Source organism: Pholcus phalangioides, unplaced genomic scaffold, assembly GCF_987345545.1.
Source record: "Pholcus phalangioides strain wild (caught in Gottingen) unplaced genomic scaffold, Ppha-v1.0 ptg000011l_1, whole genome shotgun sequence".
NCBI lineage: Eukaryota > Metazoa > Arthropoda > Arachnida > Araneae > Pholcidae > Pholcus > Pholcus phalangioides.
In genome coordinates, this window is record NW_028301604.1 from 7,137,044 (window position 1) to 7,249,171 (window position 112,128).

The 112,128-nt window shown below is 35.8% G+C and overlaps 1 protein-coding gene across 2 annotated transcripts; it reads right to left on the minus strand.

Annotated features, from left to right (window-relative positions):
* Positions 1-29,882: 29,882 nt before the first annotated feature.
* On the minus strand, positions 29,883-94,950 carry LOC149079998 (SMAD family member 3-like). Of its 2 annotated transcripts, none has more exons than XM_089238916.1 (8): positions 94,410-94,950; positions 50,494-50,687; positions 49,122-49,256; positions 48,174-48,245; positions 36,656-36,691; positions 35,919-36,131; positions 34,648-34,785; positions 29,883-32,571 (listed from the first exon to the last, which is right to left on the minus strand). In XM_089238916.1, the coding sequence occupies exons 1-8, from the start codon at positions 94,604-94,606 to the stop codon at positions 32,303-32,305; spliced, it is 1,254 nt and encodes a 417-aa protein (XP_089095042.1). In that variant the 5' UTR covers positions 94,607-94,950; the 3' UTR covers positions 29,883-32,302. The 2 variants fall into 2 exon arrangements, with proteins under 2 accessions (XP_089095042.1, XP_089095041.1); XM_089238915.1 differs by having other exon boundaries at positions 50,494-50,699.
* Positions 94,951-112,128: the final 17,178 nt, after the last annotated feature.

Sequence of the window (112,128 nt, forward strand, 5' to 3'; positions counted from 1 at the left end):
CTCACACTCCTAAGGGCGGCTCTGGGATATTCTGGAGACCCTACCTAGATGGATGTACCTGTCTACCAATTTACGTACCATATTTTCCTGCGTGTAATGCGCGACGGAATGTAACTCACAGATGCGTATTTCGCTACTTTGAGAACAAATATCATCATATTGTCGTATTCGGGTTTTTAACCAATGAAGAAAATAGTTTCAGAATTAATGAAAATTAATTAATGAAAGAAATAATTTCACAATTAATTAAAGAAGTAATTTCAGAGATTAATGAAATTCAGAATTTTCAGAAAGAATTTTGACATGTGTGTATATTTTTTTTTACAATAAGCATGTTTTTGGATAATGTGTTCCTTGTGATACGAATTGAAACGTGTGAACACAGCTTAAAATTAAGAAATAATAACATGTATTGTAGACTTATATAAATTTTTTAATATCTGTAGGAATGGCATACATCAATACTGAATATGGTAGGGCCTACTAAAGCCATGGTTCCCACAAACACATGTAAGGCTGACGGGGCTCTAGGTGGAGGTAAGGGTAAACAATGCTATGTATTTCTGGATGCCAACTTTTCCCCAAAACTTATGAAATCTTGACTCAAGAGGGCCCCGGAAAAAAAACCTTGTTCCCAGCCCACAGCGCTGAACTCGTCAAGATGCTCTTGAAACCAGTGATGCAAAAAAAGATTTTTTTATCGGAATGTAAGTGGATTTGAACGACCCATGTCAGAGGCCCCTGTGACCCAAACTTGGATTGCGACCCATAGGTCAAAAATCCCTATGTTAATGAAACCAAGATTTTAAAAAAATGTTTGATGCTAAATTTCAAATTGGAAAGGGTGATAGGTCTATTCTGTCTGGGTGTCTCGCATTGTCTTAGGCAAAGGAGGAAGGATCTGAGCTAAGATTTTGTTTTTTGTAGTTAAAAAACACCTCCCCCGGAAGAATAAAATAACGGACCCCCCAAGCCCTCCGAGAAAATTCCTCGTACGCCTATGCCAAAGAATCCCATTTTTGTGCAAAGGCACACGATTACAACAACACTGACTTTGATAACATTCCTAAAGTAATATTTTTCAAAAGGTTGATAAGGGTTCCAAGTGATGTTTTGCCTTATGAGAGAGCTTAGAAGGAGGTTTCCTACTACTAAACCACACATGCACCTCGTCCATATTCCTCTGCGGAACTTCTAACGAATTGGTACATGTTGGAATGTGCGTGTACGTGTTGTGAACCTAGCGTGAAGTTTGTTTTGTGGAATACTTGTTATGTGTAGTGCTGTACCACCTGTCATCAATTTTCATAACTGTGACTGAAAGTGTAATGATTGAATAATTGTTTCATTGTAGGAGGTTACCTACTGGAGTTCTGCGGAACCTAAAAGGTTATCTGGGGATATCAAAACCTCCAAAATGATTAATTTTTGTGCAATAAAGACATCTATACCGTAGAAATGGGCATTTTGGGTTCAAGGAAACAATATGGCAATCAGCAAGAGTTCTGCGCGATCTATAAAATGTTAGAAATTAGAAACCTATGACTTAGAGCAGTAATTCTCAAACTTATCCGCAGCTCCCCGCCAGGCAAAGGAACAAAACCACACGGCTTCACAGAACAGGCTAAAACAGCAGCTTCAAAGCACTCAATAGACTACATCATCAATGTCAACAGCTCACCACGATTCCCTTGACAAAGATTGACAACGTACACTTTTAAAAGCACTGACGTAGGGGGGTTCCTCGGTTTCCTCAGTGATTAATCAAGGGGTCCTCGTGTATAAGTGCTAACTAAAATACACTATTCAGTTTCTCCAAACATTCGTGAAGGTATTATCCGGCAATACGACGTATACCAGGGACTGATTAAAATAGAATGCTCTTGTATTCACGTAGTTTTGGATATAATAAATACATAATTATAATATATTGTATTTCTTTCGTGCTATTCTCTCATTTTGTAACACTTAAAACGAAAAAAAAAGGTATACACGTTTATCACTACAGAACTCAATAAAATATAAAAACGAGTACGGAGTAAAATACGTGTGATTATAGGGCACATAGGAATCTTGTTTTTTTCCCTCTCTCTTTTTTATATACATTTTGTTTTAGCACCTTCTTCCGTTTATTCTTGTTGACTTTTGTCGAGAAAGTAGAGATATGTTTCTACTGAGTCAACAACATCGTTGACAACGGTTCGGGTATTGTAAAACAAGGTGTCAGGGAATAGGCGCGCCCCATAACATAAACGTGCCAACAGATAGCACACAATTTCATCGATAAGAATGTAACGAGTACTAAGAAACTCTTCTTGAGACGGAAACAGAAGAAAAATGGTGTCAAAAGCAATGTGGGGGGGGGGGGACAACATATATTTTAGTTAAAAAGTCGAAGACTTATTTTCGAAAGAAATTTATTCGGATGCATACATATATATTTTTAACAAGCGATAAAGACCATTGCCAAAAGTAAAAAGCTTCGGGCTTATACTATTACTTAACCGTAGATGCAACTCGTACACATTCCTCTGCGGAATGCTCTAACGAATCGGTACATTCTGTTCTGAGTATGTGCGACCTCTAACGTAGGGTTACCAACCGTCCTCCTTTTTGATGTCATTTTAAAACGTCCTCCTACGTTTCGGAAAATTCGCCTTTTTGTCCTCCTTTTTCAGGTTTCCAGAATCACGTTTAATTTTTTCTGTGAAAATTTGTTTTTCTCCGCTTTGAAACATATATTTCTTCATCGATGAGTGTTTTTGTGTTTTTTTCCCACATTCATTCACCAATAGCCGCGGAAAAAAATTTTTGTTTCTGATTTTTTTAGCGGTTCTGTTTGGAAGAAATTATTGCCGTGTGGCTGGTTTTTTATTTGTCGCAATAGCGGCGCCATCTATTGGTAAAATTGGGATAAGTTACGTCACTAAGGGTGCGTGCTCAGACATCCTCCTTTTCCAGAGTCTACGGATCTAATAACCCTACTCTAACGTATTTATGTTGTCGACTTTGTGCTTGTTTTGTGTCCTTGCTGGTGCTTCCATCTGTCTTCTATTTTGAAGTGAAGATAGTTAATGCTTTAATTTCCTGGCCCCCCCCCAGGCCAAGTGATATTTATTCTGAGGCCCTACCTGGCAAATTCTCGAAAAATACAACTACTTCTCATTTTTCTGAGGTCCCTCTTCTCTTGAGGCCCCCGGGCCGTGCCCGAGTGAGCCCATGCGTTAAGACGGCACTGCCGCCGAATAATGAATATACAGTGCAACTACCCTGCGCACGCGTTTGAGTCCCGTGTATATGGACTACTGGAAACTTTCCCTCTGCTCCCCTAATGTTTTCTTCATGTTGGTGCCTCTATCAGTATATGTATAAACGCTGCTACACACTACTCTGACGTGACGTAGTCCCACGTCAAGTCAGAGTAGTGTGTAGCAGCCTTGAAACAAAAATGAATTAATCTCCCCACGCAACACCCATACATTGAATAGAATTTACTCTATTAAAAACCGACGCGAAAAAGTCACTGAAAGGACTACACATGCCTACATTGCTCTCTACCCTAGACCCTCCTATCGTGAGTGGGCCAACTGTCCCCTTGCATCCATTATTGACGTACCTAAAAAATGATTTTGGGTCAGAGCCAATGTTATCTGCCAACCTAGATTAAATTTTTTTTTTGCTATCCCTTATCCCTTTCTTCAACGATCTTCTTTTATCAGTAAAGAATGGCAGGTCACCGCACCCACTTTTACACTCCCTGAACGCTCTTTTCTTTTCAAGGTAAAGGTTACGCACGCTATCCGTAAACCATAGGGAGCGCGATATACAAACACGCTTTTTTTCGAACAAAGGGTATGACGTTAATATGACGGTTATAACCACCCTTTATTTACGAGTCCAAGATTTTGGAGTAAGTTGTAAATTTTCTATGTTATGATCACTATGACATTGATCTTGATGTCAATGCCATAATCAAGTCTTTGCTGAACACTATGGACCGTGTGTCGTGTCCATAGTGTTAATAAATAAGTGTAAAAAATTTTACACTTATTTTGGATATTTCTTACAAATTTTTTGTTTATTGTTTTAAATAATCTGCAAAACGAGAGAAGGAGGAGGAGGGGTACACAAACCCTTCCTTTTTCTGAGCATAACCGTTTCAAGAGAACCGCAAAAAAAGTCTGACCTGGGCCCCGAGAAGACACTTTCTACGGCCCTGCATAAGACCCTACAGGGCGTATGATTCGTACTGCTTCGTGACTAACGTGCCACTATCTGTTGAGCTGCCTATTTAACGTCGAAGCATATTGTCATCCAGGTATTCGCAAAGGTCTCTATGCCAATAACACGGAGCATGTCGGCACTGTCTTCGTCGATTTGTGACAACAGTCACTCACTGAACATGTGTCTAGGTAAGTGATTCATTCTATTTAGTTTTCTCACGAAACAAGAATAGCCAATAATGTAGCGTACTCTTTTCGATAGAATACAGCGTGAAATACTTGCTTTCTCAGGTAAATGTTGCTCCAGTGTGTTTGGCAAGAACTGTAACATACATTATCGCATCGATATTTATTGAGTGACTAAATATTTTCCCACAAAAATAATCGAATTCAAAATATCTAAGTTATACATACTGCAAACTCGTATAAAAACATTGCATGTAACTCTCGTATTTTACCCCCCCCCCCCGTAAAATGCTGTCTATTTTTTTTTTACCACCCTGTAGAAAAATTATTTTCAGCAGGGTGTTTACAAAATATTGTCGGATTATAATTACCATATAAATAAATACACAGCATTACCAAAATAAAGGCATATTCATGATATGTAACCATCTCACCAGGATTATATCTATTCCATAATTTTAAATATTTTGACACGTCAATCAATATATATATAAGCACTCAATAAAAAACAATACATATCTAAAAATAATTTAATAAGCAGATATGACTTGTGACATTGTTTTCATCAATTATTAATCATTCAATTCAAAACGAGATTTTTTATTTAATAAATTTAATAAACGTGATATTTTAAGAAGATTTATTATATAATATAACTATAAAAATTTCAATTCATTTTGTACCGATGAAAAAAAAAAAATGAAATGTGAATTTTTCTTTCCTAATCTATAACTAAGATCTCGCGATTCGAGCAATCATCAATCAATTCAATCGATTTCGATCTGAAAAAAAAAAAAAAATGAGAATAAGAATGAAAATTCACCTTGAATTCAAAATATCGTTCCAATCTTTCAATAGTTAATAACATATTTTTTTTTTCCATTTTCATTGCTATTCAACAAACCCAATACTTTTGAAATAACAGACACAGATAATAACACAGTGATATGAAAAAAAGTTTAACATAAACGAAACAGAATTGAATTCGAAAAATATTATGAAATAACGAAAATTATCTTGTCAAAAATAAATGAAAATTGATACGCGCTACCTGATTGATGAGTTACAGCTGGATCGATTTCAACTCTAAAAAAATAAATAAAAAAAAAATACCTAATTACAAGAGGTTTAAAAAATTAGATACCTCGCAAAACTTTTTCCGAAATTCGTCTATAAAATGAAATAGTTGTTATATATATATATATATATATATATATATATATAATATAAAAGTGAGAATCATCAATGAAATTTATAACTTCCTATATTTTTTATTATTATTTCGTATATGAAGATGTAGCTTTTCTAAGAAAAAAATTACATTTCATACAAATCCTGTATGTAATAGGCCACTAAAGGTATCTGAAAGTAGTTATATTCATCGTGAGTGTCACATAATCCATTTTCGACTGTCTCAGTTAGATAGATGGGAAATGTACCTGTGACTGTCGCTCGAGGGTAAGACAACGACGTTATAGGTTACTTTTACCTTGATTCATGAAGTACGAACATATTCACACGAGTGTGTCGCCTTTTTTTATATAGATACTATATATTTTCTCGTCTCCATTTCTAAATGTTTTTTCCCCTCACTCTCTATCTCTCTATCATGTTAAAAACGTAATGGAAGAAATCGAGTTATCAGATTGAGTTTTTCAACAGTCGCGGATGCTGTCGATGATCGATTCGTTTCCAACTTGTTTCTTTTCTTTATATTTTATTTCCCAAATAGATTACGGTGAATTTTCGCGACTTGTAACTGAGATACCGTCTCCATTGTCGATACGAATGATGTACGACGAGAGAACGAGACAAAAAACGAAGATATAGCATTTTTGGAATATTATTGAAAGCACCGATTATGATCTCTCTATTTTTGTGAAAAATAAATTCTTAAAGTATATTGGTTTTTTTTTTGTTTTTTTTTAATGAGTATAGTTCAATTCACGCTTGAAAGAAAGTAATGACGTTTCCAGTCTTTTGAAACGTCATTGAACTGACCTTTTTTGAAATGATTGGATTTTTTTGAAGAAAAATGTTATGCTAATGCCCAAAAGTTAAACAACAAAATACAAAATGCTTATAAAAGCAAATATTTTAATGCTTTTTTTGTTAGAGTTTACACTGATCATAAGGTGAAGCAAAGAACACACTCTGATGAAATTAGAAAGACAATTTAAAATCCCAAATCGAGTAACTGGCGTAAAAAAAACAACAACCATATATTGAGCCACAAAAAGTTCAATGGAAAGTTCGGTCAATATGGGATATGACCACCTACGCTGAATGCACAAGTTCGACAACGTCGATCCATGCCAATAATAAGATTAACGCTTTGCGGTATCAGGGTCCATTTAAGCCATCGTTTCTCGACCTGTGATCCGTGACGATGGCATAGGTGGTCCGCAGCGCAGAAGTGATAAACAATTATTCACCCGTTGTAATTGGTTTTACAATAATATCCATATGGGTTCAAATAAAATTATGCCTTCACACTTAGGTTCACCGTTCATCATCGAGGAGAAAGACTGCAGGAAATTGCGATCATAATTACGGGATATCACTAAATTTTGCTAAAAATTTCAATTTATTGTTTTAAATGCGATTGGCTAATTACTACTAAAATTGCTGAAAGGTGCAGAAATAAAGGACTGCTACAAATCACTATAAACAGAAATTAATTTCCCGACAGAAATATTCAAATGATCTGATGACCATATTTCATCGAGAGAAAAATAAAATTCAGTAAACTGGGAGCTTAAATAGTAAAATCACTAAAATACGGGACTTAGCCAATTGTAATCAAAAACATTGTCAGAAGTAGGCAAAACCTACAAAACGCGTGGGCCCACCCGGGCACGGCCCAGGGGCCTCTGAAAAATGATCTAAGTAGGTGAATTTTTCGAGAATTGGCCAAATAGGGCCTCAGAAAAATCACTTGGCCCAGGGGCCCCATGATGCTCTTAAGATGTTGGGAGAAAGGAAATTTTTGCACTAAAAAGGAAAGATGGAAATGAAATTATTAGCATTGTTGAAGAATTTTATAATACTCTGTATAAGCATGAAGAAAGGAATCAGAACAGAGGGAAGGGAGCAGGAAGATTAGAAAATGGAGCAGAAATCGTACAAGTACCACCTATGCTGAAAGAAGAAGTCTACAAGGCTATACGATGTCTGAGAAAAGGGAAATGCCCATGTGAAGAAGGGATTTTAATAGACATTGTTAAAGAAGCACGAGAAGAATTTGTCAGTATACTAGCTGCTTTGTTCACAAATTGTTTCTTAAAATCGGATGTGCTTGAAGATTGGAATAACGCAAGGATGGTTCTTAAGAACAACCAAAAGAACAAACAGGTTTTCTAAGTTGATTTAGTGCAATGGACCACATCCACACAATCAGCAAACTCATAGAGAGACACAAGGAATTAGAATTACCATTGTATATGACCTTCATTGATTTTGAGAAAGCGCTCGACTCTGACTTCACATCTGCTGTTGTTAAGGCTCTAGATCAGCGGTTCTCAACCTTTTTTGACCCACGGAGCCCTTTCCGGTGTATAATTTCTATGACGGAGCCCCGTAGGCCTATTTTTTATTTATTCATAAAAGTTACTAATTTTTATTATTCAAAAAATTATTAATAATTTTTTTTTTTCCTCGAAGGCCGCGGAACCACAGCCGACAGCGACGGAGTAACGATTGTCGGACGCCTATACGATATCGAGTATGCTGGCGATGTCTGCCACAACGACGACGATCCGTGCTACGAGATCCTCCAGTGTCTCCACAAGCGTCTGATACACGAGTGATTTAAGGTGTCCCCAAAAGAAAAAAAGGAATCCAAAGGATCGAGCTCCGGGAAGCGTGGCGGCCAAGCAACAGGTCCGCGTCCTCTTTCCCTGTCCTCTCGACGTCTATTTTTGCGATTTCCACCGACTAAACGTGGTTTGCAGTACCATGTTCTACGAGAATTTTTGTTCCTCTTGATGTCTAATATCACCCATCTGAGTATGTCGCCACTTCAACGTAACGTCCTGTATATATATATAATTTCCAAGGCACTTTCTATACTCTATGTATTTGTGCAAACATTCGGACGGCAAAAATGAATCGAAGAATTCAGTATCAATTTAAGAAGTGTAATTTATACTGGGAATAAACATCCAGTTAAACGGTTTTATCCATTAAAGCGGCATTCACTTACCCGATTTTTCCTGTATTAATGTATGGAGAAGGGGAATGAGAGAAACTAGAAAGAAATATTATATGCTAATGGTTTATTCTCCCTTATCCGGAATGCATTTAAAGAAATGCGACTCTACATACATATAATACAGGGTGGGCAAAAAGTCCATAGAAACTTTAACATACGTGTTATATTTACATTATAACGCGTATTATAGATGTTTACACAACTTGGACATCTCAAATTATCACCAAAAGTCTATCTTGGTTTTTTAAATTTGATTACAAAACTCTGCAAGATAAAATGGAATCAAATATGAAATGATACAAAGTAACCAGAAGAGTTCTTGCCAATTTTAATCTTCGGAAACAAAAAAGTGAACAGCAAGTGTCAGATACCGTCAGTCCCAGAGGTGGATTAAGGTCGATTGAGGCCCCGGGCACAGAAGAAAATATTGTGCTCCTTAAATTAGAAAAAAAACCAAAGAGTTGGGGGGTTTTCGGGCCCCAGGATGCTCCCGACGTTAAATCCGCCTCTAGTTAGTCCTCAATCTAATCCTCCATCAGCATCCAGCATCTTTGGACAACGTGCCTCCAACAGCAAATCCAGCCTCATTTGAATAAGATTTTCCATGAACATGATCGTCCATGGGATGCAAGAGTTAATTAACTGCTCGCGTAAGATCCGCAAAGTACGGTGGATGGCATAGTTTCTCCCTTGGAACTTGCAACAACAAATTATTGTCATTTCTTCCATTTATCTGCACAACCACCTTCGTCGGTAATCTTTTACGAAAGAGGCAGAATTGCGGCGGGCACCCACCGACATCTTTGCCCCCCCTAAGAATCCCGATTTTTACCGCCAAGGCTTTGCGTAGATGGAGACACGTTCGCAAAAAAGTGCTGGATGTCAATCGGATTAATTTGACGACTAACGGTAAGTGATATTTGCTGTACTTTTTTTTTTTTTGCCTTTACACTTGTTTCTGACGATCAAAAAGGGCAAAAATATTTTTGGTTACCTTATAAATTCTAAAAAATTCTTGATTTCTCCCGTAATAATTCAATTTATAAGTTAGTTAGACTGCTTTAAACAAAGAGCGTCAGTTTGGTCCCAAAAAAGGAAAAGACTGAAAAGAGACCATCTCAATATTTTGGAAATGACTCCTTCTTGAAAAAATATTTTAGATGACTATTGCCCCTTAAAATCAAGCCGACGATATTTCTACGGCCTATCAATCAACAATTTGGAAAGAAAAAAAAAATATTATTCTAAATCTCTAGAAAACTTATGCAGAACAAAAATATATTAAGCCAAAACAACACACACCCATTATGACCAAACCAAATAAATGCCCATATTACGTTGGGCGATTACTTATGCTTCTGTTACGTCCGCTCAGGGATTGAAATGGGGCATTCGAACATTTCGTACATAGTTTTGGGAGCCAACCAAACATCTTTGACCCAACTTTCAAGGGAGGGGGAAGGCCTCTATGTATCGAAGTCGGGCACTATTCACCAAATCCGTAGCGAGACGGGGGGGGGGGGTGGACTAAGGGGCCTGGCTGAAATGTATGGAATAATATGGTTATATAAGTCTATTTTATTACTTCCCTTCCCCAGAAACACCAGTTACCCCTTCCGAAATATAGTTCTGGCTAGGATCCTGCTGCGCATGCTATTATTATATAGATCAGTGTTTCTCAACCTTTCTGAACACAAAGACCTGTAAAATCAGGACCGGTCCTGGGTGATGTGTCGGAGGGGGCGATATATTTCTAGTCACTACTGCCCCGTAAAATACGGGACAAATTCATTCCCTTAAATTATCGGGCTCTAGGGGGAGGGTCGTCGTCATCGCCCTCTTCTGTGTGATTCCGCACCTGCCCCCATCCTTTCTTACAAATTGGCTTTAAAAGGACGAAGAAGTTTGTTTCTTGAAACGAAAAAGAGGGGGTTTCCTCTATACTCCCCTCTTGTGGCAGCCACCTCAAAACAATCCACCTAGATAGTCATTGAGGCTCCTAGGAGGCTTGACCATATGCACCTGCTTCATCCTGGGCCTGGGTATCTAAAACGTAAGTCTATGAAACTCCGAAAAGATGTTCAGTTGTGTATATGAGGTTTGTTAGAATTTTTCAATCCAACACACATACGTTGCACTCAGGGCATAGGCGGAGATAGGCTTGGAAGTCTGAGGGGGGGGGGGCACGATGATATGATATCAAGTGCGTGGTTTTTATCGTGATACATCGGTATATACTGTATTATATGGCACTGCTCACGTAGATTCCTTTCCTAAAAAAATCAACTGCAAACTTCTAATTATTTTCCCCATTTTACATGTATACAGTATTTCCTATGGTAATTTTTTTAAATACCAAAAAAAGTTTACTCTTTACTGATATACATCTAACTTTTCCACTTGTTTCGGCACCTCCTATTATTTGGTGCCCTGTGCAGTTACACAGGTAGCACTGCCCTAAGACCGCCACTGCGTAAAATATCTGAGATGATTCCACGGACCTTTAACTTAAGTATGAGTGACCATGAGTCCAGTATTTTACGCGACATTCCCGTATTTTTGTCCATTCGGACTTTATACAATTGTTCCGTTTTTTTTTTCAGCAAAGCTTATTCGAATTCGCAATCTTCACTTAAAATGAGGAATGAAGATAACTTTCACAACTTATAAATTATACTATGATAATTATGATTGTATATATAATACTCAACTCACATACTTGTCATGATCAACGCTTTTCCGTGAACTACATTTCAAGTTACTCTGTGTGAGTTCCAGCAGCCCTTCATTCTCCACTCATTCAAAATTTTCATTCATTTCAGTAACAATTGGTGATTTTTCCAGCTTGTGACAATGTTTAAGAAAACAATTGACAATATCCTGTATTTCGCCGTACTAAAGATCACATTTACCCGTATTTTTCTCAATGGAAATGGTCCCCAGTCATGATGAATGCTTTTTCCATGAAATACATTTTAGTTAACTGCGATTTGCTGCAGTCCTCATCAGCAATTTCAGCAATTATCAGCAAATTTGCCGTAAATTATATTTTTTGGCTACAATTTACTCCATATTTAATATTGCAATAAACAGTATTTTCCTCAATTACATATGATTACTCTAAGTGTGATAGTCTAATGTCTATTTGAACCCATAAGAATATTACTAAAAGAAATGAAATTTATTGATAGAATATTGCAAAAATCAAAAAGAACATTTTTTCATTTAATTAAATTATCAAGTCTACCTGCGGACCACCTGTACTATCGTCGCTCGCGAACCATACGTTGAGAAACACTGCTATAGATGATTTTGTCCTTTGAAATGTTGATTTGTTGCTAAAGTATGTTGCATTTCCTCATTCATTTTCATATTTTGATGACGTGTGTCTCGTTTGGAAAAATTGGAGATCTGGGTTATCTATATTTTACCAGTCTACAAACCTAGATTACCGCCATAGAGAGAATTCTCTACCATTTCACCACCGGAAAAAAAAAAGAATGGGTTCGTTGGCATTGTGTTCTGTGATAATCTGGAAAAATTATATCTGAATCTCTTGGTGCGGTTTCCAATTCTTAAAATTTCATTTGTGGCAGAGGTTCCAAAGATAAAATTGAGGGAAGGTCTAGTTTTCCCTACGTCCCGTATATACGGGATACAAGGGCGTACGCGATGAAAGAGGCATCATACGTTGCACGTGGTTATGGGAGGGAGGGGGCTGGGATCAGTCACGGCCCCCATGAAAATTTTACGGATTATACGCCGCTGCGGATCATAAAGTACAGGGCGTCCATAATTAAAAGATCCTATTTTAAAGTAGTCTGCAGGTGAAACCAGTCATCAGAAAAGTGTGAAATTTTGTGGAAGACTTAATGAAGTGATGGGAATTTGTTTCAGGGGGGATTAGTTGCACATGTCGCCACCAGAGGGCGTTTCACTTCGAATACTTGTAGTAAAAATGTAAATTTATGTGATGTCACGCAGCAGCTATTATAAAACCTAGAAACATTCTCGGAGATCTTGTTTCTCAATGTTTTGCTGCTCACAATGACGATAAGTTTACGAGATTGCGCTCTCTTGGTCAAATTGTTTTACCAAAATAGCAATTCCGCAGTAACTGCTCTACGGAAATATCGGACTTGGAAGAGGATTCGAAAAAAGTCCAATGAATATTAAAAAGCTTCGGAGTATGATAACGAAATTTGAAACCACAGGATCGTTGGCTGTTCGTCCTGGAAGAGGAAGAAAATCCGTTTCTATACACGCAGTACAGGAGGTTTCGCTTCAGGTGGAAGAGGACGGGGCTTCAAATTCTCGTGGTAACACTAGTGTCAGGCGTGTAGCACAGGCGTTGGATAGGCCACGTTCAACTGTCCATAAGATCATGCGGAATATCCTCCGATATTATCCGTACGAACTTTCACTTGCGCAGCGGTTGCTTCCACGTGATTATGACGCTCGACTCCGGTTCTTACTGCAGTTTCTAGCTCGCGTTGAGCTCGATTCAGAACGGCATTGGAATATCCTCCTCTGGACACGGAACCTTGGAATATCCTTGGAATATCCTCCTCGTGTGTCCAGATTGGCCTCTGGACACACGAAGCGCATTTTCACTTGGATGGAGCAGTCAATCAGGGCCGCAACTAGATATTTTGTCATCCGGGGCAAGCCGGCATTTTGACGCCCTTTGTAATGTAGATGAAGCAGTTAAAGAGGGAATTCGGCGCCCCCTTCTGGTTCCATGCCCGGGACACCAGAGCCGACTGCTTCCCCTAGTTGCGGCCCTGCAGTCAATACTCACAACTGCCGAATTTAGTAACCAGAAAACCAACACGCTATCTTAGAAGTTCCGTAGCATTCATTAAAAGTGACGGTATGGTATGGATTTACTTCATCATTTATTCTCGGTCACTACTTCTACGAGGAGTTACGTTCTACAGGTCCAGTGACATGTTCGATCATCGGGAAGCGATGTGCATTGTTGTTACAGAACGAAATTGTTCCGGCTCTGCAAGCACGTCACTGCCTTGCAGACATAATCTTTATGAAAGACGGAGCTCCTCCACACATTGCAGTGTGTGTTAAGAATGTTCTTAAAACACATTTTACAGAAGAACGTGTCATCGGCCGGCACTTCCCTAATCTATGGCCTCCACGATCCCCGGACCTTAATCCATGCGATTTTTGGCTTTGGGGGCATTTGAAACTTCTGGTTTGTCGTGACAATCCAAGAACTTTACCTGACCTTAAAGGCATCATTTAACGCCACGTATGGAACATTTTCCCGCACACACTTCGGTCAGTTGTGGAACATGTCATCTTGCGATTTCACATGGTATCTGAAAATGATGGCCATCATGCTGAACATGTTTTGTTGCAGTAACAATTATAAAAGTGTTTAACAATTGTTAAAATTGTAAACGTTTGCCTAAATGTCTAAATGTGTCATTTCTTAATAAAACGCCCTCTGGTGGAGACATGTGCAACTAATCCCCCCAAAACAAATTCCCATCACTTCCTGAAGTAGTTCACAAAATTTCACAATTTTCTAATGACTGGTTTCGCCTGTAGGCTACTTTAAAATAGGGTCTTTTAATTATGGACGCCCTGTATTTCTATTCAGCGGAGTAGTAAATTTGCATGTATGGATTATACACCGGAAATCGCGATAACTGTGCATACCGCAATTTCCTGCGAGAAGCTCACACTGTATTTGCCACAGTATACCCACTGGTATACCAGTAAGAAAAATACAGTATGTAGCTCGCATTTGCATGTCTGAGCCATTCCTTCCCTTAATTATTTCTCAAGGAGACAAGAGTAGATGGTAAAAACCCCTAATAAAATAACAGTACCAAGGTCGTAGCCAGAAGTTTATTTCGTAGGGGGACAGCTGGTATTTCGGGGGGGGGAACCAAAGTGATGGAACAATAGAATTAATCATGTTATATTCAATGTAATTGTCATTTTCTTACGTTTGTGGGAAGGGGGGGGGGGAAAGGAATAGGCCTCGCTGGGGTTCAACCCTCGTAACAGTCTCTTGAACGGTATACGCGCATATATACTATTTCTTTGGAACGTTTTTTGGGGCAAGAGAAGTGAAAAAACTAAATGAATTTTTGGATTGACTACTACGTGTATTTATTCCAGTTTCGAAATAAAAAAAATACCATTATTGCCCACAGTGCATAAAAAACCAGTTTTTCTTTATTGGATAGCCCGTGGGTTATACACAAAGAATTATGGTATGAGTCAGCGTGTCGTGAATGTTGTGTGTCTAGGTGCTGCCCTCTACTTGCCTACTCGGAAGTGAAAAATTCACATTGCTTTTTTTGTATTTTCTGCTTGCTCTTTACATGTATGTTGATGGTCTGGAACTCATTGTGGTGAATTTTTTTCTAAAGGAGAGACCGACTTGTATTTACGTCTCTAAAGGCGGCTTTAAATTAGAGCATGGATCATGCAATGTTTTGTTCATTCACAATTGGTTGTTCAGTAATTTATACGGTGTTGTGATCGATTTTTGAGCTGTTTGAAAAAATCACCTGGAATCGGTTTTTCAACGAACACAAAAGAAGTTTGTGTACCCACGAGCGGATTAAAACCGCTGCAGGGGTCGTACGCTACAAGATCAGCACGCTAATGCATAACGCACCTAACATTGATCAATATCGGGCCAATATCGTTCTGGCTAAAAAAGGCATAGTCAGAGATAAATAGATCTGTATCGTGAATCTGATATGGTTCTATCTTGAAAGACAATCTATATCGTGAATCTGATATGGATCTATCTTGAAAGACAATCTATATCGTGAATCTGATATATCTATCTTAGGAGACAGATTTATATTGTGAATCCGACATAAATTTATCAGGGTCATCTTAAGAGCATCGGGGGGCCCCGGGCCAGCTGATTTTTCTGAGGCCCTACCTAGTACTCTCGAGAATTTCAACCAGTCATAATTTTTATGAGGCCCTTCTTCTTTTGAGCTCCCCCCCGAGCCGTGCCTGGGTAGACCTATGCGTTAAGACGGCACTGGTTCGAACGACCACAGCTAACCATGTGCAAATACTTTGACTTTTGGACGATAGATGGCACCATTTCCGAACCAAACAGTGAACTCAGTTTTCTAGGGCCGGATTTGAACCCGGTCCTTGTGAATTCGACTTCACTGACCGGACGCCTTACCCGATTTCGCCACCATAAGCAAGCCCGTTTGAACTGCTATTATAACATTGGTTTACAAGTGTATTGGTATCAACATTATATTTCTTTTATTTAATATCGTTGAATAATGTGGATTACAGTTTTTTTTTCGTCCTCCATTTTTTTTTATCCTTGAAAAATAATAAATGATGCAAATATTTATTGTTTGAGTTGTTTATAAATCATAAAAAAAAAGAAAAAATAAGGACTTTAAAATTTATTTTTTTTATATTTTAATGCAGTAATTCCCAACATGGGCGTTAATGCCCCCGTTGACAAACTGATTTTTCTGAGGGACCCTCTCTACCAGCTAAGAATTCCTGCCTTTCGATTTGCGTACTAATTCTCGCAAATTGTAAACAGATTTACTTGTCACAAGGTCTTCGGGTTGTGTCCGGGTGGCTTATAAACAATCCTTACATTTCTAGTTACATTGTAGAAATTTAGCGCATCATGACTGGCCGAAATGAGTGATGAACCATTACGTTACTCATGGTGAAATTTTGCTGGCGACGTTTAACAATAGATACATTTAATCGTGCTTGAATCCGACATCTACCGTTGGAGTAATGATTATAGTACGACACGCATGTACAGAAGGTTGTGTATTCGAGTCGGACTGAAATCCGTCCAACTTTTTTTTTCTCCATCTTTGCTGTCATTAGCTATATGTCTACACTGGTGCGTTTTTTCTGTGCCAATGCGCTTTCCACTGGCGCACGTGTCGTCAAGCGTGACGTAATCACTAAGGCGTGATTGAACAGCACCTCCTAGAGATAGAAGGCCCCTGCACTGTTTGCCATAAACGTCATTCAGACTACCTAGCAAATTTGCCACATTTTTAAACACAGCATAATATTTCGTTTCTTCTTATTTTGTCGTAGAATCTTCCTGATTGGCTCACAAATACCGCATAGTGATTGGATGTGGGGCATAGAAATCGCCAATTCTGAGCCCGATCATTTATTTTTCTCACAACGATGATACTGGAACGAGCAGGGAATGTTTTTCACTCAGAATATTCAGGGAAAAAAAATTCCCTGCTCGTGCCAGTATCATTATTGTTAGGAAAAGAAATCCGAAAGTGGTTTGTTGCTAACGACCTTCAGATAAATACATCAAAAACTAAATTTATAAATTTCTCTTCCCAATCTAACATTCACTTTCACCCTAATTTAATTTTCCATAATCGCAATCGTACTATTAATTCTGATTGTAATTGTTCATGTCTCGAACAAGTTACTACAATTAAATACCTTGGCGTATACATTGATGACAATCTTTAATGGAAGAGTCATATCAAGTACTTGCAAAAAAGATTACGGCGGGCAATTTATAAATTTTACTATCTCAAACCCTATTTGAATCAGTCGTTTTTACTAACTCTTTATTACTCCTTGTTTCACTCACTCCTACTGTATGGTCTAACTGTCTGGGGTTCTGACTACCTTTCAACCCTTTACCCTATAATCAGCCTCCATAAGAGAATAATTAGAATCATCACAAATAATTTTACTACACCATCAATACAACTTCATATCAACATCTTGGAATACTTACATTACGTCAATTATATAGTATTTCTATAAATCTATTCTCCTCTCTTCAAAGGTCAATTCTCCTTGCCTTTAATATCCATTCTCGATCTTAAATCATCTCGATCTTAGTTTCATAGACTAAATAATATATAGTATTCACTTCCGTTGCCTCATAAAACACTGTTGAAGAAACATTTTACTTACCTTATCCCAAAATTCTACAATACATTACCACCAAAAATCACTCGCAATACTAATTTACCATCCTTTAAAAAATGTGTCAAGCAGTACATGTTCTCACTTGATGGTATAGAGAATTTGTTTTAATGTTTTTTCTCTTGCTCATATATAATCCTTAAATAACATAGCAGTTTAATTTAATTACATGCTGCATCTAGTCGTTTTTGCTTCTATTCCAACATCTAAAAAATTTATATTTTTAGTAGCAGCATGTAGAACTGTTTTTAAATTGCACTCTTCTGTTGCCATGAATTTTTACTAGCATTTACCAGAATGGGTCATTTTTTGATTGACTCCTTGGTAAATTTTTCTCTTTTTTTTTTTTTTTTTTGTGTGTGTACTGTTATATGATAACAATAAATTTGATTTGATTGATTGATTGAAAAAAATGATCGGGCTCAGAATTGGCGGTTTCTATGGCCCACATCCAATCACTATGCGGTATTTGTGAGCCAATCATGAAGATTCTACGCCAAAATAAGAAAAAACGAAATAGGATGCTTTGGCAAACTTGCTAGGTAGTCTGAATGACGTTTATGGCAAACAGTGCAGAGGCCTTCTATCTCTAGGAGGTGCTGGATTGAAACTTGTTGGAAGGCGACCATTTTTTCAAGAGGCATTCCTCTTTCTTCTGCTCCACCAGGTGTGGATTTTCATGCTTTCCTTTTCTGTCTTGTTTTCATAAGTTTTTCGATTTTTATGATGTCATTCAAACAAACATTGACACTTTTGAAGATTTCAAATCACGTAGTCTATTACGGGATATTATTGACGGTAAATTCAAAATTCAAATTAACGGTAATCATAATTACAAAATTATATATTAAATGAACATAAAAATATTTTTTTGGCCGAATTTCATATTAAACCGCAGTTTTTTTTTTTCATATTTTAGTGAGGAGCTCGCATTGCAGAAGTTTGCTGCGTAATTATAAAATAATTCACGGGTTCTTCAATGGGCCACCTCAACGCATGGGGCAATCCAGACAAGGCGTTTGGACCTTAGATGTGCTAGAGGACTATTTATGATAATGAGATCTAATGCTACCATTGTTCGAAGTATGTAAAATAGGTTCGCCTTCGGAATATCACTTTCCCTGGAGACCCATGGGGCTCTTGAAACTCTCGTCTCTTCCCCATTTTTTCAAACATTTCGTGAAAACACACGAAGAATACTTAGTCAACTGTTACAGGATCATCCTTACCGGATGCAGGACCCCTTCGATAGTGCCTGTTTCTTGAATGGGCAAACGGGACATGTGTCCTTAAAATTTTATGGCCCCCAAAAATTTCATGCATATCATTTTTTTTAACATTCCTTTCCGTAGAATATTGAAAAACGTGGAATTTATTTTGAGTAATTATGTAAACTTGTTACATAATTATACTCTATGGCAGAAATTCAATCAGTTGCTCGTGACCACCGTGGTGCTTCCTGAAGCACCCAGAATAATCGACTCGTGTTCGATTTTGTGCTCGTTAACACTTGATAAACGTCCCAATTTGAACACTTTGTGGATCACAATCCTGATTTCCAGAATTCGTATGCCAAACTTGCCGTACCGGTGCTTCCTTTTTGATGATGGGTACAGGCAGTGTACTTGCAACTAGAAAAAAGTTGCCTCAAAGAAGATTGTATAATGAGGGATGAGGAGGGAAAAAATTCATTTTTGCCTGGGGGGGGGGGACGAATTTTTGAAGAACAGGCTGTGGCCTCTTCAGCGTACGAATAATTTTCGCTATTTTCTTAAAAACTGTACTGCTTCATGTAGTAGATTTTGTTTTCATGAACATTATTGTAACTGCAACCAGAGGCGTTTGCGGGACTAACTTTGGGGGGGGGGGGGCCACACCGAATTTGAGAAAGAGCCCACAAGAAATCTCTTCTAGAGAAATTTTGTGCTACTAACTATCGAAAGTACGGTTTTTTAAGCTTAAAAATTGATTAAAACAACATATAAAAGAATTTTCTTTTGATTTTCTGATTTTTGTACTAAAATATTTTAATTTTTGATCGTCTTGGGGAAAAATCACGGGTCACCATATTCTGCTACTTTTTATTACTACGAATAATAATTTCATCTGAACATTTAAAAAAAAAAAAATTCACTTCTATTACTTCGAATTCAGTGCAATAGTGTATTAATAAACACTTGAGAAAAATAATACTGCGCCGACTATAATTTTGAACGAAATTTTTTTTTAAATAAGCATTAGATTACGTCTTAGCAAGTGAGTACAAAATAGAAGGGTACTATTTTATTAATTTCTTTGACTTATTTATTAATTTTAACTTTTGACTTTTGTTAATTTTAACTTATTCCGAAGTTTTTTTATCGCGCAATTTTCCCTCACTTTTTTTACCTTACAATGGTCTTGATAATTTGATCATTCTTGTCGCACCACGGTCATTCTCTGCACACGAGGGCTAATTAGACCGGGACCTACAATTTATTGCCGATTCCGAACGGCATGCTTGTTTTTATACTCATCGAGAGGTTGGCGCGCTAACCCCTCGATGGGAGACTTCCTGCGGTAGCAAATTTTTGCTGTGGTCAAGTCGCCGTTTTTTGTTGTACCCCTGTGTCAGGAAAGTTTTCTGACAAGGATGAACCGGGTATCGGATTCGTGACACCTCTAAACATCTTTTGGTACTTTAGGCGAGCATCTTATCGACCGGGCCCCACATTAAAACGGGGAAATTGTATCCACTATGACAGTTGCATCAGCATCTGAATTAAAAGGTTTTGCAGTATAAGTGTAAACAGAAAAAGGGCATGCCACTCGAGGCATGCGATAGTGTTTAGCGGTAAAGAAAAAACAACGAGATTGAAAGTTGAAAGCTGTTGAAAGAAGGCGCACTAGTGAGGACATAGCTATTTACTAATTCACTAAAAAATGTTTCCATTTTTGTTTCTGATTTAATCAAATGCGGTTCGCGTGCATCGAGAAGACAATAATAACGGCTCGCGAAGCTGGGTTCAGCTATCATTTACTGATTCGATAAAAAATGCTTTCATATTTTCGTTCATGAACTTTGAAATTCAGTTTCGCCTAAAACTCCGCCTCTCGTGACGTCTTGCAAGCTTTTTTGCTCGCAGTAACCAATCACCGGCATACTAATGCTTCCTGTATTACTAAGAAAGCAGGGATTGTAATTACGCGTCCAGGTGAGACCCACGCATTAATAAAACAAATCATTATCATTCTCAACCAATATATGATAACTACTAAATCAATACAAAAATGACGAATTTAAGAGTAAACCAAGTTCTACAGAATAAGGACGTGAACTTAAAAATGCTCAAATCTTTGAGTCATTAGTGGATCGACTGCATGGTTTCAGGAGTTTTATCTTATAGTTTAATATTATTACTCGTGTGAGACGGTTTCGGCGCCTCTCTGGCATATAAGTCGCACCAGTAAAATAACCCCGAAAACTCGCTGCTGTGTTCCCAGACAGATGAAATGCGCCAAAAATTGTCTCCTGGCAGTCCAGTGGTTAGGGAGTTAGCCTCTGATTGCACAAGTCTGGGTTGGAATCCCGGTTTCTCGATGTCTACTATCACTAACAAATTTCCTGGACAGATCTTATGGATCTCTTGGCTTGGGAGTGCATGAGGATCACGTTTAAAAAAAATTCACGGACTTCTCTGCAAATCATACGTCCAATACGCTCATAGTTTGAAATTTTGCATAAAAACATTAAAAAAATTTTTTTTTTTTTGCTTCTGCATAGGCTACACAGCCTAGAGCCACCCTTTTGTGGTTGGATCTAGAACTCCTAGAATATAGGTATGAAGATGCTTTAGTTTGATCTACCGTAAAAGTAAAAGAAGTCCTAACATATTGCAACTCGAAAATGCATCTGAAAGAACAGGTACCCATTGATTATGGTTCACCAAAAATAATGTAATATCGGCCATGCCAACATTCAGTGGTTGCATTTGAAGCCACTCTGTGAAATCCTAACAAGCAGTTGAAAGGGAGAAAATATTTTTAAATGTTTTTTTTAATATTTTGAAAAAGTCTAAAAATTTAAGCTCTGTCTTCTTGGGAAATGTAAAAGAAAAATTCCAAAAACTTTCAAAGATGTCACAAAAAATAAACAAAAATGATCCAAGAGATATTATCAATGATTTGCAAGTTGAAAGTCTCCCCTCCCTCTTTTCTTTCTATGTCCGTGCTTAAAAATATTCAAATCATAATTCTGTCTTTTATTAGTTACTTCTGAAGTATAAAATTTCATTTAACATTTTTTTCCTTTAAAGATTTGATATCGAGTAATATATACTTTTAGGGATGGGGGAAGCACCAAATCCATTCAAGTGCTTAGGGCCTTCAAACGTTTTAATGCAGCCCTGTATACAGTAATATGGATTCAATTATAATTGGTAAAATGTGCTAATATATCAACATATTTTACCCTATTAAAATCAAAATTTCATATGAAATTTATTCAAAAGTTTTTCATTTCCATTCAAACAAAAAGTTGCACACTCGACTTTAAATTTTCTCCAATGTATTCTTACAACAGATATATCATCTTACAAAAATTATAACTGGTTGAGATTCAAATGTATTCTTACCCGAGTGTTTGTCCTTGATTTGGCATTTCAATTTATGAGTTTATACATCCATATAGGAAAAATTTAGAGGAGACCTTCATCCAGCAGTGGATTGAAAATGGTTGTTGTTGATGTGATGATGATATCTGTATAAAATTCTGTATTCATATTAACATCAACATTTATTATTTTTTACTTATTATAATCAAATTGTTGCATTTTATGCTAACAAGCATATGTCTGAAGATTTTCTGTGCAAAGTATTAGCCATTATTTTATGTTACAGTACACTATACTGTATGTGGTGTTCGGAAGCGAATCCATGTTCAAAAAATATTATAGACCTATTCATATCTTTTTTTATTTAATTAAAAAAAAACATATATCAGAGGAAAAGTAGTTTTATTCCAACATCCATTACTGAACATCTAAACTGCAGAATTGAAAAAACCATCAAGTTTTGAAACTTTTATTATAAACATTCCCTGATCACATCATGGTGAACAGTAACATTTTGGTTTTGTTAAACATATCTACCTCTAACATGAATATCCATTATTAAATGGGTTCATTTTCAAAGGTCACCCAATGTATTTAACAGATGATGATAAAGAAAACCAAGTTTATGTCAGAACGTACACAACACTTATAACCGTGAGCAGATTATTTTAATATAATGGCTGCATTTTATGCATCAATTTTTCCAGGAATATACAATATGATCATTTCTCTATTAACATACTATCACTATTGCCAAAACTTTATTGCACATAATTATCAAAAATTTTATATAGCGCAAAATAAAATTCAACCAAACAAAAATAACCATAACACTGTCAATGATCATATTATACTCAAGACAGCTACAGATATTTTATTTAAAAAAAAGTTTTTGCTTATTTATTATGAAAAGAAAACAAAAAAAAAATTATGTCTTTACTTTAATAATTTATACAGCTGAATTGATAAAGCATAATAGTAATCATTGTATGATCATGATTGCAAAAAAGACCTCAGCTTATGGATGACTATAAATGGTCCCTCAACAAATGTCTATCCAAATATTCTCTCTCAGACATCCACAAATTTAAAATATTTTTTTCTTTTGGATTCAAATTTTAAACAGTATGTGTCCGTATATGTGTATAAAAATTCTGATAAAGAAATATTTTGACACAAACAAAGAACACTCAAGCTAAAGGTTTAAAAGTTCTTCAAATGGTGAAAAAAAATAACAAAATTCAAGTTACTCATTAGAAAGATGTTTTTTTTCGATAAATGAAAAAAAAACCAATTTAACATATAACATAGACTAGAGGAGTAACAAGTGTATATAAAACACTAAATATTGATCATGAATAACAAAATATTGGAAAAAAAGAATGTTTCACACTTTTTACATATCACAATTCAGCACATTCATGTGCATGCACATTCCCATTGAAAAAAAGAGAACCATAATCATATTGATCAATACATTGATATACAGTAAAATCTCTCACTGAAGGCAACCCACTATTCATCAGAAAATCTGCATCTCAGTGAGGTGGACCCTCAACTAAAGTAAATAAGTAAAATTGTGTTTATAGACACTAAAATGTGCATAATCAATTTTCATCATTTATAATCTCATTTTCATGATACTTAAAACAAGTAAAAGAACTAATGAGTGAAATCTCTTGGCATAGAATGGATCTAGCAAGCTGAAATGCATTGTCTGAATTTGATTCAAAGATAACACAGAATAAAAAAATTGAGTTATTATCAGGGCCCGGATGTTGATAACATTGACTTTTTTCTTTTTCTGGCATTTTTCAACACTTTTTCACTTTTAAGGCTTTTTTTTCATCTTTTAGGTAATTTTTTGGCATTTTTAAAATATTTTTTCACTTGTTAAATTTTTTTCAAAATAAAAAAGAGACTCAATTTTTTTTTTAAACAAAAAAATTCATTGCTTCCAATGCATTACTTTCATCACTTACTTGTATTTTTCTTTATAGATGACAGGCAAAGTTTAGTATCAATTCCAGTTAGGTTTAAAATTTTGTAAAAATTCCAAGAGCTGACCACTTCATCAAACAATAAATGAAATGAATTCGAGGAATTCTAATTCTATATGGTTGAGAGAGAGGACTCTTTTTTTCGTAATATAAAAGAATTGATTGGGAATATGGTAGTACTTGCATGTACTGAAGGGAAATTTCCAAATCTGCAAATTCATGTTCAATAATTTTATCCCTAAGAAAGCTTCACGCAGTAAGATTTTTTAAGCTTTGTTTTGCCTGAGAAATATCGAAGAAGAGATAGCGTACATAAGATCAAACTTCAGCATTCTGGTTTCCACCACTCAAGCTCATATATTGATGCTAAAAGTCAGTGGAAGTTCTTCAGGCGTGCTAAAGGTGAGGTAGGCTGATTTGCTATTATGAAATCTGAAAAAATCATGGGGAAAAAACAGGACTTATTACCTATAGAAAATATTTTGAGTCTTCACAGGATTGTCTGAAAGTTTTGATATTGCAGAGGAATTAACAATGGGTAGATCAAATTTTTCCCTTAAATATCCCCAATTGCATCTGTTGATATTGAGAGTTTATCTCATGTTTTTTCAGAAATTTCTATTTTGTATTTTATATTTTCTATAACCCACTCATAAATAATAAATTGTTTATTTGAAATAATTCCATTGGCAATTTTTGATAAATCTAATGTTGAGAACGAATGTGACTGTTAATACTATAAAAAAAAAATTTTTTGACTTTCACAGCTAACATAATCAACATAATAAATTTCTGAAGAAATTTGTTCTGTTATTTTAATAGCATTTGTTTGTCCATTTTAGGGAATTTTTCTTATTTTCAAGTCATTTTTTGGATTTTAAGAGCATTTTTACAGATTTTAAGAGCATTTTTACAGATTTTCAGAGGGCCATTTCTTTATGGTCATTTTTCAGGATTTTTAGGTCAACAACATCCAGGCCTTGGTTATTACGAACCATGAAAATCTTTGAATGCCTGTAAAATATATGTTCATCTGAAATGTCATACTCATTTTACTTGGGCAAATATTTTATAGTTCATTTATCAGCCAGAGGCATATGTTGGGGAGGAACCACAGGGCCTGTTTCCCATAAGTTGTTGTTTTCATAAAATGATTCTTTGGTTGTTTTCAAAAAATTCATATTTTGCCCCCTGGGAAGGGGACCTGTGCCTATAATTATAAAAACAACTAATTTTGGGGCCCCTGAAAATTTGTGAGTTCTGGGCACATGCCCTGTTTGCCCATGCAAGATAAATGCCCTGGCTGGGAGTAGGCATAACCTCTTCCCACTTGAGCCAAAACCAAAACTGACTATAAAAAAGTTTTTTTGATTGATTTGTGTTTATTGTATGTCAAGATACCCTTTAAAAAGAAAAAAATTTAAATAAAAAAATTATATATATAATTTGGGCCAATATCTTTACTAGGACCATTTGAGCTATGTCTTGACTTGAAAAAAGAATCATTAATAATTATTTATAACCATGGAGCAAAGAGGATAAGAGAACCCATACCAAGAAGATCAAAAATTTTAACTCGCAATCCAAAATCTCTCAAAAAATATTCTTGTGCCCTCCTAAAAATCACTAATGGTATACCAAAGGTATGTTCTGCGTGAACCCATGGTCTCACTCTCCTCACAGATTATTGTATCACTTAAGAGCTTATTCATATGCATGTGATTCAGAATCATAATTATCTCAAGCTGCCTTTTTGATAGTTGGATCACCTGAATCTAACTTATTAATATCACTTACTGCAGAGATGCAGAACCCTTTCATTTCAATCTGTTAGCCCAATATGTGATATGGCTACTGCGTGCAGGTCATAAACTCGTTAGAGGTTCTGCAGAGGAATATGGACGAGGTGCATGTGTGGTTTAGTAGGTCATAAACTGGTGAACTTATCGTGCTGCATGAATTGATATTTTACATTAAGAACACCTTTTGTGGGTCAAATGGATCTCAAGCAGGCCCTTTTTGTCAAACGGACAGGGTATTGTACTTCCTTGACCTCGAGATTATTCTAAACATACATTGCTTTATTTTGATGTGACAAAACAGTTCATAAACATACATTGCTTGTGCCCAGAGGCATTGGAAGTTTTTTTTAGCCCATGGATGCTCAGCTTGAGCTTTATATAGAAGATTTTCACTTCTGAAAAAGCTCAAAGGGTGCTCCCACAGTATTTTGTAGCACCCCCAACTCTGATAACACTGTTTGTGCCTTCTCACAATATTTCACAAAAAAATGGAATTAAGTTATTATTGATAAATATATTATTGGTAAGTTTTTTTAATTGCCCTTCTCCCTTCCCTGAAGCAACTGTGCATCCCAAGTGTGCAAAGCAATCTGTAAACTCCTTGAGAGAAAGCAATAGTCATATACATGGATTTACTTCCCCTGCCTACTTGACAAGTGTGAGGTGAAGGTGAACTCATCGAAAAGTGGTCTTGCAGAGAGAGAAGTAAATCATTATAGACCAGAAGAAAATTCATCTCTTTTAAAGAACCTTTCTCTACTTTTCATAGTACACATTTTTTTCTACTTACACAATCCATAAAAATATAAATTAACTGTATAAAATATTCCAGTATCTTTTTACCTATATCAATTTAACAAGCTAAAAACTTTTTTGGAAACTTATTCTTTGGCTCAGTAATAAATTTTTCCCTTTTATGCTAATCAACCATATAAAATGTGAAAATGGTTCTCTAATGAAAAAAAATTATACATACTCTACCTATTTATATATATATAGTAATCAAGAGAGTATGTTTTGCATAACTTATGTTATTCAATATTTAAATCATGAAACTCAAATTGCAGCATGAAAGATAAATAAAAGTTTTGCATATATCAAAAGAGTAAAAAATTTTGCCAAGTAATATATATTTTAAAACGAATAGCAATATTTTTTGTGGGGTGTTAAAATGAAGTTTGATAAAACTTTTTATTATAAATCATAAATAATGTATTCATTTTATATTAATAAACTAGCCAATCTTCATAAATATAAAAATATTGGGAATTAAAAAGATATGCCAGTTTTTTATATATATATATATATATTTTGCATACTGTTATAAATTTTTTATTCTCTGAAATGAATCTAAATGCTCACCGTTTGAAGAATGCAAGATTGAACATACCCTGATAAGTTTATATTGTATAATTTTTTCCTTATTTTTAATAAAATTAGAGAAACAATTAACTGAAATTTTCCATTAAAACAACTGAATTGTTAAACATGTATATATTTAATTTTGAAGCACAAAGATTTAGAAGTGATTGCCAACAAAGAAAAAATTAGAAACAAAATTTAGAAATTAGACCAGACTTCTAGACCAGATTCTTCTAAGGCTTCTTGACCTAACCCCCCCCCCCCAACCTAATTGTCATAAGAAAAAAGCTGCCCTTGCTTAGGCAACCCTTAAGATCCCATGTGTTATATCTGTATCTTGTACCATTTCTCTGGTTCATTCCATCGTCATCCAAAGAATAAGGTCAAGTCAACATGCATCAATGTGCATTGTGCTTCATTTTATTCGATACAGCTTGTTTTGGGGCTCATCATTTAAAAGACTAAAAAATGGAGCTTTGAATTTTATTTTTCTAAAGTTTTGAGATTTATATTTAATATTAAGTATAATTACAGCCATAACAATAACTTTGTATGATCACACAAATTAAAATCTAGAAAATTCTATGCCACAAATCTATAGGTACAATTGATTTTCAACAAATTTCTGTTTTAGGATAAATTCAAATTACTATGATTATGATCTAGATACAACCATTTCAAGTTAACCTGACTAGGCTATTTTCAGAATATTTCATAAAATATTTTTGGTGATGATAAGACAATGATGATTAATGTAGGTGACAAACACAAGAAGTAGGCACATGTTTTTCACATTAATTTTTCTTTAAAAAAACATTTCAATACTTTTATGACCTTCTGAAAACATTTTGTTAAGAATGTGCAATCTCAGTCCTAAAAAATACAAATAGCAAAGAATCTCAAAACATTCAACATAATTACAATAAAACATAATTTTATAACATAATAATTTTAGAAAATACTTCAAGTTAAGGCTCGGGGAAAATCTATTTTTGAACTAAAGAATGTAGTATAGTGTGAAAAAAAACAACCTTAAAACATAAATATTTCTTCAACTTGTCAAATTTTACTGTCAATGTTCAAATATTAACAATAAAATTTGAAGAAAAGAATAAAAGTGAGCAACAGGTGAAAAATGTTAAAATATGTGTGTGTGTTATATATACTTAAATACTTTCAAAGTACTTTTGTTGATGTCATTATCCCTTTCAGATCCAAGCATTCATTTTTTGGAATTTTCAAGATGTTTTTGTATTTTTGATACTCAAAAAATACATTAAAAACATAAAATGTCAGCAAATCTTCACTTTTTTTAAATTTTCATTTTTTTGTGAGGAAATAATTCACTCCATTCACATTTCTTCAGCCAAGATGATGCAGGGTATATTCATCTTCACATACATTTTTTCCAGAATTTTATTGCTAAATTCTATGTAATAAATCACACTTTTCCTCTGGAGGCACTTTCTCTCCTGGATGCCATCTTAAAAACAGCCTTCAACTTCAAGTGCTGCCCTCTGATGAAAGCCCACAAAGTTCAGGGCTTAACTCCCTGAGATTAAAAAAACTTTCTACAGTAAGAAAAAGCAACCACCACATTTGTGCATGCAAGGTCTGAAAGGGATATATATATATATATATGATAAAAATTGCATAAAAGTACAAAAATGTATGATCAGTACTTAATGGGTTCGATAGTGAAAATGTTTCATCTTTTATAATTCATAAATTCATTCACCGACTTATTATGTAACTGAAATTAGCAAATGTGTTTTATTCTATCACTTCTGTGCCAAACCTGTTTTCATAAAATTCATAAGCAAGATCAGAGAATCAATTATTTCATTGATGTATATATAAGATTACATTAATGAAAGTATGTCTTATATGTATAAATATAGTAACTATTAATGTGTTTCTTAATAATAGTAAGACTTTTTTACAAAAGGATGAAATTTGAAAAATGAGAAAATAAGGTTCAGAATATCACATTTCAGAAAAAAAAATGCTTCTAAGAAATTGTTTCCTAAACAGAGAAGTGTATATTGCTTTTTGTTTCAAGAATAAATGAGCATAATCATTGATATTTTCAAAGCACAGTAAATTACAAATGCATTGCCCATAGACTCAATAATTTTGGATAGTATGGTACACATTCTATCAAAAATAGGTAAAGTTTTGAAAAATTGCATTTTGTACACAAATGCCATAAAAAGTGCAATTTTTTATACTTCGAAAAGTTTAATGAAAATCAAAAAGTAGTAAAAATACTCAATTATTGTTACTTTTTGTAAAGCAGGGAAACAAGTGAGAAAAACTGGCAAAAAAAACTTGAAATCAATTATTTATACATAAATTGAGGTTCTAATCAATAAAATACCAATCAAAATTCATAGAAACATTTTCCAAAACAAACTACAAAGGAAAAATTTAACTGAAAATATAAAATGAAAGTTATATATATATATATATATATATATATATATATATATATATATATATATGCTCATTATATATACATTATATATATATATATGCTCATTTATATCTTATTTTTAAAAATTCTCTTTAAAAAAAATATTTATAAAAGTTAAAACTGGTGTACACTGTTTTTTTTTAGCATTGGTTTAAGCAAGATATTCTGCATGTAATCAGGACTGTCTTAAAGTGATGTTCTGGGGAGAGAGGCCACATTTGGCTTTCTTTCTTTCAAACAGAGCAGTATATCGCCATGGGCAATTTACTACAGTTGTACCGGAAGTGTGAGAGTTTGTACCTAACGGTCTAAGTACGTATATAATGTTGCATAGATTTTTAGTGCTGCCATCTATATTTCAAATTGTGAGTGAAGTGTAACAATTGAATATTTGTACCGTTATATGCCTGCTGCTTTCTGTGGCAGGACTTTTTAACTGGGAGATCAGTTCGACATTTGGCTGAAAGTTACATGCCCACAATTTATATATTTACTCCCAAAAATCATAAAATCAGATCTCATTACCAATGAGGCCCATACATTAAGATGGTTCTGCACGTAATCATATACTACAGTTCATTGATAAAAAACTAAATTTTATTCTGGAATGCCAAGCACTATACCCAAAAAAAGCCAGAAAATGGAATATGGCTCATTGTTAAAATGCATGACATAATTTTAAAAAAAACAAGAGTTAGCAGAAAAATAGTTTTAAATAATATTTGAATAGAAAGAATTTGAATAGAATAAGTAGTGATATCCATGCTTTGTATATTTACCATAAATTAATGCTTCTAGAACTGTTGAAAAATAACTAGAATTAAGGGTTTTGTGTAATTTCCAATGAAAATTAATGAGATAAGAATAACCTTAATTCATTTACACACTGGTCACTTGAATTTTGAGGAAAAATTTTACATTGTAGCAAAAACATGCTACAACAGTAAACCATGTTACCAACCTTCAATTTAAATAGATAGTTACATTTGCATAGATGACAGAATTTCACAAGAAATTTTATTAGTGTTAAAAAACAGCAGGAACTAAACAGCAAATACAAAAGTCCACATGAAATAATCAAATGCCTTATACGTGGTTTCATTTTTTTTTTAAAGAGAGAAATACTCCCCCCCCCCCCCTCCATCGTGATAGTCTGGATATGGAGTAACCTAGAAAACTTTGAAATCCTGCATTAAATTTTGCTCTGGGAATTGCTTCTTCATTCCATTATTTAAATACATTGAAATTTCATTCTCAGCATACATTGATGATTTTATAATTTTTCAGCATGATTATATATAAATTTATATTGCTTTTTTTTAATGCCAGTTAACTTTGTTTTTTTTTTATCATGTATGGCGTAAAAAATAAAATTTAAATAGGCAACAGAATATATCAAAAGCCATCTGTTCCACAGGAAATAAATTTAATTTGCATTGATTAGTTCATTTTTTCCGTAAAACAACAAAGATCTTATTTTTTCTCAACTATCAAGTGTGCAATTTAATTCTCAGCTTTATTTCACTAATCTTCAACAAAAATGATATACAACAGAATATTAGCCTAATCTTAAAAGTGACATTCTTCTCTTTGCATGCATTTGCTCTATGTGAGTGATTACATTTCTGAAACAAAAATATCATTTCCAGTTTTGATAACTCTTTTATCAAGATCCTTGACAGATGTAAAGTTACATTAAGTCCCGACTGTGTGTAATAAGAATCTTTATATAAAAGTTATTTCAATTCTTCATATTTCAATTACAGCTTCAACTAAGACTTGACTTGATAGTCCTACAATTTTTACATCTTTGGACTACTGCAGAGGATCCATTCTTATGTATGAGTACTAAATTTTAAAGCTTACAGATGACACTTCAATGTGACTTCAACAGAAAAATATATATAAACTTGCAAAAGGAACAACCATCAAATGTAGTTATTAACTGAGAATTCCATTTCACATCTAATAGTTGCACTTGGATTTATGTAACTTATTAAATACTATTGTAACAGGTCTTTCAGAACATCAGATACATGACTCTGTCATGCAAAAAAAAGAAAAAAAAATGCTTAAAGAATATATGCAGCTTAAAAAACAAATTTGCCAGCCTAATAAAAGCATGAATATGATTAATGAAGTTGGTTTTATAACTACATGCATGATAAATAACTATATTTGAACATTTTCAACAAGATACAGACTGAAAAATAATTGAAACTTCATACAAAGTTCACAGCACAGTTCATATGAAAACATAACAATTCATTTCAACAGCACACAAAGATTGTTCCCTGCATAACAAATCATGCATCAAAGCAGAAAACACAAAACATATTGAAAGATCACATATATCACCAGAAATTTATTTCGGGCAAAACATCAAAATGGCAACTCTAACATTTATTCCATCTATGTCTATAATATTCCACATGGAACCATAAAAAAAGACACCACAAAACAATCAAAGGTGCTTTCAAAGCATTTTTAGGACATAGAGCTGCATGGTACTCTTGGTGATCCCATTTGTGTTAACACTCTGTCTAACCACTGCAAAGGTCCATTTAAATGTAATTCAATCCAGCAGGGTGTTGACATTACAGTTTGGCGACGATATTCTGCACCCCAACCTTTTACAAAGCTCATTCTTATTGTGCACATCCTGGTGAGCTGGTAAACTGCTTCAAATCCCTGACTGACTGACTGTGCTAATAATGCAGCAAATTCTTGATTATTAAAAATTTTCAAATTGCAACCTAGAAAAAAAATATTTTATTACACTAAGAAAAAAAATTCAGTATCAACTAGACAAGTAACATTCAAGAACTAAAATCTGTGATTACGCAGTATAAATAATACACAATTATGTTTAGTATCATTTAAGTATAGGTTATAGATTTTGAACAAATATATCTGAAAGAGAGAAACGTATTTCAACGTATTCATCTTCCAATGAATCTTTTCAAAATGCATTTGAGTGTTAAATACAATTTGTAGGACTTGAAAATAACCGTGTAGATAGTGCATACTGGTATGAAAAAAAATTGAAGATAGTGGGGGGGGGGGGGTAGCTCCATATTTTCAGTGATTTGAGTTACACATCTTATCACATTAAAAAAGGTTTTTTTAATTGATCGAAGAATCCCCAATCAGTGAAGCTTTTATTTCTGGGTGACTTATCCATCAAGCTGGATGTGTTGTGTTTCTGGATCAAAAAAGAAGCAGATCTGGCAGCTGCTTATTTTTTACAGGCAGCACATACAGCCTACCGATTATGACTATAGGTTGCAAAATATGAAAAGGCGATGGAATTAGCCCAGCCATAAATCTAAGGATATCTGGTTTTATAAAAGAATGAGAGCAGACAATACAACCTGTTAGAAGTCACAGAAAATGGATTTGGTCATTAAATAAATAGCAATTTTTCATTAAAAAGATGATAAATTTTACATTTCCAGTGAAAAAAAGAAATTCTTAAACAGTATTATGTGTTTTATGCAAAATAATTCTTCCAGAAAGCAATTACCATAATTTCCTGCAATAAAGCAACAGCTTATATAGCTTATAAAGTAAATTTTAAGCTCTTATGGCAAATTCAAAGCGGTGGCTTATCCAATAACTTTTTTTTTTTGGCATTCTAATGAATTTTATGAATATTTTTACTCAAGCATAATTTCTAACATTCAATCAGTAATATTATAAACTTCTCAACGAAATCAGAAGGCAAATAAATAAAGTATAATGACTCTAATAGCAGTTTCTGGGCTATTAGTCCATGGTCTAATTTAAGGAAGTTGAATTGCAGGATAGTATTTTCTATACAAGTCTATCTAGCAATTTCATACTAGAAGTCAAGCATTAAATCGTGGAATTGTCAAACTGCAGCAAATAAAATTGTGAGGTACCACACTGCATACAGATGCTATTGTAAACTTACTATCAGAATGTTAATACTATTAACTTTTTTAAACATAGTACATTTTGTAAAATGGTAAATAAATGAAACTATCCAACTTCATAGCTAGAATCTGAGACAGATTTATGTCTTTGCCACTCTTCTGCTGTTCTAATTTGATGTTCTTAACCACCAATAACTGAAATTTCCTACCTCTGACTGGAATGTCTAGTCTCTCGTGTTACCACTCTTAAAAAACATTAGTAAAAAGTGAAAATATGTAAAAAACTGAATGACTGGCTAACATGAGAGATTCTCTGCCAGTATTTCAAATTCAAGAATAAATTTTGTGATATAAAAAGATGAGCAATCACATATACAGAAAATGTTTGGTTTTCATACCAAACAATGTATTGATTATAAAAGTATATACCATTTTCATGATTTAAGCATAAAAACTCAAGTTAATTTAACTGACTAATTAATAACATTTTATTTATGAATGCAAACTGAATGTAGTGGCTCTATTTAATATGTAATTTATGAATGTATGTTCAACTAATCTGTTTTCATCATTAACTTAAATGGTTTTAAGTTCACTTTAAGTCATAGCCAGAAATTTCTTTCAGAGGGAGGCAAACTGGCAATACAATAGACTTAGCCATGCAATTGCATATATATTAGTCATTTTCTAACATTTTGGGAAGATGATGGGGAGGAGTCCTAGATCGCTCCCATCTGGCACCTTGTACTTTGATACTCCTTAAATTTTATATAATCTGTCAGAATAAATCATCAAATAGGTTATTACTCTTACTCCCAGAGTTTATTTTATACAACAGGCAAATAATTTTGATACACATTACGTTACTTTGCAGGAAAAAATGTAACCAACAATTTTTAAATATTGTGCATTGCAAAGAAGCAGCAAATTTACCTGGTGGTATCTTGCAAACAGTTGCTGGATGCCACCCATACCTTTGGTTACAATTAGGACTTTGAACAAATATGCTGCTATCACTGAGACATTCTGCAAAAACTTCACCACCAATGTAATAAAGTCTAACACCACGGCCTGCAATAAAAAACTTCAAATGTGGTTGTTGATATTGAATATTTATACAGTATGTTTGATATGTTTGAATACATGTACATTTTTTATACAGTAGATCCTGCTTAACACATTTTTCCTATTTAAGAAGTTTTGTTTTCAAGTTGCAGATTTTTTTTTCCAATAGGGTTAATGTTAATTCTTCCCTTAAAAGGAGTTTCAATAGAACATATGGCAAAATTTTTTCAAGAGTATGTGTCAAGACAGAAAAACTTTAAAGTATGTGTGTGTATAGTAAAAGAGTGAGAGATACTTTCTAATCTCAACTGACAAGAGAAACAAATTACTATGATATTTTTACTGTCAACTTGAAATTTCTTAATGAATGCTTTAATGTTCCCCTCTCTCTCATTCTACTTGCCTTTTACCTTTTGCATACATAAAATAATAAATCTTGACATTGCACGTGTCAATACAATCACTATATCTTGCTTTAAAAATATTTTACCTATTTAAGACAGATTCTACATAGATTTATATCTACCTAAAACTAATTCACTTGTTTCATGCACAATTTAATGTTTTCAGAATCTACAGGATGAGTTTTGACTTGTTGGAATTATAGTTAGTGATATTGACCTTTGATGAGACCTTTGAATCAATCAAAACGGAAATTTTATTCATCAGCAAGAAAATAAATATAATCAACAAAGTTTGTAAAAAGTCCTTGATTTGATAATCTAATTTTTGGATACTCTTTAAATTTGGAGATTGTTTTCTTTTGCTTCAAGTCGAAAATGCATAACATTTATACTACTTTTTGTAGTATGGATTTGAACACTGGTGGGATCTGTTACTGAGTCAAAGTGAAAAAGGTCTCATGTCTTGCATAAATAAACCAACCACCGCTTTGAATAATACCGGTGGACCTATCATATCGGAACAATGTCCAAGTATCAGAGGGACAGAATTTAAAAATATATATTTTTAAATTTGCATCATACGTACTTACAATGGCATTTTTGCCACTAGAAATGAAGGAAAACATTATGTCACTTTATGGAAGAGAAAATTCTAAGAATATGAGTGAACCTATTATTTTGAGATGCACTGTATACACATGTGTATGGGGAAAATACAAAAAACTACTAAAATACCTATGTGCCTCCTTGTCTGTTCAATAACAATATTCCTATTCACATTAGAGAGAAGTCCCAAACAGAAGCGCTCTGAGCTTGAAGGATCAGTGAAACCATCAACTGTCAGAGATGGTTGGGATGCATGAAATGTCTCACCGACTCTAGTATTCAATTCATAGTAAGATATGGAACACCAAAATGCTGGTTCTGTATATGTTACAGGTTGAACATCTAAATGAAACAAATTATTTTAAACAGAGTGGTAGAGAATTATTTGGAGCTATTTCAGAAGACAAAATATTTCCATAAATATAAGTTTAACAGCAGAGTAATTACATTTAACTATGGACTTTTGAATCAATATGTGTGTCCTTGCATGAATACAATTCAAATTTATGATAATGAAAGCGGAAAACAATTTTTATATGACAGGAAAGAATGATACATAACTCATAATTTTTACAATTTGTTTGCAATTCAAATTTTATTAAGCTTGCAAAATAAAAGGATTGCTCCTATTATTTTGTTCCTATAACTATTATTATTAAGATTCAAAATTTCATCTTCATTACTTAAGACTTGCCCAGGGGATATAATAGCATTATTATTTATTTATACTCTTTTCTACTCATTTATACTCTTATACTATTTATTTATTATCATTTTTGAACCTATTTATATAAAATGCTTGAGTTAATTGAATTATTTAATTGTTTCACCAACATGTAAAATTGTGCAAATAAATCCGAACTTACCGAGTGGTGGACTTGGTGAGGACATGAGAGAGGCATCTTAAAAAAAATATATATATAAAAATTACAAATGCGTGTTAAAAGTTTAAAACCACACAGTTGAGTATCAACTGTATTACAAGTTGAGTATTTCAAAAAGATTTTAAGAAATTTAGATGATCTATTCTGTTTGGTTCTCTTTTTATGATATATTCTTGGTTATGATAATAAGATATGTATGAATGTCCCCACAAAAAGAGCATATTCATGAATTTTGAAGCATACTTACTCATAGCAATGTTTGATAATCTCAGGAACACAATATAAATTTTGAAAATGAAGTATATTAAATTTTGTTGTGCTTTATTTTTTGTTACATATCTTTTTGCATAGAGTCGATCTCACTTACAAAGTTTTCCAGCTTAGCACGACTTGATTCTGTGATCTCAAGTTTTTCCCTATATTAATAATGTTAACTTTTTCTGGTTGTACTGTTCAAATTTTTTTAATTTCTCTCTTACAACCTTAAGAAGATTTAGCTTGAGCTTTCTCCCCCCCCCCCTCCGCCTTTGAAATCAGCATCCTTTTACAATTTTTTTTCATAAAAAAATGGTGATAATTTAGGTTCTAGCAATTAATAATTATGAAAATTACAGATGCAGATTTCTTTTGATAGCAAATTCACAGCCATTCGTTCCAATAAAATTTCTGCCCGCATTAGAGCCTATTCTTCTTAATGACTTTTGATCTTCAAAAAAGAAACATTAAAAAAAGTAATTATTTTTTGCCTCCATTGACTGAGAGGATGAATGCCTAAGTGAGAAAGATCAGAAACTTCATTTACATGCTTCCACTTGCAGTTTCACTGTAACTGGGTTTGTGCTATTCATTTGAGAGGAAAAGAAATAAAAGTGTGGGACTTGTGGTGTGTGTGCGCTATCATTTTCAAAATTGCTTTCAAGTGCTTCATCTGAAAGCATGACCTCTTTTCCTTAAAGGACAATATCTTTTGAATACTTCTTTGCAAACAGGGCGGAATTAACCAGTAAGCAACATGAGCATTAGCGTATGCAAGGGGGGGGGGATTCGGGGTTCTAAACCCTCCCTTGAGCCAAGATTATAATGTTATTTTACAGGAAAAAATTTAAACCCCCCCCCAGAAGGAAAAATAATCTGAAACCCCCCCTCGAGAAAATTCTGTATATGCTTATGAACATAAGTATGTACTTAGGGCACCAGGAGAAAAAGAGCACCACAAAAAAAAGATCAAATAGTACATTTTTTTAAAAATGTAACATTTTTCCCCCGACATTAACCATCCAGTAGAAAATCCTAAAATTTTAAGACCACTTGATTCTACAGTTGAAGATTTTTATCAAAAGGTTGACCAGGGCTGCAACTAAAGGTCTGTGTTCCCTGGGCGCTGGACCAGGAAGGACATTGAGTTTACTCTTTTTCTGTTAAAAATACTGAGAGGAGGTGCCAAAATGAACAGACCTCCACCCAAGCGACATTTTTATTTCTAGTTGCGACCCTGAGGGTGACAAAAAAGATTTTAAAAAAAAAACTAAGTTAATTGCGAACAAGAACTTGCGTTAATGCTCAGTTTTTTGATTGAGATTTATATACCTGCCTACCAATTAGCATAGGCGTAAACTTATTGAAAATGTTGGGGGGGCTCAGGCTCTAATGGAACCTCGTTTATACGACGCGTCGTATAAATGCGAAAGCAGTACTGAAAAACGAACTTTTCCCGAAAATTACCCCCCCCCCCACCTTTTTTTTACAGACGTTTCCGAAAAAAAATTTTGTGGAAAATCTGTCGTTTTGATTCAAAATCTTATGCTTGAGAAGAAATATACTTATAATACTATCATAACATTACTGTTGCTAAAGTCGCAAGCAATTCTACGGTATTCATTTCAAGATTTAACGGAAAAAAAAGTGTTTTTTAAACGTTGTGTAAAACGTCCTTTACTTGACAGACAACACCGTTAAAAAATTATCGAATGTGGGGGCGACAAAAATCCCAGTTACAGCCCTGGCTATCAGCATACCGTAGCCCGTTCAATAATTATTTCAGTACCTGTCAAAAGCCATTGAACACAGGGCCACAACTAGGGAGGAGCAGGCGGGTCTCGTGCCCCGGGCGCTAGACCGGATGGGGTGCAAATTTCATTCTAAAACCTCTCCTTCAACATTACAAGGGGGGTGTCAAAATGTGCGCTTGCCCCGGGTAACCAAGCATCTAGTTGCAGCCCTGATTGAACCAGTCAATCATCTTAAATTTTATTACTTTTTCAGTAAAAAATATGCATGAGAAACTACAGTCGATCCCGCTTAGTTTTTCCGCTTACAACGTTTCTTCATGATGGGTTTTTGAAAACCGTAAAACACTGTATTTCAGTGACACGTTTTCACCAATTGAAAAATTATGTGATTCGATTGATAGAAAAGGTGTTTTCCAAAGACTTGGGAGTTCGAATCGAAGTGAAAACGTCGATTAATTGAAGTGTATACAGGCAGGGCCCTGGGTAAATACAAATACAAATACAAATACAAATACAACGCCACAACAGGCAAATTGCCCAACGAGGTGGCTGACTTAAGAACATCATGGATCCCCGAGCCCCTACCTACTACTGCTACACCACACATGCCCCCCCCCCCGCGGAACCCCCCAACGAATCGGTACATGCGGGAATGTGCGTGTACGTGTAGTGCAACCTGACGTAAAGTTTCTTTCTGTGTAATGCTTGTTATGTGTAGTGCTGTCATCTGCCCCCAGTTTTACTAACTATGAGTGAAGTGTTATGGTTGAATGATTTACTGTAGCAGGATTTAGGAGGCTCTTGCGACAAGAGTCAAAGATGTTAATTGGTCAGTGAATGTATGTTGTTTGAATTTCGGGGACTCAAAGTTATAAAGGCTTCATTTGCCCATGAAGAAATTAGGCCCTGTATACAGGGATAATGTATAGAAATGTATAGCAACTGAAGCAAAACCTCGTACAAATAAGTAAGGTCAGAAACGTAATAGGGAGATATATACAAAGGGTTCCATTACATTTTCCTAAATAGAGTAAAATCTCCACAAATGATCACCTGTACTCAAACACAAATATGCATCAGTGGTCGCCTCTATTCGGCGTAAAATTTCTATGGTGGAGCCCCGTACGCTCTCCTTATATTCATTTATCGAATTTACTGATTTATTTTCTTCGAGTGGGTGCTGAGCCCCCGGGAAGTGTACACGGAGCACCGGTTGAGAACCGCTGCTTCAGTGAAAAGTTTCCCAAACTTTTTGTGTTCCATAGCTCTTCTTTAAAAAAAATTTCTTTCTCATTTCCCCCAACTCAAGCCCACCCATAGGATCCTATACTAAACCCATAGCTTCTATCGACCCTTTGGACAATTGCATCGACCCCTTCCCCCAGGGGTCGATATTTCACACTTTGGAAAGCACAGCTTCAGTGGCCATTCTTGGTTATTATACAACTTAATTTAATGAAAGGTCACGGGAAATTGACCTTTTTATTTTTGATTTATTCATTTTTTTTTTTTTTTTGCACTATTTATAAATTTGTTATGATTAGTCCTGTTTGTTGCATTTATATAAATTAACCTCTTTTTAGCATTAATGTGTGTATAAATGTATGTAATTGAAGAATTTTCAGAATAAGTGCAAATTTTCAAGTTGTGCGGAAGATTAATTAAATTTTTGTAATTTTTCAAATTAATATTGCTCATAATACAATAAAAGTTCGTTATAACAACAGCTCACAACCACAAGAAAAGTTTTCGCTGTAACGTAGTTCTCATTATAAACGAATTTTCACGTTTCGCTTTGTAAGGACATAAAATTATTGAAAATTGCTGCTTTATCTGCATTGGGACGTCTTTGAGATCATTTCGTTCTAATACGTCGTATTAACGATTGACGGAACTCTAGTCATGTGAAATTGATTTTTGATCTCAAATCAGTTGATTCTCTAAGAGTATAAGACGTTTTCCATAGAATTTCGTATCATCAAAGCGGTTTAGATGACCAACTGAACAATTAAAAGTCTGAACTTATTACATTCATGCTCACTTCCATGGATTTATGGATCAGGCAACATCGTCTATCGAATCGGAAATTCGACATTTTCAAATAGTTTGGTTGCTCAACTCCAAGGACCTTCTAGCTACATGGACCATACCCGAAGCCCGGGTGCTTTATTTGCTTGTCATTTCTTTTTTTTCAAGTAAAAAGAAGTAAAATCTCAGGAGAAAAATCCGCCCATTTTTGACATTATTCATGTTTTGTTACTTGTGTGCACGTGTAGTTTGCTTCTTTTTCGAGCAACTTTTTCTTTCTATTAGTGAGCAGCTACAGTACTAATAACTAGAAATTCCTAAATAAAATACATGTAGAAATCATTTGCATGAGAATGTTTTTGCAAATGAATATGCACCGAGATAAATAGAAAAGATGCACTTAAAAACGCATTTGCGTTTTTTGTTCTTTAGCACATATTTTCTCAGTTTTAGTTCATATTTAGACATTTTTTGTAAGTGGAAAATTCGGGCTCTAATTACAGGCGAATCCCGTTTTAACGAATACCGTTACAGCGAAAATATCGTTTTAACGAATACCGTTACAGCGAAAATATCGTTTTAACGAATGGTTTTCTAATCCCTCTAATAAGTATACATAGGAACAAGGCAAACAATCTGAAATTTCTTTATAACGAAGTGTTTTCTCCGGTTTCTTGGAGTTCGTTATAACAGGATATTCGACTGTATAACAATCATTTAATGTATTGTTACCAAAGTGAATGGGACAAGGGCGTAGCCAGAAATTTCGTTCGGCAGGGGGGACCAACGTGACAGAACAATAGATTTGGTCATCTTTTTCCCTTTTTTCGGTCATTTTCTCACATTTCGGACGAGGGGACCAGACCCCCAAGTCTTCCTCTTCGCTACGCCCTTGGAATGGGACTACCCCTGAGCATGAGCGTACCCAAGAAAACCAATCTATTGGGGGGGGGGGGACACGGAATTTCTTCCACAGAATTTTTGAGTTGGTGCCAATTTTCCAAAAGCATTTAATTAACAAAAATTTATTTGATTGTTGGGGGCGTAGCCTTTGCCCTTGAGCCCCATTCTAGTTTGATCACGGTCCAAGTAAAAATATACTTTCATTCTCTCTCTCTCATTGAAACGAGCACAACTCCGGTCTATCACCATAGGCAATTTATTCAGATCTAGTCATGCCGTAAATGTGCGTATATCCTCCCAGGATCCCCCAGATCTCATGAATCCCGAAATCCCCTGGGCGGGGTCATGAAAATGACTATATACAAAAAATATATTCAGAACAGTATATGCATCTTTATTTATTCCAGGGTTGGACAAACCCCAAGTGCCAGGTCACCATGGTGACTGGAAAATCTGTATTCGCGCCTAAAATTTTGTATATGTGATTGCTAAATCAGAATCTAGTGATGGCTCAAAATTTTCCGATTTCATAATTGTCTTCCAACATGGAAAGAAGAAGAGCCACAACTAGAGAAAGCAGGTAGGTCTGGTGCTCCGGACGCTGGACCAGAATGTGAGTCGAATTCACCCTTTAACTGCTTCTTCTACATGCAAGGGGCGCCAAAATTCCGAATTGCCCCAGATGACAAAGTATCTAGTTGCGGCCCTGGGAAGGGGTCATCAATTCCCAGAAAGGTTGAAAAAAGATTATTTAAGATACTTTTCTCGTGAAAAAACCATGCTTGGCTCTTACAAAATTTGGCTGGTGCCTAAATTTTTTAATGATTTTTGTCGAGCCCTGTATTTATTTATATTTTATGATACAGTGTATATTTCCCCCAAAATCAAATTACATGTCACTTATTTAAGATTTATTTTACTCTCATATATTGAGTCATATATCAGGTTTTAAATTAGAAAAATAATAATTTTTTTAGTTGCATAAATTTCTTATTAAAAACTCGATTCAAATATTGTCACTTTTACAAGTACGCAAGCCAAATGGAGTTTAAATTTTTCTTAAATAAATTTTAAATATGATTGAAAAAAATAAAACATGGTAAGTTTTATCAATTTATTGATATGTCTAACAGAAAAAAAAAGTATTTTATACTACGCTTTATTGATTATAAGTATTAGAGGGCTGCAAAATCTAGATTGTTTTTGAAGATTCTGAATAAATTATCATTAAAGAAAATGTTTAAAATGCATGAATTTATCAAAAATGTGTAGCTATATTTAATATTGCTTACTTTTTCTGTCAGGAAACTGTGCGGAATCACGAGGAACTTTTCCGTTTTCTTGTAATACAACATGTTTTACTAACAGAAGGTTATACTGTACGTGCACAACCGAATGTGGTTCACACAAACCATAAAATACTGTGGAACTGTCCATCTCAACATTTGTGGGGGGGGGGGGGTGTTCAGTGGAAAAACAAGGAGTTTACTTGAAGTGGCTCCAAACACAGCTATTCTTATTTTGCAGAATCACAAACCTCGTCTAGATTTTTCTTCACCACCGTAATTTCTTTATATTCCAATTAGGATCATCTATGTCGGCGTCCTTCACGGATGGCCATCCATTAAGCACAAAAGCTTTTAAAGCCTTGACCAGCGGCGTCAAGAAGAATGTAGTTTTCAGGATCAGAAGGGGGGTCCCCATATGGACGGATGCCTCCAGGTGACATATTCCCCACATAAGCGACACGCTACTGCACTCCCCGTCCTTCTAATTAGGAAATGGTGATTGTATTCAGTAAACCTGCATTGAAGCAGCCGAAACTGAACCCTATTGAAATGCTCTTTGACAGCTGCAGAAGGTGCGGCCCCTTTATCATGAAAAAAAAAAAAAAATACATGGAATAAAAAGTCCGCCAAAGATCCCAAGCTAGAAACCCTTCTCCAGTATGTGGGAGTCCATGGCCGTGCTTATAGCTCGCTCAGTGCCCCCCCCCCCCGGGAAACACGCCACTAGATGCCACAGACGGGCTGTAACTAGGAGTGAAGATCATTTTATTGTCGGGAAAGGGGGGGGGAAAGCATCGAAATGCCTCCTTGAGATCGACTGTGATGCCGCAAGATATTTAAAATTTCTAACAGTGCTGCGAACGTAAACAGGGTATGTAAAACCCCTTCTTTGCGGTCACCGGACCCAGCACTTCCCTGTGAAAAATCGGGGTCCTCGCGAAAGATCTGTCCAAAAGCCCGGTCCAACGGAGACAGGATCATTTTAATCGTGGAGGGAGGGAAGAGTATGTAATTTTTTCACCCTCTCCCCACTAAAAAAACGATCGAAACGATATTTTTCGTCTTCCACCCCCCCCCCCAGAATTAGCAGTCCCCACAAGAATTCCGCCTGTGAAAACTGCCTTCTTCCCTAGTTCCGGCCCTGGCTACCTAAGTGTTGGAGTACTGGAAACAGGGCTGGGCGGAGGGGTCAAATGTCTAGGGTGCCGGACCAGAGGGGGGGGGGAAAAGCAAATTTCACCTTTTAACCTCTCTTCAACATTTATTTTTTTTTTCGTCTTCCACCCCCCCCCCCCCAGAATTAGCAGTCCCCACAAGAATTCCGCCTGTGAAAACTGCCTTCTTCCCTAGTTCCGGCCCTGGCTACCTAAGTGTTGGAGTACTGGAAACAGGGCTGGGCGGAGGGGTCAAATGTCTAGGGTGCCGGACCAGAGGGGGGGGGGAAAGCAAATTTCACCTTTTAACCTCTCTTCAACATTTATTGAAATACCGTATTTAAAATTTCTATATAAGAGTGCTGCTAACGTAGATAGTTTGAGAATCCCTGATTTATAAGGAGGAAATTTCATATTCCTAGTATTAGAATGCAATGGTACCCGGCTCAGGGGGCTTTGAAATTTTCCATTCATTTCTTATTTTCTTTTTTTTTTTTGTGTTAATTTTATTTTACTATTATTTATTTGATTCCCCTCAAAGGCACCGGAACCTAGGAGTGGAGGATATTTGAGCCCAAAAAATTTTGTAAGGTGGTTGAGCCCCCCCCCCCCAATAGTTTTTAGAAGAACAATGCAGTGATTCCTCCGTTTCCTGCGTATGTGCTTCATTTCATCCCCGTATATAGGGGACGGCCAGCAACTTTCCGCGCTCTCTCCCCACCCAATGTTAATTTCTTCATGTCAGAGCCTCTGTTGTGAAGAACTTGTTAATAAGCTTAATCATTGTTCACTTTACCTCCTCCCACTTTTTTTCTTTTTTGTGTTGTATCATGTCCCCATCCCCAAGGGTCACACTCAACAAAAGAAGGAAGAGATGCTCTTGAGTTTACCGACAGTGCAAGCAAGAGAAAGGTTCCCCCCCCCCAAGTTATCTACACTGGTGCCTTCAGGCACCACTCTGGGAGGACGCAATTTAGGATGAATGGATGCTGGATTGATTCGGAGATAAGACTGCTATTGTCACAGAACAAGTGCGTTGAGATTCTGAAGAAAAGTAAAAAAATAAAATTTCGAGCAGATGGATTTCTACTATTTAAAGAAATTTTTTGTCAAAAAGTTTTTTCTGAGCCAAGTGTGAGAAACATATTCACTCGAATTTTTGGGGGGCCGAGCCGGCTCTTCTAAAATGTTGGGGGGGGGGGGAGCTCGGGCCCATGGGCCGGATACAAGTTTACGCCTATGTTCTACCCCCACCCCCAGTCAAATTTTGTTGTAAAGGGGCTTGAAAAATGTTTCGGCATCGGTCCTCAAGATCTGTTATGAATGGACATTTAGAATGTGCTTTTTTCCCCAATATTTTTCAAAAAAACATTGGGGGGGGGGGGGGGCTAAAAGTTATTGGTCCTCCCGCATATACGGGACTCAAGCGTGTACGAAGGAGAGGGAGAATGCATTGCACAATGGTTTTTTTCAGTAATTACTGGGAGGCTCAGTCCCCTTACAAAATTTATTGCGGGGGCGGGGGGGGCTCAAATGGCCTCAGTCTCTAGGTTCTGGCACCTATTCTTTATAGAGTGTAATTTATTTCGGTTTCAATATCATTGCTTCCCAATTTTCAACCTCCCCCCTCCCCCCCACCATGCATCTTTGGGCTTATTTTCATGTCGGCGCCATGGCCGTCCTCCGGTCGCAGTGAACAAAAGAAGAGACACTCAGTTTTTGCCACAGGCAAAGAAGAAAGAGCCCCCCTCAACACCTCAAAGAATTTTCCTCTCAGCCGTGCCTTCTGGCAGTAAGGATTGGAACCGATGGAGGGTGCAATTGGGGATTGAACAGCAGGGAATAAATGAGATAAACGTATTGTCATGGAACAAGAAAGCCAAAGACCATCCAGATTTTTTAAAAGAACTAAAATTTTGTGCAGATTGTTTCCAATAACTAATTCATAATTAGGACAACTTTTGGTTAAAAAAATTTTTTTCATCATTGCAAAATGAATAAGCCATATTCATACGAATTTTTGGGGGGGCTGAGCCGCGTCTTCAAAAATGTTGGGGGGGCTCAGGCCCATGGGCCCTATAGAAGTTTACGCCTATGCCAATTAGCATTCTTACTCTCTCAAAGATTTTTTACCAGATCAAATGAGACTTTCACTTCACTCGAGGCTCTCGAGCCTCATAGGCTCCGGGCAAAATAATTCTTCTGAATCCCCTCCACCCCACCTAAAAATACCTGTTTATCAATTTGTATACTTACACTCGAAGATTGTAATTAAATCAAATTGTAATGAGGGGGCCACGTGCTAAGGTTAAAGGTAAAAGGGGTGGAGGGGGCACCAAAATCACTTGAGTGCTTGGAGCCTTCGTATGGGTTAATTCGGCCCTGTTTGCAAAGCTTTTTTTCTGTCACCTGTTGATCATTCTAGGTAGAGCTCCTAGAACTGCTTTTCTTACACGCTCGTTCTGAGAACGAAACATTTGTTCTGTTGCTAGGTGGTCTTGTAGAGCTTTGTTTAAGGCATCCAACCTACATCAGGTTGCGAAACACTGCTTTAACAGTCATGGGTCTTTTAAAACTACTCTCGCGCTATAAGTCAGACCTTATAAAAACAATGACAATCATGTGAAAAAGTAGCCGAAGCAATATACTGTATCAGAGAAAAAGAATGCCTGCAATGTTCAGCTTGATCTCACTCTTTTAACAAGAACTAGGAATTTTATGACATAAAACTGATAGAAAAAGCTTCATAAAAATCCATTTAGGAATAATAATATAAAGGAAAAAAAAGACAAAAATGTCCCTTTTTTATTTTTGGCAACATTAATTTTAACAAAATAATCTCAGAATGAGATATTTCATGCATTTAATACTATTTCAAAAAATCAATTGTTGCATGGACTGTTACAATCCATTCATTCACTTTCAATTTGGAAGATGAATAGTAGGTCAAACACTTAATGTGCCTCTGACACTCCAAAATACATTATGCACACACATATATACACATGACATTATCTGGCACATGCCAATTTGTTTAATATTTCTGAACAGTAGTTCTATATGTTTTCGGTTCACAACGTCCTTTGCATGAGAGTCTGCAATCTAGCAGTATGATATCTACTTACGATAACAGAGTAACATGATGAAAGCATTTGGATGGAATTATGAACATTTTCTATGCTTTCATTTCTTAAATTAATTATTATTTTTCTTTTCAATTTATTTATTTATTTTTTTAAATATTTTAATCTCATTTTTTTCAGTCACTTTGTTGCGTAATTTACCAGTTGTGGCTTTGGTGTTTATATTTTTATAAGTATACAGAAACAACTAAAATATTAATAAAATTTTAAAATTGATTAAAAAAATAAAAACTAATTAAATCAACTAAAAAGTATAATTAAAAGTTCAAATATTTAAAAAATAAACATTAGAAAATAAATTTGATTTTTTATTGAAATTTAAAATAATTAATCCATAATTTTAAATTTAAATTTGTGGCGTAAATTAAAAACAGAAAAATGACGCCTTTCCCAATTTCACTACCTCATTGGCAAAAACCTGGCTATGCCACTGATCTTCCCATAGTGATGTATAGGGCATAGATATATGTAGGATTTTCTCAGGGGGAGGGTGTTAATCATTTTTTTTGGAGGGGCATTTATGTTTTTTTCCTGCAAAAAACACTATCATCTCAGCTCAAGGAGGGAAGTTGAACCAGGGCCGTCTTAAGAGCATCATGGGCCCCCGGGTCAAGTGGTCTTTCTGAGGCCCTACCAGGCAAATTCTCGGAAATTTCAACCAGATCTCATTTTTGTGAGGCCCACCCGGGCACGGCCGGGCCCATGCCTTAAGACGGCACTGAGTTGAACCCCAAACCTCCTCTTATGTATGCCAATGGTATGGGGTAGCCATATCATTTAAGATGGGAAACCGGGACAAATCCTGGAATTCATTGATAAGAACCAAGGCATAATGCAAATTCACTGATGAAAACAGGAACATGTCGAAAAAATCTTTTCAGAGGGCATTACAGTGTCAAATTGCATATAATGAATATATATATTGCATAAGAATATATAAAGTTAAGAGGCGTAATTTTTTCAAATACACTAACCCATATTGTTGTCCATGCCATTATGATCCTGACTATCACCGTCTTCACTCATGTAGCCAGGAGGTGGAGTTTCTAAGAAAAGCAAATAAAATACACAATGAAAAAATTATGTCAATTTTAAAAAAAACTTTTTAAAAGATTGCCCTACAAACAGGGCTGTCTTAAGAGACTCATTCGCCTCAGGTAAAGTGATTTTTCTGAGAAGCCCCTTCCCTACCTGGCTAAAAATTTTCTGCCTACAGATTCACATGCTTACTTTCAAAAATTTCAACCAGATTTCATTCTCATGAGCCCCAACCCCCCTTCACAGGGCTGCGCATGCACAGGCCCCAAGCATTAAGACAGATCTGATTACAAAAGGTAGAGGTATGAGATGCATGTGAGCCATTGAAAGCAGAAAAGTAACAATATAAATATTGTTTCATAGTGATTTTACTTTAAAAATTAAATGATTTGATATTGTTATTAGCTGAAATTGTTGTACTTTTCAAAGTATGATAATGTACACTTAAGATATTTCTTCAACGCCAGGTATAAACTATAATCAAGTTTGAAGTAAATCAATGAAATCACTCTGAAATGAAATATACACACAAACTTCCAATGAAATATGCATGAAAGCTTTCTGTTGAAAGCAAACAAAAATATTCATAAAAAATACCATTAATTTTAAAACAATTGCTGATAAATTAACATCATTAAGTAACTTGATATTCTAAAGACATCATGGCTAATCTGGTAACAACATTGTAAAGAAAAGGTTATAACTACATCACAACATTAATTAAGTAATAGGAATCAAATAAATTACTGAATCAGTAATTAGTTATGGCAAGTTTATTTTCAGTCTATAAAGGGCAAAAATTGAAATATGTATATATATATTTATTTATTTTTATGTAGAGTCGAAAAGATATACAAAAAAGTTTATTAATAAGAAAAAAGTACCAGTCAATGGAAAATGATTCTCTAGGCCCGTTGGGAAATCAGTATTATCTGGCACTGAATTTATGTAATCGTCTAATGGTGGGAGCTGTGTTGGAATCTCCCCTGATGGGCGAGGTACTAAAATAGGTGGAAGGACTGAAAAATAAAAATAAAGTTTTTCAGCTATATATAATATAAAATTAGTTATATCATTGAGTAGCAAGAATTTTTTATCAAATTTTAAGTCTCTAAAAAATAAAATTTTATAACAGAGACACATGAAACAAGAAACAAAGGCAAATAATGCACAAAACATAATACAGGGACAGGTATAACTAGCAGTCAGTTTTAAAATTTCAGAAAAAAAATGGAAGTATTACACTTATAATTTTGTTATAACATGATAATTTCTATGGTTTTTGGAGATAAATCGAAATACTGCTGCAAGTCTTTGATGGTTCAGAATTCATATGATATATGCAGGGGCAATGGAAGTGTTTCAAACCTGTGGGTGCTCGTCTTGAGCTTCATATACAGGAAGTTTTGATTTCTCTATAAATTCTGGGGGTGCCGAGACCCATGTCACAAATTACTGTGGGTGCCGAGACCCATGTCACAAATTACTGTGGGTGCTATAACATCCACAGCACCCCCAGCTCAGACACCACTGGATATATGCATGCATCAAGTTTTTTTTTAAACTAACATTTATGAAACTTTCTATGGTTGCAGCACATGTGTGAAGAAATGTAGAAATATATAAATATATATGCATATCCCCCCAGCCCTTGAAGTCTATTTCCAGGTATGTGCTGCAACCATAAAAATGAAATTTTTTATATTGCAGTACCATTTAAAAAAAAATGATGCAAGCATCATTACATATGCCCAAAAATTAGACCAGTCAGCCCTGTCGTCGAGAACAAAGATCATTGTACCTCCCTATCAGGTCCGGAACTAGAGGGAGGTGGGGCAACTGCCCCAGCCAGCAAAATTTAGGGGGCAGTAATTTTAGGTGGGAACAAAGAACACTGTTATAAAATGATCAAATTTTAAAGTTGTGGGGGCGGCAAAAATCTTAGTTATTGCTTTGTTCCCTATAACCCCAAGTATCTACATCCATGTTGCAGCAGCAAATATAAAAGATGACTATGGTAAGTTTATAAGTAACAGCAATAGTTCTCAATCTCTTGCCACCCATGGTGTCCTTGCCATGGTAAAGGTTTATCTGTGGCTTGCCAGAACAGTGTTAAAAATATCCACTCCAAAGCCTTAAAAAGCACACATCAAGATTGCCACCTAGCTGCAATGAATATTTCGAGAACCACTGAGTTACAATGATTCATATCAATGCAAAAAAAGCCATGAAAAAAACAATTAATGATTGGCATACCCGGAGTTTCTACTCTAAGATAATGGTATGGATTGACACAGACTTCGTCTCGCTTCAAGTTGAATGCAAATTCACAAGAATCTATAGCTCGGAGTTCGTGATGGCTTTGAAGATCTGGCCAGCGCCACAACCGGCAGTAGAAAACATGAGGTAAGCCTTTGCGATGAGAAATCTGTAGACGGCCGTCAAGAGACCTGAAATATGAACTGTGCCTGTTAAGAATATAATGACTTGAATGAAAAATATTTTATGTTTAATTAAGATTTTTTATCATAAAAACATCTGTTTATATCTTAGTAACTAAAGATATATGAATTCCATATTTTTTAAATAATTGCCTGTTTCAGAGCGAGTAAGAATGGAAGTAAAACAAAAAGCATATGCATGTGGTGTGGTAATTGTGTTGTTAAGCATTTGTATATCCATGTGTAATTTAACAAACTTTTACATTGGTTGGAGTTCATTCGTTCACTACGGGCCTCACAAAAATCACTAGGTCGGGGAACCATGATGCCCTTAAGACGGAATACTTAGCAAAACCAACTAAACATTGATTGATCAGTTTTTCCAAAAGATGCATAAATTCAGTATATAAACTTTATGTAATATTTCTTTTGCAATTTTAATGTTGTATCTGTGCAAAAATTATGTACTTCTATGCTTTAAACACTTCTTATATTGACAGAATTTCATTCATTTGCAAATAAATAACTATTTCAAATGTTGTTAATACTGTATTTTACAGTTTCAACAGGAACCCCTCTTTTACTGTTGAATTTTTTTGTCCCGTGAGTGTACGCGGGATTTTACTGTAATTGGCAAATGAGGTACCCTGAGTGCTATTACATGACAAAAAAAATTATTGTCAATATTTAAAAAAATATGGGATGTTGCACTTACTGTATTAATATGAATATTAAAAATGTTTGTTGTTTGCCAACTTACTTTTCTATCATTGTTGAAGAATGCACAGCAATATCTCCTCCACACATGCTATTTACCTCCAAATTGCAAAATGTGAAATAAAATGTAAAAAACTGTAAAATATGTCAAAAACCATTCTCACTTGGCTTGGCAAGAAATAGGACATATATTTAAATTTGAGCCACTCTACTGGCAATTATTGAAACTTCATGAACAGCTCATAAGCAAAAATCGAATGTTTAGGAGTTTCTTAGAAGCATCAATGCCCAAACGAGCTCAAAATATAAAACGTGAAAAACATAAGAAAACTATGCTGCTTTTTTTTTAAAGCAACATTGCCAAACAAAGGAGTAATTTAATTGATTATGGTTGAAATCGTATCTATTGACCATGGGTCTCAATACAACTTTTGTTTTTAACAAGTCTGAACTGTTTAGAAACAAAAATCACAATCTGTGTCAACAAATGTTTCTGACGGCAAAAGAGATCATTTTTGGAATAGTTAATCATTTTGAAATTTAAAATGTAAAAAGTTGATGAGAAATGAAAACACAGGAAACCGTAGTAAAATTCATTGAAAAGATCAGATGAAACCGCGAAATTGTAAAAGCCTGAAACTGCTGCCATCTATTGGAAAAAGAATAAAATGACACATGCTAATACCTCTACGTTTCGTTTTGTAAAGATAAAAAAACTGCGCGAGAATTGTGAATTTTTTTCTTCCTCTAAATCTTTATACCATTTTTTTTCTGATGTAAAATCATGTGCATTGAGAACCTCAAATTTTTGAGAATGTCTTCTTTTTCTAATACAAGACATTGATGACATGGACTTAAATTTTTGCAGCTTTAGCTATAGAATTTTTTTTTTTTTTTTTTTTTTTTGCTGCCTTCCTCTCCGACCACAGTTCCCCGAATATGCCTTTGGATCCAGACCAAAGTTTTCGAATAAGCACTTTTTTACCCGATGACCCGTTTATCAAAAAATAAACGAACGAAGAATCCCTTGTGTTGACATAGCAACTCACATTATATTTTCACTTTATTTTCTGCTATGTTCTGAAACAAATCCTCCCTAATTTATGTTCAATTATACGTCGATATCACTCACGATACAGAATGCAGTAACAAACGGAGCCCCAATATAATGTTATATATATGAATGATGAATTACAGTCGGATTTCGTTAAAACAGTTTTGCTCAAACTTGGAACATGAGATACTTGCAAAATTTCTTTTATTGGTAATGGAATAGAATCACTAATTTGAAAAAAAAATTAGAGATCAAAAATTAATATTTTCTCTAAGGAATCTTATACTGATCGAATATTACAATATTTAATTGCTCCATGCGAAAAGGGCATTAATCATAAAATCTATGTTTTAGAAAACAGCAAGAAACTGATCAAGACCGCATAAATTATGAAACTTTACTATAGATATCTTCTACTCCAGTGATTTTCAACTTTTCATATGGCCCCCTTGTGGTACTGGGATTTTCTAAGAGAGCCAAGAGTGAAAATAAAATGAAAGGGAGAGTCATGACAGGTGGTCAGGGGGCCACGGAGAGCTGTGAAAAAAATGTTGATGTGAAAAATAAAGCTTTTAAGTAGAATATGGTGAGAAAAAGCGTAACTAATTTCAGAATCCAAGCAGAACCACCCGTAGAACCAGGGCCATCTTAACTCACGGGAGGGGGGGGGGCATGTCCATGAAGGATGAAGGGGGACCATGATGGATCTGGTATACTATGATTTTCGAGAATAGGTAATAAATATGTTATTGTTACTTCCTGCTGAGTACGGGCTCCCGGAACATCACTTTGCCAAGAGCCCATGATGTTGAGATATCCCTGAGGATAAGAGGTAAGCTCACTCAATTCTAAAACATGTCCGGAAACAGAATTTATTTATAAAATTTTTGTTGACTAAATTTTCAGAAAAAATCATTTCAATAAGAAGAAAGGGTCTCGCTACTGGAGGGGGGGGGGCTATTAGGTATGACAAGGAAGGGTCACGAGAAGAAAATATGGTCTAGAAGTGAAAAAAGATTGAAAAACGCTGTTCTACTCGACGGTATAGATCAGAGTTTCTCAACCTTTCCGGATCCGAAGAACAGTAAAATGTCTGAAACAATTCGATGGACCACTAACTTACAGCATGAATATTGTGAACATATTCCCCGTATTATAATGCAGGAGTAAAATCCATATAATACAGGAGTGACCAGCAGGGCCGCAACTAGGGGAGGGGAGCAGGTGGGTGTGGTGCCCCGGGCGCTGGACCAGAGGTGGGGCCAATTTCATCCTTTAACCTCTCCTTCAACATTACGAAGGGGTGTCAAAATGCGTGCTTGCCCAGGCCGACCAAGCATCTAGATGCGGCACCGGTGGCCCGTATTTCGCGAGAAGCTCCGGCATTTTTTTTTTTTTTTTTTTTTGGCCCAACTTTTTTATATAACTATCTCGTTTTTCCAACGAGTATGAAGATCTAATTTTCTATAACAAAGTGCGCTTCGCGGCTCCTAGGGTCATTGCCAACTTTTGTCAGAGGCGTCGCGGCGAGCATAATTTGTGTAACAATTTATGCTTTGAAGTAGTTTTTTTATGAGGGGAATTATCTACTAAACTCTTCTAGGGAGCCGCAGATGAATCATGAATTGGGTCACGGGTGATAAAAGTTTGAAAACCCCGCTGCCATAAGGGTATTATTTCATTTATATGAATTACAACTATTGTATAATTTTTCATTCAGTAATAATTAAATGATAATTCGATTCTAACTGAATGCGAACCACCTCTAGCATCCGTTAGGATGAGATGTCAGATATAGAAAAAAAGGACGATGCATTTTTTTAAATGAAACACGTAAAATCATATAGTCAAGTGAGTATGTGATCATTTTTGTCGCACAGTGGTCATTTTCTGCACACGAAGGCTAATTAGACCGGGACCTACAATTTATTGCCCATTCCGAACGGCAGCCTTTTTTTTATACTCACCGAGTGGTTGGTGCGCTCAGCCATCAACGTGGGACTCCCTGCGGTAGCAATCTTTTTCTGTGGTCATGTCACCGTTCATGTTGTGTACCCTTGTATCAGGAAAGTTCCTGACAAGGATGAACCGGGTATCAAGCTCGCGACACCTCTAAACATCCTTTGGTACTTTAGGCGAGTATTTTATCGACCTGAGCTACCGCACCCTCAAGAAGTGGTTATAATGTTAAAAAGTAAATTTAGCAAAAAATAAAATAATTACACCTTTTTTAATGAATCGATTCATTTATGTTTAGCTGTCATAAACGTGTCATGAACTGTTTACTCTAACTATGCTAGTATTCCTTTAAAAAAAAAAATTATATGTATAACATACATTCTAAAAGAGATACTGAATTAAAAGCCAAATGTATTCAAAAATTCAAAATTGAAACATTTCGAAAGCCAGAGTATAGCGCCAAAGGTTATTTCTATTTTTGAACTTTTGAACACACTTTTGTGGAGGTGTCCATTTAATATTGTGCTGCTAATTCATTTTTCATGTTTTTTCAATTTTTGTATTTTCTCATATTTGCGTTTTGACTTCCAAAGCTTGTTTATCGCAAAAATGCGGGGGAACTGATGGTAAATTTATGCCTATTCTTGGCTTACCATCATTAGGAACATTTTTGATGTTTGGAACAATGTGGGGGTTCCCCCTTGAGAACGACCTACTCATTGTTCCATTTATTTTTGTATTTTTCATCTTTTCATTTTTCTTCTAATTTTTATATATATATAATTCATAAAATAATGAGAAACACGCATTTAAAAAATTCACCATGGGCAAACACGGCTATGAATTCACATATCACAATCTCTCTTGAATTTATCTCGCCCACCAATCAATAAGAGAACTAATTAGAAATACAAATTCATTCACCACACCGAACGCTATATAACCCACAATTTCTCTAGGGAAGAAGGTCCAATAAACACCATTACTCTTATTTTATTCATTTTCCCGCATATCTACAAAAATATCTACAATCTATTCACTCACAACTATTATTACTTTTTTTAAGGGGTACTGAGATCACTAATTCAAAAATAGGAGAAAGTAATAAAATAAAAAATATCAACTAGAATTGAGTAATTTTTCATTCATTTAGAATTAAATGATAATTCAGTTTTGAATGCAGACCACCTCTGGTCCAAGGACAATAGGTTGAGAAACACTGCTATAGATGATGTTGTTCGTTTTTTTTTTTTCGCACGAAACACGTAAAATCATACACTGGAGAGAGAAATGTCAAAGACTAAAATTTGAAATAAATAAAAAAATTACCCCTTTTTTAATGAAGTAGTTCATTAACACTATCTTTTATAACACTATCTTTCATAGTGTTATAAATTTTTAACTCTACGTGAGCATTCCATTAAAAAAATTTTTTTTACGGCATAAAATAACGAGACACACTGCATTGAAAGTGGATCATGTGCAAACACGACTATTAATTCCTCCCGCAATCCCTCTCGAATTTATTCGCACATCAATCAATAATAGAACTAATTAGAGATACAAATTCATTCGTCGCACCAAAAACCACTAACCCACAATTCTCTAGGGAAGAAGGTCCAATAAACACCATTATTCTCATTTTATTCATTTACCAACGCAGAAAAAAAAAAATCTACAATCTATTCATTCATAACTATTATTATTATTTTTAAGGGGGTATTAAGATCTCCAATTCAAAAAAAAAGGTAATAAAATAAAAACGTGATCTCTCTCTCTCTCTCTCGAGACGAGAGAGAGAAAGCGGAGGTTTGCATGAGGTGATGATGTAATAGCGGCATAATATCATTATTTGGCGATTCATCGTCAATGCCAGAATGAGCCACGGGCCTAATGTTTTGAAGGCAACTCCATTACTAGGACGGTTTCACCCGTCTGGTGAATGGAATAGGACCGTCTGATTTTCCTAGACAGTGTCGGGGAAGAGGAGAGAAGAGAGTCAAAGCGGAATCAGGGTTTCTCGCTCTAGACACACATTCATTTAGCCTTCCTTATATTCCTTCCTTCCTTTCCAGCAAGACAGAAGAATAAAAAGGCTAGGCCGGTGGACTTGACTCGCTAAATAATAAGACTCTGGCCCAATGTCTCATAATAACAATAAAAAATAATAATTCCCGCGGCAGTAGCGGAAAGTTTGTTTTGTTTTTATTTTTGTGGAAAAAGACACCACAGTGTCGACAAAATTAGTAAGTGTCGTACAGTACTACTTCTTCCCCCCTTGAGGATGGTGTTTACATTGCAAATATATACTCCAGAGAATTACGGGAAGTAAAACATTTTAGTACTGTTTTTTTATTTCACCAAACGAGGTGTGAATTTAGCCTTCTAGTGAGTGGTTCAGTTGTAAAGCTGTTCGTTAAGTGCCATCCAGATTTTTTTTACAGTAAGTGAAAAAAAACTTTTGTAGAGTGTATTTTTCGAGCTGACCGCTTGTTAAAATGTTAATGTTATGCTCTTCTTTCTTTCAAACCGAGAACAACTCCGGTCTATCGCCATGGGCAATTTACTACCGAATGAGTTGTGCCGGAAGTGTGAATGTGTGTACGTAACAGCCTGAGTGCGTATCTAGTATTGCTCTATGTCGCCATCTGGAGGCTAATTTCGTTAAGAGCTGTTGCTGAGTTAGGAAGCTGTTTATTGTGTAGTCCCGTTCGGCCCAAAGGAACCCAGTGTTCTTAGGAAAGAAAATGTCCGTCCTATGTAGCTTAATGACAGAGCACGTACCTAGAAAGTGCGAGGTTGGTGATTCGATTCCCTACAGAGGAATGTGACTTTTCTTTCCAATTGGTATCCAGTTATCTGTACTTCGTATAGTGTTGTCTGATTTATCAGTGCTGCCATCTATATTTCAGAAGTGAAATGTAGTGCTTGAATATTTGTACTATTGTAGGCCTGTTGCTCTCTGTGGCGAGACTTTTTAATGGGGAGATCGACTCTCGCATTCGCGCTATACTCTTAAAATGTTAAATTTCAAGCAGTCAACTGGAAAAATACACTCTACAAAAGTTTCTTTTTCACTTTCTGTAAAAAATCTGGATGGCACTTGACGAGTTTTGCAACAGGAAGCATCTATATAGGAAGTGTGGGTATTATGGAATGCGATTTTTATTTTTCTGATTATTACAATTTGAAAGATGATAAAATCTGTATTTTTATAAAATTTATATTCTTGTTGTTGCATAAACAAATGTATGGTACTTAAAATAAGCATAATACATATGGGAAAAAAGGTGCATATTTAAAAAAATTATATTTGAGGAGTAATATGAAATGGTCGGTTAATATGGAATACTGGGTTCAAAATGAAAACTAACGAAAACTGATTAAAAAAAAATCTATGACAGTGAAAAATATAAAAATTCATAGTTTGTTTTTGGTGTGGTGTCATAGTCTATTTACAAAAGTCACAGATGCAATCTTCCTTCCCTACCCCAGAACAGTCAAGGTGGACCCACAGAGAACAGGGCACACATTATTCCCAGACCTCCCCTCTTCTATCTTCCAAACCCGCCGCATCCTCTGGTATAGGTCTCAGTCAAGCATAAATAAATTACCATTTTCTACGCAAGGCCCTCGGAGCTTTTCGCCGTGGCCCACCGACTATTCTTAAGAAAAGTTAAAAAATTTAAAGACGATTAAATAAAAAATAATAATTCGACAAAGAACGCATTCCACTACCATTAACGGTGATATATTACAGGGGCCGTCTTGAGAAGTTGGGAGAGGAGACCAAAATTTTTTTGCGGCTCCTAATTTCATCAGCTCTGGAAGGATAAGTCTGCATTTAAAGAGGCATGCATGATTAATTACACAAGTTATAGGAATGCATGAAAATCACTTGATGAAAAAAAATAATTTCAGAATTACTCAAAGAAATAATTACGAGAAATATTGAAAGAAATAGTTCCATAACCATTTAAATTAATTCCAAAAAAGGAAATGACTAATCAAAAAATTATTTAAAAATTAGTGAAAGAAATGACTTCAAAATAATTGAAAAAAATAATTTCGAGAGAAATATTGAAAATAATTCCGGAATAAAAAAAGAAATAATTAATCAAAAAAAATATTTCAGAAGTGGTGAATGAAATCATTTCAGAATTGGTGAAAAAATTATTTTACAATTGGTGAAAAAATTATTTTACAATTGGTGAAAAAATTATTTTACAATTGGTAAAAAAATTATTTTACAATTGGTGAAAGAAATTATTTCAAAATAATTGAAGAAAATAATTTCGAGAAATACTGAAAATGATTTCGTAATCGTGAGAAATAATTTCAAGATAGAAAAAGAAATAATTAAGCAAAAAATTATTTCAGAATTGTTGAAAAAGATTATTTCAAAACATTCGTCGTGTTGGTTAAAGACGTCACTGTACATACATTGAGTCATTGGTTCTCAAACTTTTGTCACATTGCCCGATTCATGGTATCATCAAGCTATTCTGCGGCACCCCAGAATATAATTTTGTAAATATTTTCATTTATAAAAGAATCAAATGTAGACGCAAACAGACACACAAATCAACATCTCCACCTTGCAGCGACGCACAATTTGAGAAACACTCAGTGCTGCCAACTTAGTTATTTTCCAACTAGATCTGGTCTTTTTTTCCGGCCATTTAATTAGAAAAATTACCTATCCAGAGTTGCTAGTTGTTTTTCTGGTCTTTCCAAAAACTTTTGTGTGTCAGTCTTTTTCAGTGGCTGAAATTAATTCTAGTAGTTTTAAGCCCGGTTTCTAGTTGTTTTTGATGAAGAGAATGTAGTTGGAAAATTTTTTGACTTGGCATTGTTGCCAACTTAGCTATTTCCCAACGAGATCTGGTCTCTTTTTTGACCATTTTAGTTGGAATAAATATCCATCTAGTTGTTTCTCTAGTCTTTTTCAAACATTTTTCCTGTTTGAAGAGTTGTCTATTCTTGAATTACATGTGTGAAAATACGGGACGTATGGTCATCTAAATAATGACTAAAATTAATTTTCGTTGTTTAAGCCCGGTTTCTAGTTGTTTTTGATGAAGAATCCAGTTGGAAAAATTTTGACTGTTGGCAACACTGTAAACTAATTATTACATTAAGTCCTTGTAAATCTGGATTCATTTTCAATGATCATTTTTTGTGGCACCACGGTCATTTTCTGCACACGAGGGCTAATTAGATCGGGACCTACAATTTATTGCCGATTCCGAACGGCAGCTTTTTTTTATACTCATCGAGAGGCTGGAGTGCTAACGCCCTCGATGTGGGACTCCCTGCTAAAGTAATCTTTTTCTGTGATTATGTCGGCGTTTCTGTGGTATCCCAGTGTTAGGAAAGTTTCTGACAAGGACGAACCAGGTATCGAACTCGCGACACCTCTAAACATCCTTTGCTACTTTAGGCGAGTATCTTGTCGACCTGGGCTACTGCACCCATGAATCTGGAATCCATCTTACAATTGTAAATACCTCAGTGCCACTTAGTGTGTTGGCTCGCGGGCTTCGTGTGAAGTTCGAATTCGGACCGTAATGTCTAAAAGTTTGAAGACCCTGTTTAGAAGCTTGCGTCTGCCTGCATACTTATGAGGTGCATACTTTTTTTCATCGCAATCTAGAAGAAATTGACTAAGAAAATTGTCGTATAACTTTCAAATACATTGGTAATTAAATTGCAATTCTGCTATTCACAAATGATTCTAAGCATTTGGCAAGTTATTCAAGCAAATAGTTTGATAGTAGAATATAAGAAAACAGTAATTACATGGAAGTTTAATAGGTGTTATCTTACGTTAGTCTTAGTCTACAGGGTGTTTCAAAAAGAATCACCTGATTTGAAATGCGTATATTACAAAACATATTGAACATAGACACTTAAGATTAATTTTATATTACATGGCTAATCATGAAGATTTTTTACGAATCAAATTAAAGGTGCTCAATATGTCCACCTTGGGATGCACGGCATATGTCTATACAGCAGTCAAATTCGTCCCAAACTTTTGCGAGTATGTTTGCATCCACTGATGCTCTTATGAGCATCCTCAGTTCGGCTAATGTAGCTGGAAGGGGAGGCACATAAACGAAGTCTTTTATAAACCCCCACAAAAAGAAATCGGACACTGTGAGGTCCGGCGATCTGTCCGGAGACCAGTGATGTTTAACTGAATCTCGTCAGGTCCCGTACAGCCGATCTATCGTTTAGGAATGCGATTGTTCAAAAGTTCAAGCTCCAGTGTGGTGGTGCTCCGTTCTGCTGGAAAATGAAGTCATCCGAATCGGTTTCTAACTGTGAGAAAAGCCAATCTTGACAAACACTGAAGTGGCGGCCGAAGGAAGAGCGTTAGCGCTACCTGTCGGCAACTGTGTGAAATTCGAGATTTTCCTCTTTCTACCTATACATTATTCGATGAAAACGGATTAAAAGCTGAATAGTTATGCTTTTTTTAAATCGGATGATTCTTTTTGAAACACCCTGTATTTTTATACATTTTTCACTGGAAGAAGAAAACTAATTAACTTTGCATACCACTTATAATTCAAGCGTAACGTCTCGTAGTTTTCTAAAACTGATAAAATAATCCTAGACGCATTCGATGTTTAGTTTTATTGAGCTCTTAGAACATACTTTTTTCCCCACTGCAGAACTTGATTTTTGATACTTTGACACACAGTTTTTCATGTCTCAACTCTTCAATTATGAATATTCAAAATAATAATTTTAGCTGATCCGTGACCTATCATTTCAGTGAATAGCGAGTGGGATAGAAAAAAAATTGTAACCAAAGAGTTAAAATAAAGTCATTATGCATTTCATTTTGATTTAACTGCTTAAAATCCCATCAATTTATATTTATGTCACATCAAACTATGAGTTTCCTTCGAAGTAAGCATTAAGAGATCGAATCAAAACTGGGTGTCTCATCCCGTTACGTATTTTTTTTTTCTTTTTTTCAATGGCAACACTATCTATTGCCTGCAATACTATTTAAACCCAGTTTTCTTTTTCAAAAAAAAAAATTGAACTCATTGAATCATTAAATAAATGTTTTTATATTTCGATGAATCATATTTATTTTCAAAATTTTATTCATAAATCAACATTCAAGAAGACTATTTGTATCTGTCACTTAGTCAAAAAAAGCTATTACAGTAGACTCTCGATGCGTTAATCCGGTGTTTTTGTGCCGATTCTTTTGTTCTCGCGACGGACCACTTTTTTACAGGAAAAACATATGCGTATAAACATGTTCCCGGAAGGCAAACAAAGAGGAAGACAAATGAAAAAAAAGTAGCATACGCTCATAATTTTAATTGTGTAGGGGCCTTAGATTTGATTCTCTCTGAAGGGGACTCAGTCTCCTTCATCTGTGATAGTCTTGTCTGCATCTCTGTTGTTTCTCTTGTGTATGCAATGTCCTTACAGTCCAAACGAAAGCATAAAACGTGAAACTCTCGTTCAAAAAAAAAGGTTATATTAAAATGCTTAAGAAAAGCGGGAAGTTGGTTGGCCTTGCCAAAGAATATGCCCCCATACAACATAAGTTTTTTTATTTTAATGGAATAATAAAGTTACTTCTCTTCTTAAAGTATAACTTAAAAAAAAAAAAAAAAATTAATGCCATGATACACATGCTTAGTAGTACGTGTATTATTGCAATGTACAGATTCACATTATGCAACCTCATTTCAGTAAATTTTTAAAATGTACAATATTCTAAATTCATATTTAAAGTTCAGTTCATTTTTGGATGTGGCGTTTTCGTATTAAAAATCTAGGGTGTACAGTAGTTTAAATAATGTGAATGCATTGTTTTTTCGACAAACTTTCAGTAATCCGGCGTTTTCGGTAATCTGGTTCGGTAAGTTTTTATACTACCGCAACTGTTTTGGAGTCTAGTGCGAGAACAGCTTGTCAAACGATGCGATGGGCTGAGTTTTAAATATTGTATTCTATACAGGAACTTTTTGGTGTGCGAAAATCCGAAGTTATGAAAAGGATATCTGACGAAGTTAGCGGCAACCCTATCCGATCTCTAAGTAGCCTAACGTGCCAAGCGACACACCGTTAGAAACTACCGTCTTAATTGATATTACAACCAGACTTCGGTATAATGTCCCCTCTCGGGACCGAATAAAATGATCTCATCAGCGGAGTGACTTAATAACGAATAACATTTTTTACAAATTGTGCTAGCAGGACCAAAAAAAAACTGACGCTATAGGCGGGATTACATTAAACGTGGTACGTTATACTGAAGTGCTACTGTATAATGTTACTCTTAAAATGTCTCGTATCACCCAAAAATACAGCGGCTCCCCTTTTTGAAAACCCTGTTCGTGTATGTATTATCAATTTGGATAACCAAGTTTTTTTTCCTCTCGATGAACTAAATTAGTTCATACGATTTGAACGGTATAAAAAAATATATAAACAATTTTAAATAAACTAAAAAAAAGATTTTTTGCTTCCATCGCATACTAAACTAAATGTTACATAATCTCTGCAGTAGATGGATTACAGAAGTAAAATATAGCAATTCTATTATAAGGTCACGACATGAGGGATGGCCCCTTGTTGTGGAAGTTAACAATAGAAAAGGAATTGGTCACACAGAGCGCGACGATATTTATCTTGGTCGCACAGAGCACGACGATATTTATCTTTGCCGCACAGAGCACGATTTTTCCTTTGTCGCACAGGGCACGTAACCTGGTCTGATAAGGTGTCAATTACCGTCTACTGTATATGAATTTAACAAAAACACAGTTTTATCCTTGGCCTCTGCTTAACTTCTGTAACGTTATCATTTCTCAGGACTAGCTTAATGCTGTCTTGACATCCACGAAGAAAAGATGGTTTATGTGTGTGTGAACCACCACATGCATTTTCTACAAGGTTCCCCTAGATCAGGGTTGTGACCTGACCCCCAGCTTGAGATTTTATTGGACTTGAAAATTTTATTCTATACGAAATTCATAGTGTAAAAAATGAAAAAAATATATGTTCGATCCCGGGCCTCTATGATAGCGTCCTGTCAGCTTCCCTTTTATAGAGGGCAGCTAATGACTTAAGAAAACAAAAGCGACAGGAATTAAAATGACTCATAGATGTATTGACTGACAATGTTTTATTGCTAATAAAACATTGGAAATGATAATTATCAAGATATTGCGTGTTCACTTATTTTAGCTTAATGTTTCACATTCACACGAGACGCAAAAAATGCGATACGAATCATATTGGCACATTCCCAATACCTACACAAGTTACATACAGTAAAAACTCAATTAACCGGAGTAATAGGTCCTGAGTCATCTCGGATAACGAGATCTTCGGTTAATAGAGACGATCGCTGAAAATGTAAAAAACGAAAATCTATCGATCACAGATAATTTTATTTACGGATTACTGTTTTCTTTCAATCAACTTCGATGTATGATAGTAAATGTAATAATTACTCAGAAATATCTTCAAATCGTCAGTTTGATTATTTTTCCTACTCGCCACGCTGCGTCATAGAAAGGAATAGACCTACATGACTAGTCGACCTTGATGCCCGGTTGATATAGACTCGGTTAATCGATAAGAAAATATAGGATTCGAACATTGGAATCTGACGTAATGCATGCATTTTATTTCGAGTTAAATTCACGGGCACAAAATGAATCATGGAGAAAACTAGCGTGCCAGTTAATATTGGTTTCAAATTCACTTTTGTTAATCATTTATTTTTTGTCGACTTACACAAAACTTTGAAAATTCTTAGAAATAATCGTTTTTGACCTTGGTTATAATTTTTTTTCTCTAATAGTTTCCCAATCATCTCGGTTTTCTTGTGAAAGTCGGCAGCAGCCATCAGATGTGGTGTAGGTACTTTAATTTTTTTTTTTCTTGTGACTTCATTACGTTTTTCTATTTATTTTGTCTCATTTTTACTGTCTGCATTCTCGCCAGGGCGTAAGTTAAATCAGAAAGGGTTAATATATTAGAAGAGAGAAATAAGAATAAAGAGACGATATTTTTTTGCTTTCTAAAAAACGAATGATTAATGATGTTGTCTTCCAACAACTCGCGCAGGCGAGGTTAGCAGGTTGAGAACCCTTCCTACTTTGCAAACACACATCTCCGAACAGCAGCAAAACAGTGGAACTTAGTTAACTCGAATTTTGGATAATTTTACGAAGTTCTTTGAGTTTTCCATCTAATTTAATGCTAAAATTTCTTGTTTAATTTTAATTTTTTCAAATATTTTATATAATTCGAAGTTGGAAGGGAGAAAAAAATCATGATTTTTTAGAGAAAATCCACATGCAGTCAAACGTTGCTTCTCTCGACCAATTTGTTCAATCTTCATTATCCAGGGCTATTTGCTGCTAACCAATTTGTTAAACTGTAAATCTTTAAAAATAAAAGTTGAAAAAAAAATCTGACGTTTCTGAATTTAGGCACACAGTGGGTGGCGTTTTTTCGACCTTAACTTCAGGTTCGAATAGCCATGCTAACATTCTGTCCGCTGAGCAACGTGTAAGGAATTGTCGGGCCAGTCCTAAAGATACCCAGGTCCTAAAGATATGCAGGTTTAATGACAATTTGTAATAAGAAACGAGCACTTCTTTGAAAATGGCACCCTTTGTATGTCAAAATGTGTGTCAGAATTTGATTTGCTTTTCGCGTTGGATTTGTTGTTTAGCAACTCAGTTCGCAAAAAATTACCGGTTTTTATGATCGGAAACCAATAAAACTCCATTATATAAATTCGCAAAAAGATTATCCGCATTGAATTAGTTCGTCAAAAAATTGTTTGGTTGACTAGTGAGTGATTTCAGGAACGACTGCCCGAAAAGAAAGAATTCAAAATGCTAATTTGTAAATTTTTAGTTTTTTTTTATTTTAATTAATGCGTATTTTAACAGTGTTCAGCCATGATGCATCGAAATTATATATCACTCGATATGAATTGTGTTGTTCAACCTGTAAAAACATATTTTTCTATAAAATTATAATGAAAATAGGTTTCACTAATACCATAAAAATGATTAGCCAAATTTGGAAAACAGTTTCTTTCATAACTGATGATCAGTAACTGTTTCCGTAAATCAGGATTTGAACATGGTCAAGAAATTCTACAATGATGCTGATTTCAGAACGGTGGAATAATGTATAGCAACTAAGATAAATTATTAAACCTATATGAACAATTGATAATTAAGTTGTAACTTGAGTCATTTTACAGATTTAGTATAGATTAATAGATAATTCGATTTTTTTTCTGTCCCCTTGATCTTCGAATTAACCAAGTTCGACTGTATCGCGATCATAGTTCTATAAAGAATTCTCCATCAACTCGTCGTAAGAACACTAAAATAAACTAAGCAAGAGAGCTAAGAAAGAATTCAGCTCAATATTTTGTAATCTTAGGAAAGGCCAAATTTCTATACTGTCTGATCTGGCGGATGGTATTTTATAGGAAGATAAATGTTTAAATCTCGAAAGCTATTCTCGTCGAATCATTATATTTTTTACTTTCACCATAGTTATCCGTTTTGTCATTAGCCAGATTAAAACGAATGGCAATGAATCGAATGAGTTGTTAGATGACTTATGAGATTGTTTAAAAGCTTCAGTATACAAACAAATTGAACGAAACGAAAATAGGTCACTGTTGTTTATTTTCCACCATTTACTTGAAAAGAAAACCGTAAACTTGACGAGATGATTATGGGAAAATGATAAGCATGATGATGATCATTATGTAAACTTTCTCGATCAGTTTCCTCTCGGGAAACTCATACATTGTACAAACAACCGTTCCCTTGGAAACGCTTTCCTCACACTATATTTATTTTCGCACATCTTGAGATTTTTGTGATAGAACTACTATTATTCAAAGTAAATACAAACTTTTAAGTAATTTCTTGACTTATACAATATAAAAGGTAGATCTATGAAGATTTTGCAAGGGTATCTTTGTTTTCCCACGGGAATGATGCTTTGCAGAACAGTTAAAAAATTTCGAATTTATAATATTATTTTTGAATAAAAACAGCACTCGTACAATATTTCTGATACGTAATTTTTATTTTAAAAAAAGACAAGTTTGTTTCATTTTCCGTATTTTTTTTCTCATGTTTCATAAACACTCATAAGATTGTTCGACTTCACGAAGCTGAAAATTTTAAAATGTTAAATTAGCTAATCAAGTTTTATATCGATTCAAGGCCCTCAAGCACTTTTTCATTACGCCATAACTGGATTTGAAGAAACACGGAGTGAAAATTCAAATTCCTGACACTCAGTTAACTCGGTAAAAAAAACTTACAATCCATTGATTAGTGAAATTTAATTAATGAAAAAATTCCTCTAACGCACGGATTTTTTTTCATTTATTCAAAAAAATATAGATGATACCTTAACGAATCCGTTGAAATTCCTGATATTTATAAAATAGCTTTTGAAATTAATTTACTATCCGAAAATGAGGATTATAATGTGAACGCAAATGTACCTCAATAATTATTATAAAGAAAAAATATATCTATCCCAATATGGGGTCCCGGTTGCATGAAAGGCCTAGATAAAATATAGAAACATACATTTCAAGGATTTTAGACCTAGTGGAATTCAACAGGAATAACTCATAAACTGAGAGAAGCTCGATGTCGACAGAAATGATTAAAAGGAATTAAAAACAAATATTATAAAACATATTGACTTGTTTCGAGTAGATGGTAAGGTTTCTTTTCGAATTTTCGAAAAAAACGTGAATGAGAAGACAGTAAAAGCACTTCTTTATAACAAAAAAATATCATATGAAGGAATATCAAGCATTCTACAGCTTTCAGAAAACAACAACAAAAGGAGAGATCAAAATGTGGATTGCATCAGAATATAAATAAAACCATTTATATAGAAATAGAAAAAACATAAATTTTATAGAAACCGTACTACGTCTTCATACACGAAGGAAATAAATAAGAATTCGTAAAACTAAATGATTGAAAATACAGTAAACAGGAATAATTTCGTCGTAAAAGGAAAATCTATCTACGAGGTTATCTTTTCAAACGAATGAGCTTATTTTTCCACCAAAATGGGCTGAATTGTTGATGTTCTTGAATTCTGTTTCATAGGACTGGTGTTCAAGTTTCTGCTTAGTCATGATTTGAGCCATTTAGAGTAGAGTTTAATCAGCTTTCTTTTGCCAAGAAAAAAAATGTATTTCAACAAAAGCAAAATTACGTTTTTTACTAAAAAATTACACGGTAATGCATATCGACAAAGTGAACAATGACAAGGATTTCGTGTTGATACGGCTATTGCGTTTCAAAAATATGAAAAGCGTTAATGAGAATGCGTGTGCGATTTCAGTAAGCATACGCATGTCTTTTGCATGAAAAAAAATGTAAATGGAACCAATCACGCGATAATATAATAAAAAAGGCCTATCGACATTTACAAAAATGAAGAACCGTTATACTATATTGAGGAAAACAAAAATTACGCCACACAGTATTGGAGCATGAAATAAGCAACAATGACCAGCAAAATCGAAATGAGAACGTTGTATGTGCATATACAGTAATACAGTTTTAAGATCTCTTTCTTACTAACAAATTAGTGACTAGTAGCTCATAGTTCGTGCACAGATTATAGTTAACCTTGAATATAATCATCCAATTATAAGGAATTAAAATACACGAGGGAGAGAGAAAGAAAATTGATCTTCACATTAATGAGAGATGATGGTAAACTGTTTCCCATATAATTTAATTCATAGGAAAAAAAGAAGATATTATCTTAATTGTTGTTAGTATTATTACGATGTGATAGGTGCATAGGTCAGAAAAGTTTGTAACCGTTATCTAGATAATTAATCTTAGAGGACGAAAGGGCAGCACGTGCAATTTCATTAGTTGATCTTAAATGCCATTGCAAGCATCGGCATAAGTTTTATTTTTTTTGCCTTATGAATATTGCATACGTCAGCTCAAAAAAAAAAAATTCAATTTAAACAAAATGCTGATTATTATATGTAGAAAATTATCTTGAATCAAAAGAGAGAGTGGTGTCATTAAGTAATCGTGTTTTTTAAAAGGAGTAACCACGAAAACAAATCACGAAGCGTAAATAATAGAATACTTGAGAAGTTTCTCACATTTAACTATTGCATGAAGTCTGTCGCAATACCCAGAATCAAAATGTCTTTTGATAAGGGAAATGAATAATCTTCAAAGGTTAAATATATATCACATCCTGTCATGCCTTTGAAAAGTTTCTCGCAGTTCAAACTTAATCAATGAGTTCACACAACACACAGAAGAAATTCTCGAAAGAAATCGAGCTCTAGATGACGCCTATAAGTAGCCAGACACTTTCAATTGCTGCTAAAGAACAAAAATATCCAGGTTTCTTTACCATTGTGATATGAGCACCTTCTCTATTTTAGATATGGAAAGAGACTGACTCAGAATCTACGGAATTTCCAACCATGCTCGTCTTACTGTTTTTATTTTTTCCAATATCACTATTTATAAAAAAAGACAAAATTAAAGTCGTCTCAACATAATTCGTTGTTTTCTCATAGCTATCGCTTTATCAGTCTTCTCAGCACCATTCCCAAATAGCTTATCATAGAAAAGCAATATTTTTTTTTTTTTGGACCGAGCCACGTGACTGAGCTACAGAGCAATTAAACTGTCTTATTCCATATATACAATTGCATATTATACTCAATAAAAGTGAATTTAATAGCTTCAAACTCACCCTGAAGAACACGACCATCATTTATAAAACTACTAGACACATTCTGACGTATGCACAATTTCGAGTTTAATTTTTACTGATAAAAAAACATATTCAATTAAAAATGAAACTTTGAGAAGTCGCAAGTCACTCTGGGATCAGGGACGCCACTGACGCGCTATAAATACAAATAAATAACAATACAAGGCCACAACAGGCAAAATGCGCACCTATAGCACGTCAAATACCCGGGATTTCGAAAAAGGATGCATAAATATTTCACGCGTCCTATGGGACGCGTTCTTTCCCAGTTCCAAGAAGGAAAAAGTAATATAAATAACAGATAAAACCGTCCCAACTTTTCCCTTTCTTACCTTCCCCCCCCCCACCCCCATCAATTTCTACCGGTTATCATGATCGAGCGACCCAGAATAAAGTACAAATGTAGCATTTTACGGTACTGCATCGTATTGATATAACCCGGTTGTTGAAGAATAAGATGACGAAATATCTTGTTGCGTACCTGAATGAGGGACCGTATACCGAATTTTTCAATTTCGGAGAGGATTCCCCCTGCGGGTTACATAACTGAAATTATAGCTCTTCCGCGGCTATCTACCGACATTCAAAGATAGCATCTTATCCAGAGTAAATTCGCTTAGTTCCTACAAGATTGCAAATGCACATTTTTTGAAAAATCGTAAAGGATATTTTTTTAGAACACCCGTTCAAATTGTAAAAAAAATTTCCGAGATCGTTTTCATTTCGGGGGGAAAACTACATTGAATATCCACAGTTTTGCAATCTAGCCGCTATGTAGTCGTTTCGCAGCGCGAAAATCAGGGAGTGTGTACGCAGAATCGGTCTTTGGAGGGGCATAAGAATTTCTTCTACAGAAATGTTGGGTCTCACTAACGCTCAAAAATAACTAAATTAACGGATAGTGTAAGAATGTATTTTTTCTTCAATATTTTAATTTTCTACAAAAGCATTTAAAAATATTTTTAATTTTTTGATCTTCTTGACAAAAATAAAATGACGTCGTTTTTCATTAAAAAAATTACATGGTGATGCATATGGACAACGTGAGCAATGACAAGCATGTCATGTTGATACGGCTATTGCCTTTCAAAAATACGAAAAGCTTTAATGAGGATGCGTATGCGATTTCAGTAAGCATACGCATGTCTTTTGCATGGAAAAAAAATGTAAATGGAACCAATCATGCGTAATATAATAAAAACACCTATCGACATTTACAAAAATGTGAAGCACCGTTATACTACTTGCATATTAAGGAAAACAAAAATCACGCCACACAGTATTGGAGCAGAAAATAAGCAACAATGACCAGTAAAATCGAAATGAGAACGTTATATGTGCACATACAGTAATACGGTTTGAAAACCTCTTTCTAAAAGAAGGGGGAGATCCGCGATTGCGCAGTGGTAATCGGCTAAATATGATTTTCTAAGATTTTCCAACTTTGAAATGGCTATCCATTTGAAAAAACCTCTATAGGTAGTCTCGGTGATCATACAGACCTACAACACAAATATGTATACATTAAATATTTCAAATCCACACATTAGCAATTTGTAGGAGAGATGACACTACCTACTGAACACAAAACACCCCAAAGGCTGGACACACACACAAGCACACTGTTAAGTTTCACAAACACAAAGCTGACATACCTCTCATATTCAGTTGCGTAAGTATGCGGCTGTTAAATGGTGGTAGACCACACAGTTGTGGACATTTATCTCTCTCTACTAGTAGATAATAAAAGTAAAAGAACCTAGTCATAAGCTGGTAAATTAAACTTTTGTTTTCAATGAACTTTTAGATTGAACGTGTGTTTTTAGAAATGAATTATTTATTTGATTCACAGAGATACCAGTGACTGGGTTGGGGGGGAGGATGGATATACTTCAAATTTTTCCGAGAGGGGCCCACTTTCACTCGAAAAGGACCCAGATTTTGCCAATAACAAGTAAATTACAGTACAGCGGCATCTCTGGGGATTTTATATTCAGTTTCAACTTGATAATATAACTAAGAATTTGAAAGACGAATTTTTATCTACAATTCTACAAACATGGGGAGGAAATAATATTATTCTGTTAAAATACAGTGCTGTAAACAAAACTTGGAAGTACAGTAGGCCTACTTGAAAATTAAAATTATCCTTAACCAGTAGCGTTCGCTGAATTTTATCGAAGGGAGAGGTTCGTTTTTTACTGCAAAAAAAACCCACCATAATCTCTGCCCAAAGTGGGAGGGGAGGGGGGTTCCCCTTAGTGTACTCTATTTCTATATATAAACATATATTAACTCTATCACTAAATTTATGATATATGTCTAATAGTATGAGTGTGAATAGATATAATCCAATCAAAAACGAAACTTCAAGAAATCTCAAGAGATTTTGGGATTTTCTTTTTCTCTATTATAATTTTGTAAAACTGTTTCTGTTATTTGGTGCATAATTCTTTCGACAAACAAAAGTTCATTAGTGCCAATCTTCATCTCTTGCATCTCTACAAACTCAAAATATTCATTCTTGACATTTAAGAATGAGAATGTTTTTCAAAATCAGATTCACTGCACAACACAAACTAATGACATAATCTTCTCTTTCTCGTACCTTCTAAAAAGTCAATTCTGAGTTCACTAAAGAATTGGGCGGCTTTTATATAAAAGGAACCAAGCGCAATTTTTAGCATTTTTGAGATATACCGACATCTGAACTACTGAAAGAGGTGAGATTTTTAATCTAAATAGAGCCAAGTGACATATACAGGGCTCAGCACGGATCATGGCCTCAAAACTAGTGAAAATAGTGACCAAAATATTTAAAAAAGTGACCAAATAGTGACCAAAATGTTTAAAAAGTGACCCAATAGTGACCAAAATAATTTTAGAAAGAGACCAAATGGACAATGAATTTTGATTATTACCAAATTGAATGAATTGAAATTGAATTTAGTTTTCACTCAACTTTGTATTTCAATGGAGCTCATCGAAATTGCTTTTTTTACATATAGTAGTGTGAAATAAATCAAACTCGAATGCATTCTGCTAACCAGAAAAGTTTTGAATAACTTATCAAATTTATCAACAACTATGTGTGAGAGAGTAACATTACATCCTTTCTAAGTAACAGTAGCAATGCCTTCCCCCCCCCCATAGGGGCCGGTCAAGTACTACGTCATCATAGATGGGGGGGGAGGGGGTTTCCGATTTGCTGACTTTTGATGACAAGGGGGGAGGTTGAATAACGCTTACGTCATCAACCACCCTTTATGAAAATATGAGTTAGGATTCAGGGGGGCAGAGCTGATGACGAAATTTTGCTGACAGGGGAGGGGTGGTGGTCAAAAATGGCTAAAAATTTGCTTATATAATACTTGAATGGCCCATATTGCTATCCACAACCCATCTTAAAATCAATTTAAGCAGGAAAAACTTCAAAACGGGAAAAAATTTTCACATTCAAAGAAGGGAAAAAAAATGAAATAACACAAAATTTGATGAGAGAATTTGTCCCTTCTACATCCTAGTGAATTTTTCATTATGTTATGCTATGAATGACAGTATACGAAATGTACTCAAACTTTTTTTAACTAGTACAAATTGATTTACATAATGAGGTTTGTATAATATCTTCCAACAAATTTTAAGAAATTTACTATAATGATTGATTTAAAAAAAAACTAAAATTACATTTTTAACAATATTATTTTAAATTATTAAATTAAAATATTACTTAAACTACTGAATTAAATAAATCATTTAAATTATTAAATTAACTAAATTATTTTAATTGTTAGGGGCCGTTCAAGTATTACGTCATCATCGATGGAGGGGGGAGGGGGTTCTGACTTGCTGACTTTTGATGACAAGGGGGGAGGGGGGATTTCGATAATGCTTACGTCATCAACCACCCTTTATGAAAATACGAGTTAGGATTCAGAGGGGCAGAGCTGATGACGAAATTTTGCTGACAATAGGGGGGAGGGAGGGGGGTCAAAAATGGCTAAAAATTTGCTTACGTAATGCTTGAACGGCCCCTTATACGTTGAGGGAGGGCAATCCATCCTCCCCCCAACGTCAATGGCAGAGCCTACTGATGTATACATGATGTATATCAATTGTCATCTGCCGCACCTCTAAGACCTTCAAGTCTATCTGCACCTATGGCTGGACTGGGAAGGGTGGGTGGGTCTACTCTTTTACAGGCGGAGGAGGCTCCAAAATAATACTGCCCTTGGGTGAGGGAGAAAACAAATCAGTTTTGAAATTGTTTGGTTTTTGAGAGAAAAATTTGTAAATATATATTTTCCTTTTTTTTTTACACACAACATACACCCCTGCAAAAAAAACATTTACTACTTTACCCAGAAACAATATAATTTTGCCCCCCCCCCCCGTAATTTTTAACAGAAAAAGACTCCGCGGTCTTCCCCGGTAAATTTCCCATGAACCTTGTAAGCACCAACGTGGCGACTTTTTTCCGCGCCAACCAATCGCCGTTTTGCGGCGGTCAATTCAAGATGGCTGACAAAGGGAACATAAAATTACAAAAAAATATATAATTTATAACATGAATCAACCAAATATGCGGCAATATGCGAAAATCGATAGAAATATATCGGGAAATACGGAAAATTAGGATAAAATGAACACAAAAATCGAATCAACGACATACGAATTTTATAAATGCGGTTGATAGAGTTTATGGATGCTGCTGTCAGGGCTACCTATTTTAGCGCGAATAAAGTCGCCACGTTAGCTCGGACTCCTCCCGTAATTTTCAAAGAACAAAAACAGTGAATTCGCCCCCACCCGGGGCACTCGATTTACCATGGCCGTAATACGATATTTTTTCTGGAGGGGAAATGTAATTTTACTGCCCCTCGACTGTCAAAATTCGATAATTTTGCAAAGGAATTTATTTCCTTTTCTTAAATATACCATTCCATCAAAAATTCCATTCGAGGCATTGTTCCCCCCCCCCCCAGTTTTGGATTTGATCACGGTATGTAGCAACCCGGGCCGCAAGTACGTACGAAAATTTACTATCGCCCGGGGCCGGTATCCATTTTTAATAACGGAAAAAAGAGTAAACTCGGCACCCTTCCTCGTTCAACACCCGTGGAACCAGACCCCGCCCTCTCATATTGCGGTCATAACAGCGATTCGAGACAAAAACGTTGTAATAACTTCCGAGGTCTGAAAAGGGGATTTTTTTACACAACACCGAGAATGGAGCGCAATATGTCGATATTAAGTCAACAATCAGCATCGTGAAGATGCTCTAAATTAAGTTACGACCAGAAGCGGATAAAGGTCAGTTGATGACGGCCCCGGGCTTAAAAAAAAATTAATATTACGCCCCTTAAATTAGGAAAAAAGTATAAAGTAAGGGCCAAAGGCGCGGTCAGTGTGCCCACAGTTAAATCCGCCTCTATGTACGGTTCGCATGCACGTTAACTGAGTTTTCATCAGCCTGATGACCAATTTTCATCTGATTTGGTTAAACTAAACGTTGAATCCGAAGGTTTTTAACAACTGGCTGTTGCGAAGATATATTTTGGAAAGAGAGAAAATTCAACTGCCCCTGCGGGGGATCGAACCCACGTCCTTTCACTTTCCGGGTGAACGCACTAGACTACAGAGGCAACGAATCTTTCCTTGGAGCTCGTGTACACTGAAAAGGACCGTACATTGTCGGCCAGACCAGACTCAGGCCAAGCTCACAACTGCTGACGTTGCCATCAGATGGCGACTTATGGAAGGATGACGTCACTCTCCGCTACCACACGAAGGTTTTTAACAACTGGCTGTTGTGAAGATATATTTTGGAAAGAGAAAATTCAACCGGAAAGTGAAAGGACGTGGGTTCGATTCCTAGCAGGGGCAGTTGAATTTTCTCTCTTTCCAAAATATATCTTCGCAACAGCCAGTTGTTAAAAACCTTCGTATGGTAGCAGAGAGCGACGTCATCCTTCCATAGACGTTGAATTGCAGGATTCTGTGATCTTTTCATAAATAGTTCTCCTTTTGATCATATCTGGGGCTACGGTTTCTTGCTGAGATTTAAATCCAGTTAGAAAAATAGTACGAATTTTATTTCTAGATAGATCGCGATTTTCAGTCGGATGATATTTTTTTTATTGTAAGTAAATTCAAAATACTTGCGAGCTTCTTTAACGTTGGCCAGCTACAAGAGTATTCTCCAAAGCGTACTAATAATACGCTTAATACGTATTAATAGTACGCATCTTTAATATGCGCGCTTTGGTATTCTCCCGCTGCGCGTAAGTCAGTTTCTGCATGGGCTCTCTTTATAAACTCGCTCAATGTAAATGAGCCTTTAAATCGTCATTTCAAATATTAAAAAAAATTAATGAAAGTAACGATAGAACAAACAACAAATGTAACTTGCTCGATGCTCCAAGAAAGGAATTCGGCCCTTAGGGCTAAAACTTTTTAAAACAAATAAAATAAAGGATCAATTTTAAAATAAGATGAAAATGAAAGAACGAGTGGGGAAATAAGAAAGAATGGTAGTAGAGGAGGGGAAAAAATTCTTTGTTGTAAATACGCCTTTTACGCTATTTTTTTCCGACCGGCTTTTCCATAAAATGACGACTCTTAACTATAAGGAGCTTTCTTTCCAAGCGCCTTGAAATCAAGTTATGCTGACGTCACACGGTATGCTCCTGGGAAGATTAAGACGCCTTCATATATATATATAGGGGTTCCTTGTACGATCGTAGTTCAATGAAGGGAGGGAGGAAATTAGCGACCTTGAACCGGTCAAGTTCCTCCTTGAAGAAAAGAAAAACACTGACAGCCGAAAAGCGCGCGAGACCGAGGTTTTTTTGCTAAAAAAAGTGGAAAAAGTGACCTGGGCCCGAAAATAGGTAATAAAAGTGACCAGCTTCTAAAAAAGTGACTTTTAGGGAAAAAAGTGACCCGTGCCGAGCCCTGCATATAGGCTGTGATGCCGTTTGTGTGCACTTCAACCAACTACAAAACTGAAGAGATAACTGAATCGAAGATAACTTTAAATAGCTTTTTCTCAGTTTTGATTTAATGGCGCTTGGTTCCTTTTATATAAAAGCCGTCCAATTAATGGACGGAAATGACATAGCGACAATAATGGTTAAAACATTAAGCTGTCTGAATAATAAAGTTAGAAATATTAAGCAATATATATGTATTATGTACCGCATCGAAATAAAATATGCAATCTCTGAAAATATCTCAACAAGAAGTTATTCATGGTTTTTAAAATATCTAAGTAAATTAATATTTAACAGCTACATCTAGAATTTTTTGCTAAATTTTGGCAATGTCTAGACAAAGAATATAATTATGGCTGTGTCAGTGCGGTAACATTAGCCGAGACCCTGAATTTTTTTCCCCAAATGAAGGTTATGAAGTCTGGTGACTCTTTTGACGTATATGGAATGCTGGTAGACTAAAAAACAGACTATGAGTCATCGCATGTAACTACAGACACAATTGAAAAATACCACCGGTCTCCATTTATCGTCTTCATATACCCAGACAGAGATACATTAAGAAAAAGTGCTTCGCGTAAAGTGTAGAATAACTGTACCGCCAAACATGTTTCAAATCAAGAACACGGATAAACTACGATAAAAATTAAACAGTCAAATTAACGTAGTGTACATGATTGTCAAAGTAAATTTTGAAAAATACCAATGACCAATAGGTCTTGAAAAGACGGACAAGTGCACGTTTTTCTTTTTTTTTACGTATGGTAGTTGTCGGCCACACGCAGAGGCTTCGAAAACAATGTGAAAAACATTAAAAATGCACCAATTACATTTTAATGAAAAAATAAATGAAACGTTACACAGATGGAAAATTGTTCACGCCATTTTATAACTTGACTTATCTATCACTTTTTCTCATTCTAAAACGTTTATTTAAAACTAGCTGTTACCCACGGCTTCGCTCGCGTGAATTTTGTAATCTGAAAATTCCCCCGTATGACCCATTTAGGGGTTGAATTTTGAAAAATCCCTTCTTAAAATAAGTCTCTACATTATGATATAAAAGTACTGACGGAATTTCATATTTATAATTTCATCGGTTTCGGCTCATCACTGATTCCTCCATATGACCTTTGAACCCACTTAGGGGTTAAATTTTGGAAAAATCCCTTTTTTAAGAAGTCTCTACATTATGAAACAAAACTAATAACCACATTTCGTATTCATAGTTTCAGTAGATTTGTCTCGGCGATGATGAATGAATCAGTCAGGACACAGACGCATTCAATTAATTTTTCCTTTATTCCTTCATTTGTTTATACAGGGTGCATAGCTAACAGGGCGTATGGTAGTTTACTGGCGAACCGTTGATCCTAGAGGCATACTTCTTATTAGGAAAAGTATCCAAATAACGTGTAGTACTCACATATTGCATACATGACATGTTGCAAGGGGTTTTGTATAGTTATTAAAATAAAAATGTTAACTTTCTATACGGACACCTTGTGCTTAAGAAGGCAATTACAAAGTTGTTGCCCTGTCTCTCCTGATGCCAACAAAAAAAATCCCACGTTTCTGAGTGCAATATTCACTGAGATATTTGAATTCCAAAAACGGAGGAAAGTTGGGGAAAACTGCGTTAAATGCGGATAAAACGGTTTATCCGTATTTAACGCTGTTTTTTCTTACCTTTCCTCCGTCTTTCGATTTCGAGAATACTTCACTGAATATTGCACTCAGAAACGTGGAATTTTTTTTTGTTGGCATCAGAAGAGACAGGGCAACAACTTTGTAATTGGGTTTTTAGGCACAGGGTGTCCGTATAGAAAGTTAACATTTTTATTTTTAATACCTATACAACACCTTGCAACATGAATGCAATATCTGAGTATTACACGTTATTGGGTAATTTATAATTGTAAGTATGTCTCTAAGATCAACGATTCGCCAGAAAACTACCATACGCCCTATTAGCTAGGTGCCCTGTATATTTCTCAAATAGGTGCTTAAAGTAAATAAAATAAATTTTTATATTATATTATTATAAAATATATTGTATTTACCAATACTTCATTTGTAGCAGATGGTTGGCTTTATTAAAATAACAGATTAATCATTCGATAAATCAAATAAAAACTTTCGATTAACCAGAGATTTAGTTGATTCCCAACCTGAAATAAATAAATTAACAAATGTAAACTTAATTTTATCCTTTGTAACTGCATTACACTTAACGTTAACGTGATGAGTGAAAAATAGCTTCAATTTCTAATCCCTCTCTTTGCTATTACAAATTTTGAAGGCGTATTGCAAAACTGAACGAACTTCACGCTGGATGTTGCAAAACGTAACATTACGCTCTAATGTAACGACGGCGATGAAAATGACGAAATTTTATAAATGCTTCAGCTTTTTCTGATTTATTTATTTTTAATTTTCGTCTTTCTTGGAACATGCTGAAATTGGGCAACATAGAAATCACTTTCAACATATGAAAACGAAATCTCATAAAAGGACCAATGCAACCGGATTAGTTTCACTAATTCGTAACGTAGGCGCATCACGCGTGTAACTCCGGTCAGAAATCTTTTTCGTCATTTTTTTTTTTTTCAATTTTCCAGTTTTTTTTAAATCCTAAGATTTATCAGTTGAAAATATCGAAATTTATTTCATTAGAAGCAAAACTAGAAGCTTTATATTTCACGAGCGAAATGGAAATTGGAATAGATATACAATGGATATTGCTGAGGCACAAAATGGACATAGGTATAGCAAAATCTAATGTCTTTGGCCAATTTCAGTGACCGTTGACAAAAATTCACTGGTCGCTGCTATATAAAAAATTTATTCACCTAATTTGTGTAATCGAACTATCAAATTTAAGGTTTCACATAAGCAAAATTGTAGTGTGATCAGAGCTCTCATGCTAATTATTTATGGCGTGCTCTGCTCTACATAATATAATTTTCTAATTAATTTACTGTGCAAAAAACATCAATCCTCGCATCCCTTCTCCAGTGATAGTGGAGAGTTTCGAATTCGAAACCAAATTTATAACGTGATCGTAATATTAAAATTTTGTCTGAGAGCCCATCCTTCGAAAATACCTTAATAATATTCTCACTGAACGATTCAAATAGCTCTGTTATCAAAAATAAAAAATTCAATTTGACAATATATGTATCGCCTTCTACAATGAAAAACATTAAACAGTGTTTGTCCCCATCGTAGTGAAATGGAAGTGTCGAAACAAATAAAGAAATTCATGAATTGTAAATACTCCCAAAGTCCCAAAAGAGGCACTCTAGCTAAGTGAAGTTGGACACGTTCGAATAAATAATGGGATATTGAAACATCGAGGATAGTTTGCTTCAAACAAACAATCGTTAGAAAGGAAAAAAGAGAAAATGAAAAAAAAGTGTGAACAAGAAACATCGCAACATTATCGTCATCATCACTAAATTTGTGAACTTTTATTTACCTTACTGACGAACGAGGCGAATCAAGTCATAGTATTATTACCACACATACACAAAGCAGCAGCAGCAGCAACAACATCAGAAGCGGCAGGTTTCAAGGTAACCCAACCAGACAAGATGATGTCCCTGGGGCTATTGTTACGCTTGGAGTCCTTTTTACCAAAAAACAGAAAATAAAAACACCGACAACAACAGAGAAAGAGAGAGCAAGAGCCACAGAGCAGCAACATACAACAGTCCCTAATACGAAGTGTAGTGGCCGTTCAGTTGTTGCCGGTCATCGTAGATGCTCTTAACACCTACGTACGCCAACAACTACACGATGAGTCTCTTTCTCTATGATCATAATTTATCTTTTATTCCTCTCTCTTTTACAGCGTGCATATATGCATGATATTGAAGGCACTTTTACTACTTTACTCAACGGGATAACAGTACTGGACACATCTAGAAAGCCTTGCTTACATCGCTTTAATAGCCCAATTTCACTCGGTCTAAACGCACCGAGCGACATCCCAACTGGATTGACTAACACTTTTTCTCACGTTTTATTTCATAATTCAGCAAAAAAAAGCACGCGTTTATTTTATTTCATTGTTGTTTCTTCATCGTCTATGATGTAGGATATGCGGACTAAAAACGCTTTCAAAACGGTACACAATTGAAGAGTTTTGATTTACAATAATAGTAAAAGAATTAATACAATATACCTCTTGTGTTGATGTTATACGCATGTTATCGAAAAAGATACAAGTAAAGCAAAAAAATCTTTATACCCCATCTTTTCTCGACACCTCTGGATATTTTCCAAATCTTCACCCTCCTGTAGGCATTCCGCCAAATACCATAAATACGCTGAAACAGTGTTGCTTTAAAACGACCATCGCGTGGATTGATCACTTCAGGTGGAGATTCGAGGTCGTAACGTCATGGCGTCACAGCTAAGAGCAGGAGTATATGAACTAGGTGCAAATACCAAAAGGATTATTACAGGTTTGAAAATACTTGACTCAATAAAGACGATACACTGACATTGCATAACACACCTAGCACCCTAACTTCATACCTCACTGAAAATCTCCTCTATATCACATCCCGTAAATAATGTGAAGATTCATCAAACTTCAACATTCATCAATCTATCTTCAATCAATAATTATAGTGGTTATTCTTAAAAATGTCAAAATGAACCTGAAAGCCATAGATAAGAGCGAGGTTTTAATGCTTGAAAGGAAGTCAGCATGAACACACACACACACACCTAAGATTTAATAATAAGGACGCAAATTTCGCTTCACTGAAGCATTAACCGTCCAAGTTCAAAAGTTCCGCTTCACTATAACATCAAGAAAGAAGAATCCAATAAAGAAACTTCAGGAGGGTAAAGTAACAACTGCTTCATCGAAAAAAAAGGAACTAAACAAAGCAGCACAAAAAACCAAGCCGAATTACCACAAGAGAATCAGTCACTCATCAATATCGAACTCAGTGCGCTGAGATGAATCGTTCCGAATTGACAGAGTTATACAGGGAGATTCTGAATTTATGGTAAAAATTTTAGAGGTGATAGAGAACGCGCTAAAACCAACATTTTTTTGTCTAGGAATGCATGGACGCAAATGAAGCGTTGCAAGCGAAGTTGTTATTGAGTATTCATCTGATGTTAGAGTGCTGTTAGGTGGAAACAACCAAAGAACTAAAAAACTTTCTTATTTACAGCAGGGTTTCTCAGCCTGTGGTCCGCAGGCAGACTTGATAAAATTATTCACCCATTGTAACTGAGTAATGTCTATATGGGTTCAAATAAGATTACAACTTCATACTGAGGTTCACCATACATCATCGAGGAGAATGCAGGAAATTGCTATCCTAATTACAGGATACCATTAAATTTTGAAAAAATTTCAATTTATGGCTTTAAATGTAATTTGCTAAGTACTGATAAAATTGCTGAAGGTGGGAAATAAAGATCTGCTACAATCCCAATAAACAAAAATTTATTTTACGAAAAAAATATTGAACTGATCTGATGACCAAATTTCATTGAAAGAAAAATAAAATTCGGTAAATTGGGATCTTAAATAAAAATATGGTACATTGCCAATTGTGTGTGTGTGTCATCTAAACATTATCAGAAGTAAGCACAATCCCAATCGTAATTAAAATTCCAAAAAAAAAAAAAATTGAGGACAAATCGTTAAACCTGACAAATATGTGAGATGAGTATTTATAATTTTTGCCATAATTATAACAAAAATGATTTATATTATGAAAACGCTGTGTATTCACGACTTTACTAAATGTTTCAAATATAATTATCGTTGAAAAAAACGGGACAAATGTATAAAAAAAAATCGGAACAACGAAAATTACAGGAATGTCCCATAATACGGGACACAAGTGGTCCGTCAATTTGTTTCAAACATTTCACTGGTCCTTGGGCTCAGAAAGGTTGAGAAACGCTGATTTACAGCATCCCTTATTTATAAATTTAATGTTTTTTCACCAGTAAAGGGTACTATTTGACTGATATGCTTAAAATATGTACCTCTAATACAGTGTTTCCCAAAGGGGGCGATGGAACCGATTTGGGGGAGATGGAATCTACAGATACAACATGGAATCCCTTGAGTTAGCTGTGCAAAAGGGAGCAATGGAAACATTTCTTTTGTATCCGTCTTTGCGTATAAGTGTTATAACCATAAGCGTAAGCAGAATTTTCTCAGGGGGGTTCAATTTTTTTCCTTCTCAGGGGGGGGGGTTACGTTTCTTCCTGCAAAATAACACTATAGTCTCGGCACCCTTTGCGTACGCCAATGGCCATAACAGTCTGGTATAGAGCTCCTTGAAATACTTCTATAGGCGCCTTAAGCTAGTAGAGCCTGAATGCGTCACTTACGCCCATGCATCTGTGCCGTCTTTGCAGTATCATTGGCCCCCGTGCAAAATGGTATTCATCGAACATCAGTGCCCGATCTCAATACCACTTAAGCCCGCCCCCTCGAGCCCAGGGACGTGCACAGGATCGATCTTTGGAGCGGAGCACAAGGAATCTCTTCCAGAGAAATTTTGAACCACCAACCTTCAAAAGTGTTTAAATTAATAGAAATGGATTAAAACAGCATATAAAGATACTTTCTTTCATGTCTTAAAAAATTTGCTGTTTTTTTACACAAACATTTAAAAATATTTTTAATCGCCTAGGGAGGGGGCGCACGCTTCTGCACGGATCATGCGTTAAGACGCACCTGCCATGCATTTTATGGAAAAAAAAGTCTGTTTTAGTGTGCTCTATCATCCCCTGAAAGTTTGTACGAGTTCAGAATTACCTGTAGAAGTGGAGTACGTGAGTTTATTCATTTGTACAGGTCGGAGACTATTGTACAGTAGGCCCAGGGCAGCAATTAGGGGGAGGAGTAGGCGGGTAAGGCCCGGGCACTAGACCCGGGTGAACAAGCATCTAGCTGCGGCCCCGAGTAGGCCTGTATAGTTTCTTGGCAACATCGGGAGAAAAAAAAGTGAAAAAAATCTGTAGAGTAATGTATCTATTTGCGGACAGTTATCGTTGGCAGATAAGATAGCACGTAAGATATTTCGATTAATAATCGAGATAACATAACAAAAGATAGAAATGTCTTTGGTTGTTTTCGAGAAATCGAAGTTAAACGTACAACTGTGAGGAAGTAGAAATTCCTATGAAAAATTAAATTTTCTTGAATAACAAAAGAAAAACGTAAAACTTTACACTGTTGAAACAAATGTCGAGAACGAATCGTGGTGCTAAAAATATAGCCTACCCTCCTAAAAATTATTTTATACTTGTTATTGAGCCTCGTGAAAAATAAACAGATAAATACACAAAGAACACCTTATTCCGAAGAACAGGGCAAAAAAGAAAGAAACAATAGAGAAGAGCTGATTCAACACACACACAAAATCTCTTTTTAACACCCTTAATGAGATGGTTGTGTCAAAATGAAGTCGTTAGTTAGACATAGGAAGAACAAACTAAACTTTTGTTTGTCTCACACTTTTGCTACTTTGAAAAAATTCATGAACACGACTTTCCCTTTGGTGTTTATTCTCTTTTTGTCTGACTAACGACTTCATTTATTACAATATCAAACACTAGAAATAATTGGTTCTATTATTTGGCATCGTATTTCGTTTTATAACAGAATGAACTGTGTTACGCAATCGTGATCCAGTGAGACTAATTATAATCCACGCCGTTTTATGTGGTCACATCGGGATTCTGGGTTTCTGATAATAATAAACGAATGATAACTCTACCGTAATTTCATACAAATATGGTCCAACATAACACAAGTTTTTAGATTTATTATCATAACTTCTGTATGCTAATCAAATTTTTTTTTGCTGATATTGCCTGTAGAAAGATCAAGCATTAATATTAAACACTTTTTTTATTCCTTATGTAGCTTAAATATGGATTTTAAAAAAATTAAATTTGGGACCATAGTTGCGTTATGAAGTCCCAACTATATATAGTCCATCAAATATTTCGTGTTATAAATAGCTTACGAACCATAGTTGAGAGAATGTATTATAACTATATCTAATAGTTTTTAACAAAAAAACAGAGATTTGCAAAAGCCAGAGACAAATTACTTATTTATTTATTTTAATGCAACCGCTTGTTCTTACAAAAAAAACATGCAATTTAAATCGAAACGAAATCAATGCAAATTCGTTAAATCTATGTTATCATCATCTTTGTATTAACGTATGCCTCATATGGGAATTAAGTTGTGCGTGTGTGTGATGTAGAAAAAAAAGCGTGCCATTTTTCTCAAGTTATTTCAACCCTGTTGAGGAAAAGAACGTAAAATCAAATGATTTTGTAATCGAATGATAAAATGAATGCTTTTGAGAAGATAGAACACTCACAGACTAAAAATGAAGAAAAAAAAACCCAGTGTTTTCCAAATCGCACGATATTGCACATTGTGAGAAGGCCGTACCGTGGGCTACTTCACCCAGTCCTGCCAGTTAATCTTTCTATACAGGGTGTCCTGTAATAAGTCCTAAGACAGCCTTTATCTCATCAACCGTTCGTTAGAGGCATGGTTTCAATTTAAAAATAGTCAAAATATGTTCAAAAATCACCCTGCACCAGTTTTGAAAGTGAAAATACAGTGTGTCACGAAATAAAAAAAAAATCTAAATTTTTATTTGGTCGGCCTGTCCTAAAAACCTCAATTAGAGAGAAAGTTGTTGCCCTGTATCTTCTGAGGCCAGCAAAACAAAAAAAATCCCCGTTTCTAAGAACAATATTCGCCGAGATATTTGAATTCAAAAATCGGAGAAACGTTGGGAAGAACAGCATAAACTAACGGACAACGCTTCTTTCCCTCATTTATGCTCTTCTTTCATTTTCAGTGATACTTAATTCATATATTTCAGCTAAAATTGCACTTGAAAACGTGATTTTTTTTGTTAGCCTCAGAAGGTACACGGCAACAAATTTCTAATTTGTTTTTCTTAGGACAGGGTAACCAAATAAAAATTTCACTCTGTATTTTCACTGTGAAAACTGGTACAGGGTTATTTTTGAACACGTTTTGAGCATTTTTTGAACTGAAACCATACCTGTACGACTAACAATTCAGAAGATAAAGGCCGTGTTAGGACACCCTGTATACTGTATATGGAGTTTACTAGAGCACCCTAGCCCCTACTACTACTAAACCACACATGTACCTCGTACATATTCCGCTGAGGAACTTCTAACGAATTGGTACATGTTGGAATGTGCGTGTCTGTGTTGTGAACCTAACGTGAAGCTTGTTTCTGTGTAATGCTTGTTATAGTGCTGCCATCTATCACATTTTTTTGAACTGTGAGTCAAGTGTAATGTTTGACGATTTTACCGTTTTAGGCCTGTTGCTCTCTGCGGCGAGACTTTTTAATGGGGAGATCGGCTTGCATTCGCACCTCGAAGTTGGGAACCACAGAGAACCAACTTCAGCCGACCACCACTAGCCCCTGAGGATCGTGCCCGAGTGGCATGGTGGTAAGATGCTCGTCTACCATCGTGAAGGTTGTTGGCAGGGTCCCGGGTTCGAACCCAAGGGAGGATATAGATAAGATATTTTCCCAAACGAACTCGAGGCGACCCCCGATAGACAGCACCTTCACTTCCAACCCATCTCACTAATGGCAGTAAATTGCAATATGGCCAGAGTTGGTGTTTGGTGAAGTAGCCCCTGAGGATCGGCCCTCATGGCATTTCCCAGTTGCGTTAGCATAGGTACAGCCCTACATGATTAACGTTGGAATTGACTACGGCAGTGGTTCTTAATGTGTGAGTCGCAGCGAGCTGGCGATTCGTATTTGTCCCTGATCAGTGATTCGAAGCGGAAGCCGGAGTTAAACGATGACTAGGTTAAGGGAGTCGTGGGAGGGGCAAAAGTTCAAGAAGCACTGGTGTTGTACTACGGGAATAATGTAGTATTTTTGAGAATGGACGTTATATATATATATATATATATACACACACACACAAAATTCCTCACCCTAGAATAATTCGGATCGTGCGCGGGCATGGTGGTTGAAGAATCACTATTCCGTTGGCACAAGCTTTTGTCACCTAAAGAGGGGGAAAAGCCGAACTGACAGTCAAATGAAAAAAAAAGTTAATTCAGAAAGGAGGGGGTTCTTCCATTAGTAATCTATATAGTCTTACAAACTTGAGTAACTTGCCGAAAATAGCAACAGTTCGGGATATTCGACGAGATGATTTTTTTTACCCGCCATGACGAAAACAGCACGAGCATGTTTACATGGTAAGTTAGTTCATCTACCCTCTAAGTGAGCGGTTTTGAACCTTTCTAAACCCAAGGATCATTAAAACCCTCGAAAACAATTCGTCAAACCACTAACTAGTATATAGGTCTGATCTTTTATTTCAACTTCAGCGAATATTAATATTTTTGGCAATTGTGATCCAATTCAATTAGGATCAAAATTTCAAGTTTTCTTGTGGACCATAGGTTGAAAAAACGCTTCTTTGTGTATTCCGGCTGGGAGACGTACGGTAAAGGTTGTGTGTCCAAAAAGAAAATTCTCGGTATATAGAACTGTAGGCCTTAGAGCAAGGGTTCTTAACATCTTTTTAGCTGCTACCCAAAATCAACAACACGACCAACTTCACGACTCATTGGTATATTTTTAATTTGAAAAATCTTATTAATATTCCTGATTAAAAAAGTTTAGTTTTTGAAAGAAGTTAAACACCACGCACACACTAGTCAGTGGTGTCTTAACAGTTGGACCAACTGGGGATGAACCGAAGGCCCCGAATCCAAGGGGTTCCAAATTATAGAAAACTTTTATGAATTATGAAATTATTTCTTTCATAAGTTCTGGATTTTCCTTAATTTTTTCTGAAGTGTGTTAATATTTTTTCACACATAGATATTTTCATCATTTCTGTGCATTCTATAACAATGTTATGCCTTTTTGGTTGTCGACTTCTTCCTAGAAATACTGTATATAAAATCCTAGCTTAGGAGGGGTCCAAAAACGACTTAATCCCAGGATACCGATATCGTTAAGACGCCCCTGAAACCAGTGACGCAACAAATGGATTTACAACCGGGTTGTAAAGAGATTTGTACGACCCATCTCAGGAGCTCTTGTCATCCGATTTGGGTCACGACCTATTGGTTAACCCTTTAAGCAGCACGGCCGAAATCACCATCCCCCAGCCCCTTCAAAATTCCGTATCTTTTTTTTTTTAACAAAAAGAAGGCTTTATTCCGATTTTCAGCAGGTGCAAACTAAGAGGTACAGAAAAAAAGTGTTACATTCCGAAAACAACTTTACAAAATATCTGGGATTATCAATGCTAAAATAAGAGGCTTTAAGGAGGCGAGATATCTCGTCAATGGCGCTTAAAGGGTTAAGAACCCCTACCTTGGATGTGTTGTGATCAGAGTTGTTTCTATTGGGTTACACTAAGGTCAGCAATAGGCCTACTGTGAATCAACAAAATGAAGTTAGCCGTGTCTCTCAGCACACGTACAGCACATAATAACCATATTTATATCCATCAACGAACAGTTTCTTCTATACAGGCGATGAGATATCCCGAGACGACAATGCCAAGATACATTGAACTCACTGTGGAAATTTGTTGAAAAAAAAGCATGGTACATTATTCGGACACCAATATAGCCACAACCAAGTCCAATCGACAGCTTGCACACCTTATTAGAGAAGATTTTGAGTAGTTATTCGTTTCTTCCCTGATCAACAATTATGCAAATTAGGCTAGAAATACTGTAAGTGTGCAAATATTTCCTGACCTCATTAAATTAATGCTACGACGAATGGTGTTCAATTTTTGTTTAGGGTGGTTCATTAAAGTGTTAAGAGTGTGCGACTGTTTTTTTGGACAGGCAGTGTAGCGGTAATAAGTAGTCAATCATCAAACCACTTAGTTGGAACATAATCTTTCTCTAAGTAGGAATTTTCTGATTTAAGAAACGCGCTGCAGTTCTTACAAAGAGTAAAAAAAGAAAAGAAAATATTATCGCCTCAAGTTTAAGTTATCGTTCATTTCGTTTTCTTTATCTGTTTATCCTTTTCCTAGCTATAGAATTCTTCTTACTTGATATCAAAAGGATTGGATACATCCGAAAGTTTCCACATAACGACGTCATTTCATTCCATGAAAAAAATAAATCGTTATGCAGATAAACTTGTTGCAGAGAGATAATTTTCAACGTAGCCTATAGAAAATATTAACCAAATATTAGCGGGTGTTGCCGTACATTTTTTTTTCAGAAAAAGTCATTTCGTAGACGTTTGTTACAGAGACGCTATTTTACTAGTATGTATTAAATACAGTATATACTGTTTCTATGGCTTATTTTACGAATAAAAAAAATTCTCAAAAGAAATATAAAGACTGCAAATCATAATTTTCTTAAAATTTAATTTCCTAACAACGATCTCTCTACATTTTTTCCCCCCAGCGCGAAACTATATTTTCTCGGAGTGATATGACACAATACAGACTGTCCCAAATTGTTTCACGGCGGATATTTCTGCAACCGTTGACTTTAGAAACATACTTTCAATTACAAAAAGTTTTCAAATGACGTGCGATTACTCAAAATGTCGTAAATTTTCCAAGGGATAGTATGCATAGAAAAAATAGAAAAATTAACTTTTTATGTAGAACCCGTGTACCAAAACTCCCAATTAGTGAAATGTAAATGCGGCACTGAGAAGTCATTTACACAAAAATTTCATATTTTTAAATGTAATACTTTAACGGAAATATTTGACTTTGAAGTTTTCAGCATTTATCGCCAATGATTGCGAAACCTAAACTGAATAAAATGTAAAAATCATTTAATTGTCAAAATAATTGTCAAAAAATGCAACTGATAGTTGTGAATAAAAAACAAAATAAAATGGTTGAGTTCATTCTATTTGTGACAGTCCCTATAAATGGCAACTTTTCATATAATGGAAACTCGCTAGCACAGTGATAAGTTGCTAAAACAGTGATTTTATATACATCTATTTAATATCTCGATAAATATTGCATTTAAAAATATGAATTTTCTCGTAAATGGCTTTTCACAATGGATCTACATTTCAATAATAGGAATTCTTAACACACGGGGACCGTAGAAAAAGTTATATTTTTATGTATACGACCCCTCAAACAAATTGAGGGGTTGTGTAACTGCGCGACATTTGAAAAGTTTCTGAGCGAAAGTACACGAATTCTTAAAAGTTGAGCAACAAAATCCAAACTGCTTATAAAAGCAAATGCTTCAATTCTTTTTTGTTGGAGTTTACACAGATTATAGAGTGAGAAGCACAGAACATTCTCTGGTGAAATTACAAATAAAATAAAAAAATTCGAAATCGAATAACTGGCGTAGAAAAGAACAACCATATATTGAGCCACAAAAAATCCAATGGAGAAGGTCGGCCAATATTGGATATGACCACCTATGCTGGATAACGTTGATCCATATCAATAATAAGATTAGCAATAGCGTTTCGCAGTATCGGGGTCCATTTAAGCGATAGACTTGTTCACAGCTCACCGAAGCTTTTGGGAAGGGTTATGGAGAACAGTCGAATGATTCCCATAAATGTCTAATATATTCTCTATTGGGTTGAAGTCAAAATAAATGGGTGGCTATTCTACAAAACTCAGCGTTTCAGACTGAAAATAATGCTCGACAATAAAAACCGCATTAACTTTTGCATTATCGTCTATAAACATGGCATCAGGTCCCGTGACAGAAAGAAATGGTGCGAGCATATATGGTGCAGGATGTCATCTCGGTCGTGCACTACCGTCTCTGAGCCTCTAGTGATGTCGATGAGGGAGCCAATAGCAATTTCTGTCCAGATTATCATACTGTTACAATGGAGAATTACTAGTTTGTTGCTTAACTTTTGAGTATGAGCATATGTTTCTAAAGTCAACGATTGCAGAGATATCTGCTGGGTAAACAATTTGGGAAAACCCTTATACAAGTTATATGTTACACCAGTGTTTCCCAAAAGGGGCAATATCGCCCCCTTGTGGGCGATGAAATAGTCCAAGGGGACGATAGACGTTAAGAGTACACTGCTGTTTTGGATTTCCTGACTTTTGATAACAAGGGAAATTTGAATGATGCTTACGTCATCAACCAGCTTTATAATAATATGAAATATTCGTAATGGCATCTTTACTGAGTGTACCAAAAACGAGGAAAACTTTTCCTTAGTTTGTGTGTGTGGGCACCTGAAATAACATTCCCCCATTAATAAGTCCTCTATAGAGTCACTTTAGTGATCTCTAAATGTCCTGCGGATCCTTTAACTGATCTGGAAAGGTGTTGCGGGCCATTTAAGTGCTCTAGGAATGTGCCTTGCGTCACTCAAATGATCCGTAAATATGCCGCGGATCCCTTAAGTAATCTGGGAATGTGAAACGGGTAACTTGAGTGATGTAGAACTGCGCTACGAGCCGCTTAAGTGCTCTAACACTGTACCACATGGCACTTAAGGGATCTCTAAACGTGCCACGGACCACTCAAGTATTCTGGAACAGTGCTGTAGGTCAATTAAGTTGTTTGTGAATGTGCCACGGGCCCACTTTGATCGGAAAATATTCCACGGGCAGCATAAATGCTATGGAATTGTGCCACGGGTAATTTAAGCGATCCGTAAATATGCCGCTTAAATCTTCATTTTTACAAAATTAGGTTTGAGGTGGCTGGCCACATCAGATAATCCCGAGGGCTGCATTGGAACCGAGATCCCAGCTTTATGTCATGGTCATTCGTTTCATCATAATTTCTGTGGTCAGATGGCAAAATGTCACTTTTCCCAAAAAATTGAGTTCGCATTCTGGAGTCTCATTCGTCAAAATTTTGGAAGGTGACAAAATTTCGGCCATCTCTTTCAATTTATGAGAAACCAACGGAGGCAAATTGCAATAAGTCAAAAAGCCACAGAATCACATTTTTGCAAAATATTGTTTACAAATTTTCCCTCGTGAAATTTTGAAAAAGTGACTTATTACATTTTGCCACCTGAGCACAGATTTTGTTGTCTTATTTGTACAACCTTATGAAACCACTTAGTTAATGATCAATCATTCATAGCATGAGAAAAAATTCGTTTATAGTTATCGGGACTTTGGATAATGCTATTACGTTTTTTTTCCGTCAAATGTTGTTTTGCGCATTCTGAAGCTAAAGTACAACCAAACTTCATTTTTTCCCCTGTAAGTTATCGTTATCAAGCAGTAAGACTAATTTCAATACTTAATGTCGTAATCAGTTCATGGTATTCGCTGTGATCCATGTCCGTGTGGAGCTGTTTTTGCGATGGCTTTTCTATAATCAAGGCAAATGTATGACCAGAGGGAGCGCAAATTTTACCCTCTAACCTCTTCATCATTATAATGGGGCGCCACAGAATGCGTGCTTGCCCCGGCTGACAAAGCGTCCAGTTGTGTCCCTGTTTAACCGTTTAATTGGCAAGCATTGAAATAAACATCCATAAGAGAAAAATTTTGAGGGTTATATTAAGCAAATGAGGTACCCTGGATGATATTTCATGACAAAAAAAATGTGTTGTCAATATTTAAAAAGTTAAAAAATATGGGATGTCGCACTTCAGGAAACACACTGTATATTGTATATGATTTGCATAGATTTGAATAATATAACAATGTCATTTATTGTTTGACAACTTATTTTTCTATCATTGTTGAAGAATGCACTACAATATGTTTCCTCCGCACGTGGTATTTCCCTTCAAAATGCAAGGGTCGTTCTCCCTTGCCTTGTCAACAAATAGGAGACGTGTACTTTTGAGCCATTCGGCTGGTAGTTATAGAAACTTCATGAACAGCTCGCTCACAAGTAACAATCGAATATTTAGGAGTTGCTTAGAAGCATCGATGCCGAAATGAGCTCAAAATATACAATGCCTTTATTTAAAAAATATAAACAACTCATGTTGCTTTTGAGCTTGAGAGCAACACGCCCAAATAAAGGGTTAAAATGAAACAACAATTTAATATTTAGACAGAGTAATCATCCTTTTCATTCTTGCGCATTTTCGATAATATGCTTCACCGGAAGCAAATGCCACTCCCTCCAAACGATTGAGATAAGCATCAGAGACGTAATATAATTACATAATACCATAAGATTCATTACAAACTATCATTAATCAAATAATTTTCTAGACAAATCATCTTCCGATCAATCACCAACAGCGAACGGAGAGACAGACTACACGAAAAATTCGAACGAGACATCAACAGAAGAAAAAAGACCAATGCCTGATTACAAAAGGAAGTTTGCCGTCGGGTTTCTTCAAGGCCATGAAGGGCCTTGTACTACAACCACCTTTGCCAAAAGGGAATATCATACGATGATGCTCTTGACCCTTGATTACATTTTTTTTAAGGGAGTTATTACTTGTTTCCAGGAAAAAGAACGTCTCAAAAAGGCACTATAATTGAAAGGAAAGAGACGAAAATAAATAGTAACGAAGAAAAAAGATTAGGTGAATCGCTTTTCTCTCTGTGGTCAGACAGATATGGAGTCTTGTTCTTGAAAACCCTTTGACGTCATCCGATCACCTGTTTCAACTGCCAACGAACCGAGACAGAAACATCTCTCGGCAATAACGAGAGAGACAATATAAAAACATCTTATACAAAAACTACAAATTTGTAATACTCATAAAAAATAATGCTCGAGTCAAAAGAAAACTTCTTTTCTATAATTTGGGTGCCCGAATTGAAGAAAATTTCCTCTTCAATTTGAAATGGATAGTGGAACTTCAGGACTCGTGGAAGAATATTTTAAGCAATAGTCTTTTTTCCGGCGGAGAAGCAGCCCTGCATCTTCGATGCCCCGGGAAAAGAAGGCTCCTAAAATGGCCATTGACACAAATTGTACTCTTTTTCTTGTCGAACATGTGTTTCAACTCTTATTCTTCAACTGTAAAGTTGCCGTGATTTTTTTTTTTTTTTTGCCGATCACAGTTTCGGTATTCTTTCATTAGCTGATGTGAGTCAAGCTTTGAGAAGTTTCAAAAAATAACTACTTTTTAAACACGAAGGTCATGCATCACCAAGAAGTGTTCCATGATATTTGTTACAGTACAAAAAATACAGATTTCCAAGATATTTGTTACAGTACATGATTGTTAAAATTATTACGTGATCAGTAATTTAAAAGTAGAGAAAAGGGAAAATTTAACTTTTATTTATTACATCTACGAGGCGTTCCTACAGTATGTCTTGTTTCCTCACTATGTAAAGGCCGATATTGTTTAGGTCTCCGGTTCTCGTTCAGTTTAGACGAAGATATTTTTAACCGTTATTTATCGGCTTCAGTTTAGCCTAGTGTTTTTCAACCGGGGTTTCCGCGAGAAATAGAATCACAAATACCCGTTATAACGAACTTCAAGGTACCGAAAATTCAGTTCTCTATATCTTATCTAAAAGGAAAATATTCTATGGGAAGGGACAAAGAATTTCATCCGTTATAATGGGGGGGGGGGTTCAACAGTATATCAAAGGGAAAAACATTGATCTCTCTAGCCAATTGTTACTCAAACGTTTAAATCCCAGAGCACCAATGTTCTAACCTGGTTCTTAACGCATTGGTCGGGGGCCTCTCAGGTGCATAGAAGACACTATGGCAGGGGTTCTCAAACTTTTATCACCCGCGGCTCCCTTGCCTTAGTCCACGTCTATCTGTGGCTCCCCAGAACAGCCAAGCGAAGAAGAACCACTTTAAAGCACCGAACAGGCACACATTAATGTCGCCGCGACAAATACTTTGAGAAACACTGTCCTATGATAAGGAGATCTGGCACTATGATTATCGACAGTAAGTGAATTTTCTAGGATGCTATGTCCAGCTTGGTTGGAGGCTCTTAAGAGGATGCTGTTAAGACGGCCCATGCTCTAACTAGTCCCAAATACAGCCTGAATACCGCGTCTTTCCCTGAAGCACAGTTTCAGAACCACTGAAAGTCTAGCCCAACGCACATTTGTGTGCTCAAGAAAACCACATGTCTACAAAATAAAAACTAAACAGAGCCATATAGAATTGTATTAAGTAGTTAATCCCACATTAAATGAGAAACGTGCTATAGAATAAATGAAACACGCTTAACTTACCTTGGGATAGTGATGCACTTTGTACGTGGATCTTGATTGGTGATGGATTTTTCTAGTTCGTCTAATCCTCCAGTTTTTTTCAATCGTTTAACGAGACTTTTTACAGCTTTTTCGCTCCACTTGTCTTCACCTTCTCCTCTCTTCCAACCAAGAAGGCGTCTAACAACTGGTAGCGTAAAGGGAAGGATAGATGTCATACTTGACACGCCGAAATCTGAATTCAATTTGGCTTCTCATCAAGTACAGACATATCTCTGACTTAATATGATGAGCGACAGTCTACCTTTTTCTGTTTATTTATTTTTTTGTTTCTCTGTTAACTGTTCGTTAGTTTTTTTTTTTAACCGCCAAATGTAGCGCTCTAGGTTTGCAAAAAAAAGAAACAAACGAAGCACTGATACGGTAATAAACAACAATTGCCGCGACTAACCACACACGACTCACCACCACCACAATCCCTCCGCGGCACTTTTCCGTCGTCGATTACGACAAACAAGCATTAAAGTCAATTTCCAGCGGCTCTACTACTGCACTACTTGTTCCGGCAGCAGCGGTTTACGGAATGGTGTTTTGTGTGTCTTGTTTTTCGTTGCTTGCTTCTACGCCACCGCCGCGTGTGCAGCAGCAACATTTGGTACGAAACCAGCGCCAACCTCTACTCGTCTTCGAGCCAACCAACCAAAGTTATTTCCTCGATAGTTTTTCAGCTCTCGGAGAGAGAAAAAAAAAACAGAAATGATACGTAAAGGGAGTAAAATATTGATAGCGCGTGGCCAAAGATCTCCATCGCAATTTATAACACGTGGTTTTGTTCTCAAAAAATGGGACTATGAGTAAAAAAAATACCAGTATCTGTATGTCAGGAGTGGATCTATGAAGGGGGCGGGGGAAATGATCAACTCCCACCAAGCAAAACGCGATAATTCATGAAATTTTCGGAGCTTCTATGTGACAATGTTGCATTTTTCAATCAATGCGTTGAAAATTACCTGTATCAACGTTTTCGATTGAATAACAAAATAACGATTTCAAGAAAACTTTGACTAAGAAAAAGAAAAAACTGGGGCATTTTTTCAAAAAAGTCTGGCCGCGGAGAAAAACTGAAAAAACCGGGACTGTCCCGGAAAATACGTGGGACGTAGGTTACCTTATTCCAAACAATTTGTAAAAAAAAAAAAATCACTTCTCCCATTAGTGAGCTTTAGATCCCCCATGCTGTATGTATGTCGTGGTCGAGAGCAGAGGCGCCGACATAAAGAAAATATTCAGGGGTCTGAGAGTTACCAGTCATTCCGTAAGCCCGTATGTAGAAGGGGAAGGAGTGCGTTGCGAATGCATATTCATTAACTGTTGCCATTCTCCCCCCCCCCCCACAAAATTGATTGGAGAGGCTGAAATAGCCTCAGCCCCCAGGTTCCGGCGTCTATTTGCGGAAGACATCCATAGAAAATGAATACAGTAGCCTTCCGGTAACCCAATGCCGATTGAGGGACCAGAAATCACAGGAGGAACGTGGAGGGGGCGACCACCTCCCCGTTTCCCAAAAAATTTTTATTACTAACATAGGTGGAAAATACACCTTCCTCGTCGTTCGAACAGCCTGTATCCGCTTATGCCAAGGATGCGTCGGATAACCGAAATCATCGGATAACCGGGAAAAATATCAGCAGAGAACGGAAGTTTCAGCAGTAAAAATAGTTCAAATAGGCAGGCAAAAGGGCACAAAGAATGCTTAAGAAAAATGTTTTAAAACAGGGCCGGAACTAAACGGGAACAAAGGGTGTAACTGCCCGGGCGCCAAATTTTAGGGGAGAAAAAAATGTCATTATAAAAAAAAAAACATTCAATTTTACAGTGGCGGCAAAATCATGTTCCCCCCCTAAAAATTCAAGTTACGGCTCTGCTTTAAAATGTTATCAGTAGAGCCCGGAAGTTTGACCTTAAAAAATTGCCCAAATAGGTATAAAGACAGGTCCAAAAATGATTAAAATAGGCACTATAAAAAGAGAATTAATTAGTTAATGGAAAAAAAGAAAAGATTAGAAGCTACGATATTTTAAGGGTCCGAAAACTGACTAAAAGCTTGGCTGCAATCTACTGTTTCAACAATAGTTGATGAGGGTAACTGGGGGCATGATGCAACCCAGTGTTTTCCAAACATTTTGATGTCGCGGACCTCCTGGAGAGAAGGTCAATGCACCACGGACCCCTGTGGTGCTGATCAATACTCCACGGCAGAGGCATGCGTACACGGGGGAAGGACATAGGGGCTCGTTCCCAGTCTCCCACCCGACCAAAAATTTAATATTTCTGTGAAAAAATTAAAATATCGAAAGAAAATACCTTTTCAACCAATTTCTGTTGATTTAAATGTTTTCAAAAAACGAGTGGTAACACTAAATTTCTCGAGAAAAAACTTTTGTGCCGCCTCGAAAGGTCGATCCTCAGTACGTCCCTGCTCCAAAGATCCCCTACAGCGCGTCGGAAAGTTAATTCCTACGCCCCGTACATTTAATCCAAAATGAATTGTTTAATAATAGTTTAATTAATAATATATATATATAATATGCATGCCATAAAAAAATTGAATAAATTACAATTTGGCAATTCAAAGTGTGTCATTCATGCAATGTACGTGTAAATGAGAATTATCCCGCAAACCCCTCACAGCTTCTTAACCGCTGAGTCGCCAGGGCTTCACAGATGGGTCGTTCAAATCCACTAACAGCTAGGGGCTCTGAAGATACGAGTCTCGCCCTTTTCTGATTCGAAGGGGCTCGCGAGAAGGGTCGTACGAATCTACTAGCAGTCAGGGATTGTTGAGGTATGGGTTACGTCCTGAACTTGATTTGCAGGGCTTTCCAAGATGAGTCGCACAAATTCACTGGTAGCCAGGGATTCTTGAGCTATGGGTGATAACCCAAAGTTTATTCGCAGGGGCTTCCGTGATGAGTGTACAAATCCACTTACAGTTCTGTTATGAATGCCCCACTTATAGAAACCAGCTGATCTTGTTGGGTTACGGCTAAAAAAGGTAAGGAACCCCTGCCTTACTCAAGGGTCCGCGGACTATCGGTTGAAAAACAGTGATGTAGCCGATGATGCGTCGTTTTAAGTAGTGTTTCCCAAAATGGACGATACGGCCACCTTGGTGAGCACTGGAACCAGAGGCTAATGATAGTAGTAAATATTAAAAGTCTATAGCTAAACGGATCAGGGTGGCGGTGATAGCAACGGGTAAAATACAGTAGCGTTTTTCAATCTAACGGGAATAGAGCAGTAGTTCTCAAAAGTTTGTCACGCCCAAGGCTCTCTTACCGAATCCATGGTTCATCCGCGGCTCCCCAGAATAGTTTCGATAGATATTTTCAATTATAAAAGAACCACTTCAGAGCATAAATAGGCCCACAAATCAATATCTCCAGCTCGACGCCCCTAGGAGACGCAACGCACACTTTGAGAAACACTGGACTAGAGGTTGTCCACATCACAGGCAGACTTGAAAATTTAATTAAATGAAAATTATTCAACTGTGTACAACTAATATTAGAAAGGATATTCACACACCCCTGTAAGTTCAAATATAAATTAGACAAACATACAAGGATAAATAGGCTATCCGTCGAATCGGTTCAGACAATATACTGAAGTTACTGGCTCTTAGGTTCAGAAAGACTGAAAAACGCTGCAATATATAGGATCCTAATGGTTCTCTAAAAAAAGAGCAGAGAATATTTTTTCCTTCGAGAAGTAGGGTGATTTTCAAACGGTGTGCTACTACATTTTGGAGTACCACGAGATATTTTGAAAATGAATGGTTCGGACGAATAACGGTCTATGTCATATTTCTGAAAAATCGATTTTTTTTGACTGAATAATGTTCCATATAGCTTCCGTTACAAGACCCTCAAGTGAGTTACTGCAGAAACCCACATATTTCGTCGCTATGCCATTTTAAACAGCTGCAATCGTAAGTTCTATAATTGGAACAACGGTCTATGTTATGCCATTGCGTCTCAGTTACCTTCCCAGACGGAAAAAGGTCTGTTACTCTCAGGAAAAATAATTTCCCTTTTCCAGCGGTAATTTTAATTTTTTAGAAACACACCATAAAAATATGTGAAAACTGGCGGCGTGTCACATAAGAAGCATATATATATATATACAGGGTGATTCAGAGAAACATCGCCAAACTGAAAGGGCAATTCAAGCATACGATAACAACAAAAAATCACATAGGAACATAGGTGCGCAAAGGCCATCCGGAGCCGCAACTGGGAGTTGTTGCGTCACACACTTGTAAAGCAATCCTGAACTCGGCAAGCAAGAAGTCACAATTCTGAGAACTAAAATACGTTAGGGGGCACCCATACACTCAGAACACAAATTCCGCATGCACTGCATGTTTGCTACTACTACTTGACCGTACAAGCACCTCATTCATATTCCTCTTACTTTGAATTATACAACGATAAACCAATATCAGACTGTGTACCTTCTTGTAAATATGATTACATCAAACAGGTTAAATTTTGTGAGCTCGAGCAGAGATTTTAGAGCAACTTGAAAGCAAAAACTTATACAAAACATTTCATTTTTTGTGAATTAATTCCTAAGAAAATTCAAGGAGAAAAAGTAAATGCAGGATAAAACTAAGGTATTTTAGCTCTGTCACTGATATATAATTACAGTATATTGAGTCAGTTGCCAGACGTGGATCCAGCCTCCAGGACTATGTGTTGGGGGAAGGAATAAAGGACGAACAGTGTGGTGATCGCTTCCCCCCCCCCCGGATCTGCGCCTGCCTGTGGCGGAATGTTACGCCGAAAAGACACTTGCATGCAGAGGCGGATTTGACGGAGGGCGCGCGCCCGGGGCCCCGACTTCTAAAGGACCCCGAAAAACCACAACTCCGCACTTTTTTCTAATTTAAGGGGATTTTCAATATTTTCTTTTGCGCCCGGGCCTCGACCGACTTTAATCCTCTACGGCTTGCATCGGTTTCTTTAAATAATGCCTTTTAGTCTGTGAGTTACGCATATCCTAATAGCATATTAGTTGTTATTAGGATTGTTAGATGGCAGCAGCATAGCTAATATCCCACGTAATAGGTTTCGTTTTTCGTTGCGGACTTACAATCAAAGCCCGGATGTTGTTCACCTAAAAAATGCTCCAAAACTCGAAAAAAATTCTCTAAAAACTCGAAAAGAAATTTCTAAAAATAACGAAATATACAATACGAAGTTTTCGAAATTCAGTTGCGTTCAAAAGTCTACGGAAAATGTTTCAAGAACAAAATCAAATTTTTTTCCCCCCACTCCTTTCAACATTACATTCCATCAAAAATTGCCAATAGAATTTTCCTAATCAAAATATTTTAATTTTTGAATTGACTATGTAATCTGAAAGCGGAAACATACAAATATGTACAGCGGAAATGTATTTATCTACTTAATGAATAAAAATAATATGTATATATTCGAACTTCTCACCTTTTTAAAGGTTCAGATGTTATAGGGGCATATTAAAAAAATTGATTCACTCACAGTTAGTTCCTCTTCAATCTCGAAATTTTTCTGAGGGCAGTAAGTCCACTTTTTTTCCGATCACTTTGTCGAATTTTTCTACAACAGATTGGCCTACCCCGCCTTTAGCATGCCTAAGAACTTCTACTGGATAGTGGAAACCAAATTACTGAAGTTTGATCTTATGTACTCAACTGTCCAATATTCCCTTGGCAAAACAAAGTTTGCAAAATTTTAATGCATGCAGCACTTCCTTATCGAATTCATTTAGTATGGATTTGACTATTTGAAAATTTTCACTATGCAATATGCAAGCATTTAGCCATGTTCCCCATCCCGTAATAACGGGATTTGGGGGCAGAGCTAACGGAGAAGCTTCTATAAGATAACGAGATTTCACAAAAACCTTTTCACATTGGAAAGATGGTCAACGTTCGAATAGCGGGATCGAATTTCTTCACAAATGCTATGCATTGCATGAGCAAACCAAGTTACATGTACAGCTTTTGGATAGAAACTTCTGATCGCTCGCCCTGCTTTTATCATATATGGAGTAGCATCGGTCAAGAAAAGTAAAATATTATTGTGCTCCACACCATTTGGCCACAAAACATTCATGTTTTTGTCAAAAAGTTGACAGATAGTGGACTTTCTCTATAATCTCGGAATTCAATAGGAAACATTTTCGTGGATGATCGGGTCCGAGAATTCTTATGATGACATTATCAACAGGCAGGGCTTCAGCACCAGTTGTTTCATCTATTGAAACAAAAAAATTTTTTGCCTGGTATGGTAGATCTTATCTTGTCCATCATTTCAATAAAACAATCACTCACGGACTTTTTTCGCAGCATTGATTCATCGGGTATGCGATGTCCAGTGTACTTCTCCAACAAGTCTCTAAACTTTGAATTGTTCAGCTTTTCAAAAGGCATGTTAGCTGATATTAACGTGCCACACATTTCATTGAAGAAGGATGTCTTCTTTGAAGAAGATGTAGACTGTGCTTACACTGTTCAGAGAGGAGTTGAGCTGATTGAGACTTTTTCTTGCCTACTCAATTCCCCTTTTATGTTTATTCCTTCCAGTGTGCTGTGCGACAGTAAATTTCTTTTCAGCTACAACTTTAGTTTCATACACTTTGCAAAACCAAATAAACCGATCAGTAGAAAAAACATCCTCCCCAAATTCTTTAACTAGCTTTCGCAAGAGACAAAACTTAGATGGGCATTATTATAGCTTTTGGGCATTATTCAAAATTCAGCAATCCTCCTTCAGCACACAAGCTTCAGTGCAAAAGCTTGAGAAAATTTTCAAGTTATCTCTCTTGTGCTCTAATTTATCTCGAGAAATGTTGCTGCTCAAAAGACACCTATCATGAGGTGAGAGCCCTTTCCAAGTAGTGGACTATGTTTTTGATTTCCTTTACATGCATTAATTTTATAATCCAACACTTCTTTTCCTTTGCTTTTGCTTGCCGAAGAACAGCTTAACAGCTTAACCGACTTCTTATCTTCTATGAAAGACTTTTGAAGTTCATATACCAATGCTATCTGTTGTTGTATTTTTCACTCTGTGACAGCAACCGAATTACAAACATGCTCTCTTCTGTCTGGTTCCCACATTTGGACGAAGATATTTTTTTGTAATGTGTACTTTTCTTAAAAAGTGGTTTGATTCAAACGTTTTATACATGATATTTTCTATAAAATTACTCAATATAATTAGCACACACATATATTTAATTTCTTTCACCTTTTACCTAAAAAGGCCAAAAGATGCTCTAAAACATGAAAAAATGCCCTTGAAGTGAAAAAAGACTGAAAAATGCAAAAGTCATCAACATCCAGGCCCTGCTTATAACTCATACAAATTTTATGCTCCTCGGTCAAAATTGTCCAGCAACTGAGCTGTCTGGAAACACTGCCCATTAAAAATGCCTAGTGTTTGAAGAGTAATAATAAATTAAAAATTTTCTGTTGAATCTAATAAAATGCACTGAATTTTACAGGTATTAACTGTATTAATATGAATGATTATCCTTCTCAATCCTTGCATCACCTTTGGGAGCATTTTTCATTAATTTTAAGCATTTTAACAGCATTTTAAAAAAGTCCACCTAGCTAAAAAAAATTTAAACCACCTAGCTCACATACCTAAAAATTAGTTCTAGACATCATTCATACTCATCTGTCAGCAGAACCTGATTTGAAGAAATTTCACAGTTAAAATTAAAGATAAAAAAGTAAAATTCAAAATGATCTTGACGACTGAGGAGCATGATGAAGTATGAAGTCATTCTAAATAATATGGACATCCTGTGATATGGGCATCTTTTTCTCAGCCACCTCGTTGTGCATTTTGCCTGTTGTGGCTTTGTATTTGTATTTGAAAATTCTGTGTTTTTGGTAAGACAATACACCATCTATATACCTAAAATTACATATACTGACCGACTGATTCATCACCACCGAGCAAAAACGACTGAAGATATAAATATCAAATTAGGTCAGTAGTTTTATTTTATATATAATGTAGAGACTCTCTAAGAAGGGAATTTTCAAAATTCAACCCATAAAGGGGTCAAAGTTTATATGGAGCATTTAATTTTGGAGTTATTTTTCTTAAAAAAATATTGTTTAATTTTTCAAAGCAGTTCTATTGACTTAAAACTTGGCAAAAGTACTCCGAAATGCTCAAGGGGACTAGGGATATCACGTGCGACCATTTGTAATAAAGTAAATAACTGTTACTTTCTTTAGACCAGCTGTTCTCAACCAGTGCACCGTGTGAACTCCCCACGGGATCCGCGACTGGTCAAGGAAAGTTTAAAAAAAAAAACAGTAAATGTGGAAAAAATATATATAAACCTCAGTTTGTAGGTTTTTAATTTGATCATTTTTGTCACACCACAGTCATTTTCTGCACACGAGGGCTAATTAGGTGTGTGTGTGTGCGTGCGTGTGGACTTAACAATTTATTTGTAAATATAATAAATTGTAACCCAATTTTTTTATATAACTATCTCATTTTTCCAACGAGTACGAAGATCTAATTTTCTATAACAAAGTGCGCTTCGCGGCTCCTAGGGTCATTGCCAACTTTTGTCAGAGGCGTCGCAGCGAGCTGCAGATACTAATTCGTGTAACAATTTATGCTTTGAAGTGGTTCTTTTATGAGGGGAATTATCTACTAAACTCTTCTAGGGAGCAGCAGATGAATCATAAATTGGGTCACGGGTGATAGTTTTGAAAACCCTGCTGCCATAAGGGTATTATTTCATTTATATGAATTACAAGTATTGAATAATTTTTCATTCAGTAATAATTAAATGATAATTCGATTCTAAATGAATGTGAACCACCTCTAGCATCCGTTAGGATGAGATGTCAGATATAGAAAAAAAGGATGATGCATTTTTTAAAATGAAACACGTAAAAGCATATAGTCAAGTGAGTATGTGATCATTTTTGTCGCACAGTGGTCATTTTCTGCACACGAAGGCTAATTAGACCGGGACCTACAATTTATTGCCCATTCTGAACGGCAGCCTTTTTTTATACTCACCGAAAGGTTGGTGTGTTAACCCCTCGATGTGGAACTCCCTGCGGTAGCAATCTTTTTTCTGTGGTCATGTCACTGTTTCTGTTGTACCCCTGTGTCAGGAAAGTTTCTGATAAGGACGAATCGGGTATCAAACTCGCGAAACCTCGGAACATCCTCTGGTACTTTAGACGAGTATCTTATCGATCTGGGCTACCGCGTCCGAGGGGAGCTTTTATACTGTATGCATTTTCAGATTACGAAATCCATGCGAGCAAAGAAATGGATAACAGCTAGTCCATTATACATCTTCCATTGTAAATCTTCACTTATAAACCAATTTGTTTCTTGGAGTAATACAACACATCATGAAAATTTCTCTATCTTCAAATATTTTTTATCTTCACAAAAAATTTTATGAACTTTCGCACAAGCTAAAACCTGCCCCCTTGCCTTTGGATCTGATGAGCAGCTACAGCAGTGATATACTGAAAAAAGGATTCAACATTACCTAGCGGTTATCCTAACAAATATTTCCTAAAAGTTTTGATTCTACCCAACCGGAGACGTGATCAAGCAACTCATGTATTTGAGTTACTGATGCATTCATCATTTTGGAATGAAAATTTAACTTTTTCTTGACAAAAGTTAGAGCTGAAATTGAGAGGTACAAATATGTTTTGCAAACAATATCCAAAAGGGCATCTTTTGGTACTGTAATAGCAAAGGATGTTCAGAGGTGAGGTGAGTTCGATACCCGATTTGTCCTCAGAATATTTTCTGATGTGGAGATACAACACAAATGGCAACAAGATCACTGCAGAAAGTATCCAAAGAGTATGCACATCAATCCCTCAGCAAGATATATGGGAAAAAATTATAATTACAATTGCTGCTATTCGGATTCGGCAATAAACTGTAGGTCCCAGTCAAATTAGTTGTCATATGCAGAAAATCACCATGATATGACAAAAATGAACAAGTTAATAATTATCACGTACTGTACGAATAATGCTAAATTATTTCACTACATTTTTTTGCTCACAGAATGAGTTTCGTAATATTCCCAAGAATAATGCCACCACACATTCTATGACAACTTATGATCCTCCAATTGTTCAAGACTTTGTATAGACTACTACCAATTAAATTAGTGAAATGACACATTAGCAGCGATGACTAACATTTAAATGAACAGTGAATCGAGCAATTTGTCACCCCTTTGTAAAAGCTCATGGTACAGTCCTATTCATTTAGTACAGTGTTTCCCAAACTTATTCAGCCCATCGCCCCCTTTTCAAAAACAAAATTTCTCATTGCCCCCCTGGAAGAGATGTTAAAAACCCACATATTAAAAAGTTGAAAGATGCAGTGGCGAATTTTCAATTTTTTTGCATAAATGTTTTCCTGAAACATTTCTAGCATAAAAAGGGTTAGAAATTCTAAAATAATTACAATTAAGAAAATTACAGTAAACTTCATTGCAAAACAAAAAAAATTAAATTTATGAATTATAAAATTATAAACATATGCATATAACACAAAACATATGCATTTAGTTTCATTTATTGTGGTCAAAGTAATATTCACATCACACAAAAAATATCCATTAATGCGCAAAACTACAATTGTTACTTAGTTTTAATAAAAATAATTTTATTATTAATAGATGTTTTCTAAGTGTCGCTTGGTTTTACTATGCAGTGTTCTCAAATCCTCACAATTGAATATCTGTAGGTGATTTTGATTTTTGTCGAAAGATTTGTGGGTGCATTGAAACGTCTCGCACATAAAAAATGTTCAGCTACATTAGAAACTCTCAATAACGGACACTCATGGTAGGGCCGTCTTAAGAGCATCATGGACTCCCCCCCCCCCACCGTCAAGTGATTTTTCTGAGGCCCTACCTGGGAGCTTCTCAAAAAATTCAACTACTTCTCGTTTTTCTCAGCCCCTTCTTTTCTTCAGGAGCCCATGCGTTAAGACGGCACTGACTCACGGGCCCGAAAAATTTTGCAGCTAACGAGGAGTGTCCGTTAATGGATAGTAAAATAATCAGTCCCAATGGGAGTCCGGAGTCTGTTGGCATAATTCAAAAAGTGTTTGAGAGGTGTCCTCACACTGGAGGTGTCCGCTAAAAACAGGGAGAGTCCGTTACGGGAGATTCCTCTGTATATCCCCATAAATTCCAGGTACAGTATTTGCTTTTACAGAAAGAAAAATTAATAGCCATCTTCAAATTTGAACGTCACACCGTCTTTTAATGCTATTTCTGCCAATTTTTCTTGTAAATGTGATAATTGATATTGTTGGAGATTGAAAAGAAAAGTATCAAAAATTGTTATTTTTTTCATTCAGTACAGATTATTTATTTTATTGCAGACTGTAAGGATCTCTTGGGAATACGTGATGATCAGAGAGGTTACATAAAAAAAATTATATATTATTTTAATCTCCCTCTCCCCATTGTCAACTGCACCTTACACATTCCTGAAACAATTTAAACTACATTTAACATGTGTTACGTGCTCCTATGAAATTTGATCCAGAAATTTTATTTTATACAAAATTATTCGCACCAACGCATGTTGGAGTTGAGTGTTCTACTTTGACATGGAACACAAAATAAGGTTTTGATGATAAGTTCCAGTGATTGCATAAAACTTCATTAATGATAAAATTCAGCCAATCCTTATTATTCAAGTTCGAACAAAGCCACTTGCAACACGGTTTAATTAGAAATTATATATATATTTATTTAATATGGAATTGATGCAAACTACTCTGCGGTTTCGATTTTATAGTGACTGTCTTAGAAATATGCGCACATGGCTATCCAATTAGAATTAGTGTTGTTGTAATGCACCAAATACGCAATCGTGTTCACACTCTCTGAAGCATGGGTCAGCAACCAAATTTACCTGGCAATCTACTGCTTTGACTTTTCCCCTTCGAAGTTTTAAAATTTGATCATTTTTATCGCACCACGGTCATTTTCTGCACACGAGAGCTAATTAGACCGGGACCTACAATTTATCGCCGATTCCGAACGGCAGGCTTATTTTTGATACTCATCGAGAGGTTGGTGCGCTAACCCCTCGATGGGGGACTCCCTGCGGTAGTAATTTTTTGCTGCGGTCAAGTCGCCGTTTTTTGTTGTCCCCCCTGTGTCAGGGAAGTTTTTCTGACAAGGACGAACCGGGTATCGAAATCGCAACTCCTCTAAACATCCTTTGGTACTTTAGGCGAGTATCTTATCGACCTGGGCTACCGCGCCAGTTTCAAAATTTAATCGTTAAAATAAATTCATTTTTGAAATTACCGATCTTGGGAGCTCGTGAGACATTAGTTGGTGTTTTTGGTTTGTTAACCAAGTAAATTCTGAAACGAACTCGAACACGAGTATTTTTGTTATATTACCTTATTTTTTCTGTCATGTTATTTTGGGTGTGAACGGTTCCTTAGGAGAAAATGAAGTTTCTCGCCAAGGAAGATAATGAACGAATAAAAACAAGAAGACATCTGATATTTTATTTAGATAATTTCCTATACAAAACATTTTCCCGGCATTATATTCGCTGGGTAAACAAAATATTTGGACTCAAGTCACAGAGGCCCTAATGCCTGCCTTGCCCAGGACCTCTTCGTGTCTAAGTCGGACTCCGGCTAGCTGCCATTTATTTTTCAAATCGCCAGAGTTATTGCGATATTAAATAGGTCCATATTTTAAGAAAATGTAATTTTACATTATTTCAAGCGCAGGTCTCTCACTTCTTTCTTAATTAAAACTGACAAGCATCGGGGGACTACAAATGATTCTCTCCCTCTTTGGTTTCTTCTACATATAATTCTGAATGACAATCATTCTAAATATTTACCATTGTTTTATGAATATATCTGAAAGCTCGTTAGATTGCAATGAATTTCAACCCTTTCAGCTCAAACATATGAAAAGGAAAAAAATTTGGATGAAACCACGCTAATTAAACGTAAAAATACAATAAAAAATACTTTCAGAGAGATATGATTGATAATATAATTATATATCCTTAAGTAATACTATCAATATAGAGCGCAAAAAACCAACGATGTTCACTAAAAATACCCGGAAATTCATTGGTGTTTATTTCCGTGTATTTTTAACGAATATCGATGGTGTTTTGCATTCTACATTGCTAAAAAGGTAATTTCATCATACTATTAATATACTACGATGCTTAAGAATGAGTCAATTGCGAATTGAGTAAAATCACTCTTGAAAGGTCGTATGACAATGCATTGTTTTCTTTTAAGGAAAAACACTACATGTCACCGTAAAAAAAAATTCAAGTCAAAAAAATAAATTTTAATAAATTTTCTACTAAACCGACACCATTGCGAGAAGAAATTTCTATCATCCGATGCTGAAGGAGCGTGTACCCCCCGCCCCCCCATATTCTTCGCAATATTCGAACGAGAAACTATGCTTGTTTGCGGAGATAGTACCAAAATTTCCCTCTTATCCTTATTGTCATAATCAGTGCGGTTACGGATAGCGCTCTTGATAAGCATTAATAGATAGTATAGGCACCGAAACCTAGGAGCTGAGGCCCTTTGCACCCCCCTCCCCGCAATTAATTTCTAAAAATAAAATGCAATGCACGTGTTCTCTTTGTCCTGCGTACACGCTTGTCTTGTGTATACGGGACGACAAGCAACTTTATGCCTTTCCCCTCCCAGTGGCGTCGGAGCCAGGGGTGCTGTGGGTGATCGAGCACCCACGGAAGTTTGTAGAATGGGTCTGAGCAGCCACAGAATTGATTCAAAAATCGAAATTTCCTACATGAATCTCAAGACGGGCACCCACAGGTTTGAAACACTTCCGACGCCCAGCCCCCTCCAATATTTTTTTCATGTCGGCGCCTCTGATAGATAGTACTGCCCAAGTGTTTTACATAAGTCATGAAAATTGGTCAATATAAGAGGATTTAGTAACATCAAAATTTTGATGAAAAAAAATACATTATTGTACTTACGGTGTGGATTCAACAAACATCTCTTCCTCATGACATTCATTTATTTTCGGACACCATCAAAATTACAAATAGAAACACAAAGGCCCCAAGAGGCAAATTGTCCAACAAGGTGGCTGAAGCTGATATGCATGTTTGAACCATGAAATGGAGGTCCATCCTTCAGTGCCGTCTTAACGCATGGGCCTACCCGGGCCTCACAAAAGTGAGATTTGGATGAAATTTTCTATAATTTACGTGGCAGGGCCTCAGAAAAACCACTTGGCCCAGGGCCCCTTTTGAACCATGCATGTTTGAACCATGAAATGGAGGTCCATCCTTCAGTGCCGTCTTAACGCATGGGCCTACCCGGGCCTCACAAAAGTGAGATTTGGATGAAATTTTCTATAATTTACGTGGCAGGGCCTCAGAAAAACCACTTGGCCCAGGGGGCCCATGGTGCTCTTAAGACGGCCCTGCCATCCGTTGTGTAACAAACACTTTAGGTATGTGACTTTGCATGAAAATTCAAGACTGCTCATCTGTAATTCATAATTTGGTACTTCCACACACGTTATCTTTGGGTTTAAGTAATTCATGAACGAATACATTACAAAATTTTTCTATTACGGCAGTTCCTCAAAGTGAGCGTTGGGGTTCCTAGTGGTGTCGTGACGAGCTGTTGACCATTGATGTTTGTGTCTGTTCCCAAGCGGTTTTTTTATGAAAAAAAAAAAACCAGAATGCAAAAAAGCCATAGCCGTAGGTGAATGAACAGGGATGCTAAAATCATGCCCCCACCTTGCCGCAGGGTCCCGAGGCTAGGCTCTTTGGTGGGCCACAATCTGTATTGAATTTATAAGGTGGAAAAAAAATAATAACGAGAATTGTCTCGGAGCCCTTAAACCAGAACATCGATACCAGCTGCACTTTTTTGGGGGACGATAGCTCCAATAATGAATAGTCATTAGCAAAACCAGTCATTCCCAGATGGTGTTGAAATCTGTGACAGAAGGCTTTATTGATCAATTACAGCAGATGAAACAAGTACAACTACTGTGTGCAAATATTAGTTTTTTTTTCGCCCATAGGCACGGATATTTACGAAGGCTTTCTTCGGAAAAGGATCCCAGTTTTCAAAAACTTATTTTTTCCTCTCGTCCTCCCATCGCCCCCTTATGCTCATTCGTAGCCCCCCAATCGTGTCTGTAGCTAGTATCGCCCCCTTGAATAGTCCCATCGCCCCCTGGGGGGCGATATTGCCCACTTTGGGAAACACTGATTTAGTATTAAAAATTATAATAAACTGGCAAATATGCAGCAACTACTGGAGTTCAAATATTATTACAAAACCCGAAAGACACCCAATACACATTTTTAGGAATTTGCCGCGAATACATATGCAATCCTTAAAACCCTCAGCAGGATTCCCAAAACAGCTGGCATAATCCATATAGATTTGTCTAAGTGCGTATACATGTCATTTAGATTAAAGATTGCTAAACTTTTCAAAGGACCTTAGCATTTTGTGCACCTTGACAACATATAGTTGTCTCCACCGACTCTGAAAATCACTAGTTGGATTTGGAAGTAGTTTTCACAAGGCTGTTGAAGAAAGTCTAGTTTTAAACCTTGACAAGTTTATATCCGGTGCATAAAAACTAACAGTTTTCATCTGCTTAATCTCAAAAGAGGGTATAAAACCCGATTCTGAAAAAGTCCCAGTTCTTACAAACCATTCAGAACCAACAATGGGTCATGCATTACGGTTTTCTAGCAATGGTAAACTTTTATACAGACAAAATTCATTCCCAAGGAAGCATTACAACAACAACAACAAAATGTAACTATATGGTCTCATTAAGAAACATGAAAAGAATGATTCTATGCTTCTTCAATGTAATGAGCAAAACTTATAAAGCTTTCAAAATATGCAAGCAATCAATCTAAACACAGCTCTGTTAGTCCTTCATCATCATCAATTATTGGTGTCCCAAGAGGGAAGAGCTTCGGCAATTTTTGCTCATTGCTCTGACACCAAGTAGCATAACACAAGTTATGGGTCATGTAGATGTGAACAAGTATCCTTCAGTGAGGATTTCCCAAGTGTTTTTACAAAAGTGTTGGGAACGAAAAGCATGGTAACTGTTACCAGTCTGTTGAACATAGAGACCTGTAAGTAAAACATTAAGAGAGCTGCTGCATTAATTTAAGCTGCCACTACTGATTTGAGTATTAAAGTTTTTTTTTGGGAATCACAACAAAATTTTAATAGCAAAATTAGCCATCAGGATTTTTTTTTCATAGTTTAACACCTGTTGAGAGTAGATACAGCAGACAGAAAACTGTTAGCTGCATATTGCAGTATTTTAAGCATTTCAATTTCACTCTCGATTGTAAATTGTTTACAATTTTTACTGATCCTCATCGACTGGGTTTCACTTTCCAGCAAAAGCATAACATTTTTTAACAACAATCAGACATTGTGCACCAGACAATGTGCTACTGATATCAGTTTCATTTTTGGTGACAAAAATTATATGGTTGATGCATTTTCATGCACAGAGCAAATTGAAATACCTAGTGACATAGATTATCGGAAATGACTGAGGCATAGAAGCTAGATGAAGAACTTTATTAATTGAAAATTAATTATTCATTAATTTTAAAGCTGATAATTCTGTAATTTCATCATTGTATTGTAATGTGTTAACTGGACATATATGCTCGTCATAAGTTCCTAGATACTTTCAGAAAACATTGTTCCAGACCACTCACAATCTAGTATAATATGGTCTCGATCAACTACAGCTGCAGTAAGGAAATGCTATGTTTGGAGGTGTATGAAAAAGGACAGTTCAAAATGGTGTAAAAAATGCATGGAATGCCAATGATCCAAAATTAGCCATCATACCAAATCTCCAATAGGATCTTCTCCCTTACCTTGTCATAGATTTAGTCATGTGCATCTCGCTATTGTTGGGCCTTTGCCTCCATCACAAGGATATTCTTACATTCTTACCTGCATTGATGGCTTTACTCACTGGCCAGAGACTATTCTAATGAAACATTAGTGCAAAAACAGAGTTTGAAAATTTCTTTTCAGGTTCGGCAGCCGATTTGGAGCACTGAATGTTACCTACCACAACAAATTAAGATCATAAAAACCCTTTCTCAGCTTTGGCAGGATTTATGAAATGAAAAATAATCAAACTAATTGCATTTTTAATTGGGTTGCTGTATTTGTATTTGTATTAACACCTTTCAGCCATTGGGATGATTGAATGCTTTCATAGACAGCTCGAAAGAGAAGCTCTAAAATGCAGTTTTGTTCTTTACAGCACCTTAACTCCAGTCATATTGCTATTAGGCAACTTACTACAGACCGAATTGGATTGGAAATCTTTCTCTCTAGAGAAAATACTTCTAGAGCTCTAGAATTTCTTTCTCTCTAGAGAAGGTACTTCTAGAGCTCCAGAATTTCTTTTTCTCTAGAGAAAGTACCTTTAGAGCTATGGAATTAGAATGCTCATTCCCCTTTCAATTATGGGTGGAATGATACGTGTTCACATTTTGAATTGTACTTCCATCATTTTATTGAGCATGGAAGGGACTTAGGCAGTCACATGTTGTGAATACACTATCTATCTGTGGTTGCCT

Coding starts and splice junctions, on each gene's coding strand:
- LOC149079998 (XM_089238915.1), bottom strand. CDS start 94,606: ATGACATCTATCCTTCCCTTTACGCTACCAGTTGTTAGACGCCTTCTT. Junction 36,132..36,655: donor CTCACCAAGTCCACCACTCG/GTAAGTTCGGAT, acceptor TGTTTCATTTAG/ATGTTCAACCTGTAACATAT. Junction 34,786..35,918: donor ACAGACAAGGAGGCACATAG/GTATTTTAGTAG, acceptor TTTTTATTGCAG/GCCGTGGTGTTAGACTTTAT.